General features: G+C 33.8%; 1 long non-coding RNA gene, 1 other non-coding gene and 2 pseudogenes across 2 annotated transcripts; all 4 read right to left on the minus strand.

Annotated features, from left to right (window-relative positions):
- Window positions 1-451: 451 nt before the first annotated feature.
- On the minus strand, window positions 452-58,684 carry LOC144288367 (uncharacterized). The gene is made up of 3 exons (XR_013356309.1): window positions 58,565-58,684; window positions 7,712-7,839; window positions 452-551 (listed from the first exon to the last, which is right to left on the minus strand). It is a non-coding gene; the product is annotated as an uncharacterized LOC144288367 (long non-coding RNA).
- On the minus strand, window positions 37,359-37,465 carry LOC144289255 (U6 spliceosomal RNA). The gene has a single exon (XR_013357233.1). It is a non-coding gene; the product is annotated as a U6 spliceosomal RNA (small nuclear RNA).
- Window positions 58,685-60,601: 1,917 nt separating the features above from the next.
- On the minus strand, window positions 60,602-61,126 carry LOC144289016 (T-complex protein 1 subunit delta pseudogene; annotated as a pseudogene).
- On the minus strand, window positions 60,665-62,022 carry LOC144289015 (T-complex protein 1 subunit delta pseudogene; annotated as a pseudogene).
- Window positions 62,023-104,406: the final 42,384 nt, after the last annotated feature.

Consider the following 104,406-nt stretch of genomic DNA (forward strand, 5'->3'; position numbering starts at 1 on the left):
CCCATGTGGTTCCTTTAAAGGGAGACAGGTCCACTGCCTGCCCAGGAAATCTCCTGAGATTAGGACTTGCCTCCTTAGGATTTCATGGCATCTTTCCCCAAATAAAGAACTAGGACCAGGAGGAAGCACAAAGCTACTTATGGAATCCACAAAATTCTGTCCCTTTCACAGTCTGAGGTGGAGTTTCTCAAATGCTCACTGGAATTTGGCTTCTGATGTTACCACTATATATATATATATATATATATATATATATATATATATATATATATATATATAATTTGTTTTTAGACTCCAGGGTTTCCAGGGATGGTCAAGTGAAATGTTTAAAGGATCCTTTTTCCCAAAACCAACAATAAGCATGAACAAGATTGTTGATAACAATTCAAGGTTCTTGAAGTTGACTAAAAGCAACACATTGAAAAATATTTATTCAAGAAAAATGACTCACCTTTGGGTAAGGACAGTGGGAATCTGTAGCATTCTTCCGAGGGGCTGCTCTCACCAGCCTTTCTCCTTGCCTAATGTCCAGATCAGTAGGCACAGTGCTGCTGCCAGAAGGGGACAACCCATAAAAAATCAGTTGCTTCACTGGGAGAGGACAGACTTGATTTTGAACAAAGGGCACAGAAGTCATGCCCAGTAGTGTTTGTGAGTAAAAATGGCAATATTGGTAGGAAATGAACATGCAAAGTGACAACACTTCTAAACTGATATTGCGCTTGCCCTTGGAGTGAGCAATAGACTGGCCTCCAGAAACTTAATTGGAAAATCCTGTAAATGAGAAGAAAAAGACATGCAGGGTCTAGATCAGCTATCCATATATCCATGGCTGACTGGGGGAAACTACCACATATATAGAGAGAAGAGATACAGACTTTAAAATAGACAAAGTCATTATTAAAAAGAAGCATAAAAGGGCTCTTGGGTGGCTCAGTAGGTATAGCATCTGCCTTCCGCTCAGGTCATGATCTCATTGAGCCACACATCAGGCTCCTTACTCAGCAGGGAGCCTGCTTCTCCCTCTTTCTCTGCCTGCTGCTCTCCTTACTTGTGCTCTCTCTCTTTCTGTCAAATACATAAAATCTTTAAAAAATATATGAAAAAGATGCATAAAGAACTACGAATAATTTAGACCCTACCTAACACCATCTACAAAAATCAAATAAAAAATGTATCTTAGAATAAATATAAGAGCTAAAACTAAATTATTTCTAATAGCAAGCATAAGAGAAAATGAAACCTTGGATTAAACAAAGATTTCTTAGATATGACACAAAAAAAAACCAATCTATAAAAAGACAAAAAAAATGGACCTCATTAAAATTAAAATGTTTTTGTTCTTCAAGAAATACTTAAGTAAAATATAAGCTAACGACTGGGAGAAATATTTGCAAATCACGTATCTGCTAAAAGATGTATATTCAAAATAATGAAAGAAATTTTACAACTCATTAAGAAGATGACAAGCAACTCAGTTTAAACATAGGCAAAATATTTTATAGCACGTTTCACCTAAGAAAATATATGAAGAGTTAATAAACACATATAAAGTTGTTCCATGTGGTTAGTATTCATTTTGTCATTTTGCCCTAAAAGTCTTTAGTGAAATGCAAATGAAATATTGCTAGACATCCACTGGAATAGTTATCATCAAAAGCCTGATGATACCAAGTGTTGGCAAAAACAGGGAAAATTGAACCTTTATACGGTCTTGCTGGGAACATAAAATGGTACAGATGCTTTGGAAAAGATTTTGGCAATTTCTTAAAAAGTTAAGTTAATAATAACCTCAATTCCATTCTTCAGTGTGTAAGATATCAAAACATAGGTCTACACAAAGTCTGCTATGCAAATGCTCATAGTAACATTATTCTGAAAACTAGAAACTGGAAACAATCTAAAAATCTGTCAACTATTGACTAAACTAAATGTGGTACATCTATAAAATGAACTTCATATCTGCAATAGAAAGAACAAATTGTTGATACATGTTACAATATGAATAGACCTCAAAATTTTATGTTAAGTGAAAGAAGTCAGGCACAAAAGACGATATACTCTCTGGCTCCATCTGCATAAAATTTCCAGAAAAGGTGAATTCATAGAGATAAAAGTAGATTAGTGCCTGAAGCTGAGGCAGGAACTTCCTGCAAATGAATACAAAAGAATTTCTTGAGCGACTGAATGGTCTACAACCACAAAGTGTTATGACAATAGTTATAATTATAAATTTCATTTAAAATATTGAATTTACATTTAAATGGACTTATTTTATAGTATCTGAGCTACAGAAAAAAATTGATTAAAAAAACTAACATTCACTTCTCAATGATCTTTAGAAAAGCAATACTTGAGTCTTTTAAGGAGGTTGCTAATAATAAGATTAGTTAGAATTTTCTGACTTTCTCATTTCATGTTGCATGTTACATTTATGTGAAATTGGCTATTGCTATTTAAAAATAAAGGTCGAAATCTAAATTAATTATATTATTTTTTTCAGTTTGTGTTTTTAAAACCATTAACACTTTGTATGGTTGAGTGATATATTTTTGACAAATGGAAATTTTTTTTAAAGATTTTATTTATTCATGAGAGACACAGACAGAGAGAGAGGCAGAGACATAGTCAGAGGGAGAAGCAGGCTCCATGCAGGGAGCCCAAAGTGGGACTCGATCCTGGGTCTCTGGGATCATGCCCTGAGCCAAAGGCATATGCTCAACCATTGAGCCACCCAGAGATCCCATATTTTGAAAAGAGAAGTAAATCATTTGAAAAACCTTTCAAAAACGATCTTCTATGTCTGTGACTTGACTAACACTTAAAATTAGGTTTTAGTTTTTAGTAGATGAAATCAGCAAAACAAATTGTGTGTTTCCTTCAAGTTCATAAAAAATGACAAATTTGTTAATATAAATTATAGATGTATTTTTATATAAAACTAATGCAACTAGTATTTTTGTGGAATTCTCCAAGATGAGACTGTATGAGTTAGTCTTAATTGTCCCATTGTAGGAACATCAAATCATTCCCCCTTTAGGGCTTTTAGTGACAGTAAGGTAATCTCATTTGTGCTTATAAGTGACATCCTGTAGCTTATCCTGTTGCTTTCTCCCCTGCTTCTCCCTGTGATGGCCACACAGGTCCTTAGCTATGATGCTGCATAACCTGCTCACCTTCCATAAGCTCCTTGACTCAGACAGAGCTATACTGTTGTTTTAACACAATTCTTAAAATTAACTGTGAGTTACTATTGTGATGAAAATATTCTGATCTACTTTTCATCAATGGCTACGCTGAAATAGAGACTACCTTCTTTACTCATTTATTTTACTCCCCCCCCCTTTTTTTGCTAGGTTATAAAGCAGGTGTTTTTTGTTTATTTTGCTTTTTTCAGATAGTCACTATTAGGATACTCAACCTCAGTTTTCAAAGATAGCAGACCAGACGAGTAAGCTAGAGCATGACATTCTCAATATCATTCATCCCCTTCATTAGTCAATTTTTTTCCTAACAAACTACCCATAATGTTAGAGACTTACAAGTTTTTTTTTTTAAATATATTTATTTTTTTGTTGTTCATGGATCCACAGGTTAGATAGAGTGACTGCATCTTTAGGCTCTCAGTTTTGTTCTGGTCTGTTTCTTGTATCTTCATGATACTGGGTCTAGTGTTTATTATGGAATAGGCTTCTCATTGATGATCATAGGAAATCAGGAGAGAAAATAAAATCAAGGAAGAATTTTCAAAATCTACCCCTGCATCATATAAACTGGCTAAATCCAACTCAACAGGGTGGGAATATATTTTCTGTCCAGATGGGGAGACACTGAAAATTTCCATGACTGAAAAGTATGGCTGAATTTTAGGGAGTGATAATTGGAACAGCAATGCAATGTATCACAAATCCCTTTAGCGTCAATCTGTTAGCTCAGAACCAGGTGTATATATCTTGACCATCTTCCTTATCTTACACACAGAAGCTTCTACCTATAAAACTACTCCTTGTCAGTCCTATTTCATCAGTTAGATTTTGCTGTTTTATGTTTTATATATAATCACAGACATCTCAGTACCATGCAACAATAAACATGTATTTCTTGTTCACATGTTTGCACTGGCTGGGACAGCTCTGCTTCAGGCTGTCCCTCAGAGGGACAGCTAGGGTGGCTCTCTTTATATATTTCATTCTTTAATTAATGAGGAGTGTCTATCCTCAATGTATTTTTCTTATGGCAAAGTCAGTTGGACAAGAAGGTAACCAAATTGCATAAGCAATACCAGCCTCAGCCCATGTTACATTGTTAACATCTAATTGAGCGAAGTATTACACAGCCAAACCTGAAGTGAAGGGAAGGAAAAGTTATCTGATACCCCATGAAGCCATAGTTGGCTACCTTAGTTACAATTAGTCATGTCCTTCACATATACCCTGAAACTGTGACACTTATTTTTTATTGTGTGTGTGCAGTTTTATTTAAAAAACAAAACAAAACAAAACAAAAAAAAACATTGAAATTTCTTGACCTTTATATCCCTGCTAAATTTCCCTTAAATTGGCCAGTTCTGTTTTGTTTTTTTTTGTTTGTTTGTTTTTTTTTTTAATTTTATTTATTTATGATAGTCACAGAGAGAGAGAGAGAGGCAGAGACACAGGCAGAGGGAGAAGCAGGCTCCATGCACCGGGAGCCCGATGTGGGATTCGATCCCAGGTCTCCAGGATCGCGCCCTGGGCCAAAGGCAGGCGCCAAACCACTGCGCCACCCAGGGATCCCGCCAGTTCTGTTTTGTACTCATCTTCCTTTTGTTGCTGTCATGGCAGCTAACTCATGCCTTCACATCTTTGCATCCAAGCTTTCTCACCCAGTGTAGAAAGTTAATTAGGTACATTGTCTAATGTGCAGTTTTACAAAATGTTTTTGCTACTACAGAACAGAGGTTATAATTTTTGCAGCCTCAGGTAAAAGAGTTTTGTTTTTTTTTGCCAAAATTCTATATACTTATTTTATGTTTTTTTTGTGACACCACCCCTATCCCACACAGTAAAATCACTATCAGTCAAGGTTTGGTCACAAAAACAGAAGCCACTCTATATATTTTGAATTAAAACAAAGCTTAATACAGAATTAAGTTGGAAGAGCACAGAGGTCTGAGTGGTTACAGTGTGGGTCAGAGGATTTGACACTGAAACAGTTGGGAGGTGGTTCTCACAAACTAGCCAGATTGCTGTGCATCTTTATCTACCTACAAGCCTCACTGCAACCCCTTCCAGAGAACAATGGTTTCTGTTTATCGTCTGCCTTCCAAATCTTACATGAATTCCCCTTTTGGGCAAAGAAACCAGAAAAATAAAGAGGATTCTGGGAACCATGATAATTAGTCTTACAATATGGTAGTACTGAGATGACAACAGAAAATCCAGCATGGTCATGTTTTCCCAAATGGATACATGTGGATCTGCAAGATTTAAGTTTCTCACTCTGAGATCCCCAGGAACTCTTAATTAAATCAAAACGCTTATGCATGTACACCAAGGACTTAGGACATCAACCTGGAATGAAGTGGACTATAGAAGAACTTATGGGACACACATAAACACATTTTAAACAACTATTTTCTCTCTTGAGCAGAGTTTGAATGAAGCCTTTACATTAGTTACCTAATGGAAGTATGAGTCCAGTCTTCTAATAACAGTGAAGAAAATCAAACAGTATCAAAAATATCTTTGAATACTTTTATTTCCTACTCTCTATCTTGTTTAATTTTATTCTAACCCTTTCCATGTACTGTCTTTCAAAATACACACCCGTGGGTATGTATGAAATATTTAAATTTAGGAATCAATGTAAAAGTATTATTTGGAACAAGTACACCATTAATCAACATTAAACATATTTATTTATATAATATTTATACAAGTCTGGAGATGCTTCCCTTTTTTCGTTTTTTTTTTTTTCTTTTTTTTCTTTTTTTTTTAGAGAGAGGGTGAGGAGGGGCATTGGGAGAGGGAGAGAAAGAATCTTAAGCAGGCTCCATGCCCAGCATGGAGCTCAAGGCAGGATTTGATCTCACAACCTAACATCTTGAACTGAAATCATATGAACCACCCAGGTGGCTCTAGCCTGGAGGTATTTCCTAATGAGAAGTTTGATCATGAAATTCCTATAAAGAAGTGTATTTCTTCAAGGTTAATATTGATAATCTTGAAAATCATAACTGGTGTGTAGGAAAATAAAAATAAAAATTGAAAATTAGGTTTTTAAATGAGCATCCTATATACTTCATGCTTCACAGTGACAAAAGTGATAGTAGATATTAAATGTTGGTTTACAGTAAGAGATAGTAGAAACAGTTTCAGACTGAATATTAGAATGTGTGAATGTTGTTTGTTTTTTTTTCACTAAACATGTGATTTGGACTAGTTGATTAACCTAAGACCTGCTTTCCTAAATTATAAAATAAAAGATTGAGACTAAACTGTCTCTCAGGTAATTGTCCATTCCAAATCTATGATTAGGAAATACTGAAGATATTTTAAGCATATAATTTGAGTTTAGAAAAATAAAGATTAAATGTAATCCAAATATTTGTATTTTTTTATTACTGTCTGAAAATCACCCCCAAACTTAGTGATTTAAAACAACAAGCATTCCTTATTTCTCACTATCCTGAGGGTAAGCAGAGCAGTTCTTTAGGTCTGGGCTGGTTTGTCTGGGGTCAGATAGTCTAGAAGGGCATCTATTGCTTTTTTGGTAGTGAGAGGTTTATTGGTTTGGGGGTTGGGGGGGCAAGTTGGCTAGAGTGAGATGGTTTGGTCCTACTGCACATGGCCTCTGATTCCCAGTTGCCAGGCTTTTCCATGTGGCAGTCATAGGGTCCAAATATCAGCAAAAGAAGGCAAGTCAAAATGAGTGCTCTTCAAGTCTCTGCTTGTATTAAATTTGCTAATATCTTGTTGGCCAAGTATATCACAAAGACAAGCCTAGTTCAAGACATGGGAAAATGGATTCCCGTTCTTAATAGAAAGAGTGGCAAAATCACATTGCAATGAGAATATGAATACATGAATGGGAAGGATTTGTGACCAATTTTGCAATCTTCTATCCTTCCTGTTCTTCAACCAAACTGAGCTACATAATTTCTTAAATATAAGTCATACAATCTTTCATATTTTAGTTTGTTCATATATTTCTGCACCTCTAAAACTTTCTCCTGTACTTATAAATTCTTGCAGTTCCTACCACTTGTAGAGTACAGAGTTACTTAGCAACTGCCAGTTTTTTTATTGGCATAGGTATAGAGAATAAAAAGTAAGACAGTGCCTGGATTTTGCAAGTGTCAAGCAGACTTCACAAGAGAAGACCTACGCTAAAGGATAATGTAAGGATACTAGGTCCACAGTGTGGAGGCCAAGAAAAATTAATGCCATCCCACCTAAAGTTTAGCATTAGCACAAGTACAGTCATCTTAGGCCCCTGTGAATAAGAGCTGAACTTTACAGGAAAAACTGCAGAATGTCCTCGGCAGGGAATCCCATATCAGAAAGACAACATAGCCCACACCCGTGGTAGAAAGCCCCATATTAGAATGAGAACAGAGCTCAATGCCCTTGGAAGCCCCATATCAGAATATAAACAGAACTTGAGAAATTCCTCCACCCCTTCTGAAAATCCCCTAGACCAGCCTATAAAAAACCCAGCTGTAACCTACTTCGGGGTCCAAGTCCCTGCTCCGCTGTGTCGGGTATACTTGGACCCAAGCTCGGCATCGGTGTCGGCTCCTTGGTGGTTTCTCGGATTCACAATCTTGGGCACAACATGCAGAGCTTAGGAGGGTATCTTGAGACAAAAGATGAGCACAGAAAAAGAATGTGTGAAAATAAGCTATTTTCATCTCAATTTTTTCTAAAATATTCCTTTCTTTTACAATGCAGTTGAGGAATGAGACTACCCACTTTAAGAACTATTTGTGTTAGGATTTTAATGCATAGGTGCTACAATATTTGGAGAGACATAATATGTTCTTATATTTAAAACTTTGTAGAAAGAAGGCATGTAATAATAACTTATGAAAAAATAGGACTCTATAAAAGGGAGATAGCTAAACTAAATGATTCTTGTTAGTTTGAATTAATAAGGTCATGAAATACAATTCAAATTTTACAAAATCATTACATTTTTGTTCTCCCAAGGATAGAGTTTACTTATTTGTTTGTTTATATTGTGGAATGTGTGAATCTATGAAACTAGAATAATCATTCATGAAACTAGAAAAACAATGAGATATTTCAGTTCCCTAAAATTTTATCAGTATTTGTTACAAATGATATTAAAAGCATGTGTAAATCCTATTTATTTTTGAATATTTATATTATACAAATATGAAAACTTTATAGATTAGCCTTAGAATAGGTTTTATGTTTACTTTGATTGAATAATTTTAAATGATCCTCCAAGTCACTTTGGTTTGTAATTTTCTAAACTCAACAAAATTCAATAAACTTTCTTTGGCTTTAAAGATAGTCAAACATATCATTTAGACTACAGATTATATATTCAAATATTTATCCAAATATATTAGTTACTAACCTGTTTTAATCCAGATCACATTAATAACATCACATTCATTCAAGAATTTAAAAAATGATCTATCCATCATATGGAATATATAATTTTTTTTTAAATATTGGTCATAAAAATTGGAGAAGGGTATCAGGGAGCACTCATAATAAAATTCTAGATAGATGCTGAAGTGTTTGGATACCTTTGTGTATGTGATTGCTTACATGACTTCTGAATATTTGAAAGTCATATAGTGAAAAAACTTGTGCTTTTTCTCAACTATAAGTAAATGGCAGCTTCACCACATAATAGATGCTTGATTTTAGGCAAAGTACAACTTCTCTAAGCTTTAGTATCCTTATATTATATGAAGACTGTAAGAATACCAGCATTCAGAAAGTTGTTTTCTGAATGAAATAATGTAATGCATGTTAAAGCCCTTTCAAATTGTACACAAATATTTATATAACTTTAGCTGTATTTTGTATATTGATGCAAGAGGAACAATATATATAAAGAATACTTAATTTTAAAGTGTCCATAATAATACAAATAATTATAAGTATCATTTATTATATGCTTACTTTGGGCCAAACACTGAGCAGTCTTTAAAATTATTATCTTTAATCCTCATCATGTTCTTATAAGGTCTTGACACATTTTATAGTGGAAGAAAGAGAGTTTTATTTCAAAATTCACCGGTTTCATGTATCTGCTTTTCACCATTATGTCAGCTTTTAAAATGTCTAGTCTTCAAGTAAATGGGGTAAATATAGTTTTAAAACACTCTAACCTATAATTTTTTATCAAGTAACACACAAGGGGTGCCTGGGTGGCTCAGTCAGTTAAGCATCTGTCTTTGGATCTGGTCATGATCCCGGGGTCCTGTGATTGAGCCCCTCGTCTCAGGCTCCTTGCTCAGGCAGGCTCACCTTCTCTCTCTCTGTCTGCCCGTCCTCCTCCACTCCCTCCTCCTTGTTCTCTCTCTCTCCCTCTCAAATAAGTAAATAAGATACTTTTTTTTTTTTTAAAGTAACGCACAAATTTAATAGTAAAGTCCCTGAGACATATAATAATAAATATTCTTCTTTAAGTGTGTTTGAACCAGAAATTCCCAAATGAATTAATTAAATTAAGCTTTTACTGTGTTCACTTCTGCACTTCTTATATATGGGTACATTGGTATGTATATATATGTGTGTTACTGCAGGGCAGGCTTCTATGTCATACTGTATTCAAGCCTCATGGTTTGACAGTCTAATTGTAAAATTCAGATATTTATATTTAATCTGGATGTTTAAGTTATTCGCTTCTAACCTAGTATCTTCTTGGTGTATGCATGTGACTTTACTCACTACACAGTACCATATGCAAAGCTTTCCCCACCTTTGCATTTGGAAATCATTCTTATGAGACTGTAATTAAACCATATTTTCTTTAAGAAATATGCTTTAGATTTGTTAAGAAATCACATAACATATATGTTTTCCCCCACAAAGTAGAACTTTTTGATGAGCCCATTTTGATACTTGATGTTTTTGATGCAATTGATTCATGATTTTAGTGCTGGCACTCTTGCACTGAAACATCACTGTTTCATCTATCATTTGGGTTTCTGACCTTTGTCAGTAATAACTTTTAAGTAAAGTCTTGATATGGTTGGATGGGAGAAGATAGATATTGGCATATTTGGAGGATTGTAGTTGGAAAATAATCCATAGAGTTTGACCAGAACTGATGGGTAGAGATTGACATGCAGACTTCAAAAGATGTAATAAAGTTGTTCTGGGCAATATTAGAACACTGAATGGATTTAACAGTTTCACATCTTTGTTACATAAAAAAGAAAGTAGATTGATTCTACTATTACGTCTTTTACTGCACCGATACCATTCTTCTTAAATTGTTATACATTTATAGTCTTTCTATTTGAGAGTAAAATTTAAATACTCTTTGGGAAAATTTCTTGGCTATTATACTTCCTCTATGTAAGTTTCAGACCTATTTGAAAATTTCATGATAAATATAATTACATTCTATTATAAATTGTTTTAGGAAGAACCAATATTTTTCTAATAAGGTATATTACCATTCTAACTTTATATACATCTCATATTTGGTATATTTTGTGTAATATCTAATGAATCTTTTAGGATTTATACTTGTGATTAGTATTATCACAATTATTTTTTTAATTGTTTTTTATACTTATTTATTCCTGAAAGACATAGAGAGAAGTAAAGACATAGGCAGAAGGAGAAGCAGGTTGCTCACAGAGAGCCCAATGTGGGACTCGATTCCTGGATCAGGATCATGCCCTGAGCCAAAGGCAGACACTTAACCTTAAGCCACCCAGGCATCCCTATTATCACAATTATTGATGAACATAACTGGTGTAAATGAGATATACTGTATTTTTTTTGATATACTGTATGTTGAAGATTATGTTTATTCCTTTTGCTCTATTTGTATTGCTTCTTTTTTATTTCATTTAACTCTTCAGGATTTTTTACATAGACAATCATATCTTATGCAAATATTTATATATTTTTACTTTTTCTCTTCCTCTCTATTATTTATATCTCTATTTCTTTTTCATTTCTTATTACTTAACTATCTTATAGTGCAATGTTGAATAATAATACAGTGGTAAGAATTTATGACTTTTAGTTGACTTGATGGGTAATGTTTCTAATATTTAATTACTTACTAATTGCAATGAAATTTGATGATTTTTCTTTATCAAGTTGTGTGTGTGTGTGCATGTATGTGTGAGTGGGTCTGCTCACTAATTTCATCCATTCTTGTCTTTTTAGGAGGTTCTTATCAGTGGTAAAGGATACCATTATATTTCTTCTGCCAATACGAGCTTTCAGATTTTTATTTCTCCTTGATTTTAATTTAAAGCATAATAGCAAAACCATTTATTACATGTGGTTTTTTAAAATACTGCAAAGAATGATACATAGAATTACTTTAGAATTGTTTTATTCTATGTAGGGACAAACTATTTCCGATGTTGTGTCTTTTCACTTTTTGTTCAGATTTGCCAAGATAGGGATGCCTGGGTGGCTCAGTGGTTAAAGCAACTGCCTTCAGTTCAGGATGTGATCTGGAGTCCCAGGATGGAGTCCCACATCGGGCTTCCTGCATGGAGCCTGCTTCTCCCTCTCCTGTGTCTCTGTCTCTCTGTCTCTCTGTCTCTCATGAATAAATAAATAAAATCTTTAAAAGAAAAAAAAAAGATTTGCCAAGGTAGTCTATTTACCTTTTAAAGGAATCTATTTTAAATTTAATCTATTGAATTTAATATAGTATAATGCTACTACTTTGTTTCATATGCTTTTTATATTTTTTGTTAAATAATTTCTTTTTAGAAAAAAAAAGCATATCCATTTCTCTTCCTGAAATGGATCATATATTCATTTACTTCCAATATTTCTTATTTTTGGTTATTTATTTATTTATTTGAGAGAGAGAGAGAGTGAGCAGAGTGAGAGGCAGAGGGAGAGAACCAACTTAAGCCACTGCAACCCAGGTGCCCCAAAATATTTATTTTCTAATAAGTTTATTTACAGAAAACAGTTTTGCTTTGAACATCTCTGAGCTTTAAACTTAGTGACTTAAAACAATCATTTATTTTAGCCATATTTTTGTTGTTAAGAAATTTAGTAAGGCCTCAGCTGAAGGATCACTTTCAAAAAAGCTTCTGTACTTATATGACTGACAAGTTAGTGTCTTTCTTTCCATGTGGCATCTGATCCCCATGTTTTGGGGTTTTTCCTGTAATGGCAGTCTTAGGTAGTAAGTGTTTTTATGTGACGCTTGGCCTCCCTGACAGAAAATGTTGTAAGTGACATCAAGTAAAAAAAAACAACAATAACAACAATAACAACAACAACAAAAACGAACACAGCTTCATTTCTGCAGTATTCTATTGGTTAACACAATCATATTTGTAACCTCTACTTCTTGTTGGAAGAATGTCAGAGTGTTTGTGGCTCTCTTTATTTCACCACATCCTCTTTAAGCTCTGTATTCTAGCCCTTTATTTTATATTCTAAAAAATTTATCATGTCAGGTCTTTTGTTCTCTAGTTTTTTTTTTTTAATTTTTTTTTTTTTTTATTCATGATAGTCACACATAGAGATCGAGAGAGAGAGAGGCAGAGACACAGGCGGAGGGAGAAGCAGGCTCCAGGCACCGGGAGCCCGACATGGGATTCGATCCTGGGTCTCCAGGATCACGGCCTGGGCCAAAGGCAGGTGCCAAACCGCTGCGCCAGGGATCCCAGGTCTTTTGTTCTCTACTAAGGTTTTTGGAGCAGTTTTGTCTTTTCTCCCACAATCCCTCCCCCTCTTCCTCCTTCCCTCCCTCCCTCTCTCTTCCTCCCTCTTTTTCTTTCTTTCATAAATGTTTACTTAAGTAATGACTTTTAAGCTATCATTTAAAAATATTTTCAGGGCACGTCCTTGGCTCAGTTGGTGAGCATGGAACTCTTGATCTCTGGGTCCTGAGTGTAAGCCCCATATTGTGTGTAGAGATCACTTTAAAATTAAAAAAAAAAAAAATCTTAAAACTTTTTTTAAATTCTAGTCTTACTTTCTTTTGGACAAAATATGGCCAACATAAATGTTGATTTTTTTAAAGTTTATTGAGATTTTCTTTGTTACCTGGTATATACCTATTTTTTTTAGTACTTCTGAAGGAGCTTGGTTTATTGACTATTCAAATTAATAGAGTGGATTTTTCCCTCTACTTTGGCTGTGTATTTTTTAAAAGATTTTATTTATTTATTTGAGAGAGCACCAGCAAGGGAAGGGACAGAGGGAGAGAGAGAAGCAGGCTCCCCATGGAGACCCCAATGTGGGACTTGATCCCTGGACCCTGAGTGATCGACCCAGGCCAAAGGCAGATGCTGAATTGACTAAGCCACCCAGGTGCCCCTTGGCTATGTATTTTAAATTCGTCCAATTATGATGTGAAATGTATCTGATTCATTTTCTATTTTTTACAATTCATGCCTTATATGTACTGAAGTTACTAGGTTTATAAAGATGATCAATATTTAATTTATTTATACCTTAAACTTCTATTATAAAGCAGTATTATACTTATATAATACATGATTAGTGTATTTTATCTAATAATAATACTAACATTTATGCACCACATCATTCTTTCCTTATATGCTCATTATATATGTAATTGTTGTATTTTCTATAAAGAATTTTTAATCACTCAAGTTGAACCCCGTTTAAGGGTTAACTGTATATTCCCCTAATGTGAGAAAATAAAATCTATATTTTGAAAGGAACAGAAGCTCTTTAACTTAAATAGCTAAACTTGCTTGCTTCAGTAATTTTTTTTTAATATCCTTTGAATTTGCGGAAGTCAGTTCTGGTGCCCCTGAAGTAATCACATGAGGGAAGTCTCATCTGTTGGTAGTCAGCCACAATTCAGGGAGACTTGTGTAATCTTGTTTTAGGATGGCAGAGTTTCCACATAGCAACTTTCAGAAAATGTCCCAAAAGGCTGCTTAGCAATAGCCACGAGCCACAGGTCTATACAACAGTCAGCAAAGAAAGTACAAGCTGTCACACAGTTGCTTTCATTAAGCTCTTTACTTGTTTGATAGAGAGACTTGGAATGCTTTGTTCTGTTTCCTCAGAGCAAACACTTTTTTCTTAGCTTTTGGCGTTCAGTTGTCACGGTAAATACGTTGGTAAACTCCTTTCTTGGTACCCTTTGAAACAGTTTTAATTTCATAGAATACTTAATTAAATTGTATTAGGTTATTGTGAGAATAATTATCTGGTTCAATATGATCATGTAATTCTAAAGTCAGGTATCAATATATGTGGTTATGCATTTTCAGCTTATTATGACCTCTTTAATCTAAATCCTTTAAATGTAAACATTAAGTGAAAATAGTAACTCAGAATGTAAACATTAAGTGAAAATAGTAACTCAGATAAAGCAGCCCTAGAAATAATCAGGTTCCCAAATTTACTGAGTTTCTAACATTTTGGGGCAAAAATTCAAATAATAATTTTATTTTTCTCCCATATAATTCTAGACAGAATATGTATCCTACATATGATATTTAATGTGTTTTACTTTAATTTTATAAAATTTTGACAATATTCACCTTCAAGTTCAGATTTTCTAGTTGCTGTCTAGTACATTTAGTGGACAAATTTAGAATACAGAATGGAACTATTATAAACCAGTTGCTGATAGTACCTATATTTATATTATATTATAATAATATTACATCATTTTGTATCACATATAAACATATATATATTTTTTAAGGTTTTATTTATTATTTATTTATAAGACACACACACACACACACACACACACACGCAGAGAGGCAGAGAGGCAGAGACACAGGCAGAAGGAGGAGCAGGCTCCTTGCAGGGAGCCAGACGTGGGACTGGATCCCGGTCTCCATGCTCCGGCCCTGGGCCAAAGGCGGCACTAAGCCCTGAGCCACCCGGGCTGCCATAAACACTCATATATATTGTATGTATGCTTTTATTATATAATTTTCTGTTTTTAGAATCTGCTCACTCCATGATATGTTGTAGTAATCACAAACTTTATGATGAGCTTATACTATAGTTTTATTCTAGATGAGCTTATACTATAGTTTTATTCTAGAACAAAATATTTTAGTCATAATGAATAGATAAATTCTTAGATGCTATTTGAATGTCAGTGGGTTTTATAACATAGCTCTGTAATGTGGCTGTGATATAAAAACATGCATCATTGCCTATTCCTTCATTATCCTGAGTACTCTAAAATGTTAAGCTTTTGATTAATTTCATAATTTACTAACCTCAAATAAGGGTATTGTCCATTTACTTTCCCTACTTCATGTAGTTGAGAAAAATAGTATTTTCATTCATTGGAAATTTTTAAGTACTATGTTATCAGATGAAGAAATTTGTTGGCACAATTGATAAATAACATCTGTAATTATCTCTCAGGATCATGTGGCTTCAGAAGGGTAGAATCAACAGTTTGAGTGTTGGATGGATGGGAAAGAAGCATAAATCAACAGTGAAGTTGAAAATGACACAAAATAAATGTCCAATTTAAGAATATATCAAACACAGTTATCCAGTTTGGAATTGTGAAAAATAGTATCTTTATTTGAATATCAGTGATATGCCCCTGATTGTAGTAACAGGTCTCAGCAAATCTCAGGATTCTGGTACCGTGCAGTAATAAAGCAATAACATTTTCTCAGGGCGCCTGCATGTGTGTTCAACCAAATGCCATTTATAGATAGTAGATTGCTACACCTTCAGAGAAATCCATTGCATTGGCAGCTTATGTTTTTTAAATACCTCAGTCTCGGATTTGCTATAGCATTTTAATTGTACAAAATGAGAACATTTAAAGATATGGGTTTGGGAGCATGTAGGATGTGTAGGTAAGGAGATAGAGGAAGGCACTCTGGGAACAGTTTAAAGGAGGAAAGTACTCAGGGTATGCTGCAGTGTTTTGTATGATACGTCTGAGCAGTCAGAGGGCAAGCTTGGAAGCTATCACCATGAATACCTTGATTTAAGTACTAATGAAATCGCATTGTTTTAAATTCAGTCTGTGATTCAAGAGGTGAAAAGAAAACCCCTATGTGCAGTTTTAAAAAATTACTGAAATAAATTTTAAGAGAATCTCATCCTCTGGTTTTGAGGAATCAAAGATCATTCTCAGTTGTCTTATGGTTTTGATGTAATTTGTCCCTTATAAAACACTGTAGACCCTGGACCTTCATTCATGGGGTCATACATTCAACATACATTCCATAAAAGGCCATACATTCAACAATGACTCAGTGGTTTGTTTAAGATCCAGTTTCACACACTGTCAGAGTCTAGCACTCTCCTCTCCCCTGCTGCTCTATGAATATTCATCCAAGTGCACCAGCTAAACACAGGAGTTATTTCCCACTCTGAAATTGGGCAATAATCATAGGCTTCAACTTGAGAAATTTTAAAAGCTTAAAAGAGAAAAAAAGAAAAGAAATATACAAAAAGATATATATAAAAAGCATGTGGTGTTAAGAAAGGGTTTCTAAAGCAGACTACTTTTGCTGTCATCATTTTCAACATATAAATTATTACATTATAATGGATGCCTCATAAAATCTGTGTTTGGTAAACCATTTGATGTTTTATAAATGGTATTCCTTGGTAAGGACATTTTTTAAATGAATTTACAACAAATTTCCTAAAATGTTTAAAACATTTACTATGGGAAATTAAAGTGTATACAAAAACTAAGAAAGCAGAACAGTCTCCCAGGTAACCATCGCTAATTTAAACAATTATTGTACCTTGTAGTTTTGTTGTTTCTTACCTTTTCCCAGTGCAGAAACTTTTTATCTTAAAGTCATTAGTTCATTTTTGCTTTTGTTATCCTTATCTAAGGAGATGTGTGGATTAAGAAGTTGCTACTTCCTGAGGTCAAAGAGGTCTCTGAGGAGCTGGGTGGGGGTTAGGTTAACTGGGTGATGGGGATTAATAACTAAATTTAAATAAAAACTTGAAACATTAAAACAAATAAATAATTGTTGTGCAGTGGCCAATCTTAGCAAATCTGCAAATCTCACAGATTTGAAACAGTGTAACTGTGTAAGCAAAGGCCTGATATGAATAAGTTTAACTGTAAATACTTCTGCATATATCCCTAAAAGATAATTTTTCTTTTTTAAAAATAATACCAAATTCTTAAGAAAATAATAATAATCCCTAAATTAAAATAATAATCCCTTAATTAAATAATAATAATAATCCCTAAATTACATATGCAGTTAGTGTTGGCATATCCCCAATTATCCTAAAAAAGTGTTTTATTTTGTTGTATTGTTGGATTTTTAGTATCTTGATTTATATAAAATTCATACCTTGTTAGCTATGTCTAACATTTTTAATGTTTAGGTTCTCTCTCTCATTTGAGAGTTAAGTTGGAAACATAAACTTCATTCCTACCTAAAATTTTAGCTTATAAATTTCAGAAAATAAGGAAATTAATGTTGAGAGAATACTATTACATAGTGTACCAATATCTTTTCTTTATAAGAGTATCAAAATTCCGGCCAGGATCCAATCCAATAGATATGTTACATTGAGTTATCATAACGTTTATTCTCCTTTAATCTGGAAGAGTCTTTTTTTGTCCATCATAAATTTGGAGTCTGGAAGAGTACAGACCAGGTCTTCCTCCCTCCCTGTTTCTCTTTCTCTTTCTTTCTTTTTTCTTTCTTTCTTTCTTTCTTTCTTTCTTTCTTTCTTTCTTTCTTTCTTTCTTCTTTCTTTCCTTTCTTTCTTCTTTCTTTCTTTCTTTCTTTCTTTCTTTCTTTCTTCTTTCTTTCTTTCTTTTTTCTTTCTTTCTTCTTTCTTTTTCTTTCTTCTTCTTCTTTCTTTCTTTCTTCTTTCTTTCTTTCTTTTTTTCTTTCTTTCTTTCTTCTTTCTTTCTTTCTTTCTTTCTTTCTTTCTCTTTCTTTCTTTCTTTTCTTTCTTTCTTCTTTCATAAAAAGTCACTTAATTTGGGTTTATGTGATGTTTCCTCATGAGTAGGAAAAGATCATGGATTCTTACTAGAAATACCCAAAGACAACGTTTTATGCTTCTTAGTGGGTCATCCTGGGAAGTGTATGATTTTTGGATTGTCCCATGACTAATGATGATAATTTTGATCATTTGGTAAATATGGTGTTTGCCATTTTTTTCAATTATAGCATTACTATTTTTCACTTTTTAATCAGTAAGGAATTGTGAAAAGTACTTGGATCAGTGAACACTTGACATGCTTAAACTTTACTTCCCACTTAAAACATTTCTCTATTCTGTGGTTATACTAATCTTATTTTCCTTGCTCCTCATTGTGCCCTCTTTTTCAGTGTTTCTGCCTAATCTCTGTACCTTATCCAGAGCTATAAATTTAGGAATGCCCTTTCCTCTATTCCTCTGAGAATTTCTTCTTCAAGTGATCTCACTCAGTTCCAAGCCTTAAAATACCATCTATACACTGATGACTCATAATTCCATATCTCTAGCTACCATCTCTCCTGCTGAGCCTAAGTTACCTATATCCACATAAATACATGCTATTCCAACTTGTATGTTTAAGAAACACCTCAGGCCTCCCAAGGCTGGAACAGAACTACCCCTTTCCTTACACACACACACACACACTCTCTCTCTCTCTCTTTCCAATTCTATACAAGTTTCTCCATCTCAGTACGTACCTACTATACATCAGTTATAAATCTAGTAAACCTTGGAGTTTTCTAAATTTCTCTCTTTTCATCTCTCACACACATCCAATCTATCACTAAATCCTGATGGCTATAACTCTGAGATATATTCCAGTTGAACCACTGATTACCATCTCTCCTACTGTAATCCTAGCCACAGACACAAATAGAGCTCATCTACTTAACAGCAACACCCTTTTAGGAAGACTTTCTGTTTCACTCTTTCCTTTCCACATTCAACTGTTAACAAAGCAGGCGTGGTTTTGTGTACATCAGTTTATATCGTTCCAGTTGAAGATCTTCCAGTGTTTTATCTCCTCAAAACCTGAACAAACTAAAATTATATTCCGTAAACTGCTGTTTGACTTGCTTTCTGCATTCTTTATGACCTCATTTCACCAACTTCTACCTTTTCAATTATCAATCTTTTCCATTTGGCCCTAAGTGATAAGTGAGTTCAATTCAGGGGGAGAGAACAGAAAATCCTTTATTAGCTTCAAAAACAAGAAAAGCTCTAGAATCTAGGTTTCATATTTTAAGTGATAAAATTGTCATTGCATTTTACCTTCTGTATTTAATTATGTTTAAGTGGAGGAGTAAAGAGTAATTTTACTCCTCAAAATCTCCAAAAATAAATAGCAAAAATATGCATAGGGATTTGATTGTGACATATTTACATTGATTTTTTTTAAAAAGTAGCATCTTTACAATACTGACTTACATATGATATATCTTTCCTAATAGTAAAGTTTTCTTTTAGATCCTCTACTTCTGATTTACAGTTATATTATAATATTATGGCTTACAAATAATGAGTGTTACTATATGCCAGGCATAGTTTTAAATAGTTTACATTAATTATTTCCTGTTTTTCATATATATTCCTATACTTTTCTTATTAAATATAGCTACTAGTTGTTTGATAGTCATCTAATTAATGGAATAAATAGAATTGTTTTCCAGATTTTAGATTTTTTACATTTAAAGTGTCTTGTATAGTTTATATAATTCAGTATGTATTTTAAATACTATGCCTGATTCCATTTACATTCTTATCACAAAATTATGATTGATCTCACTTCTGTCATTTTTGTATATTTCAACTGCAATGCTTGCTTGAAATTTTTTCAGTATTCCATAAATTTTCTTTGTGGTTTGTGTTTTATTTACTCTTTCAAGAAAATGGGGAACACATTTATAATTCCTTTGCTGAAAAAGCCTAGCTTTTCTTGGAGAAAAAAAATACACAACCTATTATAATTGCATTAGAATAATTGTTTTCACTGTTTACTACTACTCACTTACCACATTTAAATTTTATAGCTCTTTGTGTCATTATGACAATTAACCATTTCTATTTCTAATATTTCAGAAAGCCATGAATGCAATAGTTTTTCTACTTTTTTGTTATTTTGCTTCTTATTTTGATGAATAATAGACTTTCTTCCATTCATTCTTTGTGAATGATATAGGAAGTAAATTCTTCAAGTAAATTCTTAGGAATGGCTTATGTGAAATGTGTGTATAACCACTGTTCCTTCAAATTAATGGAATCAATTTGGTTTGCCAGGAATCCATCCACATCTTTCAATAGTATTTTACTCTCCTAGAAGGAAGAATAGTGTATTAATTCTTGGTGTCCTCCACCATTTTTTTCCCAGTCTGTATAGTGCTTAAGAGATTTCTTTTCCAGTGATACCTAGCTAACACCATTCCTACTCATTCCATTTCAACACTAATTGAGGCCAATTCATGATCCCAACTCCAATTCTGCTTCTTTTTGGCACTTGAGTCAACTTTTAGTGGATAGGTTGGAAGCATATTTAGTTCTACCTTAGTTTTCAGAGATCTGCTCTTCAGTTTTTTTTTCTTCTTAAGTTTGAATTCAGACTTTTGAATTTTTGAATGTCTGTGTTATGGTATTCCCATTTACCAGAAGCCAATAAACAGTTAATATAAAATAGGTTATCTACAAACATTATCAAATTGACCATCCAATTGAAATGAATGATTAATTTAAAAAAAAAGAAGAAAAGAAATCTTGTCAAAAAAATGATTTTTAATTCATCTTTAAAAAGTTATGGTTTTAGCCAGTTTTAATCACAGATTAAACACTGTAAGTGTTTAATCTATATTGTGGATGGACATGTTTTATTTTCTCTATATATCTCTATCTTTGCCCTTTTATGTTTTTGGCTTTTTTTATAGCCTTTATTTGTTTTAGGTCCATTATGAAGTTGTTTTGTTTCCATTCATCAATATGGGGAAAAATAATGTGTATTTAAAATTTTCCATATTTTTTATTTGAGTGATAGTCCTATGGGACTGTACATTTGTTGGAAAGCATTGACCTGCATGCTTGGCATGTATACATTTCATTTTATGAAATTAGAAATGCAGATTAAAATCACCCGGGATTCTTGGAATAAAGAATGTATTACTAATATATCATTCTGGTTGAATCTCAAAAAATACTATATTGAATGGAATAAAGAATGAATTACTGATATATCATTCTGGTTGAATCTCAAAAAATACTATATTGAATGAAAGAAGCCAGACACAATAAAGTACATCAGTTATGATTCTATTTATAATAGCTTCCAGAATATGAAAGACTAATTTATGATAATAGAACTTAGAACACTAGTTTATCAGTGGGAGTGATGGGGGCAACTAACTGGAAAGGGAACAAGAGAACGTTCTGTTTTGTAACTTGGTTGGAGTGTTGATTTGATGGGTATAAACATTTGACAAAACTTAGTGAAAGGGATTACAAGAGAAAGGAGGAGAACTGAATGGGAAAAATTAGAGAGGGAGACAAACCATGAGTGACTCCTAACTCTGGGAAACAAAGAGTTGTGGAAGGGGAGGTGGGTGGGGGATTGGGGTAACTGGGTGACAGGCACTGAGGAGGGCACTTGATGGGATGAGGATTGCATGTTATACTATATGTTGGCAAATTGAGTTTAAATTAAAACAAATTTTAAAAACTTACAAATTGTATCCTAAAATCTGTACATTTCATTGTATATAAATTTTACCTTAAAATTAATAATAAAGCTATGTGTTGCAGAAAAATGTTTGATGTTTGATCGAGGAAATTGACTTTTTCTTCCTCTTACTCTGGGGAAGGTGTGAAAACATCATACCCTTTACTGTCAGGAAGCCAAAAAACCTCAGGCTTTTGGATATCCACTCCTCATCATTGTAGAAAGCTCCTTAGCCATAATTTCCTATTAGCTAATTAGTTCATTTCCACCTTGACTTTGGATTCGTAGAAGCTGTAGTCAGGATGTCACTAACTCCTCTTTTCATTAAAGCAAGACACACCTACCAAAAATATAAGGAATAGCATTGGCTAACTTTTAGAGTAACTAATGAAGTAAAATTTAAACTAGAACAATGATTTGTTCCAGTTTATTTTCAAGAATAAATTCCCATAATCAGGCCCCAAGATGAAGTAAATGAAGGCTAATTAAATTTGAATTAGGGTTTTTTTTTTTTTCCTACTAAGACTATATACTAAAAAAAAAGTTGAGAAATTTTCTTTAATAATTAAGAAAAGACTATAAAATTTTCTATTGTCTGATCTCTGTTTCTATAGGATTCATTCTATCATTCTCCAGGTCTTTTGAAATATTAAGGAGATATTAAGATAGATAGCAATCCAAAAGCTCAGTTTAGGTTAGTTAGTAACAGAACTGTTAGCAAACACTACTGTCACTATTTTTCCTTCCAAACTGTTAGCAAACACTACTGTCACTATTTTTCCTTCCAACCCTCCAGAGACCAACTAGCAATAGAAAAAAAAAAAAAGAAAGAAAGGAAAAGAAAGAAAAAGAAAGAAAGAAAGAAAGAAAGAAAGAAAGAAAGAAAGAAAGAAAGAAAGAAAGAAAGAAAGAAAGAAAGAAAGAAAGAAAGAAAGAAAGAAAGAAAGAAAGAAAGAAAGAAAGAAAGAAAGAAAGAAAGAAAGAAAGAAAGAAAGAAAGAAAGAAAGAAAGAAAAAGAAAGAAAGAAAGAAAAAAAAGAAAGAAGAAAGAAAGAAAGAAGAAAGAAAGAAAGGAAGAAAGAAAGAAGAAAGAAAGAAAGAAAAACAATAGGAATTTACAGATGATACCACATTTGTCTCTCTGTACCTTGTGTCTGTGAAGGAAAAAAAAATAAACAAGATACCAATTTACAGTTAACAGAAATGCCACAAAATATCTAATTTGAAAATTATTTACACACTCTCTTCAAAACAAGCCATAACAAACAAGCAAACAAGATACTTCTCTTTTACTGTGAAAAGTCTATCTAGCCTGCTACAATTTCTGAACTCAACTATTTTCTGCTCCTGCACCTTCTCTATTTAGTCATTCTTTGCTCATTGACAAAAAGAGTATTACAGAAATAAGAGCACCAAGAGAAAAGGGGGCAATATATATGCACTATTAAACAGGGACATGTCACTCTAATAGAAGAAGAAAAAAAAACCAATGTTCTACTAAGTTTCTGTTTGACATTGTTTGTTTTTGGTAATTGCGTCTTGGATCAATGTATTTTCTATATGGATATGTGTGTATTAAATTTAATACATATATAAGTGTTAAAAACATCCTTTTCTGATCAAATGAAATATCAGAAGAGGAAAATATCCAACGATCTATGTTTTCTACTGTGTATTGTTTCTTTTTTCTCTACTAAAATGTTTGAGCACACTAAAGAACTTATATTTGAAAGTTTCTGTTTGAACTCATGCCATGTGGTGATTTACAGTGCAAATCTCCTTCCCTCTCAGTCACTCTAACCCTCATATATGGAAGTACAAGTCTGGGAAACTACAGCCACTCAATATACCAGTTGGTTATTCTTAATTATTCATTGACATAGCATAAAATTTTATGTTGCTAAAAAAACACCTTTAATAGGTCAATAGTTAATGATTTAATCTCAGGAAAAAATGACAGAGTGCTTTAGATTTTAGTTACCAAATAATAATAATAATAATAATAACAACAATTTTTCTCTCCAAGAATAACTGGTTCAGGCAGAGTAACCAGACTTCCTGCTGTCTTTCATCATTACACAGAAATTGATTATTATGAAAACCATAGACAATTATCAGATCACTCACATAGAAAGTAACAAGGTTTAAAACAGCGTGTGATCTATATTCAGATATTTTTTCATTATTTTTAAATAGTATAATTCATTACATTGTTTTCCACATAGCATGACATAAAACATATTCCCACCTCGCTATGTAGAAGTTTCTTTTCATGAGGGAATTGACTGACAAATATTTCACCTTATCTGAGAGAGAGAGACAGAGATAACAAGAGACAGCACAGCTGGGGAGGAGAGCGAGAAGCCAGGAGCCTAATGTGGGGCTCCATCCCAGGACCCAGGGATCATGACCTGAGTTGAAGGCAGATGCCCAACTGACTAAGCCACCCAGGTGCCCAGTCATGAGGTCTTAAGCATATCCCTAAAGTATTCTCTATTAATAATATTTACTTATTTTATTATTGTACTTTATTCAAACATGTTCAAAAGTACAGAGATAGAGAGGGAGAGAGGGAGTTTGAAATGGTTTGAAATTCTACATGACTTATCCAACACTTGACATCACATCACATCACATCAACCCAGCACTTGTCCTATCTATATTTATTTTTTTAAATTTTATTTATTTATTCATGATAGACATAGAGAGAGAGAGACAGAGACAGAGACACAGGCAGAGAGAGAAGCAGGCTCCATGCAGGGAGCCCGAAGCGGGACTCGATCCTGGGACTCCAGGATCACGCCCTGGGCCAAAGGCAGGTGCTAAACCCCTGAGCCACTCAGGGATCCCCTGTCCTGTCTATATTTAGCGTGCATTGCAAGGCATACTTTTCTCAAAAAAACAAGTCTCATTAATTACATTTATCTCTCTGTTTCAAAATACTTAGTCAAAATAATACGTTCTCCTAAAAGACCTTTCTTTTTCTAGTTTTACTCCTTAACTGATAGCTGTATCAAGAAGCCTCAAATCAGTTTCTCCTACCTTCAATTCCGATAGACCCTGCCCACTATGCACGTAACTCTCTCTAGAGATTGCCACTAAGATTTTCTATCATGAAAGGGTCTTGAATTTTATCACTTTTCTGAATCTATTGAAATGATTGTATGATTTTGAAACTTCATTCTTTAATGTGGTGTATCCCATTAATTGATTTTCATATATTGCACTATCTCTGTATCCCAGGAATAAATCCCACTTGCTCATGGTGTTTGATTTTTTTCAGTATGGTGTTGAATTGAGTTTGCTAGTATTTTGTTGAAACTTTTACACCTGTGTTCATCAGGAATATTGATCTTAGTTTTCTTTCTCTTTCTTTCTTTTAGTGGAATCTTTATTTGATTTTGTTACCAGGATAATGCAGACCTCATAAAATGAGTTTGGAATTGTTTCCTTCTCTTCAAAATTTTGGAAGAGTTTAAGAAAGATTGGTATTCATTGCTTTTCAAATATTTGGTAGAATTCACTGGTGAAGTGCTTTAGTCTTGGGATGTTCTGTGTTGGGAGGTTTTTGGTTACTGATTTGACCTTCTCACTGTTCAGTTTTTCTATTTTTCATGGTTTATTCTTGGTAGGTTGTATGTTTCTAAAACCATATCCATTTCTTCCACTTATCCAGTTTGTTGGTGTATATATTGTGCATAGTGGTCTCTTAAAATGCTTTTGCTCCTGTGGCATCAATGTAATGTCCCTTTCATTTCTGATTCAATTTATTTAAGTCCTCTTTTTTCTTAGTTATTCTAGCTAAATATTTGTCATTTTTATCTTTTCAAAAAACCAGCCATTACTTTCACTGAGTTTTTCCTATTGTTTTTCTATTTTCTATTTTATTTATTTCTTCTATAATCTTTATTATTTCCTTCTTTCTGCTAATTTCACATTTAGTTTTTTTTTTTGTTTGTTTGTTTGTTTTTTCCTAAATCCTTGAGGGTAAGGTAAAGTTGGGTTAAGAACTTAGATAGATATTTCTCCAAAGAAGACATAGAAGGGCCAACAGGTGTAAAAAGATGTTCAACATCACTAATAATCAGTGAAACACAAATCAAGACCACAATATCATCTTTCACTTGTTAGAATGGCTATGGGAAAAAAATGAAAAAAGAAAAAGAAAAAAGACAGTAAATGTTGGCAAGGATGTGGAGAAATTTACACCCTTGTACACTGTTGGTGGGAATACAAAATTGTGCTGCCACTATGGGAAACAGTATGGAGGTTTAATTTCAAAAAATTTTTAAAAGAACTACCTTTTGATCCAGAAACCCCACTTTTGGGTGTTTATTCAAAAGAATTAAAATTAGATCTTGAAGTGATGTTAAATTACCATTTTCATTGCAGCACCAGTCACAATAGCCAAGATAGCAAATCAACCTAAATGGATTTAAAAATACGACATATACATTATATACAATGAAATATTATTCAGCCTTTTGGGGCACCTGGGTGGCTCAGTGGTTGAGCGTCTGCCTTTGGCTCAGGTTATGGTCCTGGGATCATGGTATTGAGTCCCATATAAGGCTCCCTGTAGGAAACCTGCTTTTCCTTTTGCCTATGTCTCTAACTCTGTCTCTGTATCTTTCATGAATAAATAAAATAAAATCTTAAAAAAATATTATTTGGCCTTTAAAATGTGGGAAATTTTTTGATGTGCAGCAACATATATGAACCTTGAGGACATTATGCTGAGTGAAGTAAACCAGTCACAAAAGGACAAGTGTTGCATGATTCCCACCTACATGAGGTATCTAAAATAGTCAAGCTCATAGAAACAAAAAATAGAATAGTGGTGGCCAGGGACTGGAGGGAAGGGGGAGTGGAGAGTTGCTAAACAACAGATATAAAATTTATGCAAGATGAATAAGTTATAGAGATCTACCATACAACATTGTACTTATGAATAATAATACTGTATTAAATTATTAAAATTATTAAAAGGGTAGGACTAATGTTGTGTTCCTTTCGCAAAAAAAGAGAATAGAAAAGAAAGAAAAGAAACCTCAGCTATTTTTTCTGTGTAGCATTGTAATGGAAGGTATGAAAATAGGAAAACCATAGTCAATGCCCTGGTGCTAATGAGAAAAGGTACTGGTAACTTAGTTGATATTAGAGGCCCACCTTGCCTTCCAATATTTAGCTATTAAAGTGAAGATTACTTTAAAGGCAGCTGTGCCTTAAAACACACGATTACTTTTGCCATATATCTGAAAATTTCCACAAAATATTTTTAAAAGAAACTATGTAACTATGTTCTAAAGAGAAGGAAAATTAATTTTAAAGGACATGATTATTGACAATAATTATGTAGTTACCTATATTGCTACATTTTTATATTTGCCTGATTTTTTAAAAATTTATAAATGAAGGAAAGTAAATATTCAAAACAAAATCTAAGCAAACACAGAACATATAAAAATATTGGTTGGCTAGCACAACTCAGAAAAGCATATAGACCTTTGTCTCAAAGAATGGAGCTTCGGGTTCCTAGCCCGGTTGGAGGATTTGTTTTCCTAGCTCTCCTGAGGTGTATAAACTGTGCGTTTAGGCTTCAGGAGATGCACAGTCCTGCAAGTGATGCAAAAGGGGGTTAGTCTGGGCTAGTGACCTGGAAAGGTGACAGGGCTTTGTATGTTGCATGGGGTTGGCAGTATGGTTGCAGGATGGTTGTGCATGTCTGACAGTGTCCTGGAGAAGGCAATGACCTCAGCATGGTCACTAATGCACATTGTGCATAAGGTATCAAGATACCCTGAATCTAAGAAAGACAGCAGAGCTTTTGGCCACTGGTTGCTGTACTCTGGCCTTTGACATTGTCTCTATTTGGTTTTATTATTATATTACATAAAATGAAATCCGGAAACATAAATGCTAGGTTTTACTTTATGTAAAGTTTCTGAATTTTTCATTACAGTAATAAAATTAGATAAACCTAGCATGCTATGTAAACCTATCTATGCATTATTCAGAGGAAACTCACATACACCATTCTTTTCAAGCTCAAAAGCCTTATCAAATAACTTTGTTTCCTTAGAAAAGCATTTAAGGCTCCCAAATTGATGGAATAGTTTGAGAGCAGCCTAAACACCACCTTGGAGATTTTAACACCATTGTCATAGCAAGAAATGAAAAGTGGAGTGTTTAGTGAGGAGGAATAGTGTCGGCTTGTCAACTCAGAAAGAGCTTCTCCTGAAATATCACTCTTCAAGGTAGCATTTCCAAATGGGTTGAGGAAAAAAAGAAACTTGCTGAGAATATACTTTGGTGAATAAGCAAAGGCTATTTTCAATCAAAATCTTCTCTAAGAAATGTTCTTTTTTTTCCCCCTCAAAGAAATTTTTTTTAAAGATTTTTTTAAATTTATTTATGATAGACATGAGAGAGAGAGAGAGAGAGAGAGAGAGAGGCAGAGACACAGGCAGAGGGAGAAGCAGGCTCCATGCACCGGGAGCCCGACGTGGGATTCGATCCCGGGTCTCCAGGATCCCGCCCTGGGCCAAAGGCAGGCGCCAAACCGCTGCGCCACCCAGGGATCCCTTGATCTTTTTTAAATTATGGATCACGAAGCATAACTTTTTGTTAATAAAATAAAACTGTATTACAAATCTCCATTCTTAAAATTCCATGCTACAGCTTTTTCTATTCTTATCTCAGTTCCATTATCCTCTCTGATAATCACCATAATACTTTTTAATTGTCTGTGGCCCGAAGTTTTCCAAAAAACAGATTCTGTAAATGAGTCACCAAATTTCTGGACATGAATTTAAAATCATAATTTAAAATTCAAATTCATCTTCAACAAATAGGGAAATAAAGAGTGCCTCCTAATTTTTTTGTATCTATGTTATTACCTAAAATCTTATTTTAATAAGAAACTGATTGGATAATAAAAACCAATGATGTCATAGATAAATTTTGGGTTTTAGACACCACTACAATTTGATTAGGATAGAGATTGCTCCTAGGAAAATAGCTGCCAGGCCTCAGTTTTGAGAGATACCTAGAGCTAAATTCTGATTTTTCCTGGTAATAGAGAATAGGCAAAGATCATCTCTCATATATCACTTTATGCCTATTATTTGTTGAACTTTTTTTTTCTAGAGCAAAAACTGTTAAGACATGGCTAAAGGATTATTGGGCATTGTTGGAGCAGTGGCCTGAGCAGGCACACAAGGAGGGATTTGGTTTATGTGATACGCTTGCCCAGGATGGAGTGGATGGGGAGGCAAGGTGGCTAGCTCTATGGAGGAAAGGGGAATAGTACTAACATGTATTAAGTCAAACTCTATGCTAGACACTTCACATATTTTATCTCATTTTCTCCTATCTATGACTTTGCCAAGTAAATTTAATTCATGAGCCTATATCATGTTTTAGTTCCCACACAAGATGGTAGATGTCAGAATTGGAATGTAAACCAAAGACTGAATTCTCTTCATTAAAGTAGACTGCCTCCTTAAAGTTTAAGGGTCATGATTTACAGAAATACCTTCATTTTCTCTGATTGAAGAATTCTGAGCTATCAATGTGAATATGATAAGCAAATGAGATGGACATGTTAAATCACTTTATACTGAGATATTATAGGATGTGTATGCCCTGGGTTATAAAAAGTTCAAGTCTTAAAGTCCAAAGACAAAGATTTATTCCCTGCTTCATCATTGACTGTATGCACTTACACAAATCTGCTTCTCTGGCTAGCCCTTCCTTCATCTTCAACACTCTCTTCTTGACAGTGCTGTGAGGCTCAAATGAGATATTGTTTAATGGGATTCTTAAACCATAAAGCATTATGCACATCTTTATTATGGGCAAAGAATTATTATTAGAGCGGTAGTTTCAAACTCAAATACCTACATCCCAGGTATTATAATGGCACCTTAAATTTTATCATTTGAAAAAAATATTATTTGAACTATCGATGTCTTAGTTTCAAGTATTAAATATGTAAGGATATTCTTCACTTACAAAGAAATGTATAGTTTTCTTCAACTTTTTTAGAATCATTCTATGCTTTAGGTATATTTTTATTTTGTATTTCTTGATAGAGATGTGTTTACTGTGCTGGAAACATTTTTTTCTTTGCTTTTTATTTTACCATTAGAAAAATGGCAGCATAAGTATAAAGAATGAAAATTGACTTCTCATACTTGTCCTCAGAGTTAGGACACCATAAGGAAGGCTTGACACATTGCCAACCTAAAAAAGCACATGTCCTGTGACTGAGAAGATAGACCCAGTGTAGTCAAATTTCTCAATTTTTAAAAAGGAGTCTCTGATCCAGAATTTTTGCAATTAAATATAAAAAACAAAGATTACCAACTAGTCAGATATATGTATATATGATGTTATGTATCATATATAATATACTACCATTAATATATAATAATATATTCATATGGATGGTTCATATATATTAATATATTCATGTGTAGATTTGTATATATTTAATATAGTGTGTGTGTGTGTGTACCCATAAAATCATTGTGAAGGACATGCTGTGGCAGAGATGGTAAGTCCAGGCCAAAGGCTCAGCAACAATCTCACAGAGAAATGAGTAACCCAGGCACTGAAGTGAGAAGAGTAAGAAAGGAAGAAGCACATGGATTTTAAGATATGTTATGTCAGAAGTAGAGCTAATATAATTGACTGAAAAATTATGGGGGGCAAGGAAAATAAGGGTTAAGAACTGACTCTAAGGATTTTAGTTTAAGCATCTGGAAAGAGGGGCACCTGGGAGGCTCAGTCGGTTAAGCAACTGCCTTTTGGCTCAAGTTATGATCCCAGGACCCTGGAATCAAGCCCCATGTCAAGCTCCCAGCTCAGCAGGGAGCCTATTCTCCTTTTGCCTTGCTCATGTTCTCTCTCTCTCAAGTAAGTAAATAAAATCTTAAAAAAAAAAAAAAAAAAAAAAAACATCTGGTTAGTGCTTCATTTCACCAACCTGAGGAATATTGAGGTGAAGCTAAGTTAGAGCAGTAGAAAACAACTATTTGGGCTGTGTTACATTTAAATGAATATTTGTTATGCAATTGCAGATTCCAAATATATATGCGTATGCAAGTCTGTGTGCATGTGTGTTTATGTATGTTTCTAGTAAATACCAAAAATATACTAAAGTAGGTGTCTTCTAACACCCAACGTGAGAAGAATTCCTGCCACATTTCTGATGAGGACAGAAAAGGTCATAGTATAGCATTTGGCTTGTGAGTACAGTTTTCAAGTTTGAGATCTATGCCATCACTAAGCCTGAATTTAAGATGATTACAGAGCTCTGTATTGGTTTCAGAGACTTAGTTGTATGGTTAATGATTATAGGAACAGGCATTTTTTGGCATTTGTTTGGCCAGGGGAGCTCTGCATGAGAACATGTTCTTTCTTGCCTACCAAAGAGAAGACTGTGTGTCAGTGGTCTGTTGAGTAGTCTCTCCAGCAATATGATCAGAAATCATTGTTGCCAATGAAAATCTCCTTGCTTCAAATAAATGAAGACTGCAGAGACTATTCAGCCAGGAAAGTGGTAACTTCCAGGCATTTTATACCAAAGAATAACTTAATATAAGAAATTGGAAGCTGAAAAAGTTGTTAAGTATTGATAGAAAAGGGTCAGAGAAGCCTGAAAAAGTTGTTAAGTGTTGATAGGAAAGGGTCAGAGAAGCCACTATAGTATTCTTTAAAACAGGAAGTGCAGAAAAAATCAGAAATTGCTACCAATGTTACCAGGTGCCTACAGTACCAAAGTAGGTGATTTCTAAGGGGACTCTCTGAACCTGCTGGCAAGAGTTCTCCTTGGTTATGCACTGAGGCCTGTGTCCTGCTCACTTCCATAGCATAAGCAATACTGACTTATGCTTCCCTTCTCCTTTCCAAGTATTAACAAGTGTCTGTTTTGGCAAAACCTAAGCTAGAACTCTAGATGCTAAGGCATTTTGGAAATGATGGATACAGAGAAAAGCACAAAAAAGTTGGGATGAATATAATATACAGTATGTAGCATGCTCACTGCTATGACCAAGACCATATTCTGGAAAAACGAAAACCCTTTCTTCCTTTGCAGACATTGTATTTTAGTGAAGATTATCTATAGACAATAAACTTGCTAACAAATTCATATGGAATATTCTGCCGGCAAAGTGCTATAAACAACAAAAAGCAAGATAAAGAATGAAAGATGATTGGGCTGGGGGTGGGCACGTGCTTCATTAGTCAAGGTGTCGGGGATGTCTTTGATTTCATGGCTGCTTATAAACTGATGTGTTCCTCCAAAATTCATTGGAAGTTACACCCCTCTCCCCTGCAGTGTGATACTATGAAGTGGGGCCTTTGGGAGATGATAGGTTCTCTGGATAAAGTCCTCATAAGTAGGATTAGAGCCCATTAGAGCTCCCTTGCCCACTTCTTCCACATGAGGATGCAGAGAACAGACTACATTAGTGAACAGTGAAGCAAATTCTCAGCAGACACCAAGTTATCTGCAGGTGCCTTGAAGATCAAGAGGCTTTTAGTCTTCACAACAGAAAGAAAAAAATTCCTATTACTTATAAGACACTCAGTCTATGGTATTTTGTTATGCAAGCCCAAATGGACTAAAATTGTGATTTTTAAATATTTGTTGCAAATATTTTCCCCCAATCTGTTATTTTTCTTTAAACTTTGTTTATTATAAAGTTTTATATAAATGTTATCATTTGATAATGTCTAACAAATGAGTTTTTGTACATCTGTTTGAAAGAATTTATATGCTTTAGGGCACCTGGGTGACTCAGTCTGCTAAACAGTCTACTCTTGGTTTCAGCTCAGGTCATGACTTCAGCATCTTGGGATGGAGCCCCAAGTCTCCCCAGAGGGGAGTCTGCTGGAGATTATCTCCCTTTCCCTCTCCCCTGCTCCTCCTCCTGCTCTCTCTCAAATAAATAAATAAAATCTTTAAAAAAAATTCATGCACCTCAACATCATAAATATATTTTACCCTATATTTTCTGTGTATGGTAGAAATTAACTTTTTTTAAAAATTAAAAAATTTAAAAAAATCATTTTTTTCCAAATTATTCTTTAATTAGTCCACTCTTCTCCACATATATTAAATGTCACTTTAATCATATTAAATTCCCATATGTACATGCATCTTTAATATAATTGTCAAGCTTCAATGAAGAGTGAAAAGGCATTGAAGATGAAGAGTAGCCTGAACACCACAGGCCATGTAGTGTTGTCAAAACTCTTTGTAAGTAAGGTCTTTCTTAAGGTATACCCATGACACTTAAAACACTTTGAAAGAAATGTATGTTTTATATTTCTTGAATATGAGATAATTTGACCATTAGAACAAAGTATTTATCTACCTGGTACTTATAAAATATTCCCAATTTCTTTTCTTAGTATGCTTTTTATATTATATTTTATTAGCATGTGAAAATTATTTTGATTATTTAGTATAAATCATTGCTAGTAACTACTCTCTTCAGAGCTGAATGCCACTATAATGTCATTCTTTTAAACTTAAGGTTTAGGGAAAAATAACATTTCTGGAACCAGTATGCTCCTTTTTAAAAGATATCTTCTTTCACTGACAATGTAAATTTTATAATTAATCATATGTCTTCTTTTTTCTTTTGCTCACAAGAAAGTACTGAACCAAATGTGTAGCCAAATTTTAAAATTTATATTTTACTCATATCTATGTATTTACTTAATTCACACTCTTATACACCATGATAATGTATCTTTTGCTATAATTTTTTTTTTTACTCTGCTGAGTACATTCCAAGAAAACTGCCTCAAATTTTCTGTGAAATGAATCTGAGTAAAGTTTTATTTATGACATATCTAGACAGCTTAAAACTCAAATAGCACAACAATATAAATAACTGGAAATAGCAATAAAGTGTATTAATGGTAAGAGAAATAAAATGAAGCCGGGATGAAGTACATGCCATAAGGTGCTACACACTTGTTAAAATTGGGTCACAAATTTGCTCTGAACTTCTAGCAATCACAGTCAAGGGATAAAGATCTTCAGTTACATGATTCACAGTGCCCAAAATTAGAACAAAATTAGGGAAGGTCTAACTATTGCCATTTCTAAGACCTCACTGAATCTCGCCCCATGAATTCTCATAAGAACTATACATTGTGATGTGTAGAACATTATCATCAACAATGTCTCTACTATAAATAACTCCAATTTCTCTTCTCTGGCAGGTACCTAGAGAGCAGAGATTTTATAAAAAGAAAATTATTAATTCCAGTGTTAGGATTAAGTATAATATTCTCCTTAGAGACTATGCTTTAGTGAGTTTACATGTGCATTGCCTTGCACAGTGGGGACATATCCAATGTATTATTCCTCCATTTACAGTGGAGCAAGAGATTTTACAATAGGGTTCAACCGTAATTTGAACTGACCAAGGCACTTAAGTTTTTCTAAACGAATAATGAAATTGATAGCAGTTAACCTGCAGGATATTATAAAAATAAGTGTAATGAGTGCTTGAGAGGCACTGCATATGTACTTTCTATAAACATTCTCTGCAATGCCATGTATCCCGTGTAAAGCTATATTGACAAATTATTGTAAGGTTGCAGAATTCTGCTTAATTGCTCAGCTTCTATATTACAATGCACATTTGTTATGCTTTTAAAATTGCATTTTGGGCTTTAATGTCTTTTAGCCAAGGCGTTGTAAGACATAATAAAACTACCAAAGACTCTAACAGCCATAGAAACACATATCATATAATACGATTTTAAAAAGCAAATATGCCTTGCTGCTGCCTTGCGAGTGGACATTCATATAAATATATATTTTGTGCATATTTAAAATTTATGTGTGTAAAATTTTTTCTCTAACTTAAAGCTATCTTTAGAGTTAGCATAGGAAATGAATTGATGTGAAAGAATATTGTTCTGTATTCAAGAGGCACATGGACATAAGATCTTTGAACTGTGATGATATCACCAGTAACCCAGCATACGTATATTTTGAGATATTTTTGTAAAGTCTATTTTTGCTTTGATACAGCCACTTCTTTCTCACGGCTAGTGGAATATACAGGCAAGCTCCTTAAGTTTGATTTTATGACCAATGAAATAGGAAATAAAATGGCTTCAGTTAAGATTATATATACTACTACCTTGGTTTGATTAGCACTATGATCTAATCAACTTATATAATCAGTCAGATGGACAGAATGTAACTTAAGTAAAACTCTGCCAAAAGAAAATATTACCATGTCTCTGAATTTCATTTTGGGTAAAGTGTATAATTTCCTGTAATTTGCACTGAAGAATCTGTATTCCTTAATATTGCTTTTTAGAAAACATTTATTTGTTTGCTTGTTTGTTTGTTTGTTTGTTTTGAAAGAGAGAGAGTGAAAAAGCATGTGTGTGGTGGGAGAGGGACAAAAAGAGGGAATGAAAATCTGCAACACAGTCCTCACTGAGCATGGAACCTGGCTCAGGGCTAGATCTAATGACCCTGAGACCATGACCTGAGCCAAAATTCAGAGTTAGATGCTTAACCAACTGAGCTATTCAGGTATCACTCCTTAATATTCTTAATATCCAAAGTTTAATAATCATTTTGTCTATTTGTTGTGAAATTAATGATAAAAATATATTTTAAAAATGTTTCAGGGGATCTCTGGGTAGCTCAGTGTTTTAGTTCCTGCCTTCAGCCCAGGACGTGATTCTGGAGTCCCGGGATGGAGTCCCGCATCAGGCTCCCTGCATGGAGCCTGCTTCTCCCTCTGCCTGTGTCTCTGCCTCTCCTCTCTGTCTCTGTCTCTCTCTCTCTGTGTCTCTCATGAATAAATAAAATAAAATCTTTAAAAAAAATAAAAAATAAAAATAAAATAAATAAAAATATTTCAGAAGAAATTCAATGGCATTTTTCTGATATAGGAAGTTTTTACTCTATTTCTATTTATCTTATTTACCTAAGTGCTATGTCATTTCTAGTATTATTTCAAATGTGAAGTTTTTTTATAAGAAGAGTTCTTGAGAATCATTTTCAATACAGATGAATAATTCTTATATTTTTATATAATGCAATTTATTAGGGAAGTAAAAGTCATTAAAATTTTTCAATTTGAAAGAAAAATAGGGCTCAGCTTTATATCAAAAGAATATATCATTTTAATTTTTTTTTACATTTCATAAACTTAATTTGTAAATGACATATTCATCTCTCCCATAATTAACACATTTAATATTGTTTTAGTCTTCAATAGATGTGAGGAACTCAACTAGTAAAATCAGTAATTCTTACTCAAAACAAAAATTGATACAGAAACCTGTTTAAAACTTAGAAAAAATTTAATTACTTATATGAGGTTTTGACACTTGACGTTTGTCCCCAAGAAACAGAAATATCAACTGTAATTGTGTTGAGGATTATCAATATTCTGTTGTCAAAGTCTGGAATGGTCACAGAAGGTTTGTGAATATGGCATTGAAAGAAGAATCAAGTATAGAAAGTCTTTAATTGGTCAATCAGAGAGCCTCAGAAAGAAAGAAGGTTATGTCTCAACTTGAGTTTATGGAAATAAGTACTACTCCAACAATCTACACTTTTAGAGAGAGAAAAGGAAAGTGTGTGAGCCAGGGGAGGGGTAGAGAGAGAGAGAGGGAGAGAGAATCATAAGCAGGTTCCACTCTCTGCAGAGCCCAACATGGGGCTCCATCTCACAACCTAAAGATCATGAGCTGTGCCAAAATCCAGAGTCAGATACTTAACCAACTGAGCCACCTAGTCACCCTCAGTCTATATATATTTTAAGTAATACTTAGTTTATCTTTAAAATTAAATGACCTCAACTAAAATCCACTCTGTAATGTACTGCTAGACTAAATTTCCCAATACATGATTTTCAGTTGGCCAAGCCTTTGGAAAAGAACTTGTAATATCTCCCAACTAATCATTTTAGCAAGATAAAACTGATATTTACATCTATTTTTATTAGGTGAGATTCCCTACTGTCCCACTAACAAACTTATATTTTATTTAAGTAATATATTCCAAATGAATAGTGTGTTCCAGAAAGATACAAAGGGGTAAATCTTGTAGTATTAACCATATTAAAGGCTACATACACTATGTACATCCTAATTGCACTTAGAGTCTATGGACTTTTTTTTGAGAGAAGTAAGAAAATTTGCAATTTAGTATGGTCTTTCTGATTGAATGGGGAAAAATTATTTGAAGAAGGGCAAGTCTGGTTAAGTTGATATTTATTACATTATTCATTATTCATCTCATGTCATCTAATCTATATCTAGTTTTCTGTTAAATCTTTTTTTTTTTTTTTTCACCACCAGCATCCCCTTTAATAAAATGTGGAAGGTTGCGTGACAGGGAAAGTGGAGGAGGGAGTGAAATATGACCATTTACAACCACAAAAAACTTCTGTACATGTCTAGCGCCCGGCAGAGGGGAGGGCAGACAGGGCAGCAGGAGACCGGGGCCAGCCCTACTTGTAAAATATGGAACGCTTCACGAATTTGCGTGTCATCCTTGTGCAGGGGCCATGCTAATCTTCTCTGTATCGTTCCAATTTTAGTATATGTGCTGCCGAAGCGAGCACATATTCATCTCATGTCATCTAATCTATATCTAGTTTTCTGTTAAATCTATCCATTATATTCTCAACTTAATATAAAATAGCTTTACAAATTTTTTTTGTAGATTCTCTATCACATATCTTATCTTTTCACATATTTGAGCCATCTTTTCGTGTATTTTATGTACCATATTCATACTTATTTTAACATCTTTGCAAGCAAACTCCTAGATCTGGATTATTTGTGCATTTCCTTTTATTCTTAATCTTCATTATCAGTCATATTTTATAATTTTATAGCCTCTTTGCAAATTTATTTTTTATTGTTTTCGTTGTTGTAGTTGTTTTTGGACACTAGATATTTGTAAATAAAGTACCATAAGAATCTAAGATATTATCTTCTTTCAGGGTAGGTGGTTTCTTTAATTATACAAATTAAGCTGGGTCATATGTGGGTTGCAATTTAGTAAGTCACAGTTTATCTGTAATTTCACCCCTTTTCCATGAAAATAGTCCTCATAGAATTTTGATTATGTATCTGGTTAGATATCTAATTTTGCAGCATTAAAAACATTGGATTAAGGATCCTGGGTGGCTCAGCAGTTTAGTGCCTGCCGTCAGCCCAGGGCCTGATCCTGGAGACCCGGAATCAAGTCCCACATCAGGCTCCCTGCATGCAGCCTGCTTCTCCCTCTGCCTGTGTCTCTGCCTCTCTCTCTCTCTCTCTCTCTCTCTGTGCCTCTCATGAATAAATAAATAAAATCTTTAAAAAAATAAAAAATAAATAAATAAAACAAAACATTGGATTACCCAGTCCTTTGGGTGATCCAGCTTTTCCCGGCAGTTTTTCAGCCTGCCTATCTAGCTTCCTACACAGTGTAGCATCAAACTATGGCTTATGCCTTAATTGGATAACTGGCAATGTTTTCAGATTCCAATCCTTTTTCCCAATAGATCTTTGTTTTTTTTGTTTGTTTGTTTGTTTGTTTGTTTGCTTGTTAACACCATGGAACTCTAGAAGATTTCACTTTGCCTTTACAAGATATTGGTGTAAATCAGTGCCCTTCTAAATAATCTCAGAACTCAGCAAATAAATATTCTTTGGACATATATTTGAGGATTCTCAATTTCCAATCTTTTTCACTTCACTTGCTCTCTTTCACAAAAAGTTTTGGGATTCTCTCTATCCCAGAAGAGGGGCTAATAAAGTACAAGTCAGGCTGTTAGTCCCTACCAAGGATTAACACATGTCCTCAGGAATGGAGATAAATGAAAGTAGTCAATATTATCATTTTACTTCCTAAAATCATTTCTGTTTTAGAAACTTCACTTATTCAATTCCTCATTCCTTCTGTAGCCCCTGAGTGCTTTCTAAATATGGAATGTTTTAAACTTAGTTGGCTTTTTCCAGTTGTTTTAGCTAGGTAATTGGCCTGTAGCAACCCATTTTACATCCAAGTAGAATATCCAAGAGTCTTGGGTTTAATGGCCAAATAAGGAATAGAAGGAGAGACATGAGAAAGGATGACCTAAGTGTGCACACACACACATACATACACACACACACACACACACTCATAAATCCTACATACTTCAATGTAAAGATACATTAAAATATAGGCATCAATTGGAGATACCAATGTTTTCTCCTTAGTGTGCCTTAGGGGGTGACAAACTTTTGGCTTATTCTGTGAATTAACACAGATTGTTCCAGATCAATAGTGTGTCTAGCAAAAGAAAACACAAACTTAAATTGTCCTCCTTATTTGGAGGATAGGATACTAGCAGTCTTTCCAATGTGGGCTATCATATTATCTAAATTATCAGCAATAGTGATATAAATGAAGTATAGATGGAGAACGAGATATTGAGTGACAAGGAACTTTGAAATCTAGGGGCTGGGATGCCTGAGTGGCTCAGTGGTTGAATGTCTGCCTTTGACTCAGGTCATGATCTGGGGTCCTGAGATCGAGTCCCGCATTGGGCTCCCCGCAGGGAGCCTGCTTCTCCCTCTGCCTGTGTCTCTGCCTCTCTCTCTCTGTCTCTCATGACTAAATATATAAATCTTTAAAAAAAATTATTTGCTTAGGTGAAAGTGATTATAAGGATGGTGGTATATTGTGATAACTTCTGACAACACTGGAAAATTTATATGGAGAAAAGAAAAATCAAAGTTTTAAATTCTCAGCTAATATCTTATGTAGAAAAAAAGATAATCTTCATTTCATATTAGAAAGTGTTTTTAATCTCCTTTAACTTTAGGTCAGATAAAACTGAGGACTGAAACAACAAGACAGATTCCTATGGAGCTATAAAAAATAAAAAAATATATGCATTTATTGAATTGCTATGGAGTCATTGGCAGAATATATTTTTAGTGGAATAAGGAAGCCATGATACAAAAGAATATATAGGATATGCCATCATTCGCTTAAATAAAAGTAAATAGGGGCAGCCCTGGTGGCTTAGTGGTTTAGCGCCACCTTTAGCCTGGGGTGTGATCCTGGAGACCCAGGATCGAGTCCCACATAGGGCTCCCTGCATGGGGCCTGCTTTTCCCTCTGCCTGTGTCTCTGTATCTCTCATGAATAAATAAATAAAATCTTTAAAAAAAATAAAAGTAAATAATATACATGTATTTTCTTATTTTTGTAGAAATAAATAATGGACTAAAAACTAGGCAAATTGATTATCTATGGTGGATGAAAGTGATATGAAACTGATAGGACAGGGGCACCTGAGTGGCTCAGTGGTTGAATGTCTGCCTTTGGCTCAGGTCATGATCTGGGGTCCTGGGATTGAGTCCTGCATCAGGCTCCCCGTAGGGAGCCTGCTTCTCCCTCTGCCTATGTCTTTGCCTCTCTGTGTCTCTCATGAATAAATAAATAAAGTCTTAAAAAAAACCTGATAGGACAAAAAATGAGGCTTTTCTGCCTACACTTTTCATTTTATATATTCAAAAAATAAACTTAATTCAGGAAAGATTCAAGTTTCTAGATGTCATTGTCCCAGTGCAGTTTAGCTGAGAAGAAAACGGATGATAGCATAGGGAAAAATTGCTTAATAGGCAGGGAAATGGAGATAATCCCATCATGGAAATAAGGGACCAACAAAAAAAGTCAGACACTGACCACTTCTGTGGTGGAAATCAAGGGAGCTACTTTCTATTCAGTGCCACAGGGAGGGAAAATAATAAAAAGGAGGATGATCCAATGTTTTGGCATTTAGGAAATAATTAGCTAAAAGATAGAAAGGAATTGGGGGATGGGCGAATGGGGAAGGGAAAAGTATAAATCAAATAAGGAGCTCAAGCTCTTTCTGAAAGGCAAGAGTTCACCATTTCCCCAAGGCTCTCTCCCAAAATTAATAAATTTAATGAACTGATTTAATTTAATTCTTCAATCAAGCATGGGAGGGAAAAGTAAAGTAAAATAAAACAAAACCAGAAAAACAAAAATGATAAAAACCACAAGAACTCTTCAGATGATAGTTTAAATTAATCTCTTAACAACAGGGATTTGTTTCAGTTTTTCTTTGTTTCTCTGTGTTCAAATCTGAGTCTTTTGGAGGGAAGCATGTACCGGGCTAGAACAATTCTCCAAAGGCCCTGCACTGGAAATCCTTTTCAGGATGTTTTAGTCATTTTTCCATACACAGTATGCTTTGCCTCTGAGCCCATTGTTTGAAATGTCTATTGCTCTTTGGGTCACAGAGGAGCAAATCTTTCAAAATGGCCATGCTGGCTTAACCCAGGGAGAGGAAAGTTAACATACAAGAATTTCAATTACTGTGAATTTAAAACAACAACAACAAAAATCTTTCTGAAGTTATAGTTATGTTCAAGTAGAATGTGCCCACATTTCAAAAATGGCATTTTTCTGTTTTAATTTGCCATCATTGCTATCCTGCTGCTCTCCCAGGAGCTAAGCCAATGTTACCAATTGCATTGCTCTACTCTGCTGTGACCAGAATAGTCAAGGGGACTTCACATGGGCTTTCCATAAGTAGAGCCACACCTGTACAAAGAAAAAGCTCTTCATATATAAACCCCAAAATAAAGGCTGTTGATGAGGATATAAAAGAAAATGGATGATAGTTGGATATATACATATATCTGAAGAGACAGGAGGGAGAGGGAATAAATGCTATTTGAAGCCCTCATAGGAGCAGAAACTATAGGGTTCCCCCCCCAAAAAAAATAGAGGAAGCAAAATCTAACCCTAAAAAACAAGAGGTCATATTACTATTGGAGCTTAACAATAGTCCCAATCTTGTGACATATCAGGAAACAATAAAATATCCAATTCCTAATGCCATTGTCCCAAACAGGTTTATAGTTTTGAACCTAATCTATAGTGTTGCTGCAGATCCTAATAGTAGCTCAGTCATGTTCACAGAAAGAAACATAGGTACAAAAGATAAAACATTTTGGTCTTGCTTGAATGTCAGTCATTCTATGCTAGTTTTTTTTGTTTGTTTTTTGTTTTTATAGTTAGAATGCCCATATAACTTATCTCCCAAATGGAGCCACTTTTGAGAAAGAATGAGCTGGAGGGAACAAATGCTAAAATAGGCAGGATTCTGGAAAGATAAAGGCAAACCAGAACTGTTCTGGGTAAATCAGAATAGATAGTTACCCAATCTATAATCTATCTATGCACGCAAACTCATTTGGGAAAAGTCTTTAAAAATTTAATTTTCTGGGACACCTGAGTGACTCAGCGATTGAGCATTTGCCTTTGGTTCAGGGCATGATCCCGGGACCCTGGGATCCAGTCCCACATCGGGCTCCCTGTGAGGAGCCTACTTCTCCCACTGCCTGTGTCTCTGCCTCTCTCTCTGTGCCTCTCATGAATAAATAAATAAACCTTTAAAAAATTTAATTTTCTAACTGTGTTTTACCACATCTAGAGAGGGTTTAGGGATTGGGTAGAAATCTACCTGTACCTAAGGTCCATATTTTCAGTGTCATTTAAGATTTTTAGTATGTCATAGAGCTTATTTATTTATTCTTGTGGCAGTTCAAATCACATATTTTTTGAAAACAAAAATTTTCAAAATCTCCTGATTTCCATCTCTTCTTTGAGCCTCCAGCATTTTTTTGTGAGCAAACATCTTAAATTCTAACCCATAGTAGCTATAGTCCCTGCCTCTTTCAGAGGAGGAATTGCTTAGACCATTAAAGTCTCTGTGATAAGGGCTCTTTTTGTCCCTATATTTATTCCAAAAGAAGTATCTCCATTAGTAGATTAGGGAAATGAAACTTCTTAAAATGTGCCTTAAGCCTATATCCCTGGACTCCAAAGAAGGACATGGATATGGCATAAGCCTTTCAAGAGAATATATTTGTCTAGAAACTTAAATGTGACAGGATATAAGTAAAAAATATTTCTGCCAGGTTTTTACTTTTGTTTTTCTTTTACTTTCTGTCCCATTTCTTCTTTTCTCTTCTTCTCCTGTCCTCTCCTTGTCCATAATCCTTTAAAGTTCAGTAGATATCTGTCTTTTCTATTCTGGTAATATCTGTTTTTCCTCCTACTTAATATTATATTACCTTGAAGTTCTCTCAATAGTGCTTTGAATATTTCTTGTTGATTTTCTCTATATTTTTCTCTTGAAACCACCAAAGTCTTTCTATTTGGTCTATTCAGAGCCACAAGAACTATTAATTGAATGTGCTTGTTATTGATTCTCTTTCTCCAAAATTAAGGGATATATCTCAGTAGTTTCCTGGGTTCCAGCACCTTCTTGAAGAGCAATAGCAGAATGAGCTGTACGGTATTGTCTCTTTCCCTCTTTCAATTGTAATCCAGCCTTTGCCACTGTAAAAGTCAGGACCATCATAGAAAATCGATATCAGGCTCAAATTAGGATAATGCAATAATGATTAACAAGAGACTATCTACAACACTTCAGGCACAAAGTATACCGCAAAGGACAATGGGGTACCCACAAGGGAGTGTGGTAGACAGTTACCACATTCAAATCTAAATGATTGAGGAAGCAGAATGATTAATAGAAATTAGAAAAACATAGTGGTGCTACTAATACCCCAAAGCCCAAATGGATGAAGGGCGGGAGCAGTTACCTAAACCGAATAGAATCATATAGAGACGACCAACTTGAAAGAGGGCCAGCCTGTGACCTTCAGCAAAAAGGAAAAAACTAACCTAAGGAGAGCAAAAAAAGAAGAAATCTGGATGGGACACATCCCAGTACTGCTCAGTAATCATTCTCCTTCCCTCTGCTCTTTTTTGTAGGGCTCATTGTTGACTAAATCAGAACTGAAACCAGATGACATGGGAACTCTTTCATATAGCCCAACAGGTCAGTTTCCCAAGACAGAGCAAAAGGGAAAAACTTGGGAAGTGGTTCAGAGGGACAAGTGGGAGATAGTTGCAACCATCTATGCCCCTTACCTTTCGTAGCCATTCTCTCCTTTGTGAAATGTATTATACCAAAAAAAAAACCTGCATATAGAACATTAGTGTTTTCATTTTCTTTTATAAAAAAACATGTCCTCTGGTCAAAGGCACTATTATAAGAGATGCCATCGCTGTGTATAAAGCATTCATAAGAGGTAAAAAAGTAGTACTGCGAGACCTACTACAGGCTGCAAATCCATAACCAGAATGCATGTTTTCTGGTAATGGTAAGTGTTGTGTCTCTGTGAGAAAATGGGTCAAACCTAACAACCCACCACTGTCAAGCCAGTTGTTTTCCCCAGAGAATGGTAATATATCAGGGGTTGGCATTTGCCTCCACCATTGACAGGTTGAATATCAAACAAACTCTCCTTTCACATTAAATGACCAACTATATTTACCAACATAACTACACCAACTGGGAAATTTCCCTTCAGTATTTAAGTATAAGATCATTGCTAAGTGGGATGGTAGTATGAAAACCAATGACCTCAGCTTAGTCCAGAATATCAGGAAGGATTACCACAAACCATGTCACTGCTTTTTTTTTTTTTTTTTTTTCCCGATGTTAACTGGCCATAGGACCAATAAAGTAGCAACTCCAGGAGTCTATGTTCTAATTCTTTTTTGGGTTTTTTCTAGATGTTCCTACAGTATAATTCTTTGCTTTAGATCTTCTAATATTTTTTGATCCAAGTGGCAGAGTATCTTGACTACAATCTGGACCTGCTGCAGAAATTTGTGCTCTAGGTCTCAATAATAATTGTTCTCCATTGGGGTTATCTAAAAAAATATTCAGAGCAGAATAATCAAATGTAGAATTTTCTGCTTCTGAAATCTGAGAGGTGTCGTGGAGCACCATACCTCCTTCTTTTGGTAGGTAGCATAAAGCGAAGCAAGGTTTCCCTTATTTTAATAGGCAACATCTTTAAATGCTCTGTACCATGGATCCCTAGAAACTTCACCAATAGGATAAGTCTTAAATTTTGGAGGGTTTAATTACCACACTCTTTGAAACATATCTAACAGTAGGGCATGTAGGATTCTTGCTACCTACCAGTTACTGGATCCAACTAGCATTAAACAACGTAATGGATCAACAAGATGTTATGAGGTATACCAAGAGGACCAAAAGTTCTCTACATAATATTATAACAGAAAGACCAAGACAATAAAGATATACTATTGTCATTGCTACATAAATAAAAACTGCTTCTGATTTTCCTTACTTAATGGGAATATAACAGCATTTGGCAAGTCTGTCACTACATTCCAGGTGCCAGGCTTATTAGTATTTTCTCCAATAAAATATTGTATCCAGTATGGCAGCTATAATTGGCATTACCATCTCATTAAGTTTATGAAAACCTACTATCAGCTTCCCAAGCACATCAGATTTGCACAGGCCAAGCAGGTGATATAAATGGGGATGTGACAGGATTCACCATCCTTGCATCTTTCAGATTTTGGGTGACAGTTCTATACTCTATATTTGCCCTAATGAAGCTATATTGTTTTGATTTACTATTTTGATAGGGGTTGGTGGTAATTCCAGGCCTTTTAGTTGTCCCCTTGTCATGATGACTCTCACTTCACAAGCCAAGAAAACAATGCAAGGAACCTGTCAGTTAAAAGTTACCTTTTCTTAATTGAATGAGCCCTTATGAGAGGGCACAGGGCTTCCTTAAAGCTAAGATTCAAAGAAGAAGAGGTGTTTGTCCTCTCTCTCTCTCACTCTGTCTCTGCTTCTCTCTCCCTTTCCCTCCCTCCCTTCCTCCATTTTTTTCCCATGGATTCTGTAGCCATTATGAAATGAATTCTGCTAGCAACCTGAGGGAGCTTGGAAGCAGATCCTTCCTTAGTTGAACATCCATATGAGAATGTAGTTGAGCCAGCACCATGACTCCAGTCTTGTGAAACCCTGAGCAGAAAACTAAGAACTCAGCTAATCTACATCAACACTTTCAATCTTTGAAACTGTGAGATAATAAACAGGTATTGTTTTATTGTTTTAAGCTTCTGTTAGCAGTAATTTGTTTCATGGTATAGAAAGCTAACATAGAAACTTACTATGGTTGAGAAGTATTTTTCAAATTCAGCACTCTGAGATTTTGGGCCAGAAAATTTATTATTGTCAGGATTGCCCTGCACATTGTGAGATGTTTAGAAGCACGTCAGGCCTCTATTCATTAGATGCCAGTAGCACCTACCTTCCCACTTGTGACAGTGAAAAAAAGTTTCTAAACATTGCCAAATGTCCACCAGGGGACAAAGAAATCACCCCATTCAGAAACACTGGTGTAGAGGCAACAAGAAGTAGAGAAATTGGTTCACAGCAGAATCAAGATGCTCATGTGAGGTTGTGCAACAATCACCAAAAGTGCAGTTACTGAAAAAAATTTTTGGTAGGAGCACCTGGATGACTTCGTTGGCCAAGTGACTCTTGGTTTTGGCTCAGATCATGATCTCAGGGTCATAGGATCAAGCCCCACATCAGACTTTGTGCTGGCATGAAGCCTATTTCAAATTCTCTGTCTCTCTCCCTCTGGCCCTCCACACACCGCCCCACCCCCACGCCCCATCCCCTGCTCATGTGTGCATGAGCTCTCTCACTCCCCCTATCTCTCTCTCTCTCTATCAAAAAAAAAAAAATTAGGTAGATAAGAGAAGGGATGGCTTCCATCAGCAAATGAGTGTCAGGGAAATGTAAAATTTCAGTTTTTCATATCATTCATATCTTTCCATAAGACTTTATGTCTCAGGAACCCACAGCTCCCCCAACAATATCCTTACATCAAGCTTAGAAGACTTGATTCTCCTAGCCTTTCAGATTTTATAGAACATTTGGGAAAATTAAAAACAATGACAACACAACTGCTGTCTTTCCTGAATATCTTAAATACAGACTTTATAGCAAATTTCGTTGAGTTCTGAAAAGATGACGCTAATCCATTAGAAGCCAATGTGTGAGTTTTACTTACAAACTTTATCAAAATATCACAAACGCTTCATATTTTTAAGTAATTTGACAAGCAGGACTGTCTAGGAATGACCCCTGGACTCTGTTACCTGAAAAATGAGTCACCTGAAACCTGGACCTACCTCTCAATAGAAACAGATGCACCCAAACTGTGCTTCTCTAGGGTCTAGTGCCTTCCTTCTCCTGGCAGGAGGTGCTGTTCCTGAACCCAACTACCCATGAGTCCCATAGTACTCCAGATAATGAGTATATGTCTTTCCCAGGCCACAACTCTAAACAGCTGGAATTATAATTGAGATTGCTTGAAGCCCCAGTGATCTCATCATTCCTCTCCTGGAAAAGTTATCTTCTAAGAAGGTAAAGGTCATACTATATCCCTTCTACTATTAAAAGTGAAATATGTTGCTACATATCTAAAAAGTTCCTTGATCTTGTACGCTTATCTATGGGATTAATGAGAGGATTGGGGGAAATATACCTTCTTTTCTCATTGAATACCTGCCTTTTACATTTCCCCTGGTAAAATCCATTCTTCAGTTCATACTGTGTATTGTGAATTTGCTTGATACTTGATAGGTGGTGACCACAAAAAGATCCACTTTGCACAACATTTAGGTAAATATCCAAAATAATTTCCAATACTTTCTAAATGGATAAAACAAATAAATCCTTCTTCATTCAGATTGAAAAATATGAGTTCAGTTCAACAGATTATTTATGTATATATTCTCAGTAATTAAATGTCAAAGCAGCTGTTCCATAAGTGGCCTGAGGTGATCTTTGAAAATGGTTTGCTATCCACTTGATCCAGAAAACCCTACAAAATCTTGCAAATCAAGAGGTTGGAATTTTTCTGCTCACTTTAAGAACACACCTTGCAAATCAAGAGGTTTGTATTTTCTGCTCACTTTAAGAAACTGCCCAGGCCATCAAGGGTATGTGAATATGTGAAAAGCCACTAAGTATCTGAAAGATTTCACTTTATGGAAGCAGTGTGAGCCATTCTGTTGTTAGAATATTGGAGCTGGTAGATGTGCCCACGCCAAACAGTGGGTTTCATGGTCCAAAGGTTACTGGATTTTTACTGTGCATGCTTAAACATGCAGAGGTTAATGCTGAACTTAAAGGTTTAGATGTGGCTTCTCTGGCCATTGAGCAGCATATCCAGGTAAACAAAGCCCCCAAGATGAAGTGTAGAACACACAGGACTCATAGTCAGATTCACCCACACATGAGTTCTCCCTGACACAGAGATGATCCATACTGAAAAGGAGCAGATTGTTGCTAAACCAAAAGAGGAGGTTGTGCAGAAGAAAAATATCCCAAAAGAAATTGCAGAAACCAAAACTTATGGCCAGAGAGTAAATTCTGCATATAATAAATGACAAAAGTAAGAACAGGAAAAAAAATGTTCAAGGAAAACCTTGTGATTTTTTACTCAGTTGAAAACTCTCCAGTGAGGATATATATGGTATGGTATGCACAAATAAAAGAGCATAGTGTACTACACTACTATGCACTACAAGTATGATGTATATGTATTACATTATATAATACATTACACCATGAAGATATTTTATGTAGTTACCTTAACAGACTAATCTATGGAAACATCTTTAATTTTGCTGGCATATTATTTACAAATCAGAAGTATAATTGCCTTTCTACAGTTTCTAACCTAAGCAACTTAAACATGAATTGTTCTTTATTCAGTGATGGAAAACAAACTCTAATAAATGAATTGTACAGGCATTATATATTGGAAAAAGCAAGTATCGTTTTTGCATTGTCAACTATATTCTGTGTCTTCGTATAAATAGCTAGAGGCAGGCTTGAATATTTTACTTTCATTTGAAATCGACTAATGATTTCATGTTATTCATTCCCTGGTACCACCACCAGCAACACTTCTACCACCACATGTTTTATTTGTTTGTTTGTTTCTTTGTTTATATTTTAATTTAAACTCTGTATCTTCAACCTAGTGGAAGAAAGGTTCTCATAAACCATGGCAATGTTTTACAAGTTTATGTATGATTATCTCCATTTGAAGCATGAGATACAGGGAAAAAAATGAAAAAAGGTAAATCAAGCTATCCTACAAAATAATTTCACAATTCTCATCTTAGCTTGGAAGTGTAAGTTCTTGAAAATTCCAATATTAAATTCATGCTTTATTATTTTTATCTTCATCTATACCAAGCATTTACCCCATATACCCACATAGGACCCTTGTTTTATTGCTGGTATACAGCTGTCGTTTCATATGGTACATGAACAAAGGAATGAATATCGATAACAGTATTATTTATATTTGAAAAATTATTTTAGATTTTTTTTTTTGTCTTCTCCACTTATTTTCTTTGAGGACTGCCCTTCCTGAACAAGCACTCAAATACTTGACCCACGCCAGTCAATTAGAGCATGCTATTCTCCTGGACCAAAGTTTTGGTGCGGAAATATGCATGTAGCTCCAGTAGGGTAAATAAGGGATCTTTTAAGGAGATTGATATGAGAGATGGGAGGTAGACTGTCTCTTTCCTTTTTCAGACGGTGAGCTGTATGGACCATGTAAGCCTGAGTGGCTGAATAATTTTTTCCAGCCACGGAGAGAGCTCTTATCAGACAATGAAGCCCAACAACTGAAAACACAAATAAGTGAAAGGGTGAGTAAGAAACATAGTGACAGCTATGTGATAGCTGTGAGAGCCAATATATTTCATCTTTTTTTGCTTTCGTTTTTGTCTAACTGTGGTTTTAAAAGTCATTTTAAGTTATTTTATGACATTTAGAACTGAAAGACTTCTGAGTAATATAACTGTCCTGTGTAATTTAGTATAAATTTCCTTCCTGCAAATCAGTATTCCATTTTGACCTAGTTTGTCTTTTAAGAGATAAAGAGTACATTAGTTAGGTTCCGGGCAGGAAACAGATCCCAATCCCAATGGGCAAATTGAAAATAATTATTGAAGAGACTTACAGAGGTGGACAAGGTCAGAAAAACCAACAAAATATGTTCAAGCTAAAATAAAAATATTCTGAATTTCATACTAAAAAATCAACATAATTCTTCAGCTTATGCAAGAAGCATTTTAATTTGGGGCCTTTCCTCCCAGTAGTGAGAATTTAATAGAAAGAAGGTAAGCATGAACTTTTTAGCACAATTTTATAGACTCTTCCTATAATTTCATTTATAGTAAATTGAAATATTTATTGAAAAACATTTTTCAGGGTGCCTGCATGGTTCAGTCGGTTAACCATCTGCCTTCGGCTAGGGTCATGGTCCCAGGTCCTGGATAGAGTCCCACATCAGGCTCCCTGCTCAGCAGAGAGTCTGTTTCTCTCTCTCCCTCTGCACCTCCCTCAGCTTGTTCTATCTCACTCACTCACTCACTCTTTCTCTCAAATAAATAAATAAAATAAAATCTTTTTAAAAAAAAATAAAAACATTTTTCTTCTTGAGAAAATGCATTTGCCAAATGTAGAAAAAAAAAAGATGAAACAATAGTCAAAATGTATGACACTCCTTAACCAAATTAGAATATTTTCAACGTGGTATTTCTCTTCACAATGTCTGCCCAGAAAGAATCTGTAAGTATTTAGAAAGTTTTTGTGAAGATATAACAACATATGTTCAGATAGGTTTATTAGACAATGAAAGAATTGCCAAATTTTCCTTAAGTCTATTAGAAATCTCTGCTGTAGCTTACATGAAAAAAGAATGTTCCCAGTTAAATAATATTCATTTATCTTAGGTACACAAATGGTTGTGTACACAAATGGTTGAATCATTTAGGAAAAATAGACTCTTAGAACAAATTATGAAAGTCATTCTGTAAATAAAATGAATGATTTATTTTGTCATAAGTTCTGTTTGTAATGATACTAACTTGGGCTGGGAATAGTCTCAACTAGCATTAAGTAATCTTTAAAGAAAAAAAAAAGTAATCTTTAAAGATAGCCTAGAAACAAGAGAAAACAATCGTATTACGTGTCTTTTTTAAATATGCAGAATATACTAAGGTTCACATTTTAATCACTTTAGAGAGCAACTTCTGCATTATTAGAATACTTGTTTGGCTTCATTTGCTTTATTCACTCAATTTTCCTAAGTGAAAAGCTATAATACTATCTAATAGTGACAAAGTAATGAATATCCAGAAACTTGGTTCAGCATATGAGAGTATTGCTGTTTTTTTTTTTTGTTTTTTTTGTTTTTTTTTAGTATTGCTGTTTTATGGGCACTACTGTGTTAATGTCAAAGTGGATTCTTATTGCAGCCACATATACTCTGGGCATACAATTAATGTTGAGTTCTATATGAAGATTAGAATTAGATATTGTTAGAATTACGTGAACACTAGGAGATTGCCTCATTTTAATATTTATTCAACTGAAGTCCAGCTAGCTTAAGAAACTTGTTTAAGAGCACATAGCTACTTCAGAATAACCCAGGACTACATGCCAGGTACAAATTAGGAGTGTGTCTTTGGATTTTTGGTGAAGATATTACAAAAAATACTTACAGCTATTACAGTACAAACTGCTTGATCGCTGTCATTGACAATAGGCTGAGAATCAATTATTAGGCTTTTGTAGTTTTTCTTATACATTTTATCACTTGTATTAGTCTCAATATTTTGCTTCTAAGAATGTGCCATATGTGGTACACATCTAGGATTCCCCTAAGATTTAATACAGTGTTGTATACCTCATAAATATTGAATAGGGAGTTATACTTTGCATTAATGTTAGAGTTCCCCAAGCTCATAAGTCATGGCTGTAATGATTGGGTCCATTTTTACTATATATCGCTATCACTGAAGCACTGTTATTGAATTTCAAAGTTAGCTGTCAAATATTGTTTTCTCTAAATGAGGATTCCATCACATGTAGATAATAATTTAATTTACCAGGACATGATTCCTAAATACTTTGAACTAGGATTTCCTAGTTCAGTAGTGAATATATTTCCTAGACAGTGAATATAATTTCCTAGACACTAGTGAATATATTTTTAAGATGACCATGAAAATGTAACTATGGGTCAAGGTGATGTGGTAGTTCATATTGCTGAACATTCTGAAATGATAGCTAGAATAAAGCTTTGGATTTTCTAAAAAGCATTTTGGAAGTTGGTGAATTGAAAGTTTCCCATTCACCTAGTGATTCTTGTGCAGTAGGAAATTCGGTTGATGGCTTGAATTAAACATCTTTTTCATGTAAAGGGAGTAGAGATTCAATCACAGTTGAAAAATATAGATCTACTTCCTACCTTTTGCTAAATGGCGGGGAGCAAAGGATTTCCTAGAAAATTTCAATATAAAACTGATTTTACAAAGTTTCCCAGTTATGATGAGGAGTTGTTAAATTATCATTTAAACTGCATAGGATTGGGCAACCCAGGTGGCTCAGTGGTTTAGCTTGCCTTCAGCCCAGGGCCTGATCCTGGACACCTGGGATGAGTCCCACGTCAGGCTCCCTTGCATGGAGCCTGCTTCTCCCTCTGCCTGTGTCTCTGTCTCTCTCTCTCTCTGTATCTCTCATGAATAAATAAATAAAATCTTTTTAAAAAATAAACTGTTTAGGATTAAGTTGTAAAAGCGTAAGGGATATGGTAATGTACAAAAATGATTGTTTAATGAGGACCAGGTCATCAGGAAATGTTTCAAGAAAAGACAATACTGAAGCTGTTATTTGAGAAATAGTTATAATTTTAATTTGGCTTGGTTTAGGATGTACTTGATACAAAAAATATTTTACTGATAATCCTCTCAGTTCTCCTAGAACAAGCATTCAGTTTAATACTTTTGTTTTGTTTTGCTTTGCTTTGTTTTAGCTTTAGGATTACTTAAATATTACTGGTGGAAAACAAATTAAACAACACTTATTTAAGCAAAAAAGTAGTTAAGTATATTTTCTTCTGCAATTAGACATAGCTTGAAGGATTTTGACCCAAAGTACTCCCTAAGTCCTTAGATCAGTAATATGAAAGATTAGCTTCTAGACTAGTTATATTTAATGAACTACTCACATAGGTATCATTTTTTGACTCTTACATTAAAACCAAAATGATTTTATGTCACTAAGCTGGAATATGATTTTAAGAGCTTATGCAATATGCCCAAGGACATCTACTGTGTCATCTATTGCTGTCAAGTAAGGAAATCCACCTAATTGACTTATATTGCAGGATATTTAAAAATAAAGACTGAGTGAAATGACTAAACTGGCTGTTTGGCTTCTGCGAGAGAAGCTAATATGTTTTTAAAGAAGGATTATATTTACTTAAGAGGATTGAAACCTCGTTTACCACTTATGATAATATTCAGCTAAGAAATATTCAGTGATGCTTCCCATCTCTATTTTAGGAGCTGCATAGAGTTATGACTGATGCATTTGGTTCTCTCCATAATTTTCTAATAATATAGCATACTCAAAAGCAAATGAGCCTGAGCTTGCACTGAAGTTGGAGAACAAAGCATTTGGTTCGATCATTCTTAAAAGGGACAGTAACTTTTTGTAAAACCCCAGAGACCTCAACGTGGTTTCATTTCACATTCTTTTCAGTAGGTACTATTCTCAGCATGAAGCAGTTCCAAAAGACATTAAAACTGTGAGATTCAGGAAACCTTTGGATCAGATAATTACCATTTCCTTCATTATATATTAATTCAGGATGGTTTCCCTTTTGTTTCTTAAGCATAACTGGTGCCATGTATTTTTTTCTGAAACGGTTAGAATGTTTCTGTTCAAGGTGATTTGCAGCTGCTTAGGCAGCCAATATTTTTTTTCTTGAATAAATACTGAAACACATTATTTGGAAGTGAGAAGACAGGCGCAGGTGATTTCCAAGTGTTCTTCTGTTCAAGAATGTTATATACTATTTCAGCATAGCTTTAGAAAACAAATAATCAGTATTCCACCTTTCACATGTTTCCCTCAAGGTCACAATAATATAATAAAACATGTGCACAAACACATATATATATGTACATATGTTGCTCACAGGGACAATAATGCAAAAACTCACATGATTGCAGGTCATATTTTGTCATGGTAGTTTTTCATAAAAAAATAACATTTATGATGTCAGATTTAGGCAGTCAGAAGAGGTGCCTGATTATGTATTATGGATCTGTTATTGTGCCTCTGTATGTGGTAATTAGCAAAGGATATAAAATAAAAAGGCAAAATACTTGTTCTTGAGGAATCCAGTTTGTGAGAAAGATAAGTAAACAGTCAAAACACAATGAGGTGAATGCTTCAGTGGAAGCATGCAGGAAAGGGTAACTGGCACTCCAAGAGGCAAGGGGATCATGGTGAAACTATGCCTTGAAGATTGTGTAAGAATTCTTCATCTGACAAGGAAGAGAGGTCTCTTAGATAAAGCTACCAGCACCTGCAAAGTCCAAAAATGTGAGAAAAATGGGCATGCAGGTAACAGAAGGACATTCCTTTAAAAGAAATATCAAACAAGTAGACCTCAGATGGGGGAAAATGAGGAAATTAAGCATCGATTAAAGATAGAGAGATGATTATGGTTGTTTTTTCAAATAAGAAATCCTGCAGTTAGAATTTTAGAAGGATGAAAACAGGTTTAGTTAGGTACAGACCTCAGAGATATGTATCAGAGCAGCCAACTATGGAATTTTCTGAAATAGGACCAGAATAAACACCTGTGGCAGAGGCAGCGTTAATGATAAACTATGGAGGTGTAAGGTCTAGCACTCTTCATTTACGGGGCCCTTACTTGAATCAACGAAGCAAAATGTCATTCTGAATAAACCTCACTTGTGTACCTAATTTTGCATTTGTAATTTTGTGATATATATTTTTAGAGAGTGCCTCCAGATTATACAAATTTTGGGCCAAACAAATCCTGAATTCACCTTGCTTATAGAAGAAGTCCATGGTAGTACTAAAAAAAGAGTGTCAAAGTAACTGGCTTAATTTTGTAAACTAAGTCATTAAATTATAAAATTGCATTATTGCTTAGCTATACACAGTGGAAAAAATAGAGCTATGTTTTCATCCTCATTTCCAAACAAAAAGTGGGTTTTTTCTCACCAATAGGGATTTATATACATTTTGTCCTCAGCCACCCATTCCAGCCCCTACTTGGGGAGAAGTTGGCCACTGATCACAAGAATTCCTATTCCCTGATTTCTCAGAGATGTAGTATGCACAGGTTAAAGAGAATTAAAGCACAGGAATTCTGAAATGTGGTCCATGGCAGAATTATGCAGTGTCTCTACCTACTACTGAAACACTGGATAAACAGGGATCAGTTTTAGTGAGAAAGATTTGAAGATATGAATGTACTAGTGCAGAATCTACTACATAAGATAATAACCTCAGAGGGTTCAGGATCCAAATGCGAGGAAATTGTACCAATGATGCTAAGCAGATTTTTAAAACTGTTCTATTCTATGCCCTGGATTTTCTATATTGGTAAGGGTTGTTTATCGGAGTTAATTATTGAAATCAACTTTTACAAAGCTGCTATAGTCTCACCTATTGACACTTGGTGTGAAACAAATGAGGACCCCTACCATCTAACAAATCATAAGGATAACATACATACAGATAAGTGGCAATATATCTTCAGGCATTATTTCTACCTAAAGTAACCACTAGCCAGATTAGTTAGAAAAACTTGAGAGACAAGTTTTGTCTGCTTTTCAATCATATAATACTATTCTTTTGTATGTGATTTCTTTGCCTAATAGTATATCAATACGATTCATCCCGGTTATTGAGAATAGTAGTAGTTTATTCATGTCTAGTGCTATACTGAATTCTGTTTTATAAAGAAATATTTCAAAATGTAATCTTTTCCACTGTTGACTGACATTTGGGTTGTTTTCAATTTGGGGCTATATGAACAAGATCTGCTATGAATATTCTGGGTTATAAATGTCAGTGAATGTATCTAACATTTGCTTGGGTTTATAACTAGCAGTGGAATTGATGGGTTATACAGTAACCACATGATTCCACTTCAGTAAATAAAACAATAAATATATTTTTTTAAAGTAAGTTAACTCAACAGCATTTACTTTTCAGTGTATACATGATGGAGATACCAAAAAGAACGGAAAGAAACAAGGGGGAAATGTATAACTCTCTCGATTTGAGAAATAGGGGAAAACAGTGTTTGTACAATTATGATAATCCTTTTCCTATAGTGAAGTAGTCATATTATCATAAAAAATGTATTCAGCCATCTGCTAGATGACTAGAGATGTGTGTTTGATCCACAGCTGTTGCAATAAATGCTATTTGTAAGTTGAATTGGACTGGTAGTATTGTTCTCAAATTTGAATATATATTTCCAGATGACATGTGCCACTTTATGGACATGCTGCAGAAATATTAAGTAATTACATGGCAGAATGTAATTTCCAAGCTTTTCTTCTACCATTCATAAACATAATGCCTTCATATTCATACCTTAAATAATCAATCCGAGACCAATCCCAGTAAAACTCTGGCTTTCATGTGATATAGGGAATATGCCTAGGATCTCCATTCCATCCTTATAATGACAGATATTGGGATATGTTCATTGGTTTGACTCTGGTGATCATTACACGATATATACATATATTGAAACATTAAGTTGTACATTTTAAATATATACAGTTTTTACATGTTATTTATACCTCAACAACTACTAAAAAAAAAAAAAAGAAAAGAAATTTCATCAAATCCGAACATTTTCCTTGAAGCAGATGAGCGACTAAATTATCAAGTCAGAGAGTTGTCATTCTCTTTTTAATGAACTCTAGGAATGGATCCCCCCAAGCTTTCTGAGTAGAACTTCCAGTGTTTTATTTCTCTTATCATCTAAGAATGCTCTTTTTAGTGTTTAACTGAAATGACTGGCTATAGTGTTAAGTTTCATGGGTGTAGTTATATATTCATAAGATCCTTCATTTACTTGTAGCCATCAATTAAGCCATTCCATAGTCATTTAAAATTTTTCCTTCTTTTAGCTAAATAAATCTAAATGTTGTGACCTTTCTTTATATTATGTGGATTCCATTCCTTTGGTCATTTTTCTTTAGTATTTTGAATCATCATTATCACCATTATATTTCAGAATTAGCCACAATATTTTCATTCAGTTCTGAAACCCACTGGTTTTCTCTGGGACCTTAAACAAAATCTATTATGTGAGTTTTAAAAAAATGCAATTTTAATAAAAAGAATACACACATTCAATATTCCCTCTATTACTTCCCATTTATGACTTAGTTTTATAATCATCAGTGCTCAAGTAGTCTTTCACCATTGGCTTCACTTTCATTTTCATTTTCATTATGGGTCCACCTTCAAACTCCTCTAAATTGAATTTAATTCTTTAAATGATAAATGGAGTGATTCTGTGTGAATTTCAATTCTTTATTTTCAAGTTTGATAACTGAAAAAAGATCCTAGTAATAATTATGCAAAGTTCAAGGAGTCAGAATTCTCTGTGTGTTCCAAAATAATCCTCACCAAATTGTATACCTCCTTACCAGTGTTAAGAAAAGGCCAACTCATCTTCAAGACAGCACCCCACAACTCAGGGAGTTTTACATAAGTTCCGCACTACCACCACCACCCCCACCAGGCTTCTAGACATCTCTGTCAATTCCCCCATCCCCATTTCTGCAGCCCTCATATCTCCATGGCTTTTGTCCATTGCAAAAAAACCTATACCTTCAATAAGTTCAACTCCACAGCAATCAGCAATGCCTGTGATGTGAAGAACTATTGTTATAGGTCTTTTATCTCTGTTTATATCTGTACATCCCAAGAAGACAAGAACTCTCACCCATTCATCCCCCATTCTCTGATTCTAATCTATATTAAATTTGTGTTGGCTGTAAGTAACCCTTATACCATACCGATCACAGATCCCTCCATTATTTCTGTAAACAACACATATCAGCTTGACATGGTATATGTTTTAGTTAATTATTTGTTTTTCTCCATTTATATGAATGTACTCTAGGAAAGCTGAAATTCTTGTCTATTTTATTGATTGATGTATCCCAAATATCTAGTATAGCACCTGAAAATTATATGTAAATACATGTTAAAATTTTAGCTATGTTAAATGAATGTATAAATACAAATACATTTCAAAAAACACTTAAATATGTATAAATATATACAAAGTAAAAGGTCTGAGTCATTAATTAAAATTACCAATGTGGGCAGCCCAGATGGCTCAGTGGTTTAGCGTTGCCTTCAGCCCAGAGTGTGATCCTGGAGACTCGGGATCGAGTTCCACATCGGTCTCCTTGCATGGAGAGCCTGCCTCTCCCCCTGCATGTGTCTCTGCCTCTCTCTCTCTGTGTCTCTCATGAATAAATAAATAAAATATTTTTTAAAAATTGCCAATGCATACTATATGTTCACAAATATTTAAGTCTAGATAATTTTGTATTACTTTGTTTTCATTAATTTGTTGCACAGCAATGGAAGACCAATACAACTATAAAGTCTTCAAGAAGTATGATGTTTCATCTAGTAGGAAGAAAAGTAAAAATTTGCCTAAATGAATACATTCCAAAAAATGTAAATATCAGAATAGCTCTTCCACCTATCTAAGGAAAATATCTCACAATATATTAATAGTATGTTTCTCCATAGAACAAGAGGTCTAATCTCATAGTAGGAATATAATCCTCCTGTTAACATTGCTTAAATTATATTTCTTACCGAGAATACTCTGGCTTTATGACAGTCTTCTGGGAGTGTTTTCTTTTTAAAACACTTCTGTAGCCAAGAACATGTCTGCTTGAGTAATCACCAAACATTGGCACCATTCCAGAATCTTTTTCTTTGAACCTTATATTGAAAGAGAAAGAGAGGGGAAGGTGAGAGTACGGGAGAAGGGGAAGGAGAGAAGTAGAGAAAAGGAGAAGGAGAGAGAGAAAAGGGAAAGGAGAAAGAAGATAAGGAGAAGTATGAGGAGGAGGAGGCAGAGTGAAGGAAGAAGAGGAAGAGGAATAATATGTCGTGAATGGTTACACTGGGTGGCATAGATGTTTTTTATTGGGTTCTTGTTTTTCTATAATTACATGTTTTTATTTGTAAGAAGAAAAAATATCTAAAGGAAAAAATGTAGCACCATGCCAAACTGGAATCAGAATCAAAGGACAGCCACACTGGCATTTAGAATACTTATTGCTACAGAAACTAGCCATTTAGCTTGATTTTTTTCACAATGTTTGGGGATTCCTCATAAAGAACTTGAACACTCTCAATTATACTTATGGTTTAATCCTAAAGTATGACTGACAGATTAAGGATGGGATTTGGGATGATGAGAGCCAGAATATATAGTAACAGAAAATGGAGCCCTGAAAAGTGGAATGAGCAAACATTAAGGAATAAGTTGTGATAGAAGAGATTCAGCACTTTTTGCTGAAATGAATAGTGTGTTGCATTCATCAGGAAAGCACAAAGGGAAGGTAGAGAAGTTGGTAGAGACTCAGATAAAGGAGATGGTCCTTCTAAGTTGGAGAATAGAAATAAAGAACACAAAGAGGAAGAAATGCAAAATATAAAGATAACTAGATGAACCATAGATAGAGGACCATGTAGAGCATATTAAGGATTTTTTTAAACATTAATGAATGGTTTCATGAAAATTTGAGACAGTTCGATTTGTGTTGTATGAAAATCATCTGCCAGTAGGGGGATAATGGGGAAAACAAGAATAAACATGAATGCCAGGGACTAGTTTGGAAGTTCCCTAAGAAGACATGTATCATCCTGACTCCAATATATCTGATGGTATGACTGAAAGATGTAAATTTTTAGATAATAAAATAGTTTCTAACATCATAGTCTTTCCTCTTATGCCATTATTTAGTCAGATGGCTGTGGTTTTATTGTATCTTTCATATATTAAACTTTAAGAATAAGTTAATCACAAATAATGATATTGCAAACTTTTGTATTTTTAAATTTGACTTTGTTGTCAGCTTTCCAACTAGGGTCTAAAAAAGTTAATTCTTAATTTCCAAACAAATGTTTCTGGCAGAATGAAGGGCATGGTCCCTATGCCAGAAATTCAATTGTCGGCCTTTATTTTTACAAGAGGAGAGTAAAAAAGAATATCAATTTGAATATCATCGTAATTATTATTCATTGTCTTCATTCAGGTGTACAATACAGTCTTAGAATTACACACAGTACATATTGTATGATATCCCTTATCAAAGTCCACAGGGCAAGAATACTTTAGTATTTATTGGTTTTATACACTCTTTCACAAATTGTGCATACTATTGTTCTTCACCTTTTTATTTATTTTATTTTTTTATTTTTTTAATTCATTTTTTCTCTTCTCACATAGTTTTTTTTAAGAATATCAGAAGTAACAGACTGTTGGGGAGACAAGGACCAATAAATTAATCTTCCTTTTGAAATCAAACATTTAATATTTTAATCAAGTTGTATCAATACAATTTTTCAAGCAAGTGCCAACTGGAAGACCAGGCCTAAGGATTCGTAAAGGAAACAAATCTTACAAACAGCAAGAACACAAAGGTGATCTTCCACTCCAGACGCACTGTTAGTGGCCACAGCAGCACCATTTGACTGGTGTTAATCCGATTACTGAGTGTTTACCACATCATCAATTTTCAGAATGCTCTGGACAGTTTCAGTTGCTAGAGTCAGTGCACTGACTGAGACCAACAAAGGCTAGACTACCAGTTCCTCCAAAATGTTGGAAATACCACCCTTTCAGACATTAATGCCAGTAGTTTTTTCTCCTTGGGCATGTCGGTTTCCTAGTTCTGTTACTGTAGAAATGGGATTCAGGCCAGCATTTTCAGCTAGCGTAGATGGAATGACTTCCATAGCATCTGCAAAAGCACGAATGCAGTAGGATTCCATGCCACTCAATGTTTGTGAATATTCAGTTAACCGCAGGGTCAGTTCTATCTCTGGAGCACCACCTCCTGCAATAAGAGCTCTCTTCTTCACTAAACAGTGAATAACACATAGGGCATCATGAATAGAGCATTCTTCAATCACCAATTTGTTAGATCCACGAACAACAATTGTAACGGTTTTTCCGGGGCTTGTACAGCCTGTAATCTTAAGCAGTTTGCCAGAACCATTTAAATTGACCTCCTCAGCTAACTCAGCTGATCCCAGCATGTCAGCAGTGAATTGGTCAATATGAGCAACTGGCTTGGTTCCAATTGTCTTACAAATAAATTCAGTGTCTTCTCTTTCAATATCCTTAACCACCATAATCTTCATCTTGTTGAGGAAATGTAATGCAAGATCACTAAGAGCATCTCTCAGGATAGACTTCTGTATGAAGAGGACATTACATCCTGTTTTTTAAATTTGCTTCACTAAATTGAGAATATAGGCTCTCTCCTCCCGAAGCACTCGATCCATCTGGACATAGTCAGAAACTACAATTTGATTATCCATATCCATTTTGGGAGCAGATAAGCAAAACTGAATAAGCCCAATCTTAGCCTTTTCAACTCTGGTTATGCCAGAATTTGCCACCTTCTGAGTAAGTACCAGCCCTTCTACCAGCTCACAGTCATCAATTGTCCCACCAAGTTTCTTAACTATTTCAATCTCTCTAAGATCTACACTAGTAGCCGTGGCTGGGTCAATCACTTTCATCGCTGCATTTACACTCATTGGAGAAAGCAGACTTGAATACTGAGACACAACCTTTGAGTTCAAGGAAGTGGTAGCACTATTTAATACAGTTTCTCTGTCACTGAGTTCCACAGGTCGAGACATGTCAGTCAAGATTTCTATACCCTTTTCTAAAGCCTTCTGGAATGACTCAGAAATGATGGTTGGATGAATCCCTTTCTGAAGAAGCTTGGTACAGGAATCTAAGAGAGAGCCAGCAATGATGACCACTGGTGTGGTGCCATCTCCTGCTTCTATATCTTGTGCCTTAGACAGCTCCACCAGCATTCTGGCTGCTGGATGTAACACCTGCATTTGTTTAAGAATGGTGGCACCATCATTTGTAATGGTCACATCGCCTTTTCCATCTTGAATCATTTTATCCATTCCTTTTGCTCCAAGGCTTGCTCTAATAGCATCAGCAACAGCTTTGGCCGCGGAGATGTTGCTGAAGCAGATCTGCGCTGGCTTTGTTCTTCACTTTTTGAAATGCTTCCCTTTTCCTGTCCTCCCTTATGTGTCAAGAAAACAGAACAAGAAAAACAAACTTTGACATTCACTTTAATGACCATTTATGTAACTGATCTCATATGCAAGAGAGATATGATGAATTTGAAATCCAGATTTTACATGGAAGATTAGCTTTATGTAATCCTGGCTAAACAAGGTGCTGGTGAGTAAATTTAGGGTCAGAACGTGGCAAGAGCTAGACTGGCTTTGAGATCACACAGAAAAGCCAATATTGTATTTGTTGTGGGGAATGTGATGAAACTTCCTAGAAGAGAAAGCATTTCTATTTTATCTTGAGAACCACATCAACTTGGGAAAGTAGAATCATTACTTCATGAAAACAAAATGTTGGTCTAAACAGAGAGGACAATAAGAAATAAGAATCAAGGATAAGAAAGAGGAAAATACTAAGCATGGAGAGAAAGCTAAAAGCAGTCCAATGGAGCTGGGAAAAGAAAGTCTATAAAATTTCATTTTACCGCATTTTGGAAATAGAATAATTCTCAAATATTTTAGAAACCAAATTATTCAGTGTCTTCAAATTGAGGTCAACATATCTGGATGTTAATTTCTAGGGTGTGATATTTCCAGGTTAATTTTAATTTTATAAAAGCATTGGAACACATTTTTCAAGAAAAAAATGCAGATGTCACAGTTTAGAACCAAAGGATGTAAAGTTGCTCTATTTTTTATAGAGATAGAAGAAATAAGGATTAGAATCACCAAAACTATGCTCAAAATTCTATGTAATAGTGAGGAAACAGAAGTTACCGAGACAACAAACTGTAAGCTAGAGTTTGGAAGCACCAACTTTGTGTGGATGGTGAGAATGTATATGAAGAGAATAAATTTCACTTTGGTTGTGCTGTATTTGAAGTTCCTGGGGTGTCCATAATTCAGGAAAGATTTCTTAGCGGAAATATGTAAAGAGATACTTATTGCCAGCTATAGTAAATAGATTTCATTGACAATTCTTCTTTAATTCCTCCCATACAAAAGTACAATATACTTCATATACATTAGATGGCAAAGGATTGAAAATGCCAGATTAAAATTTTAATTCCCTTCAGGGGGAGTAAGAGAAAAGCATGCTATTGCAGCATAACCCACAAATTCTACTACTCAAGCCCAGCACTTTGTAGAGGCAGTTTACAAATTCATTTACAGATGATGGGCCTCTGTAAAGATCTCTCACCTTCAACTATCTGCCCCCATCTGAGCTCATTGTTGCATCCTGAAATTCTCCACTGAGATAAAGATTAATTATTTGTACATTTATTTACAATTTAGGAAATTTTTGAAAAGATAAATTCTTGAGTCATTAGCACCTTACTACATATTAATTTTCCTTATTTTTCTTTTAAAAATGTTGTATAGAATGTTTTAGATATATAATTATATGACAAAAATCAAGTATCCACCACATAAATTAAGCAATAAATAATTAAATCTTAAATAAATAGTTAAATCTTTCTGTGCATTCCTACCTAATCATATAATCTTCCATGCCTTCCCCTACCACACATATACCCTTCAGGTAACATCTTTGCTCGATTTCATAGTAGTCAATATCAGGAGTGTCTTTATACTTTTATGAGGTAGACATGGATTCCTAAAAATTCCTAATATTTTGCATATTTATGCTTTTCTATGTAATAAATAATATCTCATTGATCTTCTTTCACTTTTCAGTAGTAATTTGTCAGCATCATACTCAATGATAAATTGGTACTAGCAAATTTTTATCAATTTTAACATTTCATTATGTGATTTCACTAAATTTACTAATTTACTTCTAATTAACATAGAAATGATACTGTGCATTACATTAATATCAACACTTTTATACATGTTCCCATGCACACCTATATGAGGATTTATATAGGCATATGCATAAGAATGGGAATTGATGGTTCTGAGATACTGCCAAATTGTTCCCCAAAATTTTTATGTCAACTGACATTCTTATTGTCAGTGTATAAGAATTCACAGTGTTCCACATTTTAAAAAGTCTAAATATTTATTTTCAATTTGATAGTATGATAGAGTAACTCTTTGTGATCTTTATTTAGCTTATACAAGTAAGGTAATAGACTTTTGTATGTAGTTCATGAATTTTAACAGATTTATGGATTCATATATCCACCACCTCAATAAGGGTGTACAATAATCCCATCTGTCTAAGTTTTCTCATGCTGCCCCCACATGGGGAAACTTTTCTCTCACTTCAACACCTGGCAACCACAGATCTGGTCTCCGTCCCTTAAATTTTCCCTTTTAAAAAATTTCATATAAATGGCATTATACAGTATGTATACTTTTTGACTGGTTTCTTTCACTCAACATAAACATCTTTTAAGATTCATCCATGTTGTTTGGTTATAAAGGGTTTATTCATTTCTATTTCTGAGTAGAATTCCATTGTATGGGTATACTATATAGTTGGTTTATCCATTGACCTATTGGAAGGCATTTAAGTTGTTTGAGTTAGGGCAATTATTAAATAAAGTTGCTATAAAAAAAACGTGCACGTTTGCAAGAATTTGTAAGAATACAAGTTGTCTTTTCTTTAGGGAAAATTCTTAGAAATATGATTGCTAAGTATTATGTTGTTTAGCTTGCCAAGAAATTATCAGATTATTCTCCAAAGAGGCTGTGTCCCACAGTAGGTTGTGAGAATTCCTGTTACCTTACACTGTTGCTTACACTTGGTATTGTCCATTGTACTCATTATAGCCATTCTAAAGGTGTGTGGTGGTACTGTTGTCTACTTTTGATTTCAACTTAAATTTACTTAGAATAATTATGTTGAACATCTTTCCTGAACATATTTGTCATCTGCATATCTTCTTTGGTGTAGTGGCTATTAAAATATTTGCCCTTTTATTAAATTGGGTTTTTTGTTTTGTTTTGTTTTGTTACTGTTTATGTTAAAGCCCAACTTTTTTGTAGATTTTGCTTTTGCTCTCATCTTTAAGAACCTTTTGTATAACCCAAGGTCATTGAGATTTGCTCCTGTGTTTTCCTTAAATGGTTAATAATTTTATATTGCACTTTTAAATACATGACCCATTTTGAGTTAATTTTTGTAAAGCTGTGAAGAACAGGTTGAGGTTCATTTTCATGTTCATATGCAGTTGTTCAAACATCTTTTGCTCAAGACACTATTGTTTCTCCACTGAGTTTCCTTTGCATATTTGTCAGAAATCAATTGGTGATATTTGTGTAGTGATATTAATTCTTTCTCACTAATCTACAGGCCTATCCTGCTAATACCACAAAGTCTTAATTATTATAGCTATATAGCAATCCATAAAATCATATAGTATAAGCCTTCCTAACTTTTTTTTATTATCAAAACATTTTGACTGTAGTTTGCATTTTCTTAGAAACTTGCTGCTGTTGTTGTTTTCATTTTCTTATACAATTTAGAGCACTTTCTCCATATTTACAAAATACTGCTGGAATAGTTTGGGGGACATTATCTACTTATTTGGTAGTATAGTGATAAATTTTAATAAGACAAATTTAGTTGCTTTCCATATATTTCTATTTTTGAAAATATTATGTTATGACAATAATGTGTTTCTTAAAAGATTTTTAGTAAACCATTTGCCTTGAAGTTTTGCCTTGGAGGTAATGTTTTGTTGCATTTCCATATTCTTTTAATTGGATTAAATCTGTATATAAACTCAGAGGATTAACATCAGAACTATGCTGGATCCTTAAATTCATGAGCTTTGTATGTCTTCACTAGTAAATACTTAATTATTTTTATCTGCATCTTATTTTTATTTTTTTTATTTATTTTATTTTTTTTTGCATCTTATTTTAACATGCAGATCTCACTTATGTTTTATTAAATTTATATGTTAGTATTCCAGTATTTTGGAGGTATAGTAAATAGTAAGATAGATAAATTGGCAGATAAAAGGTTTTTTACTTTTTGTTGTTGTTCTTGTTGTTGTTTTTAGAGAGAGTGTGTGTGGGCACATGAACAGGGTCGGGGGGAGTGTGGCAACAGAGGGACACAGGGAGAGGGAGATAGAGAATCTTAGGCTCCACACCCAGGATGGAGCACGCCTCTGGGGTTGGTCTCACTCACTACCTTGAGATCATGACTAGAGCTAAAATCGAAAGTCAGATGTTTAACCGACTGAGACACCCAGGCACTCTGATTTTCTTCGGTTTTTGGTTTCTTGGTTTTTGTTTTTGTTTTGCTTCTTACCTGATTTATTAGAGAGATCTCTTCGACATAAAAAGAAGGAGGTGTGGCAGAGATGAGGAGCAGGGTTCCGGAACTGCCTATGTTATTCAGGGCCAATAGTGACTGCACAGTTATATACAGAAATAAAATTGATTTTTGTATGATGACTTTGTACTCTGGAACATTCTGAGCTCATCTGGTTTGAAGAGATTTCCTGTATAGCTTTTGGGATTTTTTTACTTGAACAATCATGTTGTCTGCAAATAGGGACATTTTTTTTTTCAACTTTATTTCTAATCCTTCTGGCTTTATATTTTGACCATAGTTCATTGGCCAGGACTTCTAGTTCAATGCTGAATAGGAGCAATGTTTCCAATTTTAGGGGGAAATAATTCTGACATTCACAATTCAGAATAATGTTATGTTTGGGTAAATACCATGTACAGGCACTTCAATATGGCAGAATTTTTAACATAAATTATGCTCACTTTTTTCAACTGCATTTTACACAATTGATGACTATGTTTTTTGTTTTACTTCCTTACAATGGTGAATTATATTGATTTCTTTTCAAATGAGGAACCATCTATTCATTCTTAAACTAGACTCCAGTTGGTCATGATGTGTTTTCTACTTTTTATTAGTTTGGTTGTTTGTTTTAACTAGTATACATCACAAATTTAAATCTGTCTACTTATATGTATTTTTTTGTCCTGCCATTAGAAGGACATAAGCCTTTGAAAGCAAAAATCCTATATGGCTTTTTCCAAAATATTTTATGTACTGTATTTAGCCCGGTATTTGACACAGAAATGGCAGTCCATACTTTTCTGAAGGAAAGGGAAAAAAGGACAAAAGATAGAAGAAATAGCAAGGAAATTTGTGTTTCCATGACAGCATATTTCCAATCAACTGTGTGTCAAATAGTCTGTGCCCTAAGTTGCATGCAGATATCACCTGCCAGAAGGTAAAGTTCACTTAATTTAAAAAATTGTTTAGAATTGTGGTAGCTATAACAATAGCTGAATATCACAAATATTCATATTCTAAGACATCCAAAAAAAGTCTTGGGAAAAAATCTTATACACATTTTCCAGAAGAATGTAACGTATTCAACAAAATAACAGTGTGAATTAGATAAATAATACAAAATAGGTAAATAATATTTCTCTTCTTTCCTAATTAAAAAAAGATATGGAGGAATAAATTGAGTAGTTAATAAAATATAATGCATTAATTCCTTTATGAGGTGTTATTTAACATCAATTCAAAAGATTCTGTAACATAGATTTATTCACAATATATTATACACATATAGTACATACATAGTGTATGTAAGTGTAACTGTGAAGCTCAGACTATTAATATAAATGTTGATTATTAATCATTAGTTGTTAATTATTATAAACATAATGTGACATTACTATAAATCTGTCTTACTAATCTTAGGTTCACACTCTTACTCTCTATTTAATGATTATATAAAACTTTGAACTGAACTGTGGAAATGTTCTAACACTGAAAAAAATTCCCCATCTTACCTAATAATCATATCGACACTGCATCCAATTTTTCACTTAATCTCCAATATCACCTGACTATCCTTTATCATAGAATGAAAAACCTGCTGTCCATTATTAAAAAATAGTCTTTTTATACAAAATCATATAAACACCAATGACATTTAATTAAATTTATTTTTGTCTGCTACAAGATTGAATCAACTTACTATTTTTAAAGCTTTGAACACAGGATTGTATAGTAGGTAATTTTCTGTTTGAGAAATTGGAACATACTGAGGATGCCCTCTGGATCCATAATGCCACCCTCAACTTGATTTGCTGGGGATTAAAATGCCATAATTAGAACTTTGTTTCTTTGGTTACAAGTTCTTTCTGTAAATGAAAATGCTCAGTAAAAGAATGCACTAAATATTTCTTTCGTTTATATAACATAACAGACTAATGGATAAGACCTTCACCAGAAAGAAAGATTATCAAAATTGGAAAGTAGCAGAGAGGTCACTGAAACTTGAGCCAAGTGTCACTGACATAAAATGGTTCTGGAACTTGCTAAGTTTAACTTTTTCTATGTCAAAGTTAGGTCTTGGCCAGGGTGGAAGGTGGCACAAGTGTTCATAATGGGGTAATAACTGAATCCAGTATCACTAGAATCTTACAGAATTCCTTTATGAAGTGATAAAGTTCACTTTTGAGAATTTTCTCACAGCAATTTTTGGATTAAAAGTTGTGGGTGACTTTCCTTTTTCCACTTGGGACCAGATGGAATGGTATTCACTTTTTAAAACCATCTGTCATGCAGCACCTTAATCTTCTTACATCAAGTAGAGGAGAATAAGAACATCTGACTTTGGAAAGACAAAAATTAATGCGACAAGATGTCATCCAGACTCTCATATGATGCTTCCAGTATTTTGTCAAGTCACTTTTAGATCTTTTCAGTTAGCTGTTTTACAGGCTTAAGAAGGCAGAGAACACAATGCCTATTTTAGAAGCTGGTAAATGTCATTGCTTCCTTGCCAATGTGTATTTTTTTTTTTATTCATTTAATTCTTCATAAAGTCAACCTGAGCTGAATTTCTCCCCTTTGGAGCTGACATTGCCTAGACTATATTTGTTAAAGTATCACCAACTATAAAGCTTACCATAAATAATATTTTATTGATATCAAGTACAAATGCTTTCTTTAAAAAGAAACTTATGCAAGACTAAGTATAGAAGAGGTAGACTGCAATCATTGTTTTATCCTTTACTTGAAACATTTGTATAATTTAGACTTCACAAAGAAAATAGCTAGCACAACCAGAGTAATTGAGTGCATTTAATGAAGGGACAGCTTTGTTTACAAAGACAGAAGTAGAATTATGAGAAAAAAGAAAGAGTAAACAATCTCAAGGTAGCAAGAGCTGATAGTATTCACCACTTCTGGTCTTGAAGAAACTAAGAAAGGGATAGGTTGCTAGAATGTGGTAAGAGCTGAATTAAAAGGGCCACTTGACCCTAGAAAGAAACTGTGTGGCCTTAGGCAAAGTACCCACTTCCAGTTTAAGCTTATTAGAAAAGAAACTAGGGAAAATATACTCTGACCTCTTCCTCCTCTTTCTTATAAGACTGATGCCTCCTATTAGCTAAAACCACACAGAAACTAGAGGACAAGAAGCCTAATTGATGCAACCCAAATAAGTCAGCTTCCTGAAACATATTAAATTATAAAGAATGGTAGACCTATAGTGAGAATTAGAAGATACCTAACACAATAATCTACTGAAAGTCTTATATTCCCTTATCACCTTTGGAGTCACCAAAATATGGAGGACAGAGTGTAGAAAATTACTTAGTCAGCCAATTAACAACTGGAATATAGAAAAAAATTAATCATATGGAGGTCTGCAGGGAAGAGTCATCAAAATCTCATTTTTAAGGATACTGGTCCTAGAATTTTAAAACGTAACATCAACATATAGATAGATGTTCATTGAACTAATACTAGATTACAAATATTAGGCTCTGAATTTTGATGGTTCAGGAGATAGAAGAGAGAAGACATAAGATTTTACCTCAAGATGTTATATCTAATTGGAGAAGAATAACAAACATATACATTAAAAATAACAAAGGATACAAGAAGAGATACAGATCAATCTTTTTCTGTTTGGTCTAGACTTAAAGTATTATAAATATTAAGAGGAGACAGATGTAGCAGTAGAAAACACTTACTGAAACATTTATGTCTGTAACTAAACTTAGACTATGTTGAGAAAAGAAGACATTCCAGAAAATTTTAAGAAGCCAACATTAAACATATTACATAATTTAAAAATGGAAAGATTGGATCAAACATGTTGAGGAATTTTGGAAAAAATGTTTTTAGATAAGTTATTTAGGGTCATATATCAAGAAAAATATAAAAGCAGATTTATATTTTATTACTTCTTTTCTGGAAATATTTAGATCTTAATGGCACATTTTTTAAAAGTCTAATACATATTAATGGAGAGGAAAGCTAAAGAGAAATATGTCAAAATAGAAGAAAAGTATTGTTTCCCTGACCACGGAAGATCTACATAAAAACAAACAAACAGAAAAACAAATACATCTGAGCCAATATCAGCTATTCAAACAAATTTTAAGGAATATTTCAGTTAGGCAATGACTATACTACCTGACTCAGGTAGTATCCATCATCAAGTCTCACTTCTTGATATCATTTCATTATAAATATAAATTATAGGTGTGGAGGTGTACCTGGGTGGCTCAGTGGGTTAAGCATCTGCCTTCAGTTCAGATCATGGACCCAGTGTCCTGGGATGGAGCCTCTGCCCCCTTCACCCCCCCAATCAGGCTTCCTGCTCAGCGAGGAGTCTGCTTCTGCCTCTCCCTCTGCACTTCACCCCCTCCCCATTCATGCTGTCTCCCATGCTCTCCCTCTCCCTCTCAATAAAAGCCTAAAAATATATAGTTATGGATCAATCATGGTGTGCCAGATAGTGATTTTGCATAAAGAAGAATTACTTTCTTCTTTCCAGACTGACCATGTAGCTGTAGAGGTGTCTACTTATACATTAGTCAGATTTTTAGTTAAAGATGTCCAGAAATCTAAAATCCACAAATCTTAAATATAAGATTGGTTTTCATGATTTAGTCTTAATCCTCAGGGAGAAGTTATCCATAAAATAAAATGTGAAAATCACTATTATATGACAATTTTGACATCTGAGTTAGAAGTGTTGTAGCTGTCCATTGACAGATGAATGGATAAAGAAGATGTGGTATATATGTACAATGGAATACTACTTGGCCATCAAGAAAATGAAATTTTGCCATTTGCAACTATGTGGATGGAGCTAAAGGATATTATGCTAAGAGAAATAAGTCAATCAGAGAAAGACAATTATTATATGACCTCACTCATATGTAGAATTTAAGAAAATTCAATTCAGTATAGAGGAACAGAGGAAGAGAGGAAAAAATAAAGCAAGACAAAATCAGAGAGGGAGACAAACCATAAGAGACTCTTATTCATAGGAAACAAATTAAGGGTTGCTGGAGGTGAGGAGGGTGAGGGGACCGGGTAACTGGGTGATGAACATTAAGGAGGGCATGTGATGTAATGAGCTCTGGTTATATATGACTGATGAATCACTGACTTCTATCTCTGAAATCAATAATACATTATATGTTAATTGAATTTTTAAAAATTTTTAAAAATATTGATAACACCTAAAAAAAAGAAATACTACAAATAATGTCAGCAAAACAAAAAAGACGTAAAAAAAAAAAAAGGCAGAGAGTGGGAGAGTTACTGATGAGGCACTTGTCAAAGCCTTCTAATTTTCAATCACTTTTATTTCATTTTTTGGCCAAAAGTGGTAAATTTGAAGAAAAGTTAGAGAAGTAGATCTAGACCAAGGGTACTGAACAAGATGTAACAATAATTCAAGCATAGATGATCTATTTTCCTTCTACATTTTTAGCTGTATTAAACTGTATTAAAGTAAAATGTGAAAAGAAACTGATATGTGAAAAGCAATAATATGCATGAGTATTGCTGGCTTTCCTTTACTGGAAGTATGAAAAAGTCCCAGAAAAACAGCTAAAATCATGAATTGTAATTGGCAAGCCATTTTAGAATAAACATACAAGGGAATAGTACTCAGCCATAAAAAAGAATGTAATCTTGCCATTTGCAACATGAACGGAGCTAAAGTATTATGCTAAGCAAAGTAAATCAGTCAGAGAGAGACAAATACCATATGATTTCACTCATATGTGGAATTTAAGAGACACAACGAATGATCATAGAGGAAAAAAGGAGAGAGAGAGAGGCACACCAACAAACAGACTCTTAACACTAGAGAACAAACATGGATACTAGAGTGGAAGTGGGTGGGGAGATGGGTTAAGTAGGTGATAAGAATTAAGGAGTGCACTTGTGATGAGCACCTGGTGTTGTATGGAAGTATTGGATCACTAAATTTTACACCTGAAACTAATAAAATAAAAAATAGACAAAATAATAAACATAAATATTTCAAAATCCTTTCAGATTTTTTTCTGCTTTGGTAGCAATAGTACTGAACAACTAGTTCACCAGAAGAAAATCTGTTGCCTTTCATTTTTATTATTTATTTGAGCTTATTCCCTATGATGAAGGTTTAATTTTATTTTCCATATAATATGGGAAGTGTAACAAAATAGTAAACTCTGAGTAGAAAGATGTTAAAAAAGAAGTTAGAGAATAAGACATCTAATACTATTTTTTATCAAATTGTTTATAAGTTGGTAAGATATACTTTAGCTGAAATATTACAGTTTTTAAGATTATTTATGATACATTTGCAGTAAAGATTAATGAGGAACACACACTGTAGATGTAAATGTATATTCTTAAGGGATGAATCTCAACATTTCAAAATTTTCCTTTACTCATTGGTAATTTTATATCAGGTACATCACTCCAGCCTTCTTATGTTTACTGTTAGCATGGTTTATTTTTTTCCAAGAATTTGTTTTCAGCCAGTCCATATATCTATACTCAGTGTATATCCTTGTAGACAGCACATAGTTATGTATTCTTTTTTACCCATTCTGATGATCTTGGCCCTTGAACTACAGTGTTTATGCTATTAACACTTAATGTAATTATAGATATGGTTATGTAAAATGGGTCTATCGTCTTATTTGTTTCCTGTTTGTCCCCTAAATTTTTCCTCTGTTGATTCTATCCTGCCTTCTCTTGAATTATTGAATATTGTTTATATTCAGTAGGAGTATTGGCTGTGGCTTACAAGGTATGACACTCCTAACAGCAAAATAAATGAACAGGCAGCAGCAAGGAAGCTACTTAATGTATACAACTAGGAAAAGGCAAGAATGGATAATAGGATGATGAAAATGGTCACCCAACTAAAAAGTCACATTTTGCTCAGTACTTAGAAGCCAATTTTTAAATGACCAAAAAGATGGCTGCATCCTAAGAAGAAGGATGCTGCAATATACATTGCAGCATATACATTGAGTATATGTTATAATGATACAACCAAATCTACCCTATTATAAGTTATGACCATATACTACGGTGACTATAAAACTGATAAAAGAATATCAAGACAGCTGAAGACTGTTGAACACAGTATCTAAGTTGATACTGATATCCAGATAACCAAAGAGTTATCATGCAAACCATTTTAGAATTAGGGTTTATTTAGGTCAGTTAAATGAAGAGCCCTAGCCAAAGTCCACCTCACAGTGTTACCATTGGTTGAAGTAGTAATACCCAGTAGCTGTGTCTTAGTCTTTATTTGTATAATTAGAATTAGGCACATGGGTTGTAGTGTAAAATCTATCATAGTGGAAAGAGTGAAGAAGCACCCTCTGAAACAGTCTTTCCATTTTTAAGGAAGTAAATGACAAACATTTTAAGGAAGTAAATGCCAAATTGCATGTCATGGTGGCTAGTAGGGATTAGTAGCCATTAAAAACCTAAAAGATACAGAGTTGGTGCTCCCTATCATCCATCTCTTTCATTTGCCAGCATAGCCCTGAAGAAACCAGATGAATGGTTCCTGGAGAATGACTGTCAACTGCTGCAAGCTCAACCAAGTTGTGGCCTGAAGCCATAGCTGGTTGGACAGACTGATAACTCTGCTAAAACAGACTAATAAGGACATGACTACATGGAGATAGTAATTTATTTGATAAATTAACTTTTTTGTTCTGTTCTGGTTAGAAAAAGGATCACAAGCAGTTTGTATTCATGTTGGATGGACCACAATATTCATTTATACTTTCCCTCAGGACAATGTTAATTCTGCTTCCCTCTCCCCAAGATGTAGCCTGAAGAAATTTTGACCACCTGAACAATCCAGAAATATTACCCTTATCTACTACATCGTGCTACTCAGATAAGATAAATAAGATGTGTAGATAATATACTGGAGGCCTTGATAAAACACATGCACTCCACAGGAGAGAGAAACTGCCACTTCAGTGAAGTGGGTAAGGATCTAGTGGTCAGGGATGTGTCTTCTAAGGTGAAAGTCAAATTGATTCATGTAATCTCCACCACCACAAAGAAGGAACCCCAACATGTGGTAGAGTCGAGAGGCAACACATGCCACACTGAGGAAAACACATCCATCTCTTGTATCCAATGATATGGAGGCTATAAATTTTGAGTGAGACTTAGAGTAGTAAAGTACAGTTTACCAAGCATTTATACCAATAACAAGCTTTTTCCATGCCTATTACCTCACTCACTGATAATGTCTTAGTGAATCATAATGGCAAAATTCCCATAACAGTTGTTGACAACGTTTACTCTCTTACCCCCAAAGGAGATTGATAAAAGTATACTTAGATAGTCATTACACATTAAGAATTGGGCAAAAGATTAATAGAAGGTAATGTGGTATTTTGTATTCATAACATTATTAACCAATAAAAATCTGAGCTATTCCTTTTAGGTTTCAGAAGAGCTTGATAATTCAGAAATAGATATTTTAAAATATGAATTGAACTCATAAAATGTCTAAAAGAGATAAAATAATAATTTAAGTAAAAATCATGAGAACAAGGGGGAGAGGAAGTAGATGGTAGCAGAAGTACTCAAAATTCTTCAGCTTTCACATGGGCAATAAGATGTTAAAGTTTTCAAATAGAAAATAAATGCACATTTTTTGTTAGACTTATAGTTTTAATGAATATTATAGCTAGAACAGAAATAGATGAAAGTGGTTAATTCTGGGAAAGAAGATGGACATACATGGAGAAATAATTTTATTTTTCATTTTATACCTGTATTTCATTATCTCACCATGTACTTATATTAATTTTATGTCTTAAGATGCATGATTTTTTAAAAGGAATTGCTTTCTGCAAAGAAAAACCTATATATCTGATATGTATAAACCCCTGAATTAAAACAAAAAAAAATGTGTATTTTATATAGAACAATCTCTTTTAATTCAAGGGAAAAAAGGAGTATTGTCCCAAAGAGGGAATATATCTTTGGAAATCCTAAGCATTTATTTTATTTTTTTAATATTTATTTGAGTATAGTTGGCATTCAATGTTACATTAGTTTCAGGTGTACAAAATAGTGATTCAATAACTCTGTATGTCATATTATGCTTATTACAAGTGTAGCTAAGATCTGTCACCATACAATGTTATTACAATACCATCCATTGTATTCCCCATGTTGTACCTTTCAATCATATGACTTATTCATTCCATAACTGGAAGCCTGTATTTCCCACTCCCCTTTCCCTATTTTGCCCACCCCCTACTCACTCCCCTCTGGCAACCATCAGTTTGTTCTCTGTACTTATAGATCTGATTCTGCTTTTTGTTTGTTGTTGAGAATCCCAAGTATTTAAAAGTAGTATCCCACTTAATCTTCACACCAACTCTGTTATAAATGTTACTATATTCTATAAAAGATGAAGTTCAGTTAAAGAGTTTGCCCAAGATCACAAAGCATGTAGTAGCTGAGTCCACTGAAAATGACAGCAAGCTTAGAATCTTCAAAAGGTAAAAGCAGATGTGCAAAGGGAAATTGCATGAAATATGAAAAGAATGGCAGAGTTAGAGTCTATATCATTGATAATAAAACATACAACTGGCATGATTGGTCACTGATGTGGAGAATACTATTTGAAGCTCTTTCAGGAATACAGAATAAAACAATCAAGGAACAAATAGGAAAGAAGATTGAAACCTAGAAAGCCAATTTAATAGTTACATATTTTCCCCAAAATAATTATTTCCCTCAAAGAAAGATGGTAAAATAGATTAAAATGGTTCATAGAGTTCTAAGCATATAAATGAAGAAAGAGCTAATCTAGACATATCATGGCAAGAGTGCATGTGTACATGCACATATGAGTGAGTCATTTTATTTTATGAGCCATATTGAGATATAATTTGCATACAACAAAATATGGACATCTAGAGAATACCTTTTGAGGAAGTTCAACAAAATATATACAGATATATAACTACTACCATAATTGAGATATTAGCTGGAAAGTTATTTGTGTGCCCTATCCCAACAATAACCATAAGCAGTTTAAATTAGATTTCTCTTTTCTAAAGATTCATATAATTAGAGTAACACAATATTTGTTCTTTTTCCTTTGGCTGCTTCTACTCAACATAACTACTTTTGAGCTTTATCATGTTATATACATCTGAAAAGTATTGCTTTTATTGTTGACTGGAAATTCCATTTAAGGAGTAGAATATATAAAATTTTGTTTTCGTTCACTTACACTGGGGCTCCAGTGAATGAAACTAGTATGAGCTTTCATGTGTAAGTCTTCTGAGGACATGTATTTTGACTTATGATAAATAGAGAGCAGTGTAATAGCCATATTATATGTCAAATGTATATTTAACTGCAAATAGACTGCCAAACATTTTCCAAAGTATCTATATATTTTGCATCATAACAAGCTGTATATGAGTTTCTATTGCCTCACATTTTGGCAATATTGCCAAATAATTTTTTGTCATTCTAACATGTGTAAAGTATTATATAATTATGGATTTACTGTGTATTTTTAGGCGACTAGTAATGTTGAGCATTTTATTGGTTATTTGTATATCTTCCGCTATGAAGTATGAGTTCAAATATTTTATATATTTTAGTTTATCTTCTTACTAATAAGCTATAGACATCTTTGTATTGAGAATATATGTCCTTAATTAGATATCAACTGTAAATATTTTCCCCAATCTATGGCTTTACTTTTCATTTCAATGTAATTCAAAATGGAAACATTTCAGTTTTGATAAATAACACTTTGTTCATTTTTTGGTGTATGTTCCATGTATTTTGTGTCCTATATAAGAAATCCTTGCCCATCTCAAAGTCACAAACATATTCTGTGTTTTCTTCTAGGTATTTTATATTTTAAGAATATACTTTTCATTAATAATATATTTAAATGAATTTTTCTGTATTGCATGATGTAAAGAACAATTCTCATATTTTGAGTCAAATATCCAGTTGTTCCAGCACCTTTTATTGAAAATATTATCTTTCTATTTTGAGTTACCTTGGAAACTTTGTTACCAATACGTTGATTATATTAAGTGTAGGTCAATTTTAGGACCTCCTGTTCTGTTCCACTGATTTTTCTGTCTTTCATTAGGCTAATACTACATTAAAATAAATGCTGTGATTTTATATTAAAAATAAATCATGTAAGCCCTATAATCACGTTCTTTTTCAAATTTGTTTTGGTAATGTCCTTTGCATTTCCAAATAAGTTTTACAATCAGCTTATTAATTCTATTTTTTAAAATATTTTATTTATTCATGAGAGACACAGAGAGAGAGGCAGAGACACAGGCAGAGGGAGAAGCAGGCTCCATGCAGGGAGCCGGACATGGGACTCCATCCTGGGACTCCAGGATTGCGCCCTTGGCCGATGGTGGCACTAAGCCGCAGAGCCACCTGGGCTGCCCCTCAACTTATTAATTTTAAAAGAGAAGTCTGATGTTTTTCAATGGGAATGGTCTGGATCCACAGATAAATTTAGGAATAATTGACATCTTAACAATATTGAGTCTTCCAATTCAAGAATGTATTTCTTATTAATGTTAGTCTTTAATTTCTCTCAATAATATTTTGTTGCTTTCATTGTATAAAACGTAACATATTCCTTATATTTATTTATAAGCATTTCCTTTTTTAAAAATTTTTACTAAATTCTAATTAGTTAACATATATTGTAACATTAGTTTTAGATGTATAATATAGTAATTCAGCATTTCCACACATCACCAGGTGCTTATCTCAACAAGTGCACACCTTAATCCCCATCGTGTATTTACATCATCCCACCACCACCCCTCTGGTTTGTCTTGTTCTCTAGTGTTAAAAGACTGTTTCTTGCTATGCTTCTCTCTCTATATTTTTCCCCTATGTCCATTTGTTTTGTTTCTTAAATTCCAGATATGAAAGAAATTATATGGTATTTGTCATTCTCTGACTTACTTTGCTTGGCATAATACTCTTTAGCTCCACCCATGACATTGCTAATAGCAAGGTCCTTTTTTTAAAAAAAAAGGTCCTTTTTTAAATAGCTTAGTAATATTACATATATAATATTAATATATATGTTAATATATAACATATATAATATATAGCAAAAAATATATATATTCTTTAGCCACTCATCAATCAGAGGACATCTGGATGTTTCCATAATCTGTCTATTGTAGATAATGCTGATAAACATTGGAGTGCATATATCCCTTTGAATTAGTTTTTCTGTACTCTTTGAGTAAATACCTCATAGTGCAATTGCTAGATAATAATGCAGCTCTATTTTTAACTTTAAAAAAATTGTTTTAATAGAATTTGCCAGGGTGGCTGCACCAGTTTGTATTCCCACCAGCAGTGTAAGAGGGTTCCCCTTTCTCCACATCTTTACCAACACCTGTTGTTTCTTGTGTTGTTGACTTTAGCTATTCTGACAGGAGTGAGGTGATATATCATTGTAATTTTGATTTGTATTTTCCAGATGATCAGTGATGTTGTGCATCTTTTCATGTATCTATTGGCCATCTGGATGTCTTCTTTGGAAAAAATATCTATTCATGTCTTCTGCCTATGTTTAATTGGAAGGCTTTGAGTTTTATCAGTTCTTTATACATTTTGGCTACTCATCCTTTGTCAGATGCCATTTGCAAATATCTTCTCCCATTCTAAATGATGACTTTTACTTTTGTTGATTGTTTCCTTTGCAGTGCAGAAGTTTTTCTTTTTTGAAGTTCCAGTAGTTTGTGTTTGCTTTTATTTCCCTTGCCTCAATAGACATATCTAGAAAGAAGTTGCTATGGCCAATGTCAAAGAGATAATTGCCTATGTTCTTCTCTAGAATTTGTATGGTTTCAGGTCTCACATTTAGGTCTTTAATCCATTTTGAACTTATTTATGTGTTTGGTGAAAGTGGTCCAGTTTCATTCTTTTGCATGTAGCTGTCCAGTTTTCTCAACACCATTTATTGAAAAGATTACCTTTTTCCCATTGGATATTCTTTGTAGCTTTGTTGAAGCCTATTTGGGGTCTTTTGTTGCTCCACAGAAATTTTAGGAATGTTTGTTCTAGCTCTGTGAAGAATGCTTGTGGTATTTTGACGGAGATTGCATTAAATGTGTAGATTGCTTTGGGTAGTGTAGACATTCTAAAAATATTTGTTCTTTCAATCCACGAGCATGGAATGTCTTTCCCTTTCTTTGTGTCATTTCCAATTTCTTTCATCAGCATTTCATAATTTTCAGAGTGCAGGTCTTTCACCTCTTTGGTTAAGTTTATTCCTAGGTATCTTATTGTTTTTGGTGCAATTGTAAATGGAATTTATTTCTTAAGTACTCTTTCTGCTGTATATTGGTGTATAGAAGTTATTGGTGTATTGAAATGCAACAGATTTCTGTACATTGAGTTTGTATCCAGTGACGGTTTTGAATTTGTTTATTAGTTCTAGCAGTTTTTTGGTGGGATCTTTCAGGTTTCCTATGTAGAATATCGTGTCATCTGCAAATAGCAAAAGTTTTATTTCTTCCTTGCCGATTTGGATGCCTTTTACTGCTTTTTGTTGTCTGATTGCTGTGTCTAGAACTTCCAGTAGTATGTTAAATAACAATGGTGAGAGAGGACCTTCCTGTCTTTTTCCTGACCCTAGAGGAAAAGTTCTCAATTTTTCCCCATGTAGGATAGTATTAGCTGTGGGTTTTTCTTAGATGCCCTTCATTATGTTGAGGTATGTTCCCTCTAAGCCTACTTTGCTGTGAATTTTTATTATGAAAGGGTATTGTACTTTGTCAAATGCTTTTCTACGTCTATTAAAATGACCATCTGGTTCTTGTCCTTTCTTTTATTAATGTGGCATATCATGTTGATTGATTTATGAATGTTGAACTACCCTTGCAGCCCAGGGAAAAATCCCACTTGATTGTGGTAAATGATTTTTTTAAATGTATTGTTGGATTTGGTTTGCTAGTATTTTATTGAGAATTTTTGCATCTATGTTCATCAGAGATACTGGCCTGTAGTTCTCTTTTTTTAGTGGAGTCTTACCTAGTTTAGGTATCAGGGTAATGCTGGCCTCATAGAATGAATTTGAAAGTTTTCCTTCCTTTTCTATTTTTTTTAATAGTTTGGGAAGAATAGGTATTAACTCTTTTTTAAATGTTTAGTAGAATTCCCCTGGGAAGCCTCCTGGCCCTGGACTTTTGTTTGTTGAGAGATTTTTGATCACTGATTCAATTTCTCTACTAGTTATGAGTCTGTTCAAGTTTTCCATTTCCTCCTTTCACAGTTTTCATAGTTTATATGTTTCTAGGCATTTTATCTTTTTCTTCTAAGGTGTCCAATTTGTTGACATATAGCTTTTCATAATATTCTCTTATAATTGTATTTCTGTGATGTTAGTGGTTATTTCTTCCCTCTCATTTTGTGATTTTATTTATTTGGATCCTATCTCTTTTCTTTTTTTATAAATCTGGCTAGGGGGTTATCAATCTTATGAATTTTTTGAAGAACAAACTCCTGGTTTCATTGATCTGTTCTATTGTTGTTTTTTTGTGGGGTTTTTGGTTTTTGTTTGTTTGTTTCTTTGTTTGTTTTAGTTTCTATAACATTTCTTTCTGCTCTAATCTTTATTATCTCCACCCTTCTGCTGACTTAGGTTCATTTGTTTTTCTTTTATTAGCTCCTTTAGGCATAAGGCTAGGTTGTTTATTTGACTGTTTTCTTGCTTCTTGAAGTAGGCTTGTGTTACTATATACTTCCCTCTTAGGACCACTTTTGCTGCATTTTAAAGGTTTTGAACCATTGTGTTATCATTTTCATTTTTTTCATGTATTACATTATTTCTTCTTTGATATCCTGGTTGACCCTGTCATTATTCAGTAGCATATTGCTTAAACTCCATATATTTGTGATCTTTCCAAATTTTTTTCTTGTGGTTATTCAAGTTTCATAGCGTTGTTGTCAGAAAAGGTGCATAATATGATTTTAATTGTATCTGTTGAGGCCTGTTTTTTGACCTACAAGACCTACATCTACAAGAAAAAATTTGAAAAAAATCACAAATACATTGAGGTTAAAGAACATCCAAACTGAAGATGGATGAGATTTTTTTTTTTTTTTTTTTTGCTTTGCTTCTTTGTGAGTCTTCTACTAATCCTTTTTTAGGATGGGCCTAGCTCTAAATATTTCTAACATGCAGTAGTTCTGACCTATTAAGTATCTTAATATTCAATGCACTCACTCTGTTGTATCTAGTTAGAATTTGAACATTTCCTAACTTTTTATAAACTATGAGAATTCCTACAGTATCCATGTAGTTTTTCTGTTCTTGGCATTTGTTCTTAGCTTTGTAATCTTTTATACTACTCATTCAGACATTGATATTAAACCAAGGAATAACTCAAGAGGATCACTATGCTGATTTCCAGGATGTTTACTCTGCACAGGTGCCATCTCTGAGATATTCTACCCTGAAAATTATGTCTTCTTCAACATTATCAATTTTTAATCTCTGAAACTAGAATAAGCAGGAATGCTGGTCTGTAGTTGGTATCTTTCCTAAATTATAGTACATATTAAAGAAACTGACATTCACAACTCCTTTGCTTTAAGTTTCAAAGCTATTAAAGTAACTTGATTATTAGGTTAACCCAGGCCTAGAGCAGATAATGTTGTAGATAATGCTCAAAAAATTCCCATTGGCAAAATTCACCAGGAAGTTAAAAACATTCTGAATGTGAGAAGAGTTTCCTAATGGAATATTTCATTGAAGAAAAGGATAATTTTATTATATGAATATTAATTATATTTGATGTTTTACTACTTTATGATTTTGCAAGGAAATGTTTTCTTATTATAGATGAAACTCTTTTAGAAAACAAACATGCAAAATTCTAAAAAATAACAACAACAACAACAGCATTAACCAGTGTTGACTTCAGAAAAAAAAACAAAAATTCCAGTCAATAATAATTTTTACTTTGAACAAGGAACTCTTCTTATATAGCATGTGTCCAGTGATTTTAGGCTCATAGTTTAGTTTCCCTGCCATATTAAGTTGCAGAATCAGAAGTGCTATGAGAAATTGTGCTCTGCTTACTCCCATTGACCTGCAATATATTTTTTGTGTACTTGCCCTGCTATTTTTTGGTTATACCTTGCACTTTGGAAAATCATATCTGTTTAGAATTCCTAGAATAAAAGGTCTTTTTTAGAATCCAAAAGTCCAGTAATAATAAGACAAAACACCAACATGAGACAAAGACGTTTTACTGGTGAATCATTGTGTAATGAAAGAAGGAATGAATTAAACTACAACTTATTCTAAATATTCTGGATGAGATAACCTAAAATCTGGACCAAAGAAACTAGAAGTTTGTAATGAGAGAATTAGGCAACTTAAGTTAAATCTTCAGAAAAATAAGAGCTCCCCAATAAGGAGAAAAGTGATAACGGTCAATAAAGCTCTTATATTTACCTAAAACTGTAATACCACTATTTTCTTTTATGGATACCACTAGAACTATGAGTAACATCAAAGGGCATATGAAAAACATTATCTGGAAAGATTTGGACTTTAATTTCTCTTTCAATACTTTTAACATTAATGATTACTAAACTGTAAAGCCCATGAGGTTTGCAACCTTGTAACCCCAGTTCCTGGTGTGAAGAACAAAGCAGCTTTTTGGTACATATTTGATGAATGAAAGAATGAATGAATGAATTGATGGAAATATCTTTAGTTATAGATTTTTCAGAATATATATTGCTCACACAATTATGTTATTACAAAATGAGAAGCAAGTCTTCCCATTTCCAGATTTATAGAAAATTTTGCCCCATATTTCACTAGAAGCTTTAGACTATTTCTTCAGTTCTTCTGTAATCTTCTTTTCAAACTCTATACATGTTCCAAAAATATTATGTCTATTCCTCAAGTAGTTCAAAGAATTTGTTCCTCAGATCTCCTGTGTTAGGCTGTCTTAAAAATAAAATGTGAAATCTGCATTAATTTTGGTGAAATATTGTTCAAGATAAAGTGTAGTTGTGGCATGGCATTCATTATTGGATTATTACAAATGAATAGATCAAACAGTATCACTTAAGACTCTACGCTCTATCTATCCCCTCTCTTCCACTGAAATCACCCCAGGAACTTGCTGCATGCAACCTTATTACCAAATACTAGATGATCTATAAACAAATATTTCAATCCAGCACAAACTGGGTTCCTAATGAGATATAAGAAAATAAACTTTTTGTGTGTGTAAAAAGTTCTTCCTCCATACGTTTAAATAGAGAATTTTATAATAATGTATTTGCGGTAAATGCCTGCATTAATAGTGTAATGACAAAGACCAGTGTTGAATTTAGCAACTAGTGAAAATATGTAATTAGTCTTCTTGGCTTTACTAGAAGAGAAAAAGGGCTTGTTTTTATTTTTCTCAGTTGCTTCTTCATTCAAAACTCTCAGTTTAGCTACAATTTTTGGATATGCATTAAAGTCAATTAAAACATTTTATATTTTAAAATGCATGCATCAATTATTTCAACCTGAAGAAATATATTTATGTTTCATATTAACTACAATTGGTATAAATTTATATAAATTAAATTTTGCTCATTTTCAAATGCAAAAAAAAAGTCCTCTTTTTCTTTACTTGTTAGTTAAGGAGCAGGAGCCTTTTTAAATTATGTGAGTACTAGAAAACCCCAGTGGCTAAAATAAATCTGTTAGCATTTATATTCTGGAACACAGCTGGTAATGTCTTGGAAAAGGTATGTAAGTAAAGTAGAGATTTCAAAGTTTGTGATTGGCTGAGATTCCACTCCTTCATTTATTTTTTTAATTATTTTTTTCCACTCCTTCATTTAATGTAAATAATTCTTGAACTCTTACCTCAAATGATTTAGACAAGGAGAATGTGCAGTGACCAATAAAAAAGAGAATCATTTTTAAAAAAAGGAGTGGCTGGTCTAAAATTACATTTTATGGGCAATTTTTCAGTGGTTACCTTAATAATAACAATGCTTCCCTCACATGAGAGACTGTTCTAGGATCTCAGAGACCAAAACCACATAATAATATACACAACTCGGGGATTCCTGGGTGGCTCAGTGGTTTAGCACCTGCCTTTGGCCCAGGGTGTGATCCTCGAGTCCCAGAATCGAGTCCCACGTCAGGCTCCCTGCATGGAGCCTGATTATCCCTCTGCCTGTGTCTCTGCCTCTCTCTCTCTCTCTCACTCATGAATAAATAAAAAATCTCTAAAAAAATAAAATAAAATAATATACACAACTCACTCTTCTATGTAAACATTCCATTAAGATGTCTGATGATAATTTGAAATCTATTGCTATCATAGTTCCATTTTTTCCCCTGTAATATCTACACCAAAATCTTAATTCACAATAGCAAACAAGTATTGAAGAGCTGGGATTCTTCAATAAAAAATTGAAAAAAAGCACAATCAACAAAGTCACTTTTACACAGTCCCACATAATGAAACTCTTATAATAGTTTCTATATTCCTTTGTTAGGGCTGTCATAATAGAGTACCATAGACTGCATTGCATGGCTCAAACAACAGAAATGTATTGTTGCACAGTTCTGGAGGCCAGAAGTCTGAAATCAAGATGTTGACAGGTTTGATTCCTTTGGAGGACAGTGAGAAAGAATTTGTTCCAAGCCTTTCTTTTTGGCTTATAGATGGTCTTCTCCCAGTCTGTTCACATCGTCTTCTGTCTATATGTGACTCTGTGTCCAAATTACTCCTTTCTATAAGGACAGACCAGATTAGGGTCCACCATTATAAACTTTAACTTGACTACCTCCATAAAGATACCTCCAAATAAGGTCACATTTTGAGGTACTGGGTGTTAGGACTTTAACATATGAATTTTGGGTAGACATATTTAACCCATAATAACCTTTCATATGAAAAAATAGTTAATTTACCATTAAATGATTAGCTTAGTGATTAAGAGCAAAACTTCTGGATTCAAAGTTTGTGGGTATCTATTCTGGCTCTACCTGGATCTTCTTGCATCTATATTTAAGCTCTTTGTGTCTCGGATTCTAATCTATAAAATAAAGATGATGTTACGCCTTGCTTCTTTGGGTTTTTGATAGGATTGTACACAAAGCATACACATATGCAAACCCACAAATGCATTATGTATTCTTGCAAATAAAAAAGTGATTTAAAAGTTTTTGCAACTATTATTACCAATTTTGCATTAATTTTGTTTTCTCACATAGATTAAAGGTGAATGATATGTTTTTTTTCTAAAGATTTTATTTATTTATTCATGAGAATACACAGAGAGGAGAGAGAGAGAGGCAGAGACACAGGCAGAGGGAGAAGCAGGCTTCATACAGGGAGCCTGACATGGGACTCGATCCAGGGTCTCCAGGATCACACCCTGGGCTGCAGGCGGCACTAAACCGCTGAGCCACTGGGGCTTTCCAAATGATATGTTTTAATTTCTATTATACTCTGATATCTTTGTCACATATGAAAGAAAGGATGCCAACATACAATTGTCAGGTACACAATTCTTTTTTTTATAACCTATTAAAATAGAACATCGTGCTGGAGGTAACTATTCAGGAAGATAAGACATTCATATTTAATCATTTAGATAGTTAAATAAAATGTATGTTTTCAACTATTGGTAGAGTATAGAAAAAGAAGACATTAATATAGATACAAGCTGAAGAAGGCCATATAAAGTACTAGTTTCAGAGCCTAGGCTTGTGTAAAACAAATGTTCTTTCTACCCTGTCTTGTATGAGTGTTACTAACTTTTACTTAACCTTTTGAAATCTGTTTTCTCACGTATTAAGTGAAGTGAGTAAAACTAAATCATTAAATGGTGGTAAGCATTAAATAAGGTAACAAATAAGGCATCTAGCAAATATGTTCTTCCATTGTAGGTTCTCAGTAAAGTGTCACTAGATATATAATCTTGACAAGATGCTAAATTTCTTACCTTAAAATCCCTAGTATGTAAAATGAGGAGTATTGGTATCTAACATCTCAGTTAGATATCACACTAAAATTTCATAACATTTCCATTTATAAAACAATCTCAGGCACATAGGAATCAATGAAATGTAATTTTTCTTTCTCATTCAAATAATGTTAAACTCTATTTAAAAAAAAAAAGATATAGGTAGTATTTGTTTTTTGATGACTGACTTATTTCATTTAGCATAATGTCCTTAAGATTCATCCATGTTGTACCATGTACATTTCTTTCTTTTTAACTGAATAATATTCTATTGTACATATATATACAGTTGTTCTTGTTCATTCATCTGTCAGTAGACACTTGGGTTGCTTTCACCTTCTTGGCTATTGTGAATAATGCTGCTATGATCATGAGGGTATGAATATTTCATTTCCCTAAAAAAATCAACTCCATAATTGTAAAAATTACATTGTATTGAGACTCATGGAGTCTGGGTTTTTATTTGCATCTGGCCAACCATTAAGTATATTGTGACTAGATGTTTTCCTATTTTAAAAATGATCTTTTTTGGAACCACAGAAGACCCTGAATGGCCAAAGCAGTCTTGAGAAAGAAAAATGAAGCTGGAGACATCATGCTTCCTGATTTCAAACTATATTATAAATCTATAGTAAACAAAACAGTATGATATTGGAATAAAAACAGACACACATATCAGCAAAACAGAATAGAGCCCAGAAATAAACCCACACATATATTAACTTATTACAAAGGACCCAAGAATATATACAATAGGGAAAGGACAGTTTCTTCAGTAAATAGTGTTGGGAAAACCAGCTACATCCAAAAAAAAAAAAAAAAAATGAAACTGGACCACTGTCTTAACACTATGCACAAAAATTATTTCAGAATGAATTATAGACTTGAATGTAAGCTCCAAAACAACAAAACTCTTAAAAATCATTTATTATTTCATCATCACCATGTCAATGTTTTCCTCCAGATATTTAAATATGTGTATTGTACTGATGATAGTTCTTCTAAATGTCCTATTCTAATTCCATTAAATCTATAATTTTTGTTATTTTCCCTCCAAACTGTGAATTACATTTTATCATGTATTTGCATGTACAATGTGAAAGAGAAACTCTTGAGGTAGTCCTCATGATTACCACCTCCAGATGCTTTTTTTTTTTTGCTTTTTTTGTGTGTGTGATCAACTCCCTGTGAATGTGGATGGGGTCTGTGGCTTCTTACTTCTAACCAGTATAATATAGCAAAGGTAACAGGATATACATTATTATTTGCATGTCATTATGTTACATAAGATTGTAACTCTTTTGTTGAGTTCTCTTTCGTCTCTCTCCTCCCTTCTTCCCCCCTTCCCTCTCTCTCTTTATCTCTTATTCTCTCAGTGTGCGTATGTCTGCCCTTTCCTGTCTCTACCTTCTTCTATCTGTATGGAAGCATGCAGCCATTCTAGGAAACCCCATTAGTAAGAAACTATAGGGGATGAGTGGAACTTCCAGTTGACAGCTGAACAGACAGGAAAAAACCTGAAGCTATTCACACACAGCTGCAAAGAACCGAATTTTTCACAGCCACCACACAAGTAGGGAAGCACTTCCCCAGCTAAGCCTCCAGATGAGAAACTAACCCAAAACCTTGATTGCAACCCTGCAGGAAACCCAAATAAGTCAAATCTGGATGCCTCACTAGAGAAACAGTGAAAAAATAAATGTGTTATTTTTAAGTCACTAAGTTTGTGGTAATATTGTTATACAGCAGTAGATAATACAGATTTTGGAGTTGGAGGGTAAAGGGGAGACAGCAAACATTTGGTGATTCATACAAACTGTTGGTGATCTACTGACTTGCTCTATTGATGTAAAGCAGTAGCTGGGTCTTCAGTTACTTTCCCTTACCCCTGGATATTCCTTCAATTTCTCTGACTCCTAGCCATATCAAGATGGTGCTTGTCCCTGTCTTCAAAGTCAGAAGCAACAAGAATGAGGACAAGTGTCATTCTGATCTCATGTGATCCCAGCTTATGCTGTCAAGGTTCTGGCCTGCACACAGTCTTCTTTTTCTGACTGCCTGCCTGTGGAATTTTGGGCTCCAGCATTATATAGAGACAGACTTGCAGAAACTGCTTAGCCAGATCACATAACTGGATAATCAAATCCCCCTATAAAAAATATTTATTATACATATAAATATATTAATAAATTTTTATATATTACATCATGATTTATGCATATTATATGTTATATAATAATATATATCACACTGACTGATTTCTTCCTGGTTCTACTCCCCTGGTAAAACACTAATTCTGACTGATACACCTGATAATTGAGGATTCCATGCTAAATATTTTGAGTCTTAGACTTGGGTTATAGATTTTGTTGTATTCCTTTAAATAGTGTTGGATTTTTGCTTGGGATGCAATTAAATTATATGGATCAGTTGAATCTTTTCAAGGCTTGCTTTAAGAGTCATTAGCATCAGCACAGAGCAACTCTTACTGTGTACATAATTAAGCCACATTATTAATTTACTAACCTTCTCAGGCCATGCATGTTCTGTGGGTTAGGAGGTCTTTCTGTTGCACCTGATGAGAAAATAAATTCTTCTCAGCCATGTATGAGCTCCAGGAATTGATAAGCCTATTACTTCAAATGATTCTTTCATTGATTCTTTAAAGGATTCATGCCTTTATGTAATTTCCTTTTATATATGCTCATATCAGTACTCAGCTAAAGCTTGAGTAGGCATATCTGTGTAGCTCCCCTTTTTCCAGTATTCTGTCCCCCAAATTATAGCTGCACTAGCCTATGTGAATTCTGGAACTGATTCATCGACAGAATGAGATTTCTGGATTCTATCTGCATTTCCCTGTGTGCACAAGCCTCACCTCTGCTGTTTCCCTTAACTCAGAGATCAAAGTCCTGTCTGACCTGTTGTCACAAATGTGAAAATCATTACTTTATACATTTTACTAGTGGAATGTGGGACAATCCAATCCCTGGTACTCCATCATGGTTGAAAGCAAAAGTCTTACCACTGAATCTGTTGTTTCCTCTTTTATTTTTTTTCTTTTATTTACCACCATCAATTATTATAGGTAATTTGCTCTTTGTGATGATTATTGTGCTGCCTAGCCTAGGGTAAATAGATGCAATCCTGACCATTTTCTTTTTTATTTATTGTGAAATCCTGAAATAGAAAGTAAGGATATTTACTGTCAAGTTAAACACTTCCTATGACTGTCAACATATTTGTAATTGGCTGTCACAAACTGATGTAAGCCAATTTTTCATTAGGTAATGACAGGTTCTTTTGGTAAATATCAGGAGCTTTTGATGATTGGAAGCAGGTGGGGTCTGAATGTACTTATCTCTGAATGCTGCTAGTAGTTTGTGCATCACAATAAAAGTAAGTACATGTTTGGCAATTCTGCCAAGAAAGCAGGGAAATACAGTTTTACATTTTGTCTATATTTCAAAGTGATCTCTCTCCCTTTCTTTGACCTCAACATCGCCAAGTAAGACATCAAATGATATGACAATACTTTTATACTAGGAACAACACTGTAGTTGAACTAGATGACATATTCTTCTGTGAAGTGGAGTCGTTATAATGGACCAATCTGGTCTAGGCCCCAAGTGCTGAAATAATAGAATGTTTGGTTTCTGTTACATTATGACTCATTTAAATCACACTAATTTCACCTATCAGAAGCTACTTTTATCATTTCTCATGATAAATTTATCTAAGTCTATAGTGCTAGTATAAATTTTAATCATATTGTTTATGCAAACACACAGCTTATAGTACTCATAGTGAGGTATTACCAGATAAATCACTATCAATAAAATAAACCATTGCCTTATTACCTAGTAGAAAAATATTAGTGATATTCTGGGGTGCCCACTTGGCTCAGTTGGTGTAGCATGCAACTCTTGATTTCAGGGTCATGAGTTTGTGCCCCATGTTGGGTGTAGAGTTTACTTTAAATTTTTTTAAAGAAAAATATTAGTGATATTTTTATATGTATTTTATCATTCAAAACATTTTTCAATAAAATTATTTACTGAACTGAAATGTATGACTTTTGGAAATCTGACTTATTTTCTTTCTCTAATTTTGATTTTTCAAAAATTAAAGCAATTAGTTGTGCCTTTTCTTTCTTGGTATCACTTATGTAGGTATATTTTTGCTAAATTTTATTTATTTATTTTTATTTTATTTAGACTTGGGAATTAAGATTTTGTAATTTGTATTCACCTTGTCATCCCACCCTGGGAATTAGTGGTGAACTCTGTTGGTTGCTAAGCAAAAGTTATTTTCTTTGATACAAATCTTTGATATTTCTCCGGCATAAATATCATCTTACTAAAAAAAGAAAAATCCAAAAATGGAAATTACTGGATAATCACTTTTGCAGAACCCTCTACAACTCAGACATGTGTATATCATACAGATTAAGCAATGGGACCTTAGAGATAAATGGAATTTTGGGAATATTTTTCTCCTAAATTTAAAGAAATACTTCAGTGAGGAAAAATGTTTACTTTAAAATTAATATTTTTATCATAAACACATTTACATACAACTTTTATGAATGCTTAAATACAATTAACTCCATTTTTTAAAGATCATACATATATACTCATTTCTCTTCTTTTCTTTCTTTTTTATAATTCTACAGTCTTGTTCTTTTTACCATCATCAGACTCCACTACTGAGGTAACACATGTATCACACACAATTAGGATTCCATTAAAAAGGAAAGAATGGGAAGAGAAAGAAAAAGAAAGAAAGAAAGAAAGAAAGAAAGAAAGAAAGAAAGAAAGAAAGAGCAAGCAAGTTGCCTGGATGGCTCAGTCAGTTAAGCATCCAACTCTTGATTTCAGCTCAGATCATGATCTCAGGGTCATGGTATTGAGCCCCATGTAGGGCTCCATGCTCAGCAAGGAGTCTGCTAGAGATTCTCTGTTTCCCTCTCTTTTTGCCCCCCCCCTCAAATAAATAAATAAATCTTTTTTAAAATAAAAGACCTGCTATGAATAATATTCAAGCAGGGAATTAATGTAGGGATTGGACCTCACACAATTGTGGGAGCTGGTGAAGATGTTAGATGAATGACTATTGTCTCCATATTTGTCAATGAGCTTGAAGTCACCATATATCAGTAGGGTTGTCACTTAGGATGTAAAGCTGAATATGAAGTGATGGAGAGCAAAAAGAAAGTTGAAACCATTAAAAACAAACAAACAACAACAACAACAACAAAAACTGGAAGACTTGATGACAACCTAGAGCCCATGTCTGACCTCATCATGTCCAAACTTGATAGTGTAGGCAATCATCTGGAAGATGTCTTCCTTCACCACAGAGCAGCACATATACTTGGCTAAGGACTGAAGAAGATAAGTTGGAGTATACCAGTTGTTTGTAATCTTAAATATGCTAGAAAGTGAATCAGCCTCTGCCCCGTGATGTAATGCAGTCCATGCTCTCTGCTCACTGAGTAATTACTCAGAGGAATCATCTATCCTCTCTACCTTGTGTTCCTTTGCACATTTTTTGGCCTTGAGAAGACAGAAAAGACTTTGTTGATCCACTCAGAAGCTCCTTTTTGGAGGTACTGAAACCTAACATATTCACATGTGTCTGACACAGGCTTTTCCCATTGTGCTCTTGAGGGAAGTCTAAAATGCCAAGTTCTTTAAAGAATTTTCTGTTTTGTCATTCATCACAATGATATTTTTATCCAAAAACTTGCACAAACTGCATAAGAAGTTATAGATTGAATGTTTATGTCCCCCCTAAATTCATATGTTGAAATCCTAACCCCAAAAGTGATGGTATTAGGAGATGGAATCCTGATTTCTGTGTTACTTCACCCTGGCTTGTCCTCTGCAAAATTCAAATTTTATTGAGCTTTATTGAGGTATGATTGACAAATGAACATTGTATACATTTAAAGTGTAAAAAAAAAATTGTCACACCTCTCTCTCTCTGCTCTCCTCCTTGGTTTTTCATTTCATGTAGGTAGGTCCAGTTGAAACTATTCACAGGTCTGTGAGTCTGTTCCTCTTTCCCCTTTCTTTTTTTTCTCTAAAGCTTGGAAGTGCCAAGCTTACCCTTTTGCTTGTCAGAAGACCCCATTTGAAAAACGTACAAAAATTAAGTGGTTTGAAATACACCTTGCATTAAGTGTTAACTCTGCAAAGGAGCGCAACCATTTCATTTCTCCCCACAGATACCTTAACAGGGGAGCTCCAGTATACAAAGCATAGCCCGAGGGGATTTAATTTAAGAGGGTCGAGCCCCACCCAGTCGCCGCCCCGCCTCCCCCCAACAGCTTGAAAACCACTTGACGGCAGTAAGCTGGGAGGAATGTGAAATTCACTTCTTTTGTTTCCTTTTACCTTCAGAATTCTCTACTTGTTGCCCAATGATAGAAAATTATCATTTCACCATTTCACATATATTGTCCTATTTTCCATAAAATGATAATGAAAGATAGTTTTTACAGTTAATAATACTTAGACCCATTTTTTATTATGTGAATATTCTATATTTGTATCTCTGTTTCTGCATTCCAAAACAAAGTAGCTATATTATGTCACTATGAATAAAAAAGTGTATGTCAGGTCTCTAGAAATAAGAATAAAACTCTATTTAAAACCAATACACAATTTAACATTCATGGAAATAACGATTTCATATGTAATTTAAGTGAATTTTTAACTTTCTTCCTTCCAGAAAATTAAGGGTGTAAATATTATATAAAGGCAAAATTGGCACCTGTTAAATAGGCCTATTCAAATTTCATTTCAGTACTTCAAATGAAAAACACATAAAGAATAACTGGTGCAGATAATATGGTTTTTTTTCTAATAATTTGTGATCCTGTGGCTTCATTGATTTTGCTACCGTCTGATGTTAACCACTCACTAACATAACCCACCTACCATAATAATGTTGGTAATAATTATTTCCTACTGGCTTCTCTTGCAATGCTTTCATATGGCTAGTATTTTATTGTTATTTCTTGCTGAGTTTTTTCCAGCACTTTGAATTCCCCACTGCCTTTATTTAAAGTTACTGAAGCATAGAAGCAAAAATATCACTTTCTTTTAAAAGAGCTTTTGAGGCTAGTAGAAATTCCAAATCTCTCATTTTTGGGAAGAAAACTCAAACTAACTCAATATTATTAGCATAAATCTAACAAAAGACTTGTTCATAGTTTGAAGGACTTACATTGCAGGTAAAATATTACTACATAGAGCACAACAAAAAGGCTTAAGATATTTGCACAACAATAAAACAATTGCCCAATTTAAATCTAGCTTTGGTGATTTACATACTTATATTCTTCTTAAAACAAATAAAATATTGTTTGTAAGGACAAATCACAAAAAGACATAAATACTCTTGAAGAAATTCCTCTGAAAAAGGACAACTTACAGTAGAATTATATTTAAGAACCAGAGAACTTTTTTCTTATGAGCTATTTGTTGATATTACTGGAAAATCATCAGACTTACAGTAATTACATTCTCCTTAAAATGTTTTATTTGAATAGCAATATTTAAGCATTCTACTTTTTACAGCTGTTTCAGTGATATATAATTCACATATCATAAACTTTACCTTTTTAAAGTGTACAGTTCTGTGTTTTTAGTATAATCATAAAGTTGTGCATCATCACCAAAATCTAAATTTAGAATAATCACCCAGAAGAGAAATCCTATACCCATTAGCAGTCACATTTCATATCCCCCTCCCCCATTGACACTGGAAAAAATGACTAATCTTTCTATGGATTTTCCTGTTTTGGTCATTTCATATAAATGGAATCATACAGTATGGTCTGTTGTGTTTAGATTCTTACTTCCAATCTGTCCCCATATCACAAAAGTACCTCTAAAGTATTCCTCCAATATATCTATGTGTTTCTAGTACTACTACCAGAAATCCATTCCAAGTCATCATAATTTCTTACATAATTGTAGCAAATGATATATTTATATGATGATGAATATGTAAATATATATTAATCTACTAGATTATTTTGTTGATTATCTTTGTTTACAATCAGTCTGTGACACTTCTTAGTAAACTCAGTGAGAGAGAGGGGGGAAAGGAAAGAAAGAGGTGGAGGAATGGGGAGAAAATGGATACTTGTTCTATTTTTATTGCACCTTCATCATGAGTTACATTGACCTACTCATCAGAGGTGGTAAAAACATATTTTGAATATATATGAGTGAATGAATGAATGTTTGCATGCATGACTTGAGGGATATATCTAGGCTTACTGTCCTGTAGTCTATTACCATAGTGATGTTTTTAATACCGTTTACTATATTCCATATGCATAAGTAATTTTTCTATATGTAAATGTAGCCATGTCACTGTCAGGCTTAAAATCTTTTATTCCATAGTCTTAAATACGAAGCCTGTATGATATGGGATCTAAGAACATCTGTTGCATCAGTTTTTGTCAGTCTGCCACATATCCAATATTAGCTTACACTCAGTCCTTTCATTTTTTGGTTCTTCTCTGAAAAACACCATTTTATTGATCTCCATTTTTATATAGAACACTCCCAGAGCACTTTAGACATTCACTTCCTCAAGGAAGTTGAACACATTGCTTACCTCTATCACAGTGTGAGACTACCGAGTTATTATTTTTGCTGCCTCTGCTTCCCTTTAGGTGAATGTTTCCAGGTAAGAATAGAAGTTTTGCATCCCCAGAGTCTTAGACTTCTCTGTACTCAGTAGACAAATAACATATACTACTGAATTTTTAAAACACTAATGAGCTAGGACACACACACAAAAATGTGCCGGTGTATCCTGGGAGTTGCACAAGGCTTAATTTGGGCTAGATATCATTAAATTAAAGGTCTTTCTCCACCCTCCCCAGGTATCCTGGCAATTGAACTGTATACTCAAAGTAAGATAGTTAATAAATGAGACATGAGAAAATTGGGAATTGATATTTTTCCCTTGCTATATGTTGACAAATAAAAATTATAAGTATTTCTGACAAAGATTGGGGAAAACATGACTACAGAGTTTTCTATGACACTGGTCTGATATTAGTATAGCCATGCTAGCTCTCTTTTGGTTACTGTTTGCATGGTATATCTTTGTCTATCATATTACATAATACATCTATGTGTCTTTGAATATAAAGTTTGTCTCTCAAAAGCAACATAATCGTATAATGGTTTTTTTTTTAATCATTCTGCCAATCTTCAGCCTTTAATGGGAGTGTATACTCCATTTACATTTGATTATTAAAAAGATTGTTTTGCAATATTTATTTGCTATACATTTTCTAGATGCTATATACCATTTTTGTTCTTCTGTTCCACCATAACTACTTTCTTTTGTGTTAAATAGATGTTTGATAGTATATCTGTAGAGATCTGGCTTTTGCCCTATTGCTAGAACATAGTTTCTAAGCCCTTTGAATGTTTTGCCTGATGAGTTTCTTTGCTAAGTTGGTGTCTATGAGACACAACAGATAATAACAGTGTGATTTACTGTATTTTGGGTCATGAAACAACAGTTTGATCTCTGGAAGGGCTGGAGGGTAAGATCAACCATGCATGTGGTTAGCCATATCTATATGAAAACACGCCAGTAAAAGCTCGTGCACCTAGACTCTAGTGATCTTCCCTGGTTGGCAACAATCCCGGTATACTGACACACATTGTTGCCAGGAGAAAACACTCTCCATGACTATACTGGGAGATGACAATTGGAAGCTCCACATTTGTAACTGTCCTGGACTCTGCCCAATGTGTCTCTTTCCTTGGCTAATTTTAACCTATATTCGTTCACTGTAATAAACGTTAACAGTGAATATAACAGCATAAGTGAGTTCTGTGAATACTTCTAATTTGATGATTGGCTCTGAGAGTAGTCTTATGAATCCTTGAAATTGCAGTTGGTGTCAGAGTGAAGGTGGTCTTGTGGACTACTTTCTAACTTTACCATTTAAAATTTTAAGTTGTTTTCATCTTAACTTAAAGCAATCTAGTTTGCATTAACTCCTGCTTAATTTCAGTAGTATAAACAATTTTACTGCAATATAGGTCTGCTCCACCCTTTTATGCTATTATTGTCATACACATTACATCTTTATACATTATAAAGCTATTAACTTAGTTTTATACTTATTGCTTTATATAGTTGCCTTTTATATGAGAGAGGAAAAGAGAATTACAAAATGTTTATACTCCTTTTAATAGGTACCTATGTGGTTGCCTTGACCAGTGCTCTTTGGATATAGATTTGAATTATGGTTCATTGTTCTTTTCTGTTGTTTTTTTTTTTTTTTTTAATTCAGACTGAATGATTCTCTTTATTATAGACAATTTCTGCTAGTGACAATTTTTCTCATTTGTTGTTGAACTGACAATAAAGTTCCAAATTTAGTGAATGTGATTAATCTGCATATCCACAAATCTTAACAAATTCCAACTGGGATAAACTCAAAGAATTATACACCTAATCACATCAGAATTGAACTGTCAAAAACTAAAGAAAGAAAGTCTCCAAAGAAGGAGAAAGTGACTCCTTAAGTATAAGGGATAATAAAACTAAATGTTTGAAATTTTTCAGACCTTATGGAAACCAAAAGTAGTTGGTTGGCATAGCCAAAGTATTGAAGACTGTAAACCAAGAGTTCTATATCTGTCAATATTATTCTTCAAATATGAAGGAGAAATTAAGCTATTTTCAGTTCAACAGAAAATGAGAACAACTATCACTAGCAGAAATTTTCCATTAATTATATTCACTAAATCTGAAACATTATTTGCTATATTTTTTTTTTCAAATTAACTTTCTGCCTCTTTCTCTTTCTTCTCTCTTTTGAGACTCACTGTACATGATTGGCATGTATGGTGATGTCCTGTGGGTCTCTGATACTGTGTTCATTTGCTTTTGTCTCTTTTTATTTCTGTGTTCAACTGGAAATCTCAGTTTCTCTTCATGTTAGCTGATTCTTTCTTCTACCAGTTCAAATATGCTGATGAGTTCCTCCAGTGAATTTTTCATTTCAGTTATTGTACTTTGAACTCCAGAAATTCTATAATTCTTTCTTTTAGTTTCATATCTGTATTACTCTTCTAGATTTGTTGAGACATTATTCTCATACTCTAATTTTCTAGATATGTTTTCTTTAGTTATTTGACCATATTTATAATAGTGCATTTAAAATCTTTCTTTCATAAGTTCTATATGTGGGCTTCCACAGAAACAGTTTTCTTTGGAATTTTTTATTTGTTTGTGTATAGGCCTTAATTTCCTATTTCTTTATGTGCCTCATGATTTTTTTATCGAGAACCGGACATTTTAAGTAATAGAATATGGTATCCCTTGGAATCAGATTTTACCTAATTTGTTTGGATTTGAGTTTGTTGCTGGTTGTTGTCATTATAGTAGTTGTTTATTATGATTGATTGTTTAGCACATTTCCTGGACTAATTCTTCATAGTGTGTATTCTTTGTCAAGTATAGCCATTGAAGTCTCTGCTTCATTAATTGAGTGGTCAGATAATGATTAGGCAGAGATATCCTTAAGTTCTTTCAACCAGTCTTTGCCTGGCAAATCTGATGCTCTGGGAATAGTTTTGATGCTCTGGGAATAGTTTTAATGCTCTCGCAGGGAGATTATAATTCTAAGACTTCACTTTCTGCTTGCACAGACCCTCAAGGTCAGCCACACCTAAGAATTTAGCACTTCTCAATACTTTCCTGCATACAGTACTGCACCTTTGTGTGGCTGTTATAGCTCTAAGAATACATCAGATCTTTGTCAAGCTACCCATAAATCTCTTACTCAGACCTCTTAAGACTTTGGTCAGACTGTTGTTAGCCCCAACTCATAACACCATGTTAAACCTCTGCTGTTGATTATTAACAACAAGAGTCTAGGGGTTGTTCACAGAGTTATTTCTGAATCAGATCAAGTAAAAACAAATTCTGATATGGAACATGTCAGACACATCAAATATGACAGTTTTCTCCAAACCATTTTGTCATTTCTGGTGACTGCTAGGTTTCTGTTTTTTCATAGTTGCTTTACTGTTGGTTTTCAAGGCTACCACAGAGATAAGAAGAAAAGTATGAGAATAGGATAAGTGGAAACATCACAAAGCTCACTTTTCTTACCAAGATCAACCACTGTTCCTGAATAAACTCTTTTTGGAGTGTTATAAGCTTTTGGTTCATTTCCAAAGTTCTGAGAAAGTATTGATTTTGAGAACTGTTGCCAGTGTTATTGTAATTTTAAAGGAATGTACTGTCTCAGGTCCTACCTCCATCATTCTGGAAGTGCTTTCCTCCAGAGCAAACTATTTTTAGTTGACTGGCTTTGCATATAAAACAATTTGATCCAAATATAAAACATTAGATTTACATAAACACTATAATGCAGAGTAGAAAAAAATCAAAATAACAAGAAAAATAAGAGAACACTCAGATTCTGATGGCTTATTTTAATTTTTATCAAAAATTTCAAAATGAGTAAGTGTGTATGTGAGTGTATATGTGTATTTGATTTACAGGGTTTGGACTTGACTTTGTGAAGCAGGGTCTGAAGAAAAATAAAATTAATATCCTCTGTGATTTCATTATCCTGAACCTCCCAGAGGTTAATGGGATATGTTTCATAAGAAACCATCTTGGTCATATTTATATTGACCCATGTAATATCTGCTAGTCTAATAGAAGCACACAATGGACCCCTATAATATCTGCTAGTCTAATAGAAATACACAATGGCAGGTTTCCCTGTAGTTAACCAGCAGCTAGCAATGCAGTAGAATTTCCATTAGCCAGTAGAGTCAGCTGCAACCCCCGAGGAATGAGATCAAATAAATGAGCAGAATTATATCCTTATGTTAGTCTGAAAAGCTTAATTACGAACACCTTGCATTTATATAGTTGCTGTATTACTAGTGTAGATGTTGCTTTTTGGTGAATTCTGGAAATACCCTTTTCTTCCTTTGGATGGTTAAGTGACCTTGTACCTCAGAGTGTGATTCAAACAGCCTAGGATTCTATTGGAAGTGAGAGAGAAAGAGAGCAACAGGCAAAAACTGTCTTATGCTAGCAATTTTGAGACTCTTCAGGGAAAGAAGTCCCCTTTCATTTCCTACATAATAGCTGTGACTTTCATTTTATCACAAGTAGTATTTAATTCATCTGGTGGTTCCTGCTCTAATCCAATCTGTGACTAAACTACCAACTTGATAAGGTGAGGTGAAAGGGGTTAGGCGAAAAAAAAATACACAATTTAGATTGCTATAATTTATGAATGTTCAATTTGAGAAATCTCAAAGAGGAATTTATTTTTCTTTTTCTCAAAGGAGAGGCATAATTTATCATGGTGACTTTGATATTTTTAAAATAATGTGTGCTTTGCCTACATTTGATACTGTGTACTAAATGAAGATAAATGTTATAGCTATTGTATAATTATATTATGTTCTCTCTACTTGCCCCAAGTAATTTTGATGAATTTGCATTTATCATTATATTATCTTAAGATAGAAATACATATGTGAAAATGTAACCAAATAATTTAAATTTATAAAGATTGATTTTCAGTGGCTCTGCTTTGAGAATCCTAATATTTCTTTCATGCCTAAATTAAATCAGACACATTTTAAGAACGCAATGTATGCTAGCAGTGGTAGTGATAAATCTCAAAGTGAAAATCCAAAAATCTTTTATTTTAAAATAGCATGTTTTATCCAATTAAGAGTAAAATGATGTTAAAACAGGTAACACAAGACACCTGCTAATAACCATATTTGGGAGCTTTAACTCTACCGCTATTACCATTTACCAGTTACATACATGCTTGTTGCCCATAGTTTCTTTAGATTTCTTTATTTGAACTTGTGGTGTGGCTATGTTGAACCTAAAACTATCGACCTAATAAATGGTTTTGAATAACATTACTAAACACATTACTTAAATTAACTTAGAAAATAATTCATTTCAACAAAATCCTTTAGAGATGCCTCACTCTTCTAGGATCCATTTAATGATATATCTTGTGATATTTTTTTTACAAGCAGAAATCAATCCAAGCCACATTCTTCTCTTATCAGCTGAAGAAGTTTAGTTTTGAAACAGTACAGCCCTTGCTTATTATTATAGTACCCTAGTATAACCCTTGAATTTGAACTTTAAATAGGAGAATAATTCCTTTTGTGGCTGGCATTATTTTTTTCATAAATATGGAAAACACTCCTCCATGATTAGGATTGAGTGCTGTGACTCCACCGTATTTTATGAACTATGGTCAGATACTTAAATATAGTGGAAATTCAATAAACTTGTGTCTTTACATTGGGTAATACAGTAGTCTACTACTGAAGCTACTAAATAACAAAGTGTTTTATTCACTACATTGCTTATGTAGTGTGTGCATATATGTTTCTATTTCTGTGTGCAGATATGTATTGTTAATTTTGGTATTATTTAAATAATTTCCCAGGCATTCCATGATGAATTTTAGAGTTATGTTTATTTCTTTATATCGATTAGTAAATAAATTAGACAAATGTTTAAGAAATTCTAAAATTATTTACTTAAAATTACCTTATAGTGCAGAAGTTTAATAAGAATTATATAATATTAGTTCCAAAATATCATATTTGTTTTTGCACATATATTTATAATCTCAATATATACATTCTTCTAAATTACCCACAGATTAACTTTTGAAGATTATCAAAATCCTGATAAATTATTAAACTTACTGAGAATAAGTTTTACCTATAGGATTTATGATCTAAAAATAAAAATAAACTATTAAAAATATTTTTTTTCTGTAAATGGAAATGCTACCTAAGTCACTTGTGTAGTATGACTATACAATTTTAAGGTTTTTTAATTTGTGTAAGTAACAACAAGTATAATAGACATTTCTAATGTTTTGTTGTAGGACAAAATTTACTTGCACCATTAAGATACCTGATTGGGTACTATGTCATACAGAGTTCTCTAAAGAAACTGAATCAACAGGATATTAATGTGTATGTATTCATAACATATATATAGATAGACATCTATTCAAAACATATACTGATATATATGTTTTGACTGACAAAATATATACACACACATATATGTATATAATATGTGTGTGTGTTTAAATAATCCTATACATATCTATTCATCTTATATACAGTATATTTATACCCATATATATAAATATATAATCTATAAAATAATTATAGATATATTTTGGGGAATTTCATGCACAGTGGTAGCTGATGAGTCTGAAATTTATAGGTCAGGCTAGTAGGCTAGAAATTCAGGTAGGAGTTGATGTTTCAGTCTTATGGCAAAATTTCTTCTTCTGGAAACTTCAGATTTTGCCCTTGAGACTTTTAACTGATTGGATGAGAACCACCCACATTACAGAGGGTAATATTCTTTACTCAAAATCAACTGATTTCATTAGCACACAATCCATGTTAACCACATCGACAAACAACCGTCACAACAATGCCTATATTACTGCTTGATTAAATTATTAGATATTACAGTAAAGCCAAGTTGACACATAAAACTAAATACCACAGGTACACATCTATGAATGTAGCAAATCAAGATTGAATTCTTAGTTATATATATTTTTTCAATTTCACTAAATTATATTTATTATATGCTAAGTATTTTCTGCATAATAGCAACCAAGTACACAGAGGAAAACTTTATACTAGTAGCTAATGAATGGGTACCTGATTTTTCAGATATCAGAACAAGCTGCATATAAAACATAATATCCAAAAGCTTTAAACCAAGTATGAGTTCAAAGGTCAATACTGCCACTTAGTAATGTTCTTTGAACAGTTTATGTAATCTCTTTCTGAATTCAATACCTTCAACTAGAAAATAGTTAGTAATATGCCTGGCACATATGTCCAGCACATCATAACCACTCCCTAGAAAGTTAGTTTGATATGGTAAAGTATTTTGTTGTTTCAGTTGCATTTAAGATCACCAAAAAAGATGTTTTTGTTATTTATAACCCATCATCTTTCTGTTATTCAGTCTCCTACTCTGTCTTTTCTAAATGGAGTGGATTTTAATAATCGGAGCATTTGGTTTCCTCAGCACAAATTCATTCTCTGTATAAAGAACTTTCATATCCTTAGAGGATATTAATTGTTGGTTTTGAAAGAAACTGAATCAATAGGAGGACAGAACTAAATAAATTTACATGCAAAATGAAGGACCAAGAATAAAGTGCTTGAGGAGGCTGAAGGCTGGAGCCAAAAGGCTGGAGGCTAGGGAAAGTTGAGAATTTGAGAGAAAAAAAAAATTAGAAGGAAGCAATTTTGGCAAAGAGAAATGTTTAATATGAATTGTTCTCCATTATTATACAATATTGCCCTTTCCTCTAAAACACATTTTCAGTAAAATTCACACTTTCTGATTTGTCTTCAAGAATATATTTTATTTTAGAAATGAAGACACTCCAGATTTGATGCCAGTGGTAATAATGATCATAATAACAGCTCCTCTTGAAAAAGCCACACTTTCATTTTTATGATAATCATTTGGTCCTTGCATGAGAAGAATAAGGGTAACCAATAAAAGAAAAGAGTGTTTAAATATATGCTTGACTATATATATAAAGAAATAATGTATGTGACAGGAGACATTTCAGGTGAGTGGAGAAAAGCTGGGTTTGTTCAATACTGTCTGATGAGATGCTGAACTCTTTGGGGAGGGTGAAGGCATTATACTAAATTTCAAAATGGATTATAAGTGTCAATATTTCTTAGCCATAATTATATGAGGAGATAATTCCAGCACTAGAAGGTCATGGAGTTTTTTTCTGTCCTGTTTATTGACATGCCCCCTCATTCCTAGAAAAATAGCAGGCACATGTTTGGTATTTAGCAAATATACATTAAATTAATTAATAAACTCTATGATAAATATCTTAAAGCATAATTTTGTCAGAGTATTTATCCTACTAGCCAGGGTTTCTCCTGCAGCAATTTTCTTCTAATAGTTCCAGGTATAAAGTAAGAGGTTATTGACTAAAACAATTTCAACAGTTAGAGTCCACCTCTACCCCATATTACCTAGAAATAATGCTTCTTTACTTTCATGTTCAACATTTCTAAATAATCCTGAGTAAACATGCTATTCGGTAAAACCTAAAGAAACTTTCCAAAATTTATGGACTTCAGAGGGAATATTTTTGTTGACCTGTAGATAATCGGGACACTTAATTAATATCATACTCCATTACCAGACAACTAGTCTAACTTTTAGTGAAAACTTAAGAAATGCACTTAAAAAGATCATTCAGAGTGGATGCAAGTTTTTAAGGTGTATTTCATGGAGGTGGTACATTGAAGGTCTCAAAGAAAAAGAGACTGTCATTGGTGTAGAGAAGAGAGTAAAGCTTTTCAACTGCTGGGCGTAAAATGAGAAATGGATAATTAAGGATTGAGTTAAAGTTAGAACTTTGCGCTTTCTCTGGGGGCCTCAGTGGAGGAAGTGAGGCTGAGCCTTCAAGGCCTGACATCACTTACAAGGAGATTCAGGGAAGCCACCCTGCATGCTTTAGCAGCAGCAATTTGGCTGTTACCACTGTGAGATGAAACAATTTTTGGAGTGTGCTCAGAACCAGGGTTCTTAAAACTTTGTGAGGGTTTCAGTGAGATGCTGAAACACTGCAGATTTACAAATGGATTAGCCTAATCAAGAAGTCCAAATTGAAAGAGATGAAAATCATCTCTCATGTCCAAGTTAATTTAGCATGAAAATATAATTGATAGTGAAAGTAGAGAGTTAAAACCACCAGTTAAACGTCACCTCTATCACTAATAGCTTCCTCACTTCAGAATTGCAATGCAAGAGAGTATTCTTACTATGTAGAAGTTCATTGAAATGGTAGTTTGGGGCTTGGTAAATGTTTGTGTGTCCTTAAATTAGCTTTGTGATATTATTTGTTTGCAAATTAATATGAATGAAGTGACTTTCTTCCCCTCTTCCGACCACCAAAACAAAACAAGACAAAACAAAACCGTGAGTT

The sequence above is a fragment of the Canis aureus genome, chromosome 18 (assembly GCF_053574225.1).
Source record: "Canis aureus isolate CA01 chromosome 18, VMU_Caureus_v.1.0, whole genome shotgun sequence".
NCBI lineage: Eukaryota > Metazoa > Chordata > Mammalia > Carnivora > Canidae > Canis > Canis aureus.